A 144,179-nucleotide genomic window follows, 5' to 3' on the forward strand; every position below is an offset into this window, starting at 1 on the left:
AAAAAATTCTAACAGCCAACAACAGCAGTTAATCCTATTCACTAAAATATGTGGGTGGGGGTGGAGACTAACAACACAGAGCCTTTCCACCCTGGCACACCAAACCAGGAAAGCCTACTCACTTCAGTGCAGTCATCACATGTCAAGGATGCTGCTTATTTCATAGCTGTTAGTGTCGCAGCATCATGGGATTGGACGCAAGAAGAACTAGTCACAGATAGCAACCAAAGAACAAAAGCACACCATAGGAAAGTGCTCTCAAGTAAATTGCCGAACTGGTAATGTTCTTCTTCAGGACCTAGAGGAAAGAGTCTTAGAGGCTCAACATGCCTGTGCAGCGAGAACAACAACAAAGCACATTGTTTGTCTGGTAGCTTGGTGTGTAGGACAGAAACAAACTGCTGACCTCTCTTGACATCTATAGGACGAAGAAGAGTTGGGCAGCTTTACAGTTGCACATAGAGGCAGACAAAAACACAAAGAGGCTGGTCGTGAGTGATCAAGCCCTAGCAATTGCAGGCAGTAGTTATCTGGTCTCAGCTGGTTGGCAGATCCCCACTTTTGTTCAGCTGACAGACGAGGGTCCAGAAGGTGACTAACAGGATGAGGCCAGGGAGCCACGTGGCCCCCTCGAGGATTACAAGCAGCAAGAAGAAGGTAAAGAGATTACGCTCAAAGCAGAGCCTGCTTTTTTAACCTTGTAACTGTTGTTACACTGACAGCATGGAAGGAAACTCCTGAGCCAAAATATCATTTATTCCCAGATTCTCTTCCTTTGCCTCTCCTTCCTCCCTTGCTCCCACTGCTCGTCCATTCATGCAATCACCTCTGCAGTGTACTGGGATCCCACAGCATCCAGAAACTAACGATTGCAGAAGCTGAGTTTTGGTGCCTGCCAAGAACTCCTATGCACCGATGAGGAGACTTTTATACATTCTGCTAAAGGACTCGAGATAAGGAGATTCTGGATTTTATTGCTTTTTGCCACAGTCACTTTACAAATGATAACTTTACACTTTAGCCCATCATGCTTTTGAAGTCGGGACTATGCTTAACTTTGTGTCTGTTTACCCTCCAAGCAAGTCAAATCAAAGGTAAGAATCATCTTGTAGAATGAAGAAACTTTCTTTAAGATGCATCTGATTGATAGCTTACTAAAATTTAGAAAATAAAAGTGACTGTTCGCATTCCTTTAAGTTTGGCCAGTGACAAATTATCCTTTAATGCAAAGATCTACCTGCAAGTTTGTTTTTGTTTTTTTAGCAAATTTAGTGGTGAAATTTAGAGGAACAACAGGGTATTTCTGTTTTATGTGCATGAGACTCTGTTACCTAAATTACTCTCCCGGCAGGCTACAAAATGCCAGTTCACCCTCGGAAAGATCTTTGATTTTTAGATGTCAAGCAAATGTCAAGCAGATAGCGAACCACTCTTAAGGTCATGAATATTCAGTGTGAATTAAACTGGTCGTGACATCTAATAGGTGTTCACTGAGAAAGATAGCGAAATTTCAACAGGGATAACATTTTCATCGGCACTGGTTGTCTTGTTCAGTGTGATGTGCCCGGGTGAGCTCATTATCCTGAAGGAAACAAAAGCCATTCTGTTCCCAGTGTCGCAGGACACTAATCTTTTCTGGCTTGTAATTCTGCTGTGGGGCCTTTTTGCGGATGCACTGGGCATTAAGGCCCGTGCCAACACTCCCTCCTTTTGCCTAGGCCCTCGTGTCTGTGCATGTGCAAATGAGGCTTCAAGCAAAACCAATTCAAATGTTATGCTATGAATCTTAGGAAAAAAATGATTTGGCAGCTTAACTTGCTGAAATGTTTGGAAACTATTTTGTTCAATCAGTCTGCCTGACAGTCTCTAAACTGGAGGCTACGTTCCTCATAAAGCTACAGGTTACAATGCTAAGCATTCATTGTATTTTCTTGGTCTTATGCTACATTTGGATTAAAGAGTACTGCTTATTTCAAAGGGTTTTATTTATGTAGTGGAGTTACACATGCAACATATTGACAAATGCAAAGTAATGAACATCTGTCTAAATAAGGCTTCTTTATAACTTCCAAGTTTTTACATAGAAATAACATCAAGCATAATGAGGTTTCTCATGTGATGTCATGTGGTCGGTTTTCAGCATTAGTTTGTTATCATTTTTATCATTAACTCGGTTTTCCTGGGTCTTTTCATGTGTGTTATGAATAAATCTTCTTTTTTTCGGTACCGGTACTAGTTTTATTTTGTTGTATTTATCCGCGACACCTAAAGTGAAAATATTGTCGGGCATAAACCGGTCTGTGGCGCAAAAAAGGTTGGGGACCGATGGGCTATAGCACTAAGCCACAACTTTTACTTTGAAGGCTAGTTGTTAGCAAGAATTTGCAGACGAAGATACAGTCATTTGTGGCAATATACAAGAAACCAAAGCATCACCTTTTCTGGTTTGTGTTGCACTTCTCACTGCAGCCCAAAGACCACCCAGACAGTGTTTGCAATGTCTGTCGCTTACACTCAAACTGCGACCGCAGCAATAAGCTAGTAACCAGTCACAAGGAGGTTTATATCAGCTGGTTTGGGGAATTTTTCCCTAGTGACAGATTGTTGCCAGGCAGTCACCGATTGGTCTCTACATCTGTGTGACTGGAACAGTGACCGTCCAGCAACCAGTCAGTGATTAATCATTTCCCCCTCATGACTGATGGTTGTGGACTGGTCCCTAGGTCACTCGATCCTACAGTGATTGTCACGTGTCCCAAACGGCGGTCAAGTTAATGCCACCTGATTAGCGGTCACATGTGTGCAAAACCTAAATAGGAGACCCTATGGAAACAATCGCCACCAACATACTGTATGACTTCCAAAAAGATTATGAGACTGAAACTAGGACTCAGTCTGGGACTATGTTATAAAAGATGGACACAGCCACAGTGATGTCACCTGGATTTCCACCTTCAACTGAAGCATTGGCCTGTCACTGTCTGAGTTATTTCAAAGAAGACATGATAAGTGAGGAATTGATGAGACAGTAGAAATGTATTTTTATAAGGTGGCAGAACTAAGATGCAGATAGTGACACTGCATCCATCTTTTATGTACAGTCTAAGGTATTAATTAAATGAAGTTAACATAAATTAACACGGTGGACAAAGATAGAGTGTACACAAGCATTGCCAGCTGCTTGATTGCAACACATATTCTATCAATGTAACAGCTTTGCAATAAAAATCATTTATAATATTGCACAATAACAGTAATTCAAGTACACTGTCCACTCACTGCAAATGTTTAAACTCACTTCTTGAAACTGTCACGTATGACAATGTTTGTGATTCACAATGCACTGGTGCAACATGCAAAACAGCTCCGTGTGCTTTTATAGATATGCAAAATTTAAGTACTGAGATAGCCCACTCTCTGTATCTCCCCAGAAATATACCAGCTTCCGCTAAAAGCTCTGAGTCGAATACAATTGCAACAGTAATTACACACTCCCTATTTCTATTTGTCCGTATTCTTCATTCTCTATCCTAATCCTGAAAAGGCACAGTTTTCTGTTTGGGCTCAATGACCTCCAGACTCTGTTTTGGGGCTCATAAATCCCAGCTTATTCTCTTAAGAAGTCCTCAAAGGTTTGCCACCTGGCACGACAATGATTGCTTTCTTCTAAAATAGCTTTATTCAATGGGGTAACTGTGTTGGAGAGACTGACTGGCACACTAGCTTTTGTAATGGCGCACAATTACCTTCCTGTAATTCACCAGTGTCACTGAAGCTCGTAAAGATTATTTAATTAAACTGATCAGAAAATTAGAGCAGCTCTCATCCTCTGTGCAGCATCTCAGCGGTATAATTCATGGAAACAGGGGAATCTGTGTCATTTCTTCAATGCCTTCATTTGCAGAATTTTTTCTTTTCTAACCACTGTAGCTAAATTCAATCTCTTTAAGGTTTGCTATAGATGCACACCCTTATTCGACAGTAATCCACACGCACGCATTTCTGCTCATTCATACTTGGACGTGGCCCAGCACGATCTCATCGCTTACTCTTTTAGCCACTCACCAGTCTCAGTGACGTAACGTGGGTTAAGCTGCACAAGGTCACTTCAACTTAGAAAGTCTTTCTCCATATGTCTCTGCATTTTTCCAGTCACAAACAAGCACCTCTAAGATTTAGTCTCTGGATGTCTTCATATTGAAGTAAACTTACAAGCTTGAATCAGTGTCTGCGCCTTTAAAAAATAATTAAATCACACACAGAGGCTGTCTTTGGATTAGACAGTCCTAAAATACATGTACTCTATGTGTGATTTCCTTTTCACTACAAATGCTCTTTAAAAGCAGCGGTAAAGCAAGCAGCAGTTAACATACCGTAGCACAACTAAACAGATGGCACCTTGCTGGATAAAATACCTGTCAAATTAAATTCTCTCTGGTGATAGTAAGTGCTGGCTGCCCATTTTCTGATATGACAAGATTAATAAGGGTTATTTGAAAGGGCATGACAGCATTTTAGGATTGCGTTTCCTTAAATCTGGATGGATTTTTTTGTGAGCCACCTTTTAAAATGTGGAATTCTTCATGTGAAATATATTTTGGCTGTCTCGGTCTTATTTTTAATTTTTTTAAACCCGGATGAGGTGATATTTGGGTGAGATGATATAAAGCTGGAGCATTATCAACATAGACGGTATAAAAAAATCCCATGAAGTCACATCATGAAGCCTCAGCGTTTTTGCCATTGCTGCTGCGACTGTGAAGCTGCATACTCATTGGCTACTGACATGTGATGGACAAGCTGTTAGTCACTAAACATATCCTGAATAATCCACTTATCTGACTCTTGATCACATGATGATGATAATTGAATAAAACTGATAATTGATAAATGATCATAATTTACAAGATGAGCCTAATGTTCAATTCAATATGACCTGAGCACTGAGGTCATGACTTCTATGGAACCAGAAGTCTTTTGAAGGCATTTGTGCTTTGACTTCACTTTTTAGAAGCAGAAAATATTTAAATTTTATCCTGTAACACTAGTGAAGACTGACAAACCTGTTTAGCAAGGTCTGTAATTCATTGTGATATTAAACAGGAAATTGATGGCTAATTCAAAAAACAATAATACGCTTATGCCAGATTAGTTGGATTCCCATCAGCAAGAAATAATGAACCTGTTAAAAATGCAAATAACAAAGAAACACGTTGCTGTTTAATGCAAACCATTCAGCCCAATTTATGCACAATATGTGACTCACTTTGGAGCATTTAGTACATGGAGTGCAATTTTACCTTTGTTTTGTCACCCATCAGTTGTTAATTATCCCAGCCATCCACACAAACACTTGTACTGCTGCGGGAGAAATCTCACACCAACCTGACAGTCAACAGAATTACATCCACTTATCATGAAGTGTTTGATTATTCATGTTGCGAGTAAAAACATTCTGCCTGACTTAATAACTTCTTCTTTGTGACTCTTGCAGACCTTCACGACCACAGTTTTTCTGGACTCAGGGATGTAAAGTACCGACACTTTCTGGAAGCTTCCAGGCCAATCCCACATGCAACCAATGTCAGAGCAGAGCAGGGTGGACATCGGGGAAAGAGGTCAACGATCTTCACTACGGGTGTCAAAGTGTGTCCCCAGGAGAGTGTGAAAGCAGTCATCGGCAGCCACCGGGCCTATTACAAACTCAGAGGTGAGATGAAATGAGCAGTGTTAGACTTTAGTGTAAGCTTATACTGTACATGGAGTCTTTAAACATTTACTTTGTGCCTAATCACAGCAGAGTGTATTAGTATAACAAGCCTGTCCTGAAATATTTAGTCTATTAGAATAAGGGGCAAACAGAGATGTCCTAGCAGTTGAATGAACAGCTACCAAATTGGATGTTTTATCCAATCAAAACATTTTGTAAAGACAAGGTTTAGTCAGCTAGGTCCATAGGATTTTAAACCAGTGGATTTTAGAGCAATCGATATGTGACTGACATGTAATTCAGGAGTTTTAACAAAAGCAAATTACCTCAATTTTTAAACATAGTCCCACACATTCACCTGATACTTCTACAAGGATTCACATCATCAATAAATGTTAGTGACCTGGTTCCACTGGAAGCTGTAGATGCCTGTGCCACCATCTCTGATGGATAGTCGATGAAGTATATTTATATTTAGTCTGTCTAAAGAGTTTTTTTTCCAGGACTATGAAAGGCTAATCTGGCTTTCCTGTTCTTAAGTGTAACCAGTGGTTTGTATGTTGTTATAAATCCTCTGTATTCATGAAGGAGTCTCTTGACTGTTGATTTTGACAGTCTTGTTGAGAGTTTCTTGACTTAGTTAGATGTTGTGAAATAGTTTTTCTTAACCAAGAGAAGACTTTGGGGATCATCTACTTTAGCTATCTTCTGTGTCCAGAGCAGGCCAGCGAATTCAGTCTTTTTAAGAATATAGCAGATTTTTTTAGCCATCAGAATTGTTGTCTGAAGGCCAAGAAAGATGCCAAGCAGATTGACTTTACCAAGTGGATCATCATGGCCTTGCCATATTGGTCCATTTGATTGACCTTTATTATAATTATGTATTTATTTGATTTGATTTTCGGTTGTTACAGACGGGACAGACATGACTGGGGGATAGGACAGGGAGAAAGAATGAAAGAAAGAGAGGAAGAGAAAGAAAAATAGATGGGAGAAGAGATGGTGAGACAGGGGGAAGACAAAAAAAGAAAAACAACAATGTAACAGATTGTTGATTGAACCACTGGTAAAGTTTTTGCAATCTCTCTGAAGAGTTTATTTTGTTTTCTCGTTGTAATGAGGGCCCCTTCACTTGCATCAACACTCTTTGGACCTCATATTTAGAGTTCCAGTGAACATTTAACAAATACAAGTTCAATACTTGAAATAAACTAATGATTTTTCAGTGTCTATTTGTTATAGAACAACAAGAAGACAGGCCGTATCAGGCCAATTTACCTTGGAGCCTCTCCCCTTATTTTAAAGCTGAAAGTCTGCACTTCAATCACATCAAATTGTTTTTTTTATTTGCAAAAGAGTTTGTTCTAAGTTCCGTCATTGCTTTGGTCGCAGACCACATTGCCACAATAGATTTAATGGTGCTATGTCTCTAAATCTTAATGAATCTCACTGAATACTCCCTCATCCATGGTATGATTTTGATATTTAAAAAAAAATCGTTAGAGTCTAGCTACACTGCAAAAATCCCTCGTCTAAGAAAGATGGGTTATCAGTGATTTAATAAGCTAAAATTGCCACCTTTGTCATTGCAATCGGTTATTTAAGTGTCCCAAAACAGCTGCAGTGGCGTATGATTTTAAAATGAGGCAGATTAATTTGTTGTATGGGAGATGCTCAAATCATTACAGAAATGATTTTATAAGAGAACAAATTTCCCATGGGCATCAAGTTATTGAACAATATGGTGCTTGTTTCAGCCGCAGATGCGGATAAAAAATAATGTTGCTTCGGGACAGCTTTCTGTTTATAATTTTAATTTTTGCAGAAATGTCACAGGCACAGAATGACTTTTGAATATACACTTTGACATTTATGAAACAACAGCTATAATACTGTTTGTTGCGGTCTCTGTTATTTCACATTAAATCTGTTTTGTGATTGAATACATCTATAAGGTACTGTTGTATGTGTGCTCATATGTAAAGCTCCATTGAAATTCCTCCCCAAAGGTCATAATAAGCCAACTGTAACCTGTAAATCATGACTAGCTCTGTATACTAACCGATGGCAGGATTAATATCAACAACCCTCTTTAGCCTGAGTTATGTAATTGTTTTCTAGCAGGAATTCACCTCCTGTCTATTTATTTTTTCTGTCCTTTTGATTTAAATCAGATCAGATGGTGTCTTTTTTGGTAGTACTTTAAAAAATTGTGATTTATCTTCAGTTTGTCAGGAAGCAATTTGGGAAGCTTTTCGGATCTTCTTGGACAGAGTGCCAAACTCAGAAGAGTACAGGGCCTGGGTTTACACCTGCCAGCATGAAAACCTCTGCATGGACGACTTGGCTCACAATTTCAGCAGCTCTCAGGAGCACCTGGACATGGTCGCCAGAGTGAGTGTGGAAGTCCACTTTCCATAACAGTACATTTGTACTCTGTGCTTGCTTGGTGTAATAGTAATGTAATAGCTGATATCATTTCGTGTGTGTGTTTGTTTTTAATTTCCAGAGAGTAGCTGAGGAAAATGAAGGGTAGGTAAACTTCCCTCTGAAATGTGAAAGTGTTTTCTGTGCGTGGAGTCATTTTTTTAAGAATCAGCTACACTCCAGAAAGGAGAGGCTTTTCTTTTCTTTTCTTTTCTTTACTTTTCTGTAACTGTGTAAAGTGCCTAGTAATTGCCAAAAGACTGACAGTTTTTTAATATATGTTGTTTTTGCAACAGCAAATATTTTTACACTCAATTACAAACAGAAGAATGTTGCAGATTTTTTTTTTAAAAATGGTGAAGGTGAAGATCCCTGAAGTTTTTTAAATAGTATTTTTCTTCCATTTTCAGAATTGAATCTGGGACTGCAGAGCCAGGAAGTGAATGTGAGTTTGACAGATAAACACCATTAAGGTTGAACCAAAACAGACTTGACTTAAGCCACAACCACACGCCGAGAGATTGGTTGGCAATCCATTGGCAACCAACAGTCGCTAGGGAAAATATGCATTTCCCGACTGGTTGGCGAGTAGTTGTGTCGTTTTGGGCGTCATAAAACATTCATAAAGATATCATGATTTAACTTATATGTTGCTTTATTGTGTCAGGCACCTGGACTCCACCTGTGATTCTCCTTCCAACTGAGGCTGATGTGGTAGGTCAACTATAACAGTTAGAACATTAACTCATTGTCAAGTTTCAGATTTTTAATTAGTAGTAAAAAAATGCCATGTGGATTTTGGTTTGCTAGGTAAAAGAGATAAACCCCAGCATGATGAAAGAAAACTATGAAGAGTATATTGTTGAGTTCAGGATCACCATCGTGGATCCGACATACAGCGAACTGCTCAGTAACCCCGAGACTGCACAGTACAATGACATCGCCCGAGACCTCAAACAAAGGGTGAGTTTAAGCATCAAGTCCCCCTCTGTATCTTACTCCTGTGATCGTCTTATTCTGTCATTAAAAACAAAAGCCCTTCTTAATGGCGGTGTTATGTAACAAGGTATTCGTGATTGCCAGCTTGTATTACATTGCAGCGTTAGGTCTAACACACACCCTGATTGATTTAACAGCTTTAAGGGTAACTGCAGGACTTAAGACTTCTAAATGAGCGTGAGCCTGGAATAGTAAGTTCTAATTATCTCTGACTAAGAAGGCCGGGATAGATTCTCACCACAGTTCAAACAGCCACTAACGCAGAATTTCGTTAAAGAAATAGGTGTAACAGTCAGCGAAAAAATAACGTTTTATTTGGGCAGGTCTGTGAAAAACTAAAGACACTCTTACGGCTTCTACAGGAATTACGAGTGCAAGTAGAAGCTAACAGATTGCACATCTGAAACATTCAGGTGTGTGTTAGCACTGTACAATATTTTTTTGCTCGTGGAAATTGCAAAAAACAAAGCAAAAAAACACCAAAAGCTTCATCTCCATGAGATATGTGGAGATATATTTATCGCAATCTGCAGCATCACGTTCGATGAGAAACAAACACAGCATATTCTAATGTTAAATGTGAGCTTATCTCTCCAAAAGCTAAAGCTAGGCTAAAACTGGGTCATGCAACAGGAGAGTGATTCTAAGCACAGCAGTAAAACATCAACAGAATGACTGAAAAAGAAAAGAATCAAGGTGTTGTAATGGCCTCATCGAAGTTCAGATCTCAATACAATTTAAGAGAGCTGAGGATCTACGAATGCCCACAAACTTACTTAAAGTCATTACTGCTAAAGGTGGTTATTGCAGCTATTGAGTCATGAGGTAATTCAGTAGCTTGCATGAGGTACTTAGTTTTTTACAGGACTCCACAGAGTCCTAAGCTATCCTGTCAGTACCATACATGCTCTTTATCAGCTTTTTCCAACAGGTTGAAGCTGTATGAGTGTATGAAAGTCCCATTCCATTAAATAAAAATGCTGCAGATGTGTTTTGCATCATTCTAAATATGCATTTTTCTGCATGGGGCTGCAAAGAGTGTGGACAGATTTTCGAGTAAGTGTAGTGTCAGGGAGCTGTTTACCTAGTTCATGTAGCTTTCAGGGCCTAAGATCTTGGAATAATGTTAAATCTGGTGAATTGAGAAAATTGCATTAATGCTGACTTTAGTTCACTGTGGGCATTACAAAACTTCCATATATGCCTCATGATTGCAATAGTTATGCACTCCATAATGTCCAAGCTGGATTCAAAAACTCCAAGTTAAAAATTGCTCTAATTTTTTTTTAACAGTAACAACAGAAAATTCTAGGATTTCTTTCACATTTGTTTTAATTATTTTAATGCTCTTTTCATTTTTTCTGCAGATGCTTCATGTGTTTGAAAAAGTTCCAGGATTCAAAGAGATACGTGTTCTGGGATTTCGGTGAGTTAAAAGAGGATTAATTAGTGTTGGAGCTATTTGTTCTTTATTTTTTATTTTTGTTCTTATTTTTGAAATTAGTTAAAGTTTGTTCGTTTACTTATATTTTGGGGTTTATTTGTCGGTTAATATTTTGTTTTAAATGATTTGTTTGTTTGTTGTTATTTTGTTAAATTAGTTAGTAAGAGCTGTAGGGCCATTTTTTCTATAAATAAAGAGACTGGTTTAGGACCAGCATGCATTGGGGTGGGCCTATGGTTTTTTACCAGAGCAGGAGAAGCAGCAGGAAGGATCTTGTTATTGCTTGCCAAGATGGATAAATAAACCAAAACTCTCAACAAAAATGTTTGGACAATGGACTTCTTTTGCCTGCGTACGAAATATTACCTCAATGCAGCAGTGGCTTGTGGACTTTAAGTTGTGGGACGTTTGATCTTTCAAAAGTAAAGGAATTGCCACTACAATTAGGTTTATCGTAAAAAAAGAAAAGAAAAAAAAAGAACATAGAAATGGAAACATTGATTACGGTAAAAACACATCCTTCTTTAGTTTTCCCTTAAAATAGATTTTATTGAAACATTTCATTGCTTATGTCTCGAGAGAAGCTATCCCTTCTCTGTTTCATCTTATCTTTTGGCTTATGCCTGAGTGAACAACTATTACCACTGTCAAAGGAGCTTGCAAAGAAAAGCGTCTGGACTTCTTTAAGTTGCTTGAAGACGTTTCACCTCTCATCCGAGAAGCTTCTTCAGTTCAGTTTCAGAACTGAAGAAGCTTCTCGGATTACCACTATTACCACTGGAGTCTGTGTGTTGTGAGGCTTTCTGACATGATTTATCTTGTTGCCCAGACTGGAGGATGTGTCTGTACGGTATGCTGTGGTCTTTAATGGAGAAACAGAGCTGAATGAGGAACCTGAGGGTTATGTCACAAACACAGGGGAAGACGTAAATGCTCCTAAACTAAAGCACATCATTGTAAAAGCGTTAAAGCAGGAGACATCACTACCACTGGACATACAGACACTAAGCTTTGAGGCTGGTAAGCAAAATATCACACATTTACCTGAATTAGATATTAAGTTTGTGTTCAACATTGAAGTATTTTAACACTTCCTTCTCAGTAACCACAGTTTATCCAGTTGCTGAGCTCAACTTGAATCCTGTTGAGACTGTAATATCCGAGGACGACACCACAGAGGCACCAACAGAGGACAACGCTCTCACCCAAAGTTTCTTCCCCACCTTGGGAGTGATTGAAACCGCATTCGAAGCTTCTACTGTCAAACCAGAAACACACACGTTTGTGCCTTTCATCCCCAACATCCTCCCAGAAGTCACTTCTGCCTTCACAGTGGAGAATCCTTTATCGGCAGCTGTAGAAGAGGAGTCCACAAACGATGCTGCAGAGGAGGCCGTTACACAAGGAGCAAAAGTGGAGACTCTCACAGAGCAGGTGGAGGAAGCGGAGACAGAGGTGGAGGAAATACCATCAGCTGAACATGAAGAAGGAGGTGAGGGTGAATCAGAGGAGGAGGTAACAAAAGGTAAGGCTTCCTCAGGTTAAATGTTTATAAAGCGGGATGTTTCAAGAAGTGAAAGCTCTATTGATTAACCCACCAGTCTGCGTAGTGGGGATTCCATTAAGAGGTATTGACAGATAACAGGAAGAACTCAACAACGTGGCCATCATTATTGGTTTTCTATATCTTGTTTCTCTTAATGGTGGTAAAGCTGTTGAAGGATGACCTGCTGTTAAGGGCTGGGCAGCTCAGATACATAAACAACATTAGTGAGGATCGAAAAACAAAAGACACCCAGGCAAGAAAAGTAGGGAAAAGGAGCTTACAGTAAATTTTCAAAATTAACAGAAAAAGGCAGGGAAACAAGAATACAGATAGTAATATATGACAAAGTTGTTCCCGGTTGTTTGTACAGAACATTCATACTTCAGAGGAAATAGGAATGTCAGTACAATTAGATGTGGTGGTTCAGTTGTGCAGATGGAGATTTTTCATGCTGAGAGGATACATTATATTAGAACCCATTACTAAGTAACAACTTGCCGGTGGTCAAGTCATTACATTCTCATGCTGTGCAGGCCAACTTAAACCAGCAACAACTTGATTTTTGAATTCCAGACGAGTTTCCAAAGAGACTCAATATATCATGTCCTCGGGCATTGAGAGAAATGTGTATATAAAATGATGCACGACACATGTGCTGTATTATTATTTAGAGGAATGAGTAGGAAAACTTACAATGCCACTTAAGTTCACTGATGTTTAAAACCCTGCCACAGCAATACAGTCAGGTTAAGTTGTGGACCTTGAGCCACTGTAAAATTTGTATTCTTTTCATTGAAGACATTGTGTTGTAGATTTGCTGCAGTGCTTCAGAACATTTTCCTGTTGCATGACACAGTTTCAGCCAAACTTTGGATGTCAGACAGATGGCCTCAGATTTGATTCCAGATTATTTTGGTAAATAAAATCCTAGTTGATATTATTTCACAATAATGTGATTTGTTCACATGCATCTTTCCAAAGCTCTTCATAACCCTTCCTAAGGATCCGTATCTGTTCAGTCTTTTTCTAATTGCGCTTTCATGTATTTTAACATTTAACATGCTAATTGAGGGCTGTGGAGTCTGAAAGACAGTTTTTAGGGGTTGTTTTTAATTTCACTGAGCATTGCATGCTCTGACTTTGGGATTAATTTGCCAGCAGCTCTTTTGAATATTTTCTACTCGGGAATAATATTTTTCGCTTTAGAATAGTGAATTTCAAATTGTTTGAAGATTACCTTACGACACTTCCCTTATTAATGGGCAGCAACTTTTGCTTCTCTAAGATCATTGTTAATGTCTTTCCTCCTTGGCATTATCTGAAAACACACCTGAATGCACCAGACCAGCAAACATCTGGTCTACAGAGGTTGTGAAAGTTGCTGATGAACAACTAACAAAGTGCATTTGATTATCAGCACCTGGCTGCTACTTACAGCCTAATTCCTATGGAAGATGTAAGAGTGTAAGAGTGATGTGCAAACTTTCTTTTTCACATGAGTGGAGAAATTTGGTGAGATTTTGGCATTATAGTTTGTCTTTTTAGTCTCTCTACTTACAGTTAGGCTAAGCAAGGATAACAGTTTCTTTACTCTTGTTCTAAAAGATGAAATAAATATAATAATTATACGAAGAAACAACAATAAAAGAAAAGAGAGAGCTGTAAGTAACTATGGTTTAATGAAATGGAACATGGAGTGAATATTAAAATGACTGAAGTGACTTGGCTAACAGCAACAGCAGCAGATCAGGGTATTAAATAAATGTGACTGGCATGGCCTCAGACATACAGTCAAATGATCAAAGCAGGGAGATAACAAGATCTGGCTCAAACAGCATCCTATGATTCATAAGTCGCCTGCAAGTGGTGCAGCTAGACAGCTAGTTATTTTTGTCTTCTGTGCAACAAATTTATGTGGAAGTACACCACAAAAAATTATACATAATATGCTTTTTGGGGTAAACTTCAGATACTCAAAATAAAAAAAAATATATAAGCACTGTTGCTAAAGTGTTTTTTGCATAAGATATTTAAGATGATAAGATATCCACATGGGAATAACTGCTGTAGATGAATGGTTCCACATAAAAGCTCTCCTAGAAAATTATAGTTACTAATGTAACTCAAATTCTATGATTGCTCATGCTGATCACTCCTTGTATCATCCTGGCTCTGCCTGTATTGCAGTTATGGTCATACATAACAATAAGTGTACAAGTACATTTAAATGCAAAATATCTTCTTCCTTTTCCTGCTGTATTTTACGTTCAAGAACCCAGACAAGCTGATGGGGGGAATGAGCATCCAGATCAAAAGGATGAGGACCTTTCTGTAACAACTCCAAATCTCCAGCCTAAGGAAGTTATGACTGATGCTGAGGTTTTGACTGACCTATCACTGCCTACTTACCCTATCCCAATTTTGGAGATGTCTATCACAGAAACAGCAGCACCAGTTTCCACACCATCACCACTTGAGGGCAAAGTCCAAGGCATTGAACCAGAAACAGATGTGAAGTCTTCGCCATCCCCTGAGGATGCCAATGAGTCAAGTGGAGGGCACAGTGGAGTAGCCCCGGTCTCAGTGGACCTTATTGCTGAGAGTTCAAACAGTCAAAAGAAAGGAGGACAGAGTCAGAATGGTACAGAGTTGGTGTCCAAGCCCCATGAAGTGGAAAGTGGTAGTGGAGTCGCCTCAGAGTCTGAAGAACGCCCATATGAGTCCACTGCTGCCCCAATCATTAGACAAGCCAGCACACCTCTGATGACAGCAGTGGATAAGAGCAAAGAGTTAGTGGTTTTCTTTAGCTTGAGGGTCACTAACATGATGTTTTCTGATGACCTGTTCAACAAGAGCTCTCCTGAGTATAAGACACTGGAGAATACGTTTCTTGAACTGGTAGGTACACAAGCATTTGTGCTTGATATTGTGCTTCTCCATGTTTCATTCTCATACTTGCTTTTGTAGCCCAGAGATGAAAACTCTCAGTTTCAGAAAGTGCAACCATCTTTCCAAAAAAACTGAAAGTCACTTTGTGTTAATAAAAGCACAACTGAATAATTTGCTAATCGATTAAACCCTACACGAAGAGAAATATCCAATGTTTAAATCAGGATTTGTTTTTAAAAAATGTGTTTACTTTTTATATAAAACACCTTAAAAGGGTTATTGTTCCAACTTTTTGGGAATGGGGTTTGGGAATTTCTTATTCTCTGTTTTGTTGTTCTATATTAGTGAGGAAGCACAGTGCAATAAGCCTTATCCTCACACCAGCTTTTAATCCCAAGAAGTTATTGTAATGAATTATAAAAAGTTATATTTTTCATTATTAAATGTTGTTTTCATTATTTTTGTAATGTGAGGTAAAGCTTTAAACAATCGCCAAGGTGGTAAAATGATTCTGTTTCACTCAGACACAACACTCTGGGTCCAGAAATTCGCCAAACCCTGGAGCTTCCAGTAAATCTGGGCCTAGGAGACAGACGACTTTAGCCTCCATACCGGTATTTTTTTCCATATTGGAACTGCAATATAATTCTAATGCCTCAGAGAAAGTTAACTAACCTTTTCCAAATGCAGTAACTAAAAAATCACGACATCTCTTAACATTTCTGACAGTTCTCAATTATTCAGCTTTAAACTTAAGCTTTACTTTCAACCTTGTAGTAAATTATAGACTCTCCTGCTAGCCTGCTACAATGCATAGTTTTTATCTGTAAGTCTGATTCTGTTTAGGGGGTTTGACTTTGTGTGTTTCGCCTTAATGTTTGACTGCAGTTTTGCTTTTACTGCAAGATGTACTATGACGCAAAGTTGTTTTGCTAGTGCTTTGCTTAATGAATCATCAAATCCCAAATTTTAAATGTAGAATATGTAAAATTCAAAACCAGGCATGAGAAATTTTGTGCCGCCATGCAGACGGCTCAACAGGTTTTCTCTAAGTTGAGAATTGATACCAGTCACGGGGCATATCATGTTAAAAAGAAATAACCTTCTCATGTCTAGGTTATGTGTTCAGCATAGTTGACCATGGTGATGTTGCCAAGCTAAAAGAGAGTCACCATTGTGACACAAAAAACTCCTGTTGCATGGCCTCAGCTTACTTATCTTACCTATTAATCTTGCTTCCTGGTACAACTCTGAAGTCTAGACTCTCTTTGACTCATTGTCAGCATACTCCTGGTTTCTGCAAACAGAGGGGTGGCCATGGGTTTCTCAAAAGTTTCTCTATAAAAAACAGTAATGATTTTCTTTATTGCTCAATCTGTGTCAGGTTAGCTTAGCACAACATATCCCATTTGCCACTTGAGGTCACTGACCCCAACCAAGTAACAGAGCATCACATCACCGCTCATAAAATCAGTCTAGCTAGCTGTTTCCCCACATTTCAGCTCTTAAAGGTTGCCTGCAAACTTTAAGGATCCTACATTTTTGTGCTAAGTTAGCTAAATCAGAGAGAGTCATATAAATCTGTGCACCTATTTCTTTAAAGTACAACACTGAAAGCAAAACATCTATGTAGTTATCCGTGCTTACAAGCTTTGTGGGAAGTACTGCAAATGTGCTACTAGCTGACATTGCTTTGTTATTATTTGTGAGCCTGTGAGTTTAAATTTACGTGTAAAGTGTATACTTCTTCAGGTTTTATCTTTTAAACTGGGAAATGCAGTATGCAGTGAAAGTGTCCTGCAGTTAGCTATTCACCGCAGTCTCTGACATTTATTTTTGCATTGTCATTTATTTATTGGTATGTGTGATTTTTGCTTGTTTGGGGCCTTAAAGATTAACCCAGAGAGTGGCGGAGTAAATAGTAAATAAGTGGGCCAAGAAAATATAGTACAGATGTCACATAGCTTTGTGAATTTTGTATATGTTAGAAAGCAACCTAGCTCAGGGCAGTGTGAGTCATGGGACCTTGGTCTGCCTTAGTCATTGGTTGTGACCCGAGGTAAGAAGCTTTAATTCTAGTCAGTTCCAGCACCACACACATTATGCTATTAGTGGTTTCCATCTGCTTAGTGTGATGGCAGTAAAGTTTATATGGACATCTGCATGCATTTTGCATCATTTATTCTGAATGGGTACCTGTCCAAATATGCACACTGTATATATGTACTACTATTGGCCAAGAGAAAATGAAATAAAGCCAATCACAAGCTGGACAATGTTATGTTATTTTATTTGGATATTTGAGTGTATGACCTGCATATATTTTATTTCCCCCCCAAAAAAGAAGTGTACATTAGCTGCTGGCATGTATGTACATGAGGACGATGTCTCTATAAACCTGCATTTGCTACAAGCATCAAAGAAAGAGGCATCACTTGACATCTCTGTTTAGTTTTGATGCTTGCCCCTAGGTATTTTTAGGCTCACTCAGAAGAGCCCTGCGTTCTGTGTTATGTAAAGACCTTCAAATCAAGAAGAAGCAGCAATACAAACTGGATTGTATGCATGCAGTCATGCCAGTGGGCATAGGGAACATGTGTATTTAAAAAATATATAAATATATATATTAAAAAAATATGCATAAAAATCCTGAAAGAATAACACAAACAACACTCCATCTCCAATCTTTAATGGTTGCCCAAACCCCAGTTTCTGCAATTCTCCTTGTTAATTAATGTATTTAGCCGTTTTCAGATGAGTGCACTGGTAAGTATTTACTATACTTAATATATTATTTTGTCAGCACCCATTAGGATTTTTCAGTCTTCCTTTAAATGGGCTTTTTAAATAAAGACAAGGCCCCAGTGTATCCAGGCGGGGTTATAAATCACTAAAACAATAACGAAGAAATGTCAAATAATGCATATGATGCAGCCCATTTAAATGGATGCAGTGTTTTCTTTGTTTTGTTCAAATATACATGAACAATTAACCTTCATACCTTTTACCACACTCCCCCATTACTCCTGTACCTACTGGTTTGTGAAGCAACCAATAAAACTGGATATGGAGGTTGGAGGGACTTAGTTTGATACAGCAAATCAAAAAAATTAAAAACTTATGGAAGCAAAATACTTCTTGGGACTTTTGACACAGATGCAGGGATATTTCATTTGGGTTTTCCAAAGCAAGAACCAGTAGATACATGTGTAACCTCAGAGAAGCAAATGTGATTGTGTCAGACTGATGAAATCATAGTTTGTGCCATGCATCCTGCAAAGGTTTAGTGTATATATATATATATATATAACATGGCAATTTAAAGTATCTTTAGCGTCTCAGTACAGACTCTAGTGAGAATTCTTGTAAAGAAACAAGCTTTGACCTTGCATGAAAGTCAATATAGCTGGATTGGTCATCTAAAGTGGGCGATTATAACTCAACGATTTTCTGCATTGAGACAAATGGATGACCAAACAACAGTGTGAATGTGTATTTATATTGCAAGCTGTGGCCCATTTGTTCTGGATGGTGGACCCTCCAGTAGCTACACCTTCCTTAGCTAAGACTGTTAGCTATAGGGAGCTAGCTGAGAGTAAACTGCTTGTCAATGATAAGTGAAATAACCAGATCAGAGCAGAGCTCCTTAAGGCCTCTTATCTCCCTCTCAACAGCCAGGCCTGCTAAAGCATCGCAATCTCTCTCCCGCACACTGTGGTGGTTTGATGTTTGCCTCATCTGTAGTGAACATGGAGTGGCTTGAAGGAGAGTGGTTCAGATCGATGGACATTGATGTAGGCCCATTACTTGAGCTGGTTGACTTCCTTCCTGCCTAAACAGCTCTGCAATCATTGGTTCGAAGTCCCAAAAGATTGGCTTCTCACTTATCTGGACTGCAAAGTCTGACAATGCGGGGATATTTTAAACATGTCTGCATGGGAAGTTAACTTTAACTTAAAGCTAAGACATGGCTGTGTAAATATAGAGTTCCAGACAGGTGCTGTGTTGTGTACTGCCTTTTAAAAGAAGAAGGCAGCACAGACGCAGTGAAGCCAATGTGTTTGTGCTTGTTGAGTTTTGTTGGCTATTTGGACCAATGAGTTACCTTATTGCATTTATTTGTAAATTAACACTTTTACCATCAACTTAACAAGTTTAACTGATATAAATCCCCCTAGTGTCAGGTGGCAAAGGAATAGCAGTTATCTGTGCTCCCAGAATCCTCTGTTCTCAGGGTGTGTATGTTCAATATTCTGGTGTTTGGGTCAGCATTATCATTTTACATGTGCTATACACTATAAGCAACTATAGATTATGCTTTTATGGTTCTCATGCGTTGTCCAAATACTGACATATAGCAAGATCCTTGGAACACTGGACCCTTTCCCATTACATGCCATACAATATAAGCCCGGGGACCACGGGACCCCGTGGAGCATATGCGGGTGGCTGTAGCTCAAGACTTCTAATTAAAGTGTAAAGCACTTTGAGTTGTTGATAATACCAAAATTGAAGTGAATAAACTCATCACATTTATGTAGAACTCGAGAGATCGTGACCCTTTTTTATATTTCTCATACTTCTTTGTCATGTTTCCATTATGTATCATGTAAATGTGGAGAACAACCTAACAACATAGCGTTGTTCCTGCATTACTATAATGTTTTTCTGAGACAATCAATCCAGCTGTTGACATTTTAGAGCTTTTTAATTAGAGAAAATATTACTCAGTGTAGAAGTTTGTCATCGGGTTTTTCTGCCTGGCTTTTTGTCGCATGGTTACCATTGTGAAATATTCTATTTGAACCCAAACATTATTTTCCCCCTTAACCTTAAAGTAACCACTGTAATGAAACCATGAAGGAGAAAACCAAACAGAAATAAAATCAACAAATTAACAAAGTAAAATCTAATCAGTGTTGATGACAACTGTAGACCTACATGGACTTTATTTTTTTGATAGGATTTCTAAATGAGTTGGTGCTTGGGTTCCTCACCTCTTTTTCCTTAATTACCTTAATTAATGACAGCTCAACAACATGGTTGGTCAGTTAGGTAATGTAACATCTTAGGAAGAGAACCAGCATAGGAATGACCCTGCAGTTACTGCTAAATATGCTAAACAGCCTACTGTATGTAGTTTTTTCTTTCCTTTTTGTGTCATTGTAATTCGTTTCTAATTAGATGCTATGGCATTAAAAAAAAAAAGCTAAAAGGAAAAAGTTGTAAAAAACAAGTAGGAACAGCAGCAAGGCCTCTTCCCAGCTAGCATGAAACAGATTATTAAAAAAATGGATATGATACGTCTCAAATCAGTCTTGACTATGCTTCTCCTGTGCTTTATGTTTGTGGGGCAGTGTTACCACAGTAAGGCTGTAGTGATGCACAGATACTGGATCCAATAAACATTTACTGTCTGCCTTTGTGTTACTTTAAGGCACTTTAGATAAAAGCTTTCACTAAACAGTACAGTATATATTATAGATAGACTTGAGTTAGCTTTGTTGTAAGTGTATCATTTTTTGTCCCTGTGTTTTCTGACTGTTTTGCGACTAGAGTTAGCATGATTTGTGTTCTTATACTAATGCCTATGAACATAACCCTAATTTTATTCTGGATCTAATTACACAGCCTGAGCAGTGATGCCAGGATTTCATGCTTGCATCAAAATTTAATTATGAACTATTCATAGCATTAACACTGCAAAAAGTGACCTGAATAGCAAATTAAAAAAGAAGAAGAAGAAAAAGCTGTTGTATCATAGTGGCAGAATTAAATACTTCTCCTCCCCCGGGACTTAATCTCAGGAGGGAACAGCTCTTTTTTGACATAGGGTGGCACGTGTCTGGCATAATTTAATTACACCCAAAAATCAAAGTGAAGAAGTCCCTTTCTCTTCTTGGATCAAGAAATACATTTGTGGGATTTTTTTTCCCCCCCACAGATTACTAACTTTACTAATGCCTTTTAAATAAACATTGAAAGAGAACTGCTAAATCAAATACTGAAATAGGAGCTTCTCAGAAATGAATATGCTTTTCCTCTCATTCTCCACAGCTTTTGCCATATTTGCAGTCCAACTTGACGGGATTTAAGCAGCTGGAAATTCTTAACTTCAGGAATGGAAGTGTTGTGGTAAACAGCAGGATGAAACTGGACAAGCCCGTACCTTATAATGTCACAGAAGCAGTGCACTGCGTGCTTGAAGACTTCTGTAATGCAGCTTCCAAAAGGCTTGATATTGAAATTGACAGTCGCTCCTTGGAAATAGAACCAGGTGAGATGTTCTTGCTTGTCCACTGCTCTGATTTGGTTCTTCTTTGTATTTAATAGAAAATAAATAATAAGTATACACTGATTAGTGTGTAATTATGTGTTCTGACAAACTGATGTATTCCCATGACCTTGACCATGACAGAGGTCAAATTATATATGACCATTTAACATCTGTACATGTGTGTTTCCATCCTCTTTCTCATTATGTGTTACTCCTCCACCACTGTTGCTCAAACTCTTTTCTCATTTCCACACCGTCCCCTTCCCATCCTCAAGTCTCACCTCCTGAACTTAAGTCAGAACTAAAACACATGAAAAATGCATAAACTTGTTTATTTATCTCTGACATTCTTGCTATTACCTTTTGTAATACAACCTTCCTGTCTCCAGACATCTGACATAAAGCTAGCTAAACAACAAGAGCTGGTTCTAAGCTAACGTTACGCTAGCTAATGTTAGGCTCAACTGTCCTAAAAATCACACTTTCCCAGTTTGATTACCTCTCATATCATATGAGAGGTTATTCACTAAATGTTTGAGTCCAACAATGTGACAACTGAGGTAAACAGCTAACTGACAGTCCAGAGTTGTTTGTCCTAGAGGGCCACCATAGATAGTATTATGCACTTGAATTGGAAGGCGTAAGAAAACAGAATTCAGCTGATTTCAATGTGAAATCTAATGATATCTAGTGGCAAGATTTTACACACTACTTTTAATTTTGTGTGTCTCCAAGCAAAAGCGAGATCACAGTTCATTCCCATGTTGTGTGAATAAAATATGCAGGCAAGGCATAGGGAACAAAAATCCTTAATCTGCACATGCAGTGAATTATGCTTGTCAATATCATAAGGTTCGTGTTTATCTGCTGTCTGTTCACAGACTGTAACAAAGGTGTTGTGTATTGTGAGTTCATGATCGCATGGAGCCATATTAAAAGCACACGAAACAGAAAGCAGACACCTCTTGTCATATCAGTCAGCATGCCTTCTTATTTCCCCTCTGAATCTGCAAACATGGAACGACTGCATTAATGCTAGTGAACACTCAGCCCTCTGTCTATATTTCTTTCACCTCTCTCTCCTGTTTCCGTTGGTTTTAGCTGACCAGGCAGACCCCTGCAAGTTCCTGGCCTGCAATGAGTTTTCACGCTGTGTGATAAACAGTTGGACCAACGAGGCAGAGTGTCTGTGTGATCCGGGCTACAGCACAGTGGACGGGTTGCCTTGTCAGAGCACTTGCACCCTGCAGCCAAACTACTGCCTGAACGGAGGCCTGTGTGAAATAATCCCAGGCCATGGAGCAACCTGCAGGTACACACAAGCTGATAAATGAAAGGAAGCACAAACAAAATGACCTTAAAGTTTATACTAGGTCCTTATTTTTTATTTATTTTTTTTTAGCTGTGTTTGGATTTGATCCCTGATGTCACTTTCAGAGCCTTGAAGTTGGAAATCCACCATGTTTGTTTTTATTTTTCATTTGTTTTTCTTTTCTTTTTATCTTTATCCTGAATTGTAAGGCTGATGTAAACGTGTTGCTTTGTGGTGTACTCAAGGACATCCATCTCCTGAGAGCTGCTTGCTGAAAAATGTTGAATTCTACAACTGTCTTTAACAAAATTTAAAGAGATGCATCTGGAGGCAGTGCAGTAAGGATGAAAATGTGTATTTATTAATAACAATTATTATTATAGTTAGGCATCCAACTCGTAAAGGCTTTTTTAATTGTTCACAAATTTATCTTCAAGGATCATTCAGTCATTTATCAAGAACGCTACATATCTTTTTAATAGAAAGAATTTTTAATGTTTATGCAAATTTATACATATGCCATGAGGTATGTATTGAGACACAGGAACCTGAAAGCAATAGTGAGCTCTTTTGAACACGTCTCAGGAAAAAGAAAGCAAATTTTTCATTTTCTACTATGAAAAATGTCATTACCTTCAAAGGGTGCTTCTTTCTAACTTCCAGTTAGGTCTGCAAATCTGGACAGCGACACAATTTTCATAATATGAGCTCTGTATTTCACAGTAATAGATTTGTAATTAAATGGCACATTTAAGTACAGAATTTCTTTGACCCCAGGGTTTGAAAAAATATACCGTTTTAAAGTTTTTGCAACTTTATAGACTGTATTGCAGACAATTACTGTCAGAATTCACAGTGCACTCGCACACACGCACGCACGCACGCACGCACACACACGCACACACGCACACACACACACGCACACGCACACGCACACGCACACAGTGTGTTTTAGGTCACTGTAATGTCAAGTTCCATGCAATGAACTATATTGCATTGGCAGAATCAGTAAAAAAACCCAGCTTTTTTTAGGTTCTCCTGTCGCTTCGTCACTAAACACTCAGTGACTAAGTCCCACTGGAACGCATGGCCATGCATGTTCCACAGGTGCTGAACCTCATTAACCATTCTGGTCTGCTTCCGTGCTTTTTTCTTAGCATCATTCTGTTACACGTTGATCTGAATTCCATCTGTCTTCTAGGTTTTTTTTCGATGTTTTTGAAAGGCCATTCACTATGCAAAAATAGCCTTTCTATTCTTGAGGCTGATGAATGGTTTTCACTATGTGGCGAAGCTCTCATAAAGTCGTGCCTTTGTGGAAGAATGTTTAATGACATGCCCATCTGCTGGAGAGTGTTTTTGACTTGGGGTGAGGTTGTTAAGGGGTTTTCTTTACCAAGTGATCATCCAACACAGTTATCTTGCATGGCCTTCCAGGCCTTTTTAATTGGCCAAGCTCAACAGTGTGCTCTTTTTGTTCTCAGAACGTACCAAAGCATTGATTTGGACATTTTTATATTCCTGCCCACTCTCTTGTTTCTTGTACTTGTTTTGTTTTTTTGCAACCTATGCAAGGCATGTATCACTTGAATCGAAAGCTCTTTTAATCCCAATTTTGGGTTCGCAGTAACAGCTTCCAAGTGAAACGTCACAGATTTTTTTTTTGCTCAACTGATGATGAAATAAGAAAGGCCATATTTGGCCATAACTGTACCCAGTTATTATATATTAAGATTTTATTAAAATATTGTGCATAACTGCATGCATTTTTCTCATCTCTTTTAGATGCCCCGTGGGTAAATATTGGCACTACCATGGGGAACGCTGCAATGAGCTGGTGTCAGTGCCGGTAGACCCGTCACTAATTGTAACCTGCCTTGTGGGAAGTCTCTGCCTTGTTTGCGCCGTCCTTGGCATTATAATATTCATCAACAAGAAATGCATAAAAACCAGAAAGGCTGTAACTTTGGTGTAAGTATGAGCCCTATTTTGTGTAGTTTGTTTTTGTATACGTGACTATTTAGTCATTTTGTGTGGTATAGCCTACTGTTTCAAAAGCATTCATAATCTCCTTTACATTGTAGGCAGACTCTTGCCCCTTATGCCTTTGAGAATACTTTGAGGGAGAACCCAGTATTTGAGAATGACGATGGTGTCTTAACTCACGTGTCCACATTACCATGCCCGTCAACTTCTGCTTCCTCCCAGTCCCAACACTCTGAGCAAGAACATTTTGCCTCCATTGAAAATATACATCTGAGTATCGAGGTACACTGTGCTGCGTCGCACAGAAGACTAAACCAACTAAACTACTAACCTCAGCTCTTTGGCTACTAATAACTAAAATACTCCAACCAATTCTGTTCTAACAAATACGTTAGTATTATTTAACTTAGAGCAAACTTTGGGTTGATCTCCATCCTTCCATGCATTTAATCTAGGCTGACTTTTCATTTGTATTTAAAATTGCTCTGATGTATCTTCAAAATATCTGCCATAGACTGACAATCTGCTCAGGGTGCAGCCACCATGTCAATCCAAGACAGCTGGGATAGGCTCAGTGACCCTCAATTGGATGAGCAAAAGAAAATGGATTGATTGGTGGACGAATTACATTACAATGTGAAAAATATACTGCAGATTAAATCATTCACTGGGACTGAACATCCTCTGGTATATTCAGTAGACACTCAGAGGCTTTTATCGACAAAATGAAAGAGTTAACCGCATGATCCATAACAAAAACCCAACCGCTGTGTGTAGTTTTAACAGTGAACTGTGTGCTGATTGCTGTAGGTAGAGTCTCCTGGAGTAGACCCTTGAATAGTTAAGTGTTTGCTTTCATTTGCCTTTTATATGTTTATCCTGTTCAAATGCCTTTGTTTTAATAATACATTATTGAAGCGCACTGTAAATATGAAGCTTTTCTACTGCCTGCCTATACAGATCCCCAGACAACTCTACACAACAAGATCAGAAAGATTAGTCTCAGAAATGGTGGATTTTCATCACTGTATACCACACAATGAGGTAAGGAATATAAATGCACAATGTAAAATTGAGCTGTTATAAGATGTAGAATACATTTAAAGTTATATGCACTGATATTACAATTTAGGTGTTCAATAAGATTTAAAAAATAAGAAAATGTAATAACTTTAAACTGTAAATATTTTACAGCTATATGATGTTTGCAAAAGGTAAACCATCCGAACAAGCAACTGTTTGAATGATTTTTCTTTTTACTCACAAACCAAATCACTGTTGACATTTGTGCAATTATCGCATTAACGCCTTCAAAATAAATTCTAGACCTCTAATGAGTAGTTTCAAAATAAAATTGTGCCGATCAGCACTTCAGCAGCGTGCCTTTTATCATGTACCTTATGATTTAAAGGGTGGCTGTAGCTTAGGTGGCAGAGCAGGTCAGCCACTAATCAGAAGGTCGGTGGTTCGATCCCAGGCTGCCTCCTGGCTGCATGCCAAATATCCTTGGGCAAGATACTAACCCTGTGTTTGCCTACTGGTGGTGGTCAGAGGGCCCGGTGGCGCCAGTGTCCGGCAGCCTCGCCTCTGTCAGTGCGCCCCAGGGCAGCTGTGGCTACAATGTAGCTTGCCATCGCCTGTGTGTGTGTGAATGGGTGAATGACTGAATGTAGTGTGAAGCGCTTTGGGGTCCTTAGGGACTAGAAAAGCGCTATACAAATGCAGGCCATTTACCATATTTAAGCAGTGCAAGCAAGTTGTAGATGCAGTTTCATTTTGTCATGTATAATTCCACCTGAAATGAGTCCGTTTTTATTTTTGCTCTTGTCTGTTCCAGACGTGGCGACTGTCAAATGAATACAGAACGTGTCATGTTTTAAGGGCATCGGATAATGAATGTTTCGAAGTTTCAGTTCTCTGATGACTCCTTGTTCGTTTGAAGATCCGTCAACGCACTAACACGGTGCGAAACAGGAGGGAGGAAAAAAGAACTAATGTTGCTGTCTAACTGTATATGGGTGCAGATACCGTAAAGTAGTGATCAAGTTTAATTGTTCATAGTGATGAAAGTCTCTTGTTAGACAGAGAGCTATGGATACTGCTGTGCACTTAGGTTGTGTTCAAGTGGAAGCTAATATTTATTTTATATAATGAATGGTAGGAACATTTCCTGTATACCCTTGACAAAGGTTTTTCTTTCCTCACAATGAGGTATTTATTATTTACATAAATACAAGGTGTTTACCACCACCTTGCTTACAAAAGGTGGTATCTTTTGTTTAGACTTTATGATATTGTTTACGGCAATGCCATCTTTAACATTACTGTGTTCCAAAAAGAGACTGAATGCATAAAGTATTTGGTCATACTGCATTATTCCTAAAAATACTGGCGTCTGTACCATTTACAATTTTTAACCACTAATCATGTGTCCATTAATACCAGGACATTTGTTTTTGCACATTCTATTTAAAACAAAAGAATAAAAAGTTTTTGAATTAACAAAAACATTTTTCTTTGTTTTGGCAGCTCAGAGTGTGTTAGGTCTGTGTAATTTGATCATATGTAAAGAACGAATAAAGAATGAGTTTAAAGCCTGACGTCAACGAACTTGGTTTTTGAAATAAAATCAAGATTATTGTGTTTATGAGTCCTAAAGCACCGTACAGTATACTCCTCTTACAGTCAATTCACATGTACTACTAAGTCTTTACGCAGTCTTGTAATTCTTCTTTTTTAGTAGTTTTCAGCAATTGTTCTCCAGCCTCTTTGTGCGTTGGCTGAACCCCTGTTGTGTCTACACATAACAGAAAACGTTTTTAAACCATTTAAAAAAAAAAAAAAAAAGACACATTGCTAATAGCAACCTGTTGCAAAAACACAATTTTTTCCAGTTTCTGTAGTTGAAGCTATGAAAACGCCAAAGTAACGGCAGTAAGTGGTAAGAGGAGTTTTGGAGCGATGATTCCTAGTTTGGAATTTGCACTTTTTAAAATTGTAGTCAAAATGTACTGAGGAGGTCAGGAGCGAGGTGCCAAAGTGCGTTTCTACAGCCATCTGTAAAAGACGCTGGAGCCTCTGTCATGGTTAGGGGGAACAAAAGCCTGCTAGCATCCAAAGCAGAGCTTTAAACATCCTTCAAGAAACCTGGAGAACCATTCTACTACTTAAAGAAGTTATGAGAAAGCTCCCTAAGAGATTTCTGGCTGTGTTAAAGAATAAAGGTAGTCATACCTAATATTCACTTTCAAGCTCATTAGAATTGTAAAAATGTTGCTTTTGCCTTGTAAACTGTATTTCTATATATGTTTGCACATGCTTTAATAAATCAGTGCACCTATTTCATATTTTTATAGCAAAATACAAAGAAATAAGGGGTGAGCCAAGGCTTCTGCAAAGTCTGTACATTGAAACAGCCTAAGATCCTTGAGTTTTAATCCTGTTGATCACGTTAATTGGACTCACGAGCATCAGCTCGGTGACATCTGCAGTGTGTTAGCGTTTGTTGTTTAATTAACCTACATGCTAATCCTATTATCAGGAATTATCATCAGAATGTCAGATCCATTTACTGAGCACTGACCATTAACAGCTTGTTTGTGAATATTTGTGAATTAATTCGTGATTTTTCAGCTGTGTAAAATAACTTCAAAAGAAAAAGCAAATCCAGGAATATATTTATTTTCTACAATCTTCCAGTTTCAAGGCCAACATACAAGAGAAAACCAAAGAAAAAACACATAAGAGTGATTCAATAGTTACATTACTCTTGACTACTACATTTTAAACAAAGATTGACCCTTGAATAAGATGACTGAAACATTCCTGGCATAACCAACTGAGGAGTCAAGTAATCAACTTAAGAAAATACTACATAAACACAGCACACACACACGCACGCACACAAATGACTGGCTGTAAAACAACCCCAAACCCAGAAAACTGCAAACATGAAAACAATTCCCTCTCAGATAACAAATGAGCAACAGTACAAAAGAAGTTTTTTCATGAAATTCCGTTGAGTTGTCAGAGCTCGTTAATGAATAATTAAATCAACTTATTATTATTCTGCCAGAAAAATGTATCCTACTTCATTAGGCTGTGTTGTGAGCAGTTGTGAGTATGACTTATAACATTACAGTCTTCTATATTTCACCTGTGATATTTCACATTATTACATTAGATGCACATAATCTATACAAAGTGAATTTAATTTGACTCTTGGTTGTATGGCCTTGTATTCATGATTGTCACCTTTAAGTACTTTAATCTGACAAATAAATGTGGTGTTTTTCATTACTGTCATCTCATACGAGCAGCTAGTGCATGGGCAATTATTCATAGCCACATCGCAGCTATTTATAGACACTAAATGGCAATTATGGTTGTAATATTCAGAAAACTCATAAAGAATTAGAAGACAGTTATAACCCTTAAAAGTACGTCTGCTGAGGTTTTCATGATTTTGTCTAATATATTGTTGCTTTTGCAAACCATTAAGGTTTCGGGTTTATAGCTAAAAAGGCTATGCACCACTTAAGGCTTCTGTGATGTAATGTTATTGCAATATAAGGTCTCACGGTCGGATATTCTACAAACATCGATTGAGAAAATCCCCCACAAGTCGTTATGCTACATCACTGAGATGTTCTACTGCAAGCTGTAAAGAAATGTTGAAAATCTAAAAATAATAAAAATAAAGTAAATCATAAATTGTCTACAGAAAGAGTGTGTTTAGGGCACCTTTGTCTGTGATTACTGTGGGTGCAGTGTTCTGCAACCTGACTGTGCATCTTTTATATTTGTCTGTGTATAGTGTTGTGTTGTGTCTCAGGACGTAGACCAAGCTTTTGACTTTTCCCTTATCTTGTGTGTTCACTTGAGGAGGTTCTGAAGCATGGCGGTAGCGTATGTTGGGCGGGCCTGCTTGTTCTCAATGGCTTTCTTCAAGTACTGAATTCCATCACAGCGTTCCCAGATTTCTTCAAACTGCCTGGGCAGGATCTCTGCCCCTCTCTTCCGGGTCAAACCGGTCTCCTCCAGGCTCAGCTCACACATCTCCATGTCGTCTTTGCCTGAGCAGCCAAAGGGGAAGGATAAAGATTTACTAGCAGTGCATTCACTTGGACACTTGACATCACACAGTTTTAGCCAGAGTCATCTATTTATTAGACTACCACATGCCCATGCTTGGCGTGCTTGCGCTGCTGGCAGTAAACTGAAAATGATACAGTGCTTTTATAAGGTGCTAAAGGTGCATAAAGCAAAAGAATGGGCCGTTTTAGCTCATTGTTAGGTGGTTGCTTGTCAACGTGATGACGTTATATCATATCATGTATAATTTAACTTTTGTGGAGATAAATGAGATGCTACTGTCGTAAAATAAAAGAATAGGATGCTTTCATATGGGGTTATAGGTGCATAAAGGCAAAAACAAGTAAATATAGCCTGATGGTAGATGGTTGCCATGCGAGCTAGCTTACAGTGTTATAATATATTATGTGTAACTGCTGTTCTTTGGCTATAAATTTGATGACACTGTGGTGACATAAAACAGATATGATGCTTTCATAAGGCGCCGTAGGTTCATAAATGCAAAAAACAGCCGGCTGCAAATCATTTCGTAGGCAAGATGACAATGTCTGACAGATAATGTAATAATATGTGATTATCAGGGACCTAACCAAATTTGGTTGCTAAACTCCTAATCATACATTAGTTGGCAGCCAAAGAAACAAGCAAATAAAAACACAAACAGAGAGTTCATGACTTCCAGGAAGATCATGTAGAGCTAAAATAGTGATCTATATCTATATCTATACTGCATATCTATATATATATATATATATATATATATATATATATATATATATATATATATATATATATATATATATATAAGCTGCACTTTCCAAAATAAAAGCTATACTATCCGCTTCTTCTGGGCTATATTCTCAGCAGCATATTAAACATATCAGGTCTCCATAAGGAGAATCCTGTGCTAACAGCTGTCTAAATGACTCGGCTAAAGTTAGTAGCATGCTTGTTGTTTTTGTCTTTGCACTAGGATGATGTCGGTGTAAATGTGCAGTCATATTCGTTGTGTTCCCACTAGTGCTTTCAGGTTAATCTCGTTGAAATAACCTTAACGCCACAACACGGCAAATCTCCGTTAACGAGCTACCCTATACAGAGGGGCTAGACGGCCAACACGTTAACGAGCTAACTGCACTAACACACTAGCTCCCACCCATGTAATTGAGCATTGCATGGCACATCCAACATACTGTTTTACTTTAGTCCATGACTCGCTTACCTTCAGGGTCATACGTCACATGAAAACCAAAATAATTCCAAACGCCAGATCTGAATGAGGGTGGGGAGGTCCACTTCTGTCTCGCTAGCTTGCCCTGCGCTCTTCCTTCTGACCATCCTGTCTGTGTTGAGTGCTCAGTGAATCTGCGTTCGACTACTCCGCCTAGGCTGCACTCTCGAGCCTAGGCGGAGTAGTCAAATGCAGATTCACTGAGCGCTCAACACAGACAGCATTGTCAGAAGGAAAGTTGATAAAATAAATTACAAATTTTGTATTGTTCTTTTTTTTTTCTCCCCTTTGGTTTTCTTTCTTTCTCTCCCCCTCTTTCTTTCATTCTTTCCCCCTGTCCTATCCCACAGTCATGTCTGTCCCGTTTGCAACTGAAAATAAAATAAATTCATAATTATAATAAAGGTCAATCAAATGGACCAATATGATGATCCACTTAAAATAAATCCTCTTGGCATCTTTCTTGGCCTCAAGACAACAATTCTGATGGCTATAGATCCAAACGGGACACAAAAAAAAAAAAAAAAAAAAAAAAATTGAAAAAAAAAAATTGAAAAAAAATTGTATTGTTCGATACATATGCGTACCGAACCGAAAGCACTGTATCGAACGGTTCAATATCGATACGAATATCGTTGCACCCCTAATTTTTATTTTTATATATATATATGAATAAAAATAAATAAAACTGTTGACTCACCTGCGACCAGCACGATGGGTTGTTTGTCTGGATGAAGCTCCATTTGTCTGGCTATCCAGGGCCCATCAAAGTGGGCATACCACCAGCCCTTCTTTTTATTCTGGGGATCCTTGTACTGGTCAGCGGGTCGGATAAAAGGAATGCGGAAATAACGCTGCTGCCGGTTCATGGCTACCTCTTGATGCTGGGTCGTCATCAGAGGAGCTGGGTTCTGTTCAGCTGTAGTGACACAGTGCAATCATTAGAAAAATTAGTAGTAGTAGAGGAGATGGTTTTGTACTTTCACGGCAACAGCTTTAAGTATTCACAACAAAGAACCTGTTATTTTGGCTTATATTAATGTAGCTTTGTACTAGCTTTGGTAAAAGACGAGAACATGCTGAGTGGGACAGGAAACAAAGAATACAGCTTTTAAAACATACAAGATCAAAAAGGAACAGGGATGCCCCATGTAAACACTACAGGGAAAGGCTGGGAAAGCAGCTTTTAGCCTTTTATGAAGTGGTCTCAAATACGACCCCTGCTACATCAGTACAGGCCAAAATCAGGATCCAAATATAAGGAAACAAAGTAAAGCTTTTAAGAGCCATCATATCAAAAGAGAAAGGCAAGAAAATATAGTAAAATTAGAAACAACATCTAATGTTCCCATTGTCCACAATCGAATATTTGTTTTTGAAATGAACAGGAAGACAAATGTAGTACGAGTGTGAGCTTTCAAGGAGCAGAGTAACACTTGTTTGTGTTTTGTGGCACAGAGTATGCTCGGTTGAATTGAGAAGGAAAGCAAGCTGTCATACTAGCAACATGGCTGGCAATTATTTGCTAATTAGAACACCCATTTTTGACAGAGTCGGACAGAAGGTGGCTGAATGTTTAGGCCTTGGCATTTCATCTGTTAACTGAGTGTTGGAAAACATAGGCAGGTTATCTGTGTGCAGGTCACACAGGCGGGTCTCTGCCAATAAAAGTGAAGGGCTGAGGTGGAGAAAATAACCTGCAGTAAGATTTGCATTAGTGACTGTTTATTACAGTACTCATATACAGCGTATGGGAGTGTGCAAATTTATGCTCATGTTTAAAGCAACTTTCAGCTGCTCCCTTATTGTCGAGGGGTCGCCACAACAGGTAGATCTGCATATTTGATTTGGAAGATTTTTATGCTAGATGTCCTTCTTGATGCACTCCAAACAGATTTGTGTCTCCTCTTGGGAACAAAATGGGAACCTTGTTACTCAAATGTGTAAACCACTACAGCACACTTAGTGGAATTATGAAGCAACAGAACACAATATCCTTTACTAACCATAGTCAGTGACACATTTAGGAGCCCTCAGATCGCTCCCGTCATCATTTTGTTTCTTGTTCTTGGATTTCCATGCATGATAGACCTTCAGACGACGGTGAAACTCCTCTCTGCAGGCTGCCAGCAGGTCAATGTCTGTCCCCACAACATAGCATCAGTAAGCATGCATGAAATCAAAACAATCACAAATTGGCAGAAGAATGAAAGAGAGAAGAATGAGCACCTATTTTTATTTAACACAGGCTGGTTTAATCTACATCTATCTTCTGTTTTTCAACATAAAATCCAAATCTGGAACAGATAAGTCGCAAATTACCATTTTATATAGTTTAAGAACCAGTAAAGACATCCAGCAACTAGTTGGCTGCCAACAGTTTCATAATGCCAGGACTGAAAAATTGAACTGCTATTTCCAGAAAACATTGTGTGTGCATGTCTGTGTTTTAGGGTGCAGCATGCCATCTCAGTGAAGAAAACATTCAAAACCGACAGCGCCTTTAGTGAGCATCGGGCTATAATCAGTCAGTTTTAAAGCAGAGTTTTTTGTTGGTAACACCACCGATCCCATCAAAGCAAATGGGTTCCACAAATTAGCCAGATGTCCTTGGAATCCCATCGGGGATATCAGAGTGCCTAACACTGATCAGAGTACTGTATACAGTGACAGTTATAAAGACGTTGGCATAAAGGCATCTGCTTTTCATGCTGACTGAGAAGAAAGTTGGCTGGGAATGACTAGAAAGAGTAAAAGTCAGCCATCCTCCATAATGATGATAATTTCCTCTCTCTCTAACAGTAAAAAACAAGTCGATGAGCCATAGCAGCTGTGGGAACATCCTCACATTGGGTTTTTTTACGTTGCAGGGAAGACATCTTGTGTTCTCACTCTCTACAGCTGCAGTTTTAGCTTTTTAACAGCCACTTTGGCAACTCGAGGAATGACTGAGAGTGCAGATGAAAAGCGTGTGCAGAGAGAGATGGTACCCCATGGTTTTGTGTACCAGAATGGCCAAAACATGAGCTGATGCAGAATTATTTAATGTGGGGGCTGAAAACTGTAAATAATTTTGTGATGAAGCCTCCACTGAAAAAAGCGACCTTCAATCAGGGCTTTAATAACTAAATGTGCATTTGACGGTCGAGTCAATGTGCAGACACTGTTTTTTGAGTGAGGTGAAACTGGGTAGGTTGAGGATTTCTCACCACAGGATGTGTTGATGACATCTCGCAACTCAGCATACTTCCACTTGCTAAGGTCGTACTTTTTCACACCAGCAGCAGCTTTGGTTGCCTGCACCTGAGGACCCCTATGGCAAGGAGCAGATGAGCGGGGGCGAGAGGGAGCAAAAAAGAAAAAGAAGGTGAGTGTGAAGACAGGTAAGTGTGACAAGGTGGGACTATCAAGGGATTGGGAGTTGTTACTTTCAAATATGATTCAGGTTTAACATTTTAGGGCTGTGTCAAAACAGAAAAAGCTACTTTTAACAATAAATCAGAAAATAATGAAAAAAAATTACATATGTACTTTAAAAAATATATAAAAAATTACTAAGATCTAATGTTTAAATTGCAGAAAGAATGGGTGAACATTTGCAACCAGCAGATTTATTAAGGATACCAACCTTAGTGAAAAAATGAAACAATCACTTCACTTCTTATAAACCTTCCTCATTGTCTCAGCTGTTAAAATTCACATTAGGAGCCAGACAGCAGGGGAGCTAAAGAGCACAGTTTGTCCACATCTCTGTGGCCTGTTTTTAAATTCCACGGAATTCCACTCCGTTGTGGAAGAGCTTTTGTACCAAATATTTCTTGTGGAACTTTGAGTGTATTTAAATTTATGTAAAAAAAAAGAGAGATGAATGAAAAACAAAGTGTAACTGTGCACTGCTTTAATAAACAACTACTAAGTCAACTAATGGCAATTGATGGTGTTTTAGCTACTTAACAGACTATTGCAGAGCTCTTATCTCATGTCTCCAGCTTCCCTGCTAAGTATAGGCAGCTAATTCAATAATACAAAGGATTTGTCTCCTCTATTTACAGTTGGCACAACTGTTACTGTCTCTGGGTAGAGGATTGCTGATCTATGAATCATTTACTAAATTACCATTACCATTTAAGATTCACACAGACTGCAAAGATTAAACTGATTTGGGATGATGACCAGTGCTGGCTGAGGCGCGTGCCAGTGTGTAATGGTGATAAACCAGAGGAAAAAAGGTTTTACTTCTGTTGCGGAGAGAAAAAAAAGCTGTGGAAAGGATGTGATGCCCGGGGTTTTGCTTCTGGCAGAACGTAAATGTGAAATGAATCCCATTCCCCATTCAGGAAAAGGAAGACAGAAGGAGGCTGTGATCTTTCCAATATTCTTTAGCTACTAAGTCGGCCATGCCAGCCAATGTGCTTACCTCTACTGCACAAAATCGGCCTAATCTCTGTGCTAGGCACATGCAAAACATGTGTCTCTCTTCCTCTAGTTGGTTGCCAGAGGTCACCTGACTTACAGGAATACTTAGAGTCTACAACATGGGCTCTGGAGCCAGCGCTGACATAAGAAGCTTTTCGATCCAATGTAATTTGTGCTCACTGAAAACTACAGGTAAAAGCGTGCATAGGCTATTGAATGCTTTCTCCTAACATTAAACACAATGTAGCTGCAGAAATACAGTGATGCATATTGTATCTGAAACACCCGAGCTTTATTTAGGACAAGGTTTAGAGGTATAAGGAGAGCAGAGATAGAACTGTTAAACTTTCAGCAGTTTATGTAAATGGATCTGTTTTTCACTTCCCTTTTTTACATGGGATGTGCAGTTGTTCCCGCAAATAACCTCAAAATGCAGTTTCCTGCATAGCTACACAAAGATACTAAGTGTCCTCATATAGAAAGAGTGAAAAGTGAATGAGAGCGTGATTTTGAATACAGCTTGTTTGAGTACTAAACATTTTATATTAGTATTAAACATTTTGGGAAGGATATATCATATTTTGGTTAAACTTCTCTAACTGAAAACACTCTCAAAACTAGAGAATTAATACAGTCCAATTTTTTTTACCATTGAAAACTTTGCTTGTTAAGAGCCGCTGACACCACCAGTTAGAATACAGAGCGACAGTGGAGTAAGTCATACTGCCACAAAATTATAAACTACTGTATGCATGCAAATCCGAACCCATCGCTGAGGACAGTATGTTCAGTCTGTGTGGTACACCAGCACTATGAAGGCTGCAGTCATGGTTTAACCCCTGCAGAAACAAAAAGATCCGATACTGCGCTCATCTGACACTGATGATTTAGTGTGCCATATTAATTTATGGGTAATTATGATTACATATAATGAATTATCTTCTGATTCGTGTTAAAATTTGCTTTTGTAAAAGAAAAAGCAATCATGCAGATCATCAAAAAATTAGACTGGAGCGTTTTTTTCAGAATAAGGATTACAGATTTGTGTGTTGTTTTTGCATCATTGCTATAATCTTGCAGATATTTTAAGCGACTTAGCGATTCAGGACTACGACAGCAATTAAGCGAGTAAGGGAGTTAGTGAGTGAATCACTACTGCTGGTGTTAGGTACACTTGGACACTGGCAGTTACGGAAAGCTGCGCTGATATCTTACATGGCTCTGGCTGAGGATGAAGAGATAGGAAGATCTGAAAAAAACTCATCACTGGGAGAAAACACAGCAACAGGAGAAAAGGCAGTTACACAAGCAAACTGACGTCAATAGTCCTTATTTACTGTGTACAGAATACATCTGTATGAAAATGTGGGCACTGTGCTTTACATATACATTACCTGCGCAGAGCTGCATCCATCTGGCTTTCATCAGTTATGAGCTCGGCCTCATTCTGAGCGATTCTCATGGCTAACTCCCTGTCTCTTCTCTCCTGCTCGAGTACGGCAGCACGTTGGGCCTGTTCCTCACGTTCCTGAGCCAATTGGATTTCAAGCTCGGCCTGTAAACGGACACATAAACACAAAAGTATCGTAACACAGTACTTAATTCATCTGCCTAATGTGTCGATAAACCTAGCTCCAGTCAAAATACTATAATACTAATTATATTATAATACTATTATATACCAGACAGCACAGAGATGTGTTTGCCCAATGTGCCCAAGCCTGATTAGACTTATTTAAGATAAGATAAGATAAGATAGAACTTTATTAATCCCTCGGGTGGGTTCCTCTGGGAAATTCGATTTCCAAAAAAGCACAGCACCGACAGAAGTTACAGAGTTATACACACACACATATATATAAATACAGAGACAATATAAATAAAATATACGAAGGGGATAAATAGAATAAATAGGAATAAAAATAAAAATACAAGTGAATTGCACATTTCAAGTATTGAGTCTATTGCACCGTTGACTATTTACAAAAGTATTGCACAAAAGGTATTGCACAGTGAGGTGAAGAGGCACTACAGCTTAGTTGTTCCCTCCTTTGTCCTCCTGTTTCCCCTCCCTCTCCCCTCCAGAGAGGAGTTAAACAGTCTGATGGCGTGTGGGACAAAGGAGTTTTTAAGTCTGTTAGTTCTTGTCTTTGGGAGAAGCAACCTTTATCCCCCTTTTGGGCTGCTAATAAAGCTTTAGTGGTTATTTGTCTAGACAGAACAAAGCAAACAACTGAGAAACATTCAAAAGTTGGGAGATTTTTATAGACTTGACCCAAATTCAAAGTCCAGGTTTTTATGTGTTCATTTTTTCATTTTAACTAGCTAAGAGAAAGCTGTAACATAAATCAACAAATCAATAAATGTTCATGTATATAGGCTGCATAGTGTGCATTCTTCTCCTGTGTCTTATTATAGAAAGCCTCTAATGAAGTCCTCATTGCATACTTTTCTCTGAGGAGCTTTAAATATGAATACCTCTCCAGGTGAGAATATACTGCATTATTCATATTGTAGGGTGGCAGCTGTGTTACATGACCAGAGTGAAGCACGAGGGCTGAAACTCGACTGGAGAACACCCGAAACAATACATACTCTTTGGCACTGTCCTCGGGATTTTGACAATGTTTCCTGAATATACCAAATTGAATGTATTGTTTGTAAAATGAGGCACTGACTGACACCCTCATTCATTTCACAAGAAACACCAAGTTAAAAAAAAGAAAGACAGAAAAAGGAAAAGGACATGGCTGCAGAAATGACCAAAGTTATTTGTGTTGAAAAATATTCATTATACAACAGCGAACTACAGGAACACCACATGGGAAGTTTTTGTCTGAGCGGTGTTCCTTCAAGAAAATAAGCTCTGCAGAATTGAAGTGAAGGATATTGTGCTAGGGTAAGCTTTGTCATGGCTGAAAATAGCAGAGAACATAAAGCCAAATTCTATGAAAGTCACAGCAGACACCCATGGAAAGTTTACTGTTGAAGTCTGAGCTGTGGATCAAACCAGTTTTCCAAACAGTGTTCTTGGACATGTGGCTTATGACAGCCTGGTCTCACTTCTAGGGAAAAAAGTGCATACAGATGTCCAACTGGACTGGGGTGAATAAAAATGGGAGGATGGGTCAGGGCGGCTTTAGACATGAAAAGTAAGGAAAGGTGAGATATAAAAATAGAACTGAAAAAGAAAAAAAATGGTGTAGCATCAAGGTCAGAGGAGAGAACGGATAAACAGTACTGAAACAAAAATCAGCAAACACATAGAGCTGGAAAAGGTGGCAAAGTGGAGATGAGATTAAGGGGCATGATAATAAAACACTGGACAGAACAAGGTGGGATTAACTAGTTTAGTTAACAGAAACCAGGCAGAAGTGGAGTCATCAGTCAAGACCCTGTGGGTAATCCACTGGGAGTCCAACCAATGTCATGACCCAGCTGTTGCTGTAGGACACCAAACAGCAAATAAATGTTACAGCTGTAGGCAGCATTTGCCAGCAAGGGGAAACATTAGAGCCATTTCAATGGCTTTGGAGCTACATTATTTGGAGGTACACCGCTTTAGGTGTGTAATTTGTCAATTTTAACACCTTTGCTCGAAATCAAATATTAAAAATAGGCTTTTAAGGTGAAGCCGATATATTGCTCTGTTTATTACACAGTTGTGTGAAAAAGAAGTTTTCACTCAGTGAAAAACTAAGTAACCATTACAGCTTCTATAGGAATTAAGAGCATAAGTAGCAGCCATGTGATACTAATCAAATGCATCTCATTAACTGATCATTAGGAATTGTGAGCACTTCTATGAAAGCAGCGATTTTAGCATTTTGCTTTGTCTTTGTCTGGAGCATTCAGGTGTGTGTTAACACAACAGCACAAACCTTCCAGGAGTGGACCTCCCACCAAATTTTATTTTGGAATAATTAAGTTTGAGCCAAATAATCTTATGTTTGCACATAATGAACAGCTCCATATTTGGCACAAAAACCCAGACATAGCATATCAGCATAAATACCTCATACCAACTCTCAAGCACATTGGTGGAGAGGAGACAATTAGGCTACGTACACACTGCAGGTCTTAATGCTCAATTTCGATTTTTTGATCAAATCCGACTTTTTTGTCTGCTTGTTCACACTACAAATAAAATGTGACAGCAAACGTGCTCTAGTGTGAACCCTCAAAGCGGCCCGCATGTGCAAAAGAAGACGTCACACACAATGCGCTCTGTTCAGACCCAGACCAAACAGTATTGTTTGACTGATGGCCCTTAAAATGAAGACTTGTTTCGGACTTTACGTTTCCCAATTTTACTTAAAGTTATAAGGTTATTTTGTTATTTACATATGGCCTAATAATGATCCTTATTGCTGTTTTAGAGAGGAGCGGTGCTTCAAAGGATAGCTGCAGATTTCTGTCAGAATCTGCAGATTATACAGTACAAATAAAATGTTCACGTTTCTCCAACGTTGTCTTCCTAACAGTTTCACTGACATCTACACTAAATGGCCAGAAAGCGTTCATGATGTCTTCTCTGGCGCTGATAATCGGCATCTGTCTTGTTTCAGTGACGTAAAAGACGGATTTAATGCGACATGACCATTCAAACAGCAGTCGCTTTCTAAAACATCAGATATGTATCGGATTCAGTACCACATAGGAAAGTGACCCAGATCGGATTTGAAAATATCGGATTTGTGCCGTTCACACTGTCATACAATGATCGGATATGGGTCGCATAGGGTCAAAAAAATCGGATTTGATGCGCTTTCGCCTGCAGTGTGAACGTAGCCTTAGAGCTTCTTTCATATCCACACCTTGCAGTCATTGAGTTGATCATGAAGTCCTTTCTATTTCAAAGTATTCTAGGGTAAAATCTGAAACCATCTACCTTACAGCTAAAGCATGGCCCAAACTAGATCATACACCAGGGATATAATTCTAAGCACAGCTGCAAATTTACAACAAAATGAAAAAGAAAAGAATCAAAGTGTTGCAATGGCCCAGAGCTCAATCTGATTGAAATGCCATGGCGGGACATTAAGTGATTTGTGCAAAAATGAATGCCTGTAAACTTCAATGAACTGAAGCAATGCTGTATAGATGAGTGGGCCAAAATTCCTCTACGGCGATGTGAGAGACAGACAAAAACATACTGAAAAGGGTTACTTCAAATTATTACACAAGCAACTGAATCACAGGCAAGACTTAATTTTTCATAGGACTGTGAAAATTGTCTTTTCACACGATTCTATGAGTGCAACCAGTAAAGCACTATTTTTTATTTTAATCCAAGGACTGAAATTGTCTGCCACTGCAGTGGAGTGCAGGTCATTTATAAGAAGCTTAAATAAAACTGCAAGGTTTTCATTAAATTCATTCAGTGGAGTTAAAGTAGAATTTTGAAGAAGTTAGTAGTTGTTAGTTTTCCAATTTTTACGTTTTTACTTTTCAACAGAAGAGCACAGAAGTATTCAATGGGGAAATTTTCCAAACCTGCATGGCCTTGTCCTCTTCCTCTCTCTTTTTTCTGTCCTCCTCATCTTGCTTTCTTTTCAGCTCCATCTCTGCTTTCCTAAAATGTTGAGACAAAAAGGAAAATCAGAATATTTACTAAAAACAACATTTCTGAAAGTGTCAAAAAATGTTTCCTCCCCAGGCTGATTGCTCTAGAGGCCAGTGTGCCACATCAGTGAAGCACAGACCCCACTTTTGTCTTTTATTGTCTTTTGAGTCACAGTTGTTTTACACTAAAACTGTGTTTAATAATCACATTTTGGTTGCTAAACGATTGAGTGGAGTTGAACATATTTATTTTACATCTAACCTTGCAGCGTTTTATCTGTGCTTCTCAGGAGAGCTGTTAGAGCTCTGTGCAGGACTAGCTTCCCTGCAGCTTTTATTGCACTTATGCTTTTTTTGGCCAATTGAAACATTGTCTGCACTTTACCCAACTGTTCTTCTTTGTACTCCACTCTGTATGAAATGAGTGGACGTAAATTAGACTGTTAGTTTTTCTTCTTCTGGTTTCTTGGTGTGGAGTAGGGGATAAAAGTTTGTTTCTCCCAAGGCAATACTAGGAGAATCACTGTACATTATACACAAACACATATACTAGTAATTTTGCACTTAGCACTTACAGTCGTCTCTCTTCTTCCTCCTGTTTGCGTCGCTGCTCTTCCTGCTCCCTGCTCTTTCTCTCTTTCTCCATCTCGTCCTCGATGCATTTCAGCCTCTCGCTCTCTTCTTCCTCCTGCTTCTTCTTTTGCATGGAAGCAAGCAGCTGCTCTGAACGTTTCACCAGTCCTTGATACTCCGTGTCAATCTCCTTCCTGGTCATCAGTGTGGTCTAGTTGTTCAACAAAACAGCAAAGGATGATTGGAAAGGATAAAGTAGAAATACATGTCTTTATTCTGCTGTTCAACCATCAGATTTTGGGCCTCAGGTCTGAGTGGAGTTCAAACATGGCTCTCACAATGTATTTATCAGTATTAAAAACTGATCAAATGCCGATAGGATGTTAGCAGGCTAGCATGAGTGTGCTAGAATGAAAATATGCCCTGTGCTGATTTGAATTTGAATCATAAAGAAGAGTCACAAATGCCCAAACTTGCCACACTTTTCTGATTCCATAGCACAACCATCCCATGTGGCTACAAGTTAGACACTGACTGACATTGTGTGTACGTGTCACTTGAGTGCCACAGCCACAATGCTCACTTCTCCACGCACTTGTCAGACAATCAGCAGGGGGAGAAGAGGTCACCATATTGTGCACATTCATAAGAATGAGCCACTAACAGCATCACAGGGAGGGAAGATGACAAGGTCTTGTCCCTATTGTACAATGGTCTGATTGACAGGCACTGGCATCTCATGCATTATTCACAACGAGATGTCGTGCCATAAACAACTTCTACATACTTAGAACACCGTAAGTGTCAATAGCAGGGGTGTTAATAGGCTAACAAATCAACATTAGGAGGGCGGAGTGGCTTATTTGGATAGAGGGGGGAGAAAGAGCTAGGAGTCAATGGTTCTTTAGTGTGAGTCAGGATACTTCAAGGAACCTATGAGCTCTCTAACTTGTTAATTAGATACAGGCCACTACCAAAGAGAAAATCAAAACTACTGGAGAATACAGTGCCCAGATATCTGGATGATTTGCTGTACCTAGAGGGTCCAATAAGGTGGGTGTTTATTGCACAGGGAGGGCTGGGATTTCAATAGCCAAGTCCAATCATTTAGAAAAACAACCCCGCTAAATTAAATTATTGGAGAGAAGAAGAATCTTGCTCTACAAGCTCTTCTTTTTATCCTCAGGTGAGTGAAAATATTGATTCTGGAGGATAAAATGAGAATGGCCACTGCAAGACAGACTATAGTGTATAACTCCAGGATGAGGTCTTTGTCTAAAAGAAGACTGTCAGTGCCACAGAGCTAAAAGTCTGCATGCAGGTAGCAATATACAATAAATATGAGGCAGTAAGGCTTCAAACAATCTATCTGATCTGAAAAATCTTCCCTTAAAATACATAGTTCAAAAGAACAAAATATCCCACATACAGTACATACAGAGAAAACTCAGAGTGTATTATGCTTTGAACCAAAAATTAAAAGTCCTCACCTTTATCTTCGCTAACAGAGCATCTATGGCGGCAGCCAGCTCCTGAACTTGCTTGGCCATCTCCTGTTTTCCCTCCTTCAGCCCATTCACCACCTCATTGAACCTTTCCATGTGTTTCTTCAGGTTTCGAACCTTCACCATACCATCGATTCTGTGGGCCGTGATAAAAATGCAGACTTACAAATGAGTATATTACTAAGAAATGAAAGCATAAGAGTTTTATTCTAATGACCGCTAATAAAATAACCCTGTTTTAAATCATGCTTTTTATTTGTTCTTGTTTCTAATGTCTCTGTAAAGCACTTTGAATCACCTTGTTGTTGAATTGTGCTATACAAATAAACTTGCCTTGCCTTGTTAAAGACCTCATTTAGTCCAACTGAGGAAAATGCATTTTAGTTTTCATTGCATTCTCTCTTTTATTACATCCCTCATTTATGTGAAAAGAAAGTGATGCCTTTGCATTTTAGCACTTGAAAGGAATTAAAAGATCAATGAATGTTTCCTCATCTTTGGATTCATTTTATTTGCATATTAAACATGAACTCAATTCTCAGTTCTTTTGTGGAACTGATGATATAAATGTGTGAATGCCAGCATAAACGTTTCCTGTGCACAAACTGCCACTCACCCACTCTCAATCAAAATCTCATTGCAAGGAACTATCTGAAAACGCATGTACAGTGAGACACTTCCCATATAGTGACACTCCATTTCTCCACAGTCCACTGATGACTTTTTAGATTGATTTAAACTTGTACATGCTTGATACAGGAAAGCCATCAAAACCTACCAAGTGTGAACCAGTTTCAAGAAAAAGCAAACTGAGAGTGCCAAGTGAAAAAAAGACAGCAAATGGCACAGAAAAACAGAAATGATGCTGCATGTGTTTGTGGGCTTGTATAAGTTCTGGGTCCCAGGAACAGGAGGAGACTCACCGTGGCTTATGCTTCTTCTTAGACAACCACATGCGGACAGTCTTTTGCATCTTGATGCAGGCCACAGCTCTGTAACTCATCTTGTTCTTAACTAAAAAGAAAGAAAATACTTTTTCACAAAGCATAGAATCAAACCTACTTTCAATGACTGCATACCTTAAATCCTATATAATTTTTATACATCTTTGTACTTGGTGGCATAACAATCCTGCTCTAGTAATAGGTTATGCAAGGACAAGGTTTTGAAGAATCAAATAAAATATGAAATGCAGTAGTAAAAACAATACTTTAAAAGATAAACACCAGAAAACCTTGAGAGTGAGCACTCGTAATAACATAAACACTAAATCCTCCTTCTCTTGTGCTGTTTTGTAGCAGTGTATACACCTGAGACTGCCACCTGTCTGTCTGTCCTGCACTCTCTCTCTCTGGTTGTGCAATAAAAGTATGAACATGTATTTATAAGTTACACTTGTGCTTGAGGAGGAAGAGCCAGCAGCAGCTGACAGATGGAGAGAATAGACAGACTGTTCCCTGTTTGTGAAGGACTGCTGGAAAAGTTTAACATAACTAATTGTCTGTCCTGAATCAGTCTTATTAGGTAATGTTCAAATAATGTTATCATCCCAGTGTTTTCAGTGTGGGAGAAAGTACTCAGGGCCTTCAAGTTACGCACTACGAAAGGCAGCAACAAGTTTAATGTTCAGAAACCTAAAGTATGTATCAGCAGCAGAATGGAGCTAAAAACAAATGTTTGATTCAGTTCTATGAAGCTTTGAGTATTTTGGATTAGTAGCACTGCTGTGTTTGTTGCATCATATTGCTGTAATTGTTTATATGCTTTATATATTCTGAGGTAAGTTGATCTATAGTGTTACATCATATTCTATAAGGATGTTATGTGTTTGTATACTTTCTGCCCAGTTTGACCCATTTAGCAGAAGTCAGCCTGTTTAAGGCTCTGATATCTATTCTGTATGACTTAAAGCAGTTATGACATGGTCTGATTTTCTCACCCAATAAAGGAATATTTCATATATCAGTCTACTCTTCATTTTATCAGAAACAGTTATCACAGCTCGTACATTTTCTTTTTACACATATATGTAAGCATTGAGCCAAATGTAATAATGCCAACAAATTAAACGAACAATATTTGTCTCTTATATATAATACATCTATAGATACACTGTCAAAGATACTTGTCTTTGAGTGAAGATTTAGGGTGATAGGAAATATAAATAACTGCAACTTGAATCTTTACTGAAGCTCAGTATTTGACACGGAGTTCAAACTCACTGCTGTAATAACTAATAATGATTAATATAATAACTATAATAGTGGCCATATTATATTTACATTACCAAAGTGAGATGACTTTAGTCTCATGAACAACATCAGCTAATTGTTATTTACTAGCTAATCTTAAAATGACTGTTCAGCACAGAAATGAAGCCCAAAAATCATGTTTTACTGTCCTGTGGTCTCAGCCTCAGATACTTATCAAATCACACAAAGCTCATGTAGAAAGAAATGAACAAAGCTGTATGAAACGTTTCCAGCTGTTAGTATCATGGTTGCTAGGCAACCTGGGCAGTTCGACGGAGGCTAGAGCATCCCATTTCACAAGCCTACAAGCCTCGCAGTTCCGGTCTCAGCGGTCTTTGAGTACGCGGCCCTTGAGGACCGTTAAGGCTGCGTACTTTAAGGCTGCAGACCCTGAATTGGGATACAGCCATACATACATGTTTTGGTTTGTGCAACTGGTCCGTCAGGTTATTGTCTCCCCAGAAACATTTCCGTTGTGTTTTGTGTAATTTTGCAGCGTTTTTCTTTTTGCAGCATTTTTCTTTTTGCAAGTGTTTTCTGAAGTTGCAGTCCGTTTGGCCTCTCAGAGCCACCGTAGCACAAACTACTATAATAGCTATTATTAACCAGCAGCAGTACACTATAAAAGGCTTTCTTTCACCTGCTCACCAACACAAACAAAGCAGCGATAATAAGATGAAGCACTGAAATCACAGGAAGGAAATAATGTCCAGGACCAGGGGTATAAATTTACTCAGGCCACTTATCCACAGAGTATGCGGTCAAGCAGAGGCAGCGTTCTGTTATAGCTGCCATGTAATTTCATTTTATGCTTTTGCACATACACACAGAAGCCAGCCTGCACTTTGTTAAATTGTGGAAATCAATAGCTTGGCACTGACTGTAATGGTACAAGGAACTGCTTTTAGAATACTATTCAATCTTGCTGGAGGCTGCTTCATTTGATGTTCTGAAAGAAAAATCAGTGTAAAAGCACAAACCCAGGTGACGAAGTGTACGGCAGCAAAAAGGGACTCTCTATTTAAGCTACAAAGAGGCTGCTAATGTTCGACAGTAATTTCATGTTTGTTCATTCTCCTTAAAAGATGGTAAATGATTTCAAATAAACCACAGCGAAAACAGAGGAATGACATAACACAAAGAAAACTGAAATTATTTGACTACATTACAAATATTATTGCTTGCATATCTAAAGCTGGTTGGCTACTTATTTTAAATTCTTCACGAAATGAACCTACGTTTGATGACAGACAAGCAGCACCACTGGACCTTCTTCCAGAGGCTGCACACCAGCCACTTGTTGACTTTCTTCAGCAGCTCTGCGAGGTGGTCTGGATCAGACTTCATGATCTGGTCGAACTCGGCAAACTGGCGCACACACACAGCCAAATGTCAAGTTATAATTCAGTCAAATTTAGTATTAATGAAGATATTATGGCTAACAGATTCGTATGTAATGATCTACAACATTAATATTTTACCTTTCCGGGGCGGAAGAACACCCTTGTCAGTCCAAACTTGAAGTCCTTATCATTCAATCCTAGAGCTTTGAACAAAGCCTAATAGAAGAACAACATTCAATCACTCAACAATATCGTATAAGTGCAGGGTTTCAGGCTACTAAACTGTTTATATTTGTTAATCATTTCCCAAGTGGGTCAGTGTGGCTTTTTTTTGCAATGCAAATTACACAACTAATTAGGGTTTACTTTAAACAGATTAGCTTGTTGTTTAAACTCGACTGTAGACGCTGGATTTCTTCAGTGAAACAGAAAACTATTCAACTTAAGCCCACCTTGCAGAAAAGCCGAGGATTCAGCCGTGTAAGCTTATCCGGCATATACTGCTTATACATGTTGTAAAGCTCATGGAAAGGAGCCCTGGAGGGGAAGCCCCCCTGCATCAGGTCCAACACCGACACCATTCCTAATCATGAGAAACACACAAAGAGAGAAAGTAATCAGAAAAACACATCATCCATGCATGTATGTGAGAAAACCTCCATGCCTATCCAAGAGGGGCACAATAGCACAATCTACTTTAATGTGTTCTCATTCATAAAGGCTGTTGCAGGATTATATTGACATTAATTATTGAAAACACCAGCACCCTTTACCCAAATATTTTTTCTATCCCTCCTCTGTACATGTCCAAACCATCTTGAGTCTGTAACTTGGGCACTTCCAGCTAGGTCTCCTGCCTTTTCTTTAGTACCATCTCCAAACACCATAGCACATCTCACTACCATCCAGAAAACCTTTCACTCTTGCTGCTGTCCTTCTGTCATCCAATCCGCCCTTCCTGCACTCTCTTCTTCCCCTCTCTTGAGTACTAACATCCCAGATATTTAAACTACAACTACAACACCACCTTTCTTACGTCTATCTTCACCATTCCACCTGTCTCCCTCTCATCTGTCTTTCTTCTAGTGACGTTCATTCTTCTCGTCTCCAAGAAGAATTAAACATTTCACAATATCATCTGCAAATATCACAATACATGTAGACTCCCACTTGACTTCAAGTGTTATTGTGCCCATTACCACCGCAAATAAAAAAAGGCTCAGAGCCAATCACTGACATAATCCCACTTCCACCTTGAAACCATCTGAAGTGCTTCAAAGAGCAAGTCAGACTAACCTGTTGAAACTCTTCCATTAACAGTGGAGCTAAACTGGAAGTATTTTAATTCTCTTAAAGATTATAAATTATAACTATTTAATCAAAACACTGTTTTGGTTTTACCTGAGCATTGCAGCTGGGAGAGAATAAGAGCTCCTTCAAACTGGTGGTTGACCATCTTCAGATTGGGTTTTACACAGCGGATGAAACTTGAACCCTGTTAAAACAAAGACTAATTAGGAAATATTGGTCAAACATACACAAAATGCATTTTATAACATCCATTTTGTGTGCACAGTAAACACAAAGGCTGTAATAATGTTTTTAGACTCTGAGAAAAAGGATAGAAAATAGACGGCGAAACAGAGATGTAAATTTTACTTACAGTGCTACGAAGCTTCTCCAGCAGCAGATTCAGTTGGGTCTGTGTGTTAAAACAGACAAAAGGAAATGCTTATTTTTTATTTTGGGTATTTGTGGTGAAGGTCGCCAAGACACACATGCTGGAGAATACGTACAGGGTGGGGAGCAGTTATATATAGTCAAGCAAGACCCAAAGCACAGTAAATATCGTGCATCTCTTTTATGCAAAGAGACTGATCATTACAACAAAGGATATTTATCTTTCTAATTTTCTCTCCCCATAACACAATCTAGCTGTTTATCTCTTTGTAAAATAGTGTGTAAGATGCACACAGTCCTTGTGCTTGAGTCCACATCTGGTGAATAAGTGATGATGACAAAGAAGCTACGTTAGTAATACAGAAACTCAGAGACTTTGAAAAGATGGTGCGATGATGTAAAGGTTTGAAATGGTGCACAAACACTTTTTATTCATCGAAAAAGACAGCCCAACACATGGAGCTGGGAGATAAGTCATGCGCAGCCTTGTATTACTTTGGTCTCTGTGATACGTAAGAAATGCACTTGAAAGTTGTGTACTTTCGCTTTTGTGTGAAACCCCGAGTGTCTCATCTCTTCTCTCTTTTATTTCTTTCCACTAGCCCTGCTTTCTAACTCCTCTCTAGTATACCTCAAGCTGACTTTATCCAGCTTTATCCACCAAGGAAGAATTTCTCAGAGGAAAGAATTGGAAGACTGGAGGATATCTAAGAGGGGGACCTTGAATAAAGGAAGGGAAACAAGGATGAGAAGGAGAGTGGAAAGGAGAAAAGTCACAGGAAAGGTCTGGATGTTAGAGTTGGTTTACTTTTTTTAAATCACAAATCTGAAACCTAATAAGGATAGTGATAATTGTGTTTTTACTTTTAAAGTCTAAAACAACAAATTTCTTAAATCAAGAAAATAAAATTCAAAATGTAAACCTACATAATGAAACAGTGGAAAAATTCCAGGATGCACAAAAGTCAAAATTAAAGCATTTCATCTTTAATTTGGACGACATGTGATACAATAATATGAAATATTATAGCGTCTTAGTGTTTGGTATGAAAAAGTGCAATATTTAAATTTTTTGGTAAAGTTAAGGGGTTTTGTTCACGTGTAGTTATGATATGTTTATGTTCAAGGACTTTTTCTAACAGTCAAGAAACTACCTTTAACCGTCACTCTGACCTTGAACTTATTCCCAACGCTGATGAAGCTGAGCTTCCCCGCCTTCTGTTTGGAGTCCTTGGAGGTGTTGGAGTTCTCAAACAGCTCTCGAACAAATTTGTCTTTTGATTCACAAACTAAGCTTTCCAAGGACATGTGGAGGGCATCATTATTCTTCTCCACAAACCGAATCTGAGAGTGCACACAGACAAATCCATACATGTACAATCACGAAAGACCTTTATACATATTAATAGAGGTCAAACCCAATGCAGGATGTGTCAGTCAGTAAAACGTATGGAACATGTTGTACCAGGACAACACGTGTGTTTTTAATTCACTGTGATAATAATGTTTTTAACTATCTATCATATGCATTAAAAAATGTATAATTGTGAAAAAACCAATAACTCAATAACAAAAATAAATAAAAAATAACAAGCCGCGTGCTTAATATGTCATCTATTTTGCTTCAATGCCTGTTGATTGGCAACTTTCTAAGAGACATTATAGTCAGGTTTCTAACAATTATGGACAATGACACAGTATTTGTAGTTTTGCCTCTCTACACCACCACAGTGGGCTTTAAATCAAACAGTAAGGGTGTGATGAAAGAGCAGACGTTCAGCTTTATTTAAGGGGTGTAACAAAAGCATTGAATAAACTGTTGAGGTCATTTTTATTCAAAGGCCCAAATAGTATATTAATATAATGAATGTTTTAAATCCTTTAGGTATAGAACCCATGAACATCACCAAATACTGTGTTTCCTCCCTTCAGTTGTTCAGACAGGACGTTGCTCTTTACTGCAGCCTCCTTCAGCTGCTTCTTGTTTGTGCATGTTGGTTTGGGGTCAAGCGACTGACTTGGTTACTGAAGAATATCCAATTTCTTTACCTTGAGAAACTATCAGGTTGCTTTTGCAATGATTTGGATCATTATCCATTTGGATTGTGAAGCTCTGGCTGATCTGTTTTATAGCATTTGGCTGAATCTGAGCAGAGAGATTCTTCTATCAACAGTCACATCATTGATAAACAGTAGTAACCTGGTTCCACTGACAGGGTTTAATGCCCATGCCATAACATTGGCTCCAACAAGTATGAAAAATAATGTGCTATGCTTCATATCATTAACCCCTTCATTGCTTATCCATATGTTTCTTTTACCATTATTACAAGTTCATCTTGGTCTCATCTGTCCAGAGAGTTTTTACAAAACTGTGCAGGCTTTTTAGGTGTTTTCTGGGAAAGTCTAATCTAGCTTTCCTGTTCCTGGTTGTAACTAGTGGTTTGCTCCTTGTTCTAAGCCCCTGTCTTTCCATTCATGACATTCATGAATAGATGTGTCTTGATTCTAGACCTTAGTTCCACCGAGCAGCTAACGGAACAAAAGTTCAATACTTGGAATTGTCTCCAGAACTTTTATCTTCACATTTTGCCGTGGAATAACAAGGGAACAGGGCTCCTCTGGCCATAGAAGTGCTTTCCACTGTGGTGGTGTACTGGGGGCAAAATACCAAAAAAATACTTATGAACTTTGTGTAAAAATAGAGGTGAAACATATTTTCATATTGGATCTTGTCAGTACAACTCAGTCCCAATAGCCATACGTGATAATGAGTGTTAAGGATTACTGTTTCATAGCAGACTGCTCCAGCAAAGTGTCTGATGATGAAGCCTTCATCATCCCGGAGAGTCCTGTGAATGGTCAGCTTTGACTTTCTGGGAACCTAAGACAGAGACGATCAAAGTAAATCATATCATGCTAAAACACATATATTGATTTCATATTAAACCCATCCATCATCGTGTCTACAGCAGACTTTTGTTTGTCCACATGACGACTGAGTGCTCAGGGCTTCTTTATCTTCATCATTAGCTATTTAACAGGTGTAACCTGGATCAGATGATTTCACTTTAAATGTGAAATGTCTTTGCAAGTCAAGTTTTTTACAGAGTTTACAGGGCATTAGCTTAGTAAATGAACATCATTAAGAGCCTATGTACACTGCATAGCAGAGTTTAGCTCTTGGATTAAATTCTTCTCTCTATTAATATCTATATCTATATGTCTGAGTAGCAACTCTCCCTAATGTAGTGTGGCTGCAAGCAGCCTCCTCTTATCTAAAGCCTGAACTAGTGTCAAGGCAACATATTTAAAAAGATTTCATGCATGCAGAAATACAGGCGAAGTGACAAACAATAGCAGCAAAGGCAGCGACAGATGGAGGGAGTAAGATTGTGCGTCATTCACATAAGTGTTGTAACAAACAGGAAGAGTAAAAATGATTACAATGACAGTCCTGTCTTTAGTCTAACAAAGAATGAATAATAGGAGAACAAAGGAGAAAAAGCAAAAAAAGAAGGGAAAAGTGAATAACAAAGAGAGAAAGGATAAGGATGAAGTCTGACCGTGAGTCTGAAGTGGTCTTTATGCTTGCTGTGAACAGCCTGTGCAAAGTGTTGGTCACTGGCTTGTGGGAGACGGTTCTCTTCATCCAAAATGTCCAGGATTCCCGTCAGCTTTGCTTCCACTAGATCTGGAAACGTCAAATATTTGTCCATCAGCCACAGCATTGTGACATTAAGTCCAGACAGAATTTTTGTGAATAACAATCCTTTCATTCCTATTGTTCTAAATATTAGCTGACTAAATCTGAAAAATAATTTATGTTAACATCTCAAAGCAAGTGATATCCATTCATCCTTAAAATTTGAAATATTTAAAAACATTTTTAGAAACAACAAAGAGCATTCACGTAGAATAATGTGGAAATCACAAAAGCAATAATGAAACAAGTTGGAAAGAAATCACAAAACATTCTTTTCCTCGATATAGATTTATTGGAAATTTCCACTGCTTATCATATCTGGAATATGAATATTCAGAGCACAAAATGTTCGTCAGGATGCTCATTTAGCCAAATAACTGAATTATTCATCTGACATCCTGCGCTTGGAAAATAATCTAATGGCCAAGGACCTCCGAAAAAAAAAAATTTGCATGAACAAGCACCTGTGCATAAATCCTGAAGATTGATGAGTGAATTAATGGCCAACCCAAACGGTCATTTGCAAGTCATAAATGTTATTCATGGCTGTCAGTTAACCTCACACCTGAATAATCACAGCCTTTGAAATACAAATCAAACTGCTTCACCTTGATACACTGACTACTTCATCCCATTAATTCGAGGATTCATTCGAGGACATAGGCAACGACAACAAGGTGGTGGTGGGGGGTATCATTTCGCTGTATTCTCATAGCACAATAGGGCCGTGAAACCCACAAATACTCATCGCGCTTGCTCCCTTCAGACACAGGGATGTGCCAGCTCCGAGGATAATGAGAAGTCGGTATTTTTGTCCCCCTGACAGGTGTATTTTCACTGCTGTGACGCGAAGCCTAGAGGAATGGCCCAAATTAATGTCATGTGGGTGAGCTGATGTTACACTTGAACTAACCTCGGTACATTTGTGGTGTGTGAGCTCTACAGAGAGTCACAACAATCTCTGTACATTTGCTATTTTGCAGTGCAAGCTCTCAAAGGCGACACTTCATGGTTATGATGCCCCAGAGTGTCAGTCTATCGACCTGTTTTCACTTACAAGAACCATCCAAGGTATGGACAGATACCAGGTAACAAATTAAAGAAAAAAAGCAAAGCAACATAAAGTCTCTGGAGGGATTAAACACCATTCTTCCAAAAGATATTAGCACATTTTGGGTGGTGCTTTTACAAATGCTTCATCACAGGACAAAGTTCCCGTTTGGTCATTTGGAAAAAGCTGAAATCAGCCATTTTATCAGCTTCAGGAGGAGATGTGGTCAAAGCAAAGAAGCTGGCACAGACTCACCTATGCAGTCCTGGTTGTCAACATAATGCACCTCATTCACACCCAGCCCTTCCTTTTGATAGAGCTCTTGCTCCTGTAAAAACATGATCAAATATCAAAAATCAACACTGAAAACAAGACTTACTCTAAAAGTTTGTAAAAGTTAATTCAGATTATTCTGAGTGGCCTTACAATATCCAATATCCATAACAATATCCATCTCCAAAAAAGAAACAAAAACCAAAAACCAAATAGAAACATCAAACCAACAATATGTGATTCAGATAACGAGAAAGAGGCTAAAGCCAGAATTGTGGCACACTAATTGGAGACCTTGGAAGAGAATAACGTTAAGAGATCACAGGAGAGAAACATGCGTTATCGTGTCCCTTGAGAAATTAGTATTCTAATGAATATGAGAGAGATGGGGGTGAAGATAAAAGTGAGAAAACAGAGAAAGAAACAAAAGAAAAGCTTAGCATGCCAACAACTTCCACCTGCCTCATGAAAGAGTCAGTAAGTTTGGCTTTTCAGTGACATGATGTGGCAGGTTTCCCAGGATAAAGAAGTAAACTGCCCCAAAATCAACTCAATTCACCCAGGGCTCACCCACCTCCTTGAGAATACGTTCGTTGAAGAACTGTTGCAGTTTCTCATTGCAGTAATTGATACAGAACTGCTCAAAGCTGTTATGCTCAAAATACTCTAAGAAGAAATAAACAGAAAACACACATTTCAATTATTTAAGAAAATGAAATGTTTTTATGTTAGTGGATGAAATGTTAAAGCCAGTAGAAAAAAGAAATCATACAGTAAATTTAGATCTTTTTCTGTATATTATTACCAAACCCAGCAATGTCCAACACTCCAATAAAGTTGGAGGAGGTCTCGAAGGGGAAGCACTGGTTCACTCGCTTGACCACGTGATCGAAGAGGCGGCTGTACACAGCCTTGGCCAGGGCATCGCGGGCATTGTTTGCTTGCTCCACCTTTAGAGGCACCCTGGAGAGAGACACAAAGTGGGGCATTGACACAGTCCAAAACTGGGACATGCCTGTGTCTTATTAAACCTCCCTCTTTTACTTTTTATAATTAAACCAAAAGTTTTGTTGCGTCGATGTGACACTTTTTGCTACCCAGTATCTTTCCACCTTTTGTTCCAGGTTATTCTTAAAAATGTGGAATTCTGTGCCAAAGACAAGATATTCAAATTAAAATCTGAACCTTGAACTTAAACTTTATTTTTAAATATTTAAAGAGGGGACTGATGACAAAGTGCAGCTCCACAGTGGCTAAGAGTTCAACTCGGCAGTCCCAGCTGGAAAGCAGATGAATTTCAAATAAAAAGGTTTCGCTCTTGCCATATCTTTACCTCTATTTTCTTTTGATATTCAACACACCCAACCCAATCCAAAAAGCCCTTATCCATTACAAACAGTAACAGCAGTAATAGACTGCAGGGAAAACACATGAGATCTTTACAGTTTATCTCAGTGACAGGTGTTTTTATCTGTTGCAGTGTTTCATGCACACCCCAATGCATTCAACGCCCCCTCTGTTATCCTCAGCCTTACAGGGCCAGGGTGGATTTGTCTGAGGCTTAATGACAAAACCAAACCCCCCCCTCTTATCTCCACCTGCTCCCTTGACACCCGGGCTTGTACTGTACTGCAGCCATGCTCCCCTCCCTGCCTCCTCAGATACAGGCTGCATTATTTATGTGGAGAAAATACTTCCAGGCCAGGCCAGCATCTGGCCCTCCTGAAATATTAATTTAGCAAACCTGGCCCCATCACTCCAACACCACATCATCACAAAAATGACACAAGAGCACTGCCAATGCCATATTCTAGTCTGAACATGCTCTATTTAACCCAAAAAAAAAAAAATCACAATAACAAAGCTTGACTAGTTAAAATACTACTATACAAAAAGTATTAATATATATTTGTGCGACTGGTGTACTCAAATAGACAAGGCTGCAACTGACTTAGTTATATTAATTCGATTTTGTTCACTGTCAGGATAAGTAGAGCAAAGCCCATCTTACCACTGCCCGGGTCTTATTTGAATTTTTCCCTGACTACAGATATTTTATCTGTAGTATATTTCTTCAGTCAGTTCAGTGACTTCAGACTGTTTGAAACGACTGTGGCTTCCTAATAAAATGAACTTTGTCTCTAAACAAAACCACTCAAAAAAAGACGATCAAAACTGTGCCGTTCCTCTTACTTGATAACTGTTCCTTTGGCGCCCCCTGCTGTAGTGAGCATCACCCTTGTTGTGAGGCTGACGCGTAGGTCATCCTGATCCAGGCCCAACAAATCAGCACAGTACTGAAGAGAGTCGTTGGACTGATTCTTCAGGACACAGCCACCTGAGACAAATAGCAACACACATAAGCATTAAAAAGGACTTTTTATAGCAAATTGTCGTTCTGTATGTGCAAGACTCTTTTTCTCTACGTCGTTATAATCTGCTAACTGGAATAGTAAGACTCATTTTTCTGAGTTTTCTTTTGGCAACCAAACTCAACCAAATCATACTATAAGAAAGGTGTAAGTAAAATCTAATTTTACAAAATTGTGATGCTGTTCAAAGTGTAAGTAAAAACAAAATGCATCTTACAAGCAAATCTCATAAGACCTCATTTTACTGACAACGGAACATAACAAATGTTTGAATTGAGAAAATCTAGTATTTTAAGAAAAATATTTGCTCATTTTGATATCGATGCCAGCAAAACATCTCAAAAAAGTTGGGACAAGATAACAAAAGGGTTTAAAAAGACAGCTTTCTAAAAGGGAAAAAAAGTTAGAGGTTCATCAATACATGAAAAAACTGCCTACAAATTATGGCACATTTTTGGAATACTTTTCCCACACATAAAATTTCAAAGACTTTAAATATCTCATTATCTGTATCATGAAAAGATTCCGAGAATCTGGAGAAAGCTCTGTGTGTAAGAGACAAGGCTGAAAGTCAACATTGGATGCCTATGATCTTTGAGCCTTCTTGCAGCACTGTATTAAAAAAAACAAAAAACAGGATTCTGTTGTGGAAATCACAGGCTCAGGAACACCATAATTAACTGTCTGTAAATACAGTTCACTGAAAGTGCAGGTTAAAGCTCTATCATGCAAAGAAGAAGGCATATTTGAACACGATCCAGAGACGCTGCCATTTTCTCTGCGTCAAAACTCATGTACAATGAACTGAGGCAAAGTGGAAAACTGTTCTGTGCTCAGACGAATTGAAATGTGAAATTCTTTTTGGAAAATACAGACTCCGCATCTTCAAGTGGACGAGGATTATCCAGCTTGTTATCAAGTTTTAAAGCCTGCATCTTTGATGGAATTAGCAGTCTGCAAACCTGGAAAGATACCATCAATGCTGAAAGGTATATAAAGTTTTAGAGCAACATATGCTCCCATCAAGACATGTTTTTCAGAGGCCTTGCATATTTCAGCAAGACAATGCGAAACCACATAGCAATTCTATTACATCAGCAAGGCTTCATAGTAGAAGAGTCTGGATGCTGAACTGACCCACCTGTAGTCTAGACCTTTCACCAACTAAAAACATTTGATGCATCATTAAATGGAAGAAATAACAGTGAAAACTCTGTTAAACAGCTAGTACCCAATATCAGACAACCAACATCATTCCTATCTCAGCAATATTGCTCCTCTGTTTTCAGACATTTACAGACTGTTGCTAAAAGAAGAGGGGATGCTACACAGTGGTAAACATGGAGCTATACCAACTTTTCTGATATTTGTTGCTTCTATCAAATTCATGTTTTAATGATACAGTAAATAGCAATAAATTAGCAAATCATTCTGTTCTCATTTATATTTTACAGTGTCCTAACTTTTTGGGGAATTTGATTTATAGCAGCACCAAGCATGAATAAGTGTTCTAACAAGGTGTTTGTGTGAGCAAGAACTGTACTGAAGTGAGAGAGAAACTGGGCACCCAGAGGAGTTTGAAAGTACACTCACAGAGATTTTGATTATAGACACAGAATGAGAAAGAACGAGGAAGAAAAATAAATGGAACAAGAGCTCATGTTTACTCGGGTAACAGATGCTCTTTTTCATCACAACTCCAGATTTATCTGTGGTGACACTTTTCTTAAAACTCCATATTGGATTCCATGTGCTAAGATTCAATAAAAAAGTAAATAGATATTGATTTGTTTTGCTCATTACTATGGGCAGCTTATTGAGTTTAATGGCATATTTTGAAATGTAAAAAAATCCTGTGAAGTAGAGAAAACAGAAAAGCAAGGTAAAAATGGACGATGCTGGTCTCAGAAATGACTAACTGCTTCTGAGAAGATAAGCATTAAAAAAAAAAAAAAAAAAAGCTACAGCAAAAGAAAATCCCTACCCCACACAGAAAGTCAAAGTTCTTGAAAATGACTTCATATTATTCTAAATGTTTTGCAAGGTATTGCACAGATAATGTTTATCTAACCCGAAGAGCTGCCTGTTTCCTCAAAATCAATGTTGCCCAGATGCAGGACACCGGCGACAACCCTGAACAGGTCCAGCTTCTCTGTGTCGTTCAGACCAATCTTTTTCATGGCCTCACACATCCTGTTAAAGTCACCGTGGTCATCCAGAAGAGGGTCCTTTAGTGCGCCCGTCTTTACGTGCTGCAAAAGACACGAAAGTTAGAAACCACAAAGTGACAGGAAGTGTTTAAAAAGTCAGCTCAAATCAAGATTTACTCAAGCATCATGATATAATCATTTGTAAATGGTATCTATGTTCTAGAAAATTCATTAACTTGATGTTGTATAATGAGTAAATCTGATTTAGAACTGAACTGGACCCAACAGCTCCCACTAAATAGAAAAGCCACACGTATGAGGTAAAACTGAACAAACGAAAACATTTTACAACAGCAGGTTAAAAGAACCTTCACCAGCAGCACACAGCAAGCAGGAAATCCTTAAAACTAGGGCTGCTCAGCTGTCGTAACAGCTGAATAAAGCAGAAAGGCCAGGAATACAGTGAAATAATCTAATCAGTGAAATAGAACCTATTAGAAATCATCAGGAAACTAAATTGGAGATTAATTATATAGTAATAGTTACTATAACAAGGCGTGTAGAGTTATGCCTAAATATTGAGTCCTGATTATACTTTAATATAAGAAGCACAGGTTGAGTGATGGGAACTGAATCCTTTAATTTTTCATGTTTTATTAAGGTTAATTTTCAAAAAATGAGAACATTCAAAATTAAATCTTAATTGTACTTCTTTGGGTAAAACAAATACTCTAATTATGCTCCACTGCACTGTATAACTGGCAGAAGTTGATTCTTTTTATATTTCTATTTAAACACCATCTGCACCAAAGCAAATCCAAACCAGGCATGCACACGCAAAGAAGAGGAAGCAAGCGCTCATGTTTCCTGTTTGAACTACAAACAGCAGCATGTAAAACCAGAGAGTGTCAGTCTTCAGTTTAGGAAACTCATAGGAAAAGAGCAGGAAGCACAGAAAGTAACACACAGAAAGAAACATCACCTTATTGTCCTATATATAACAAAAATGTGGTGGGAACAAACAAATACACAATTATTTAATTAGCAGCACACATTTACTAGTGATGCACACTTTTCCTTACATCCACAGAGCTCACTTGCCTTTCATCATTAAATAAGTAAAAATTTAGTGAGAAAAAAACATCTGCAAGCATATAAACAAACACACCTATGACATTTAGTGCTAGTTTGACTTATGAATCATTCAAGCATTAAAATCATTCAACATTAGTTTAAACCCAAGGGATGAACTAATGTTGCGACTACATATAAGGTGCAAAGAACCTATTTTAAATCATAAATTTAAATAATTTGTTACTAGTAGGCTGTTGCAAGAACATAGTTTGCTAACATCAAGTAACTATCATTTAAAACCAAAGCATACATGTTCTCATTAAGCTTTTCTTCATGACTCTTTCATTTTGAATGAAATTTTCGTAGAAGATATTTATAAAAAAAACAAGAAGTAAAATGAACATAATAATTAGTCCCTAAGGGACCAACTTCTAATCGTTCCATATTAATTAGACGTCTTCTGAACAATGCATTATTTTTTTGTGTTATTTATAATTTGCTAAATTCACATATCTTGGCATAAAATATTGGTATCAACCAGTTCCTGCATATCAACTCAGTTTGGCAATATACTTTCTTAGCTACAATCTGGGATTTGTTTTGAACTTTCCTCACTGTTGGGAACGTAAAAATATCTATTTTTCATTCTGCATAAGAAAGAACTCTAAAGTGTTCTTTGTTTCTTCTTACAAAGGTAATTTAAGTGTTAAAACAGAATTCAGATTAATACCCAACGTTTAATTATTATTTCATAATTTGGGCCAGAAGGATTAAGTCAGGACACGACATTACCTCAGGACTCTTACGATTCTGCATGATTTGTTTGTCGGAGTCCTTACTGGCAAAATATCTGGTGCATCCTCGGTTCAGGTACTGCAACAGAGAAAAAAAAAACACTTAGAAACATTTTAATATGTTTAGTATTTTAATAAATTCAATTTATTCATGGTGGCAAATCTACTGAGGATGTTTATATTGATTTTCATCACTGAAAAAATCTACTCTGCTGTCTCCAAATATTGCTCCACAGCTGACTAGTAGTGGATTGCATGAAGTAATTGCCTCTGTTGATGTGGGTGTCGCCTCAGGGACTTGATACGATGATAAACATCTGAGGGAACAGCTTGAAATGCTTGTTGTTCTGTTAACCATTGTTTTGTAGAGTATTTAGAGGAAAGTAAAAGCCATGGTAAACACTTTAATACTCTCTCTCTCCCCTACTGAGCTGATAATTGCATCCTAAAGAGCCAAAATTCAATTGTGAACTATTATGTTACTGAAGGGCTTTTGATCACACTTGGGAGGATGTCTTGGATTTAAGACATTGCTAAAAAAAACCTCATGTGACATCTAGTGGGCCTCCACAGAAATGCTAACCAATAGAAAAATACCAAAAAGATGTTTGTAGTGTCAATATAGCTAATTAATAATAATAAAAAAAACTTCTTTCAGTTGGCAGTTGGCAAATTAATAAAAACCTCTGCACCCACTGACCCTGAAACTATCTGGAGAGTCAAGGTGTAATTTCTTCTTTAGGTCTTCAGATGCTCCCGCACAAAGTCTGTAGAAGATGTGGTAGTTCCTCTCTTCATTACTTTGCATGCAAATCCTTGACTTCTCCAACAAGTAATGTGAGACGAATCCACCCACAACTGCATTCTGGTAGCACAAGGGAAAAAATCAAGTCTTCAGTGCAAATTTTAAAACTGATGAAACACAAACAAACAGAACAAACTAGAGCTTAATCTGTTTACATTGCTTACCTTGCTGTTGAAGTGGATTTCTACAAACTTCCCAAAGCGACTGCTGTTATTGTTTCGGACTGTTTTTGCATTTCCAAAGGCCTCAAGAAGGGGATTTGCTGACATTTGCAAAAAAAATACACTCAAGATCACCTTCTCTATTAAAACTTTAATACATTACGAATAAGTGTTGAATTCTTTTAATATAGTACCTTCAACAATTCTCTCATCAATGTCTTGACCGCTTCCATATGATGTGGTCAGATATCTGAAAAGTTTAAAATCCATTAAAAATAAAAGTCAGATTAAGATTTAAAGCAGCAGCTCTCCCTTTAAAACTGCTGGTAAAACGTTCTAGAATCCATCAACATTAAATGGGAACTTGATAGTTAATTAAACTTTAGATAGTTCTATGTTAAATAGTGAAATTATAATTTATTAATACAATAGGCTTTTTAACATTATCTGCATGGTTTTTGATTTCGAAGATATTACCAATGGCTCTCTTTGAATTCAATACAGGAGCAATTGGGAGTGTGAACAGGTTTGAACTAAAGTCATTCTTCATATTCGCATGAATTAGAAAGGAAAAGATCAAATGTGAAGGAAAAACAGGGGCTAGAATGTAAAATAATTCATACGGACTCTTACCTGAGAACAAATTTGGTGTTTTCAGTCTTTCCTGCACCAGATTCACCTGAAACTATGATGGACTGGCTCATCTTCAAAACCTTCATGTCCCTGTAGGCTTTGTCCGCTAAAATAAAACATAACACCAAACACACAAAAATAAAATAAGTAGTAATGTAATGGCAAAATCAGGGCATGATGACGGACAATCTTTTAAAGTGCAGCTTTTAAGCTTAAAAGAATCATGTAACAAAAGTTACTTCCAAAAGACGGCAAGTTTGAATACACTTCATGATTATAATACATTATACATGTGCATTTCAGTTACTTATATATTGAACCCCCCTTTTTAACACTGAGCATGTGTGAGCTCTCACCTATAGCATAGACATGAGGTGGCAGGGTGCCCAGTGACTTCCCTTGGTATGACTTGATGGCATCTGGGCTGTACAGTTTTGGAATGTCAAAGTATGGATTAACAGCTATCAAGATATTTGCCACATACGTCTGTGGAAGAAATAAATAAAAGCATGATTAGGGTCTCTGCATTTGAGTGAATTGCTAGATATTACAAATAAATATGTTTTAATAATCAATTAAAGGAAGAAGAAGTGAAAAACACCCCACTGAAGGCTGCTGAGATAATCCATTCTAATTTTCTCATCTACCAGCTGTCCCTTATTATCTAAGTGAGTGACTGAAGTCAGAACTGGGATTGCCAGTCTGACCATGACTACTAGCTTCCCTTCACTCTTTACAAGCTGGTACTTTTCCCCACTGGGAAACAAGAAAATTGATCCTTTGTTTTTTTACACTCAACCCTGTTACTCTATCTCCTCATGATGAAGCATATGCCGCATAAAGGACAGGCGTATTATTACTTGTGCTAAGGCAGCTTAGTGTGGATGGTAATAACAACATACATAGATGTGGTCTTTACTGTACCGCACTCTAACATTGTTGAGGAGAGTGGCTTCATTCAAGTACATTAAGGAACCTGCAAACAGACGGGTTACACATAATTAACATTTTATCGTTAACAATATGTTGAACAAATATTGTTTGTGTGAAGACTCACAGTTGTCATCTACATGCTTGTTGACATCATCCTCAGCAGGGAAGACTTGGTTCATCGGAGCGAGAAAAGTCTAAAACGTGAACAGTTTCACTTTTACATTTACATAATATCATTTCCAGGATAGACAGGTGTGCTACATGTGGCGCTGTCTTTGCTTTTTCCGACCAACATTATACACATTATACACTATACACAGTTTACAGAGCTTATGACACAAAACAAATGTTTATTAGCATTCTCAAGCATCATAAACAGTTAAGCAAGAGTGAATAAACATGAAAAGTTTACCATGCTTAAAGATCACAGTAACGATGTTCAGTGTGACATGTTCCCAGGCTAAATTAGTTACTGATATTCTCACTCTATTGCTTATGAGTCTGAGTTCATGGAAATAAACTCAATGGAACAAGTCGGCTGTGAGAGAAACAAGGAGAGACATGGCAGGATAATGAATAATTTGGTGGGAGAGAACAGGATCTGAACACCTGACTGAGTAAGTGGGTGGGTTACAGTTGGTAGGGATGGTGGTAAGGTTATTTGCTGATCTTGCAGTAACCAGACAACTTGGCACCATCATTCAGTGATGCAAGAACGACACTGACATCAACAGTGAGTTGCTATATACAGTATATATTAAAAGTATCTGTTTCTTTTATATATATTTAATGTTTGCTACACACTGACTATAAACAACTGCTTATCTGTGTGAGACTGATCCATCTTGTGCTTTGACGCATGGTTTCTTGCCAAAAACTGACTGGAAGCGTAACGAGAATAGGCTTTGTGTGCCCGCTAACAGGTCTTGGCACAAACTGGTCGTCCACAATAACAATCATGCGAGAAATGTCCAACTAGTAAACTGACAGAGGAAAGCAGGCAGCCAGACCGAGAGTCTTGCAGAAAGCTGAGGCACTAATGAGTTCAACAGAGCACTGAAAAAAACACTCAACTGCCCTTTCATTTGAATGGGAGTTTAAGCTTTGTAAGAAGGCATAAACTGATTATTATCATACAAAGTTTTGACCATCTAGTCAACAATATTTTTTAGCTAATGTTATTGCCTCCAATGGCAATATAATCAGTGCAGGACATGGACATAATCTGATGCAACTGCAATATCCAGAGCCTCAGGACACTTCTAATGCAATCGGGGCCTTGTAATCGGAAGGTTGCCGGTTCGAGCCCCGGCTTGGACAGTCTCGGTCGTTGTGTCCTTGGGCAAGACACTTCAACCGTTGCCTACTGGTGGTGGTCAGAGGGCCCGGTGGCGCCAGTGTCCGGCAGCCTCGCCTCTGTCAGTGCGCCCCAGGGTGGCTGTGGCTACAATGTAGCTTGCCATCACCAGTGTGTGAATGGGTGGATGCCATTTACCATTTTAAACATTTTTTGTATCTTTAGCATGTGAAATTAACATGTTTTATCTCAAGAAAATAAAAATACAAATAAATTCTCAATGTAGATTCTTATATGCCATAGATGCACACCAATGCATATAATGTTTTCCCTGTACAACCACCATGCATAATAGCTGATATTACATGAACTCTAACATTGATGATCACTACATTTCATAGTAAAGTTATAAAGGAATGATGGTTGAATTTAGCTAATTTTGGGTCTTGGGGTTATGTATGATGACAGTCAGACTGTCACGGCGTGAGCATAGGACACAGAACAGAGCTAACATTATAGTTCATAATAACGCTTTTATTTTTGCAAATATGCAAATTATCTTGAGGGCGCTTGTTGACTAACTTGTTACCTTGCCACGATATCTGCGGTTTGACAGACATTTGCCTGCCACAACAAACTATGTTTTATAGCATGACTTCGCTATCCAGTACCTGAAAACAAAGGCAAAAGCAGCTGCTACTGCACAGGTCTGTTGTAAGCAGTAGAGGCCTGCTTGCTGGGGATACATGATGGCTCAGGTGTAACAGGTGGCCTTTACCTCCTAATGAGCAGCTCTCCCTCCTGGCAACACTATCAGCACACCTGCTGCTGCCCTTTATTTATTCATGTCTCTGTACATGTGGTCTCTCATGTTTCTCACATTGTACACATTGTTGTGCTAACGCCTTTCTACCTGAAATCACGCTTAATAAAATTATTGAACGTTTTATTCAACACACTACTTTCAAATTCCTAATAAAAATAGTCATTTGGAATAATTTTTTATATTAAAAGTAATGTTGTGTGCGCGTGTGTGTGTGTACACGTGTGTTTTACTTTACTTGTGTGATAACCCACCTTGCCCTTTTGGTTCAGCGGTTCTATGGTGAGTGTGTCGGCTCCTATGTCAGTGATCGTGCCCAGCTGGAACCCGTCAGTGGGGTGGGGCGCCCACACTGGCTTCCCATCCTCCATGATTTACCTCCAGTCAGCACAGGCACACAACTCTGCAAAAGGGAGAGACAAAAAGAGGAACACAGACGTAAATTAAAATAAATATGTAAAGCACTGTTTTGCATTTTACTTTAAGCAAACAGAGTCTGCTTCTAGGTTTATGGCCACTTACTATGTATTACACCTAGTCTCCACAACTGCAAAACGGAAGTTGATATCACTATCGTAAATTTGACGTCAGAACTTCAATCGCCTGTGAGGGCAGCTTCTCAGAACCGCCACCACATTTTTGTTTACCATCTATTCTGTATTTGCATGGTATTTGCCAAAGTCTTCATTACACCCTGCAGCTTGTAAAAAGCCTTGGGAACTATAACATTTTTCTATTACTTCACACTTGAAGACAATATTAAAGTAGCCAGCAACTAGGCCTACCAACTATGGTGAAATCTCACCTAAATAGAAATAAATAAATACAAGAATTCATGATCAAACTGATCTGCTATATCTGATCTCTACCTATTTGCATTGCATGACTGGGATCTGACAATTTGATGGTGCTTGCTGGTCCTTTGAGAGAGGATTTCTAAGGAGTTGTCTGCTGCAATCTTAGTGAAGACAACACTCCCCCGAATGACCCCACAAATCTGACAAGAGAAACAATCCACTTTGCAAGTGTGCTGCTAGGGTTCAGTGGTACGCCAAGTTAAGAAGCTAAATATGGTACGCTACAACCACTGGTTAATGGTTTGTGAGGTATAAAATACAGTATTTAATTTTTCTATTTATTGGTTATTTTAAACACTGTTAGTTTTACCAAATGCACAGCTTTATGAGTGAGGCTGAGTAAGGTAATTTTGTAATTCTTTAAAGATTCATATGATCACTGAGTGGATAACATGTGTCTGAATCTGTCAAGTAAAGTTTCTTTTTAGTTGTAGGATTAACTAACCTGGTCAGTACGTTTATGTCTGGGAAGTGCATGAGGTTGATTTCTAAACACAACTACACTGGTTGAGGAAACACACATGGCTAAACTGCTAAGGCCATTAAAATACACATACATCCACTGTCTGGCTATGTATAATAAAGTGCATATTCTACATTTTTAAACAATCTGCTGCCACAGATAATGAAAGGCATTGAAGAAAAAGACATGCTGTTATCTCAGTTTATTGTTATGTGGCCTATCTATTTATATTTATAGAGGAATACTAAACTTTCAACAGTAGATGTCTTTGTCCAAAGTAGGCGCTCAGACCAGCAAAGGAAAGAGTTCATATATCAAAGGATAAATGTTCCATCAAACTCCTAAATGTAACCATCGGAATTCATAACAGCAAAGACTCTGCACCATTAAAGTCAGGTAGCAGGTCAGGTACTAGGATGGGTAGATAGATCTATCTTAGTGTCCTAGTTGTATCTTAAATATCTATCTCAATAGATAAATTGATAGATAGATAGAAAATCACATTCTAACATAAGCAGAAGAAAAACGCACAATGACATTCCCGGTCTATTATCTCTAACCTTCAAGTGTGAGATCAAGGCTAGAGGGAATCCTAAAGATTGTTTTTGTTAGATAACTGATAACCACATAACTATCCCACAGTTCCTTTCAAGTTAATTTACAGTTTGTTCACACATAAATTCACAGTTTGTTCACAAATGAAATTCAGTCACTTGAATGGTTCATGAACACGGAAAGCTTAAATGGCTACACGCATTTTGCTATAGCGGAAAGACTTTGCATACTGGAAAACCACAATAAAATGAACCGTACTTTGCCAGAACATTCTATAAGCCAAGTTCCATTCATTATAAAGGGCGTTATATTGGGCTCTTTTAGAAGAGCCCTCCAAACTGTCTGCATCCTTGGCTGCATACAACAAAACTGAGACCAGCCCCTCATGAGTAACTTTGACTCTGCAGCCTCAAATCCTCTTAGTATCTGACCCTAATCCAGACAGAGAGGTGAGACGCCTGAAGTGAGATGTAAACCTCACAAATAAAAGTCAGTGAGCAGGTTTGAGACAATGCAAATCAGAAGGGTGTCACATATCCAGTGAAACAGAGAGCCAGAAAGTACGGAGAGGAGGAAATATGAAAACACACACACAAATATATATACACTCCCACACAAATGAACACTGCTTGAGAGTCAAAGCAGTACGCGGTGAAACACCCCTCGTGTTTCCTGCCTCCTGTTTCCGGTTCTCTCTCAGGGAAGGGAGGCATGGAAAAAGCATTGGACGATGGCTACAGAGCAACAGGATGAAAGATGCACACACAACACAGGGTACACTTTCAGAAGTGCATGCCAAGAAAGCATTTAGTTTAAGTGGTGTGCCTACATTTGAATGAAAAGTGACATGTCAGAGAAAGAAATTGTAAAATAAAATAAATAAATACATAAGAATAAAGAATCCTGGTTTACGTTTGTTAATCCCGTGAGGACACTTTAAACGCATCACGGCTAAATTATGTACAGGAGAAATATCTAGGACAGAATTTCCTGATAGCAATCAAGCAGAAACGAGATGTGGGCTAAACTGTCGGCTGTTGTGATTACTGGAGACAACCTTAAAATGAGGTTTTCATAATTACGATTAACCCCAAATAACTTTTTCAAAGAAACTTATGGAACTAAGCACGACTACTGCACCAAGACACCAAACAGTACACCAGTGGAAGTAAGTCAAAAGTACAGGTTTAAACAGAAGCCCACAGAAAACTCAGTTCCCAAATTGCTCTTAAATCAGACAAAGTACTTCAAAATACTTGTAACGTTAGCTATTTGGAATAAAATTTTAAAAAGCTTAACAGGTAGACAAAAAAACAACCACACACTTACAAGTGAAATCCTTCAAGCAGTTGAATTTACGTTCACGGTGACAGTAAGACGTTTTATGCTCCTCATTCGGTTGTATGTGTGCAGCACTGGTCCAGCTTTCCAGCTTTGTCGGTGTTTCTTCCTGCAGCAGGACGGATGAGGTAGCAGCGGGCTGTCTGGGTGACAGGCTACGCTCGAGCTCCGGTGAACACCGGTGACGTCACCCTCACCGCGAAAGGTGCGTTAAAGTGTCCCTCGTAAGATCCTGTGACGTTTTTATTTTTGGCTTATGGTTTATACTGATAACTAAACATTAAAAAGCCACTCATATTGTAAAAATCTAAACAAAAACAGCTCAGGTCGGCGATCGTGAGTGTGAATAATTTCAGTTATATCACTTAATACTTTTTATATTCGAATTGTTTTCCATCAATGTATTAATGCATGTGAATCTCATTAAAAAATTCTTCCGTATAAACAATCACAAGAATCACAAGAATTTTAAATATGCAATGTTTGAGTGTCTGAATGTAGGTATTTTATTTCACTAATTGATGGGCTATTTGTTTGGTCTGTCATCCTTATAAAAATAACAGAGGATTAGCAGAGAGCACGTGGCTGCGAAGAAAAGACTGCAAATGTTGCCTCGAGCTTCATGAATATTTGAGTGGCAGGTAATCTGAAACTTTTGGGGGGATTTTTGAAGGAGACATCCAATCCACAACTGAAACACAGGCTGCCACTCGGTTTGTAAATCTAATTAGGACACCTGATACGCCAGTACTGGATCATATCTGATTACGGACAGTAGTTGACAGCAAGCACTAAAATGTAGCTTTTATTTTTAAAGCCCCCAGATCAACACCAATCTACAAAACTCTTACCTTTTTTTGTATCCAACCACTTTGGAGTTAAGACAGTTAATGAATTTGATCTTGTGTGATTTAACGCAATGTTATATTGACTGATGAATAGCAGACTAAAAAAGTAAATGGTCTGGTTAGCTTTTATATTAAAGATCAAAGCTTTACTGCTTTGCCTGATGGACAATGTCTCCCCCATGTGCTCATATGGCATATAAGCAACCATATCCCATGTAATTACAGTTCACATGGAAGGGATGCACTAGAAGGTTCATGATGGCGAGAATCCCAGTGCACACTGGAGGAAATGAGAGCAATAGAGACACCAAGGAGCACAGAGTTAAGCAAAACACAAATAAACAATAATTTCAAACCCACATGCTTGTAGGAAATGTGTAGTGAATGGAACTTGGTATACTTATAGAAAGAATGCATGGCATAAAGTGAAATCCTCCACTGAAGCTAAAGGAAGGTTTTTTGTAGAAGGTGAGGACTCAACGTTTTCTGTGTTAAAAAAATAGTGTTTTTATTTTGATACTTTCTCGTTGTTATTTTATGAAATTATTTGTTAAGTTATTTAAACAATTTAATTTAGGGAGGTCAAACTCATTTTGCATCATGGGCCACATACATTAAACAGTTAACGGCTGTCTCAATTTTGCTACAGGATAAAGAGATATTGCTGTAGTAAATGAAAGAAAGCTGTCCACACAAATAAAGACATGTGTAATGTTACAGAAAAAATTATGGTAGTAATTACAATAATAGAAGAGTAATTCACAGAAATTCACAAAATAGTTTTTCCTCTGTGGACTCACTGCAAAACATAGAAATTTACAGCAGCTAGTGAAAAATCAGGCACTCTTCTGTGTTTTAACTGTTATTTTTTTTAATCAATTATTTAATTACTCTGGTATAGTATGGTTAGCGATGGGAGAGCTCTTTATCAGTAGGAAAAACTGTAAAAGCAATGACAAAACAGTAAAAACGTAGAAATCGATGCCCTCTCTCACATTTTCCAAAGCTCTCTAGCAGGCCAGATTGGAGTCTTTCCTGGGCCAAATGTGCCCCCCGAGCCTTATGTTTTACACCTTTGATTTAAATCCTTAATGTTAAATAAATAACATCATATGATAGACATAACATAAAAAAACAACTCTCCTTGTAACCATTTCATATGGACCACAGCATATGTAATGATAATCACCACTACTGGTTTGTATACAAACCAAAATACTACAGTGACTTGCTAAAATAATAGATGCTACCTTGTTACTAAATCAATGTGCATGCTAGCTCTGTAAAATGCATTATATATTTAACTCTCCCAATTATCTGATAGCATTAAAAAGTTGAGTCAGTATATTTATCAGGCCTCTTTGCTGTCAATCTCTTGATCGCTTTCCCAGCTAATTATCTGTGGGGAGCCCAAATGCTTTGGAGTTTATCTGTGAACTGTTTACAAAAGTCCTATCACACACATTCTGTGGTGCCTGTGTAGAGGAACATGAAATGCTCTTGTAGGACCACCAGCACTCAAAGCTCCTGCAAATCTTTGGACATCGGCATTACTTTTTTACTTCTGTCTGGAAAATACTTCTAAAGGTAGGCGTTTCCGATTTTGAAATACTGTATAGTTTTCAAGTAAAAACGCTTTCTTAGAGTTACTAAAAAGCTGTGTGTGTGTACTTGGTTTATGCAAATGTAGTTCTAAATGCAGCTTTGCAGTCTCTTTTTTATTTATTTTCAGTGGAAGGAAATTCTCACTTCTAATTCCACTATTTTAATTCTGAAATATACAGATACATATAAACCAAGCCTTGCTTTTTATGAATGATTTTTTTATATTAGCATTTCCTTAAATTGTTTTGTTTCTCCAGCATAGCCCCCTAATCATCCCATGTAGAAGAATGACCGGTGAGAAACTGTTACTGCCAATGATACTAATGTCTGTAGTGATGAGTTTATTACCAATGCAGACATCATATGGACAACACTTGCCAGAGGAGTCTTGCACTGTTCAGATCCTTGTCCCTGGACTCAAAGGCATGTAGCTCTTTGTTCTTTCTTACAAAATGCATACCAGACACCTTAAAAACCAAGAATAGACTCTATCTGATATAATAATTGTTTTTCTTCTGCTCTAAAAGGAGAACCCGGAGAAAAAGGACAAAAGGGAGCACCTGGGAGACCAGGAAGAGTTGGTCCGCCAGGGGAGACTGGTATATTTTATGCAGTTGCACCAAAAAAATATATTATAGAATGTGTTTGTTTGTTTTGTGAGTAAAAGTGCATTCCCCTAAAATGCAAATCTTTAAAGAGAGAATATTTTCCACATGCCCACATTTATAGATCTCCTCATTTTCTCATTACTACCACTAATACAAGAAAAACTGGGGTAAAGATCACATTTCTCGGGCTGATAATGTGCCGTTACATCACTACCAGGCCATCCAGAAATGGTCAAGTGTTTATATTAGGGTAAGAGGTCAAATGAGAAATGGTTTGTGGAATCCAGAGCTGTGGACAAGTGTTTATGGAAGACCTTAATGAGGAGTGAAGGGTGTTCTCTGAAGCATATTCATCATTTTAATTAATTAACCTTTAGTGAAAGTAAAGATTTATTGTTTAATATATATAATTTTGCTTTCATTTGTGCTGTTTTAAGTTTGTCTTGACTATAAGATATACAGTATGTCTCTATCTTCATATGAACAATTTACTCATGTTGCATTCTTTTTAGGTCCACCTGGGGTCAAAGGACACAAAGGCATTATGGGACGTTATGGAAAAGTTGGCCCAAGTGGAATGAAAGGTGCTATAAGAAGCAGAGATGTACTGTCTGCACACTTTTTCAGGAATGCATCAATTATTTGTTTAGTGTGTTTTTATGATTGATAAATATTTACATCTCTGACGCAGGATCCAAGGGAGATCCAGGTGACCCTGGTACAAGGGGCCCAGACGGAGAGCCAGGTGGGTTCTAAAACCATCTTATTTTGTTTGTCAAACAGATGGCAGCAGGATTAGACAGACACATCTGTAAATGAATAAAGTCAACTTTGTGATAGTCCCACACATTTTTGTCTTATCAGGGGTTCCCTGTGAGTGTGCGCCAATTAGAAGGATGATTGGAGAAATGGACATTCTTGTGGCTCAGCTTTCCTCAGAACTAAAATTCATTAAAAATGGTAAAAGATTTGCAGTCTTTAAAAATGCTTTTGTATTTTAAAAAAAATATTTATCAGTTTTGGTATTTTGCTGATTTCCTGTCCTATAGAATTGAAAATGTGGGCATGTCAATGTGAAATTTATAGAAATACAAGTGCTCATTTTTCAGCACTGCCCTCCCCTGCAGCTGTTGCTGGCATTAAGGAAACAGACAGTAAAGTCTATCTGTTGGTGAAGGAAGCGAAGCGCTACACCGAGGCTGAGGGCTACTGCCAGACGAGGGGAGGGCACCTGGTCATGCCGAAGGATGAGGGAGCAAACGCAGCCATCGCAGGGTATATAACCGACGCTGGCCTGAGCAGAGTTTACATTGGCATTCATGACCTCGAGCGCGAAGGTGTTTTCACCTACGTAGATCACTCTCCCATGACCACTTTCAGCAAATGGAGAAAAGGAGAACCCAACAATGCCTATGATGATGAGGACTGTGCTGAGATGGTGACCTCTGGGGAGTGGACTGATGTGGCGTGCCACCCGACAATGTATTTTGTTTGTGAATTTGACAAGGACAACATCTGAGGCCAGTATATGTTAAACAGACTGCAGACTGGACAAATGTAATGGAGCAAAAACTGTAATCTTATTATTTTGCTGTATCCTCTATCTGTAAATATGAATACGAAATGATACGCAAGTTGTGCAAAGTAGTATACTTTCAACTTCCTTTTTGCTTATGAGCTAATAAGCTATTTATTTTCTGAACATACAAAATATCCAAATGTTTGTAAAAAATTTTTTTACGTCCTTGATACATACTGAAATAAATTAGTGTTTCCAAAAGCATGCCAGGAACTGAGTTTTTATTTAATTCAGAAAATCCACTGAGCAATATTTGTAGCAGTACGATAGACAAACAGTGTAAATAAGCAAATATAGAGAGCTGTGGATTGTGTGGAAAAAAAAATACAATTAAAAGACATTCCAGTTGAGTGAATTTAATCAGATGAACAGAATACAGCATGCATTCCACATTCATGTGCTGTGCAATAAACATTTATACATAGTTTAAAAATAATTTTTTTGCACATTAGTTTTTGCTCTTGAACTAGTTGCGCTTATTTACTGCAGCAGTTAAAGCAAACTTATGGAAGAAATATACGATAAATGATGCAACACAAAGCTGCAGGAGTTAACACTACTACCTCACAGAAACAAGGTTCTCGGTTTGAATCCACTGGCTGGCTTCTGTGTGCAGAAGTTGGGCTCTTGGTGTCCAGGCTTCCTCCCACAGTCCAACGACGTGCATGCTAGTTTAACTGCTGGTTCTGAATTGGTCAGATGTGAGTGTGAACAGCTATTTGTCTCTGTGAGTTAGCCCGTCAATAGACTGGCGACCATGAACATGTATACATGCATGTCGCAAAATACTTATATGGCTTACATTATGTTTTAATCATTAAAGTGACCCATTTTATATTATTGTAAAATAACAAAATAATTACTTTTCTGTTGTAATTTCCACATGGACCATCGCCACCCAGTGGGCGAAAGCTCATCTTACAGCAAAAATCCCTTACAGGGGACTGAAGTCAGTGGCTGCTCCACATTTTATCTGTTATGTTAAGGAAAGCACAGGTGTTACAAAAAAACAATAACTGTCATGCTAAAAGTGCAGAAGCCAGGAAATTCATTAATTTTAATGTTTACAGTTGTTCTTCTATTAGGTTGATTTTAGGCTGTTCTGTAGCACTGCATAAATACCAAGCAGTAATTGGTATATGTGCTAAATATGTTAAACATGAATCATATCAAAGTCAAATCATTGCGACAATGTCCTTCTGAAGTATGCAAACATCCTAACGAGTGAACACGGTAAGGTTCTCATGTATTATCCAGCGAGCAATGCAATTACACCGGAGTCACCTTACATCTTTATAACATTCACTCTGCACCTTAGTGTGCTGTAATAAATGGGAGTTTTAAAATGGATGGCACTGACCTTTAAGAGCGCCAAAGGAAACTCACCCACTGCTTCCCCTTGATTCCTGACATGACATATCACACTTTGGCTAAGCACAATTTGAATCAGTTACCCTACGACATGTATCCTGGCTAAGAACTGATAAGAACTAATTGCTGGAGACTTTTATGACTTTGCATAAAATTCTGAAAACCATTTGATGCAGTGTCTAAAACCTGATCACATACTAAGCACATTGACATATTCTCGATTTGTAGTGTTAAATTAATGCTGTCAGTTTTTTTTTATATAAAAATAATTTGCCACCTAAAGTTTAAAATAAAAATAACAGATTACACATGACAATAATATGACAGCCTATTGTTTGCTGAATGACAGAAACAAGATATAACATACCTTAGATTAGTTTGACATTTTCATCTTTGAAAATCCTCCAACGGTTTGGTTGTGTGACTAATAGGAGATGTCTTGCGGCCCTGGCAGCTATTGTTTTAGGATGGGTGTCCCAGCTGAGATGATATCCTATTGCATCCCTCTAAGAAGAGGAATTTGAATATGCATGATGCATTTCTCCTAATAAAGCAGAACACCAGTCCCTTAAGAAATGAATAATTAATGCTGAGATGAATTATGTATTTAATTGACCAGGAGTTGTCCGCCATAAACCAATTAAGTGCCATTGTTGCAGCAATCTCTGGTTACCTTTGTAGTAAACAGTTTGGACAGCTCTGTCTAAAAGTGAAGGGGCTGCAGTCACTCTGCTACAGTTGTAATATACAATAGGAGTCTGTCAAAAATTTGAATGGGATACATGTTTTCTTCAAAAAAGAATACACTTCTTTGGCTTTCTATTATATTTATTATCACCGTTATACACTTACAATAGATTTTGGAGGAGGGCATAAATGGTAAACCATATGGCATGGATCATGAGGAAAGATCTATAGTAGCCTTGTGTTAAACTTAAGTTGGCTTTGTCAGACAGAATATGTGTAGATTTCATTATTTTCAACATTTACATATGTTATGAGTGTATATAAATAAACACTGAGAGAAGATTGGAGTCAAACAGTAAATGTGTTTTATATTAGCGGATTAAACCTGGGAAAAAACTGCATCCCAAAAGGATGTACAGTGCTTAAAAAAGTTATTATGCATGCGAAAGTATCCTTGGGCAAGATTCCGAACCCGCAGTTACTCCCATTTATAATATGCCATAAACGTAAGAAAAAAAGGGGGAAAATAGAAATGTGTTGAAAACACGTTTAAAGCTAAAAAAGTACTGAATTGAATTCACCATAACATTTCTGTCTGTTCAGGAATGAAAGTAAATAACAGCAATTTGGGATCTAAAAAATGAAGATAATAACAATAATAAAAAATAAACGACATATGCTTTGTTACAGCGTACTTTACATTGGGTAGTGGCCTAATAAATGTATTAAGCAATGAAATTCACCGCTGTGTTCTGTCAATTAGTTTCTCGTTAAATACCATGAGATTGAATCAGCCAGCTGGTAATGAAAATTAAAAATGAGTTTGTTTGTTTTTTAATACAGACCTATGAGCGGTTTAGCTAAATATGTAAAACCCACTGGGGTCACCCCACTGGTTGCCTTGGTAGCACCAGAGGTTTGGTATCGAACACTAAATTAACCTTAGCTACACAACAGAAGACACGACGAAGACGTGGATACGTATCTTAATACTACACCTCTCATGTGGAAGAACTGAGAAGCTGTCTCCAGTTACGTCTCCGGAGGCCAACAGAGCTGACACATTAACTTCTGACACCAAGGGCCACCGCTGTTTGTTGTTTGAAATCGTTCCCATTAGCTAACACAAGTATGCCCAGCACAACAGGGAGAAGTGACTTGCCACCCACAAAAATAATCGTCGTCTACAGGAACGGAGATGCCTATTTTCCCGGCAGGAAAGTAGTTCTGAATCCGCGGTACGTGCCATACTTTGACAACTTTTTGACATCTCTGACCAAAGGGATTGAAGCACCTTTTGGCGCTGTGAGGAGGCTCTACACCGCCACACAAGGCCACCAAGTTCACCATCTGGATGACCTTCAGCACGGGAGTGAGTATGTCGCGGCCGGAAATGAGGCGTTCAAGAAACTGAAGTAAGTGTCATGTTTTAGGGGTGTCCTGTCTGAGTTTACTTGTATATACTGGAATCTACAGGTTTTTTCTTTAGCTTCATTTGTTGGCAAGGGGATTTGACTAGGCTGGTACTTAATATTCATTAAAACGCTCTGAATATGTCAGCTTATCTTAAATAAAGTCTAATCTGTCTTTAAATGTGATCTTTTGGACCCAGTATTTTAGTCTAGTCAGCAGAGCACTGATCTTGAGCATACTTTTACATATATAACTATTTGATTTCAATTAGTTTTATCAGATCTAAAGATGCCTTACTCCCACATCCTTGCATAAGTTTCCTTGTACCTAAAGGTAATTTGATTTTTTTATTGCCTTCAAGTTATTGTGAAATAGCAGCCAAGAAGCCACAGAATAAGAAAAAAGAACAGGTAGGAGCAATGTTTTGTGTGTGTGGTCAGTTATAGTGAAACTTTTTTCATGTGTCCTTGTTTTAAGTTTAACCATTCTGCCTGAATGCTGATGCCATCCTTAAAATCTAAGTTGCTCATGAAGGTCCTGTCGAGACACATAAGATTAGATTTTGAGTGACGTGCTGAAAAAAAACCCCCCACTCAGTTCCTCCTTTATGAAATTTTCAGATCCAACCTGTTGTTCACAGCAGGATAGTAGTTTCTGCCCGCTGGAAGAGAACTGCTGATGAGTCTTGCACAATAAAGTGAGTATTGATTTTAAACTGCATACATATTTTTCCACGGTGTTAAAAGAATAATGTTCTCTGCCGTGCTGTGCAATGCAAGAAACAATTCCATTTATTTATTCATGGATCTTTGTGTGTCGTGTTTTGTTTCATAGTGTCTTCACCAACGGAGAAGTGCTGGTTCCTCCGGCTCGAATACGGATCCCAAAGTATACCCTTAGAAGCTGGGAAAACGTTTTAGCTATGGTGACAGAGAAAGTGCGTCTTCGCACGGGTGCTGTTTTCAGGTAATGTCAGGACATTTAGTCATACATCATTTTTAAACTAGTTAACTGGAGTATCAGTGAAGGTTGTTTTCCTCTTGCCTTCTAATTTAGAACGTAATGTGATTAGTGGACACTTTACAGTCAATTTAAATGCAGAAAAATGATACTTGGGAAGGAGAGTAGAGGGACTTTTGCAATTAATTAGAGATCGAGACCATGTGTGGTTGTGATGTATTCAATAGATTTCATTCAGGCAAAGACGTAGCTGAAACTATCACTAAACATTACTGCAGTGAGTTGTTTTTCTTTATTTGAGCTTTCAGGCTTTGCACATTAAATGGACACCCTGTCTCCGGTCCCACTGAACTGGAGAACAACCACTACTATGTTGCAGTCGGTTCAGAAAAGTTTAAGGCTCTCCAATATTACCAGTGTGTCCCCAGGAGGGATTTGCTTAGGGAAAATAACATGACTGAAGGGTACGAGATGTGATCTTTCATGGCTTTTTCTATATGTCCAGAATAAACACTGGATTTGATTTTATTTCGATAAAGAAAGCAAAAATGTGTTTGTCAGTATTGTTTTTCCTTTTCTTCCCTGCAGCCAAGGCATCCTGCCCAGTACCAAAATCAAAAGATGTGCAAAGAATGTGGTGAGTGTTGATGCACTTTGCCATCTGGTCCTTCACGTTCTCCTAACGTGCTAAATTGGTACCCTTTTCCCCCTGAACTCCCTCCGGGTCATTGTTGTAACACTTTGTTAGACTCACAGTTGAAAAGCGTATCTTTGCACACACAGCATTTCAATTAACATTTCCCACGTGTGAGACTTGTTGTGGGGGCGCAATTCGTTATGAAACACCACTATCATCAATCACTGTCTGCAGGAGGCATTGAGTTACCGTTGCTTTCCAGTTTGATGGGTAATTCCCACAGAGACAGGCTGGCCCACTTGATCAAGTGCAGTGAGCCTCATAGACAGATCATATGCACAAGGGGGACTTCGTTTACAGCAAACTAAAAGAAAAAGAAATCTCTTATTCAAACAAGAGCTGGGACTATTTGTATTGTGATTAAGTTGACAGTGAAATGCTGCGAACCCATACGGGGATTGCGCTGCTGTGGGCCCGAGATGAACACCAAATCACGTGATGAAGATGAGAACATGCCCACTCAGCAGGTCTAGGTAGAGATGGGCCCCACTGTGACAAATGTGCCTGACATGTGATTTTTATAACCATGAAAGATGACAGTGCTCTGGCAGATGTCAATTTTTGTTAGATATAGAAAAATGTCCCTTGCTTTATCTCCAGCTTTATCTGCATTGGATTGCCTTTGAATTTAGAAATAATTTGAATATTTATTAGTTATATATAAAAGATCTCTTCATTATATTAACAGCTATGCAGCCATAAAGCAGTAGATGAAAATTACATTGTTACGCAACTTTGCTTATCTGATACATTAGCTAATAAGACACAACAACCACAACTTTTGCCATTTCACTTAGTACCATGAGGTGGAGACAGAGACAGAGCTATGCCTGTGTTTTGCATCCTTCGTTTCAGTGTAGTGTTAGTCATTCACTAGACATGAGGCTGCCACATTTTACTTTCCTCGCCTCTGTGTCTGATCCCTCATGAATTTGTAAACATGATCTGACCAGTTAATAAGGGCCTTTCAGAGGGGGAGATATGCAAGTGACAAAAAATTACCCAATCTGTCTTGATCTGTCAGCTGTTTAGCTTACTGATTACACATACATTTATAGGGTCGTGTCCATCATTAATTTCAGTTTGACCTCACAAAACAACAGCAGTCTGATTTGAAACGCCCGTAAAAAAAGACCCTTTAAACATGCCCACTGAGGTTGTGTAAAATGTAACCTTGCTCTGCACGGGAGCCGTGTCTGTCCTGTCCGCACCGGCGGCGGACCCGTTTCTGCACTGCTGGACGGGACATCTGGTGTGGAGCAACCACCGACTAAACTGACAGCTCTGCAGAGTGTAATAATGAAACTCTCCAGCACATCGTGTTCCCATTGGAAGCAAGCATGCTGTATATGCTGAGTTAAGTGTTTTACAGACATGATGAGGTAGAAACTTTTGAGGTAGACATAGCATAAAGAGAAGATTAATAGGGGAGAGAGGAATACAAAGAGACAAAGCGAAAAAGAGAACAACGGCGTGCATCGTGCAGTACACTTAGTTATTATGGCAATCGTTATTATGGCAGTTAAGCAGTGCTTTATATGTGCTCCACATAAAGAGCCCTGTGTAAAAAAAAAAAAAAAAGCCCAGAAAGGCTGACTAAACCTTTAATATCTGTGCTTTCTGACATCATTGATGATTTGCTGCTTCTCCTCGTTTCCTCTGTTTCCCATGTATGAGCTCATTGGTTAGGGGAAATAGCAATGCCCCGAGGAAGACTTTACCCCCTCGCTGCTGCCAGTGTGTCTACTCACTGAGGACTCGGCCCTGGGAGTGGCTCAGACTGATATCACAGTCAGTATGGCTGGAGGCTGGTCAGTCCAATTGTTTAGGACCCCCTTTTTTCCCCTGGCTATCATATCACCGTGTCCTCTTGTTGACTCCAGTTTTTGGCCACACGAGAGAGCCACAGATTACCTGCTGTCCAGCCCTCCTGAGCCCCCTTCACACTAACTCTAGCACTCTCTTTGTCTTTCTCTCTCTCTGTCTCTGGAGCCTGATGACACACACAGTTGTCTGCTCCCGCAGGACCTGGTACTGTAGATATGTAATGCAGACCGAGAGGCTATACTGTATGACCTCAGCTTTTCCACTGCCATGTCTCTACTTCTGCTGCTGCTTGTTTTTGCAATCTTCCGGCTCCTTCAGCACCCCTCGTCCTCTGCTTTCTCCTCCCCTGTGCCCTGCTTGCCACTCTCCCTGAGCGAGACAGCTTTGGATTGAGCTCGGTTTATTTAAATACCATCTATTTACATCTCACCGCAAGCAAGAAAACAAGCTGCTCAATATTTGATGGGCCAGATAGAGTTTGATTTAAAACTTTATCGCAAAGTTGTTTCACATCACTCGCAGATGAACCGAGGTTACAGGAGCTGAATTAGCAGCTTATCACCGCGACGGTGCCACTGCTCCTTTGTCTTTGATCTCATGCGGCCGCGGACACCGCCGCGCTAGAACATGAACTCTCTTTCAACTCTCCTCCTCTGAATATAGCAGACAAACTTCACACTTCTTTTGTTCTTTTACTTTTTTTTTTCTCCCTCAGCCCACTAACGGCTGTATAAATTCAAAAGAATATCAACAGACTTTGCCTCTGCATTAAAGTAAGCAAACAAGTGCAGAAACAACGCCGCTATTCCCCGGACTCCATGTTAGTGAGCTTGCAAACACCACTGCCAGAAGTGTATTCTGGTGGAAGCCCGAGATCACTACACTATCCCCCGAGCCAGCCCAGGGATCCTGCAGTAAAGAGCACTGTAGCTGAAAAGTCACATTAAGTCAGCTCTCTCTCTCGATCTCTATGTCTGTGTCTCTCATTCTCTGTAAGGGAGACATACCTCACCTTGCTACCTGCGGAGGGGATGAGGAGCCTGCGAGGAGAAAATTGCCTTTTGTGGAAGCATTAATTCAGATGTGTACCCTGCTGTCTGAACATCACTGAACTCTCCCCACTGCTCTCTCTCTCTCTTCTCTTCCTCTCTCACTCCTTTGCTCTCCCACCATGCAACTGAGTCCCAAACCTTTTTTTTCCTCCCCTCCCCATCAATAACCTTCTGCTGTCTGCTGCTGAAGAATAAGTTATTCCCTACGACTCCCTCCCTTTCCCTTTAAGCTTGTTTGGATTTTCATTGTTTGATCTGGGTTGATAAATAAGACAAATGCAGTTAGAAATTCATGGCTGCCCTATTTCATCAATAAATGATTAGTTTGCCACGCTCCCTAGTGATTGATAGGTTGTGCACGGGATGTATTGGAACCAGATGAATTCAATACAGTAGGAGTCAGCGGGGAGTTACAAAACATATCAGCTCATGAAAAATTGAGGTCAATGGAAAATGTAAAAAAGCTGCTGAAAAAAGAGGAGAAACAAGCCTTCCTGTCTTGTTTTCTTGTTTTACTTCTTCCTCTTTACAAAATGAGCGATAAGTCAATGATGAATCACAGACCGAATGTGAGGACATATACCTTAATCCGGGCCTCTCTGCTCTCCTCTCTTTTGTACCTCCATGTGGTTTGCTCAGACAAGCTCTGGAGAAGACCTTGAGCACACAGCCAGGGGCCAGACAAAGAAACTCACAGCCAAGGCAGAGAGAACCAAACAACAAGGGCAGGTGTCCAAGAACCCAGTTCTCTTCCCCCCAGTGGGTAAGCAGAGCACTATAGAAATATTGTCTTTACTGCCTCGCTCTCTAGCCCCTCTGTCCGCAGAGTTTTTGTTTTCTTTCTTTTTTGTTGTTGTTGTTGTTCTTCAACACTTTCTTCTTCGCTATGATGACAGAAAGAAACCTGTTGGATTTTGAAGACCATCTATGCGCTTTGTGTAAAGCATGTTTGTGTTTGCAACTGTACATTTGTAAGTCTTCTGTGTGTGTAAGTAAAGAGATGTAACTCCTAGTCTGTGCTGATAATGCAGAAAATCTGCCATTTGGCAGGTGAAGGAGATTTCTTTGGAATCTCAGCCTGTTCTTTTTAAGTCCAAACAGAACAGAGCTGTGCGCCGTTTCAAAGGAACACTGCTCTTTTCTGTGAATATTAATAAAGAAAAAGACTTCAAACACTATCAAGGGGGCTTAAATCATAGATGAATTCAATCAGGCCATTTTGTTAACTATCTAGGGGGAAACAAAAATGCTCTTATTATCTCTTGATGCAGGAATCAAGATGGTAATGAGTTATTAATCTTAAGCAACACTGACAGAAGTAAAGACAAATATTCTTTGTGTGCTTTAAATGTGATACTCAGTATATCAATAATAATAACACTGTCTGTATCTACTCATGCAGTTGTTGTTGTGCCATCTGTGCGCAGTAGTACGATTGCTTCACTTGAAAAACACATACTGGTATGGTAGCATTCGCAGGCTAATTGCTACTGTTTGAATCCTGCCATGATTTCATATGTTGTGACTGAGATACTCAGTTCTCAGGACACATTTCTGCTTATTACTGTATCTGTAACCACATTAGCAAAGTCCCTAAAGTTAAAAAGCAAAGTTTTATGTCTTCTTTATAATTATATCAGCTCTTAAAACCCTTCATACAGACAATAGCTCTGTGCAGTGTTCACAAGATTAATCTGGAATGAGGTCAGAGATTTAAGACTTTTTATAGATTTCTAGACAAAAAAGTAATTCTAAGCTTTTTTGTGGTTGTGTAAATGTCTCTTTTCACTTAACACATGAAGCAGAGGCATTTTTTGTTTACATTGTCTTTTAGTGTTTTCGATGATAAATCTTGCATGTGTGGTTATTTATTATTTAAATTAAATTACTTAGGGCAATTGAAGTAGATTTAAGTTCAAGAGCATGTTTCATTATTCACATTCTACGCCGTATCAGATCTAGCAGACGAAAAGGAATTTGTTTACAAGGGTGACGTTGCTGTATGAGGCACGTCCCCACATGCATCAAGAGCAGCCTGTCACTGTCAGGATGTAACCCTGGACCAAAAGTTCACGCCGGCTGGCCATATTTGTGGCAGGGCAGCTGTGGCTTTCTGTGGCCCTTAAGTCTGGGGGACCACTATAAATAAATAAATGGCTTGACAGCAACATTGATCTCTTGTGAAGTTGAACAGGAGTAGAGAGGAGAGAGAAAGCGAGTGTGTAGAAGAATGAGACGGCGACTGCCAGCAGATGAGGTAATTGTGATTAATCACTTTTCTCAGAGGGCAGCGTGTTCAATGCACAAAACAAAAGGAGTGAGATGGCAGGAGCAGCAGAGGTGCAGGAAGACCGCCAGTTGAAGGTGGATCTGCCAATTGATCAGGTAAAACATAATCCCATACTGTAGCGCTACAGTCTGATGAGGTCCTTAAAGCTCGCAGTTATTTAACAGCTTGGCCTGATATCAGACAGGAAATAAGAAGTGATTTGAGTGTGAAAACACAGCACTGCCAGAGAAAAACATAACCCACGTGAACATGGAGAAACATGTAAAGCTCCTTGGCTCCTTGCGGATTTTATTACGCTTTATATGTCAGTTATTATAATTTTTACAGCTCGTCATTGGAGACACACTAAAGTATACAAGTTGATCATCACAACAAGCTGTTTGCATTTGATGTAAAATGAAAGGGTTAGATGAAAGACGTGCCTGCAGCTTTAGTAACCTCTCTCCCCCCCATCGGTGTTCTTCCTATTAAGCTTTACCTTTCTGTATGTTTCCCAACATCAAACGGAATTGCGAATATACTTCTAGTACAGTATAATACTATTTTCTGCTCAGAATAAGGGCTCATGAATGCTCAGCAGAACAAGCTACATAAATATATAAATATTGTAAAATCAATACAGCACTACAGTACAGTGTAAGCCAAAGGGGATCTTGTGTGTTTTTTCCCCCTCCCTGCAGGTTGAGGCCAAGATAGTTGAAGAGGAGTATGAAGATGGGAATCGTTGTGCGAGTTCCTGCAAGGCCTCCCTCCGTGATTCAGATGACTCGAGTACGCAAAGGTCTTCCACCACAGATTCCGGGAAAAATGTAAGTACACTTATTATTAGTTTAATGCAGTTAGTATTTCACATTCAGTTCATTTTTACTTTATTATTATGTCCAATTTTCTCATTTCCTTTTGGATTAGGTCACATAAAAAATGGTCTAACCAGCAATTATGGTAATGATCATTTCCATAATTGTAATAGGGTCACATAGACCTGCTTTCAGCAACTATACTTTCACTTAATGCACGTGTAACATTTTTTTCTGTCTCCATGGTTATTTTGGTGTATTTGCTATTTACTAACACAATCTTTCTAAGGGGCAGAAGGGAACATTAAAAGGTACAGAACACATTACTAGTACTACAAAGGATTTAAATTACCTGTGTCTCAGTTACGTTTTTGTAGGACGCGTTTAGAGCCAAGCTGTCGCCCCAGATACTGCAAATCATGGAGTTTTCATGGTTGAAAAAGAGGCCCATAATAATAATATGCAGTTGTATTTGATGTCTGTCCTTTACTCTGGTTATTGTGCGCATTAACATTGATGAAGTGGCGAGTGAGCTGTGTATACAGATGTTGTTGCACGGATCTGTGGTCCCCCCGAAATTACGCTCATTTAAATAAACTTATTTTGCTCTAATAATCCTCGAGGGACAGCGATATGAAGCCGTGTAACTGTGATAAATGCACACAATAGTTGGGTGATATTACTATTCCATGCAATTTCATTCGGCTTTGAAATGAGAAGATATTGAGTCTTATTTAAGCAATCAATAACCTAGAACATTTCGTTTTAATGAAAACTATAATTTTAAGCAGTGGCAATTACACCGTAGGGGAATGTTTTGGTGTGGTGATGATTTTGCTGCCGTATGCACTTTTGCAATAAAGATATTCTTCGTGGGATAATTATTGACTTCTGGGGGTCGGTTATGACCCTGGCTAAAGACCTCATCAATAGCTTAATTCATTACTTATCACTTTTAGTCATACATGAATATTGCTGATTCAGATTTACTATGGATTGGGGTGGAGTGACCATTAGATAATGGGAAATAATAATAATGATAATCCCTGTATGGACTCAGCTATGTTTGCAATAATCATCTTGCCAAGTAGCTTTTGATCTGTCAGCGAATGGAGAGTGGCATAAGATGGAATTTTAGCTGAAAGAACAAATCCTAAGCAAAAATAACTCTAGTTTGCAGTAAAAGTGTGTCAGCACTTTTAATCAGACCGGCTGCCTTACCAAACTTTGATTTGTTTATGTTCATTAATGTTTTATCAGCACTGTACTTACATTATAGTTAAATGCCTTTGTCAAGCCAGAAATAATAGCTCTGCAGGTAAGACTTACTTTACCTAACGTCTAATCATCCTTCATGCATACTCATACTTGTTTTTTCCCACTGAGGCCAAACAAGCTGTCGCTGTCTCGTTGTCAGCAACCTCATCATTTAGAGGGCTGTGAATAATAATGAGGGATAACTGCACTGCTATGACTCATACTTTCAGCTGAGTCCAGACAGATTTCCTCCCACTCCGGTGCTTGTGAAATGCCCCGTGTACTCTGTATACGTGCATGTATATGGTAGATATTGATGACCAAATTCAATTACATGATTACATTTTCAGTTGAAGCTTTAAATGATTTATTGCAGTGCATTTAAATAGTGAATACATTTGCAGACAGTACAGCGGTGAGGCGGTGCTGTGCATGTGGTATTGACCTGTGTGGTCCAGGCCAAGGAAAGAATAACGAGATTCAGCGTCTCTGCCAAGTGGAGATGTCCGCTGAGAGTGAACACAGGCTATCTTGGTGTTAGGAAGCAAAGGATGGCGGGCTGGAGCTTGATGCACATTTATCAAAGCTGCTCTTACACTCACTCCACCGACTTTTGTTGGGCTCTCTGCAGGTTGGCTTTTCCTTTAGAGTGCACTCTGTTAAGGATCTGATTGATTTCATGACGGCCTACTCTGTCTGTATTGTAGATGTCATACACTTTGAGGAAATGTGGACAAGGGTAGATTTGTACTCACCAGTGTAATATTGTGTTCACAATTATCATTTGTTTTGATTTAACAGTATCGGCTGATTTATCAGCCAGTCGGCTAAGCATTTTTTCTTAATTAATATTGTTGGAAATGCCAATGAAACTAGGTATGCTTGATCAATTGCCTTCCTCTCCTTAAGAATTTTGTGATAAAAAAAATCAAATCAATATTGACCACACCATTGATCCATTCCTCTTCTTTCTCCGTTGCATTTGTCTTTCATCTGTTTTCCTGCTGCTCTTCCATGAAGCTTAGGTTAGCCATTTCATAGACCTTAGTCTCCACATGCAAGGTCAACTATAATCAACTCTAGACAATGTCACCGCCTTGCTTTTCCAGAGAGCTAAGCGGAGGAAGACGACTCCTCTGGGCTTTTAAGGACCTGCAGTATTATACCATTCAATTACTGTTCATTAGACAGTGTACAGCCATTAATCAGACTGAGATGTTCTGCTAGTCCTCAGCGGGGACAATGAACTGGGGAAATTTATTCTGGCTTCCTGTCTAGGCCACTGTTTAGTGGTAGGGAGAGAGATGACACATGGGAGCGCGCTGAAGCTTTCAGTGCTCCACTCTCCCTGGTATCTGTTTTCAAGTGAACTTCTTCACTTCACGCAGCCCCGTCGCTGAATTTCAAAAACACGGGCTTTGTCAGAGATTTACTGCATATGTGGGAGAGTATTACAAATCTGATATATCACCGAAAGGGGAGAAAGCTGACAGATTAACTGATTAGCGCTTCATATGCATTGAATATGACTAGATGATGATATGAAAAGTGGATTTATGTTTTCCAGGAGGCTAAAGAGAGGGAGGCGTCTTCCAAGCTCGGCAGAACACGGTCGCAGATGTCCCTGTTTTTCAAGGGTATGTTCATCAAAGCATAAAGCCTGGTAGGAGATCAGTGGCAGCCCCCATGTTCCTCTCCACAGCACCTAATGCACCCATAAAGAGACCGCTAATACACTCGGCATTACCAGTTCCTCCCTGACATTGCATGTCGCTGGAACCGCAACCACCTCTCAACATCTGGGAGAGCTTTATAGCGTGCTTTATGGAGAGCATGTGGTTGAGTTTTTTTTCTTTTTGACTCCCTAATCTAAGATGACTTATTCTAGTATTAAAGGCACCTGCACATCAAGGTGTGCCATGCTCAGGGCTGGCATTGTTCACCACTCTTTATATTTCCCATGTTGTTTGCAATCTTGAACCATTCAGACAGAATAAGAATTATACATACTTATGTTACCATTAGGAAAAAAATTTTTTTAATTGGCTTTACATGAGCTGGCCTTTATATAATTATTTAAAAAAGAACATATCTGAATGAATTATGAAAAAAATGTACCATGAACTTTTTTTCCCCTTTTTATGGAGGTGAGAGTAACCTAGCTGAACCTCAACCAAAACAATGACATTCTCCTTTCTTGGGGAATGTGCCTTGCAGTTGGTTCAAGCAATTTCGTTATAATTGCCTACAGAACATTGGCTTTGATTTTTAGGACCATTCACTGGTTTCACAATATCGTCTTCTGTCCCTGGAGGAAATTCCGAAGGTGACTAAATAAAGCAGGATGCGAATCCCTGCAGGTGGTTATCTCTGTCTGCCCTTCAGTTTGAGGTTCGCTCTGTCGGTGTCCAGGAAATCACTGCATCCAGCGCTAACAGCGGGCCTCCTACCTCCCTCATCTGCCATCCATATACACTCACATATGCACAGAGTTATCTAACAGACAGGAGGTTAGATTAAATGTTTCTCTTATACAGCTGCACATGATTTTTGTGTACATACATGCATTCTCTTTCAATTATCTTCATATTGATAGTAGCAGAGGATGCAAGGCAGCCCCGTACACTCCAGTGAGTGATTTCCCTGCAGAATATCAGTGGGCACTACAGGGGGCATTCGAAATAAATCACAGCACGTTATTGCTTGCCGACTTGAGACCCACATCCACATTTTTCTGTCCCTATCACATTGCGTTGTTGTTGCTGTTTATGAATTGTTCTGCATCATTCATACCTCATATTCTCCAGCTGTCACAGTGGATCTGCAGATGACACAGATGCACAGCATAACTGGAGAGTCAGCGGAGGGAATAGGGATGTGATAGGAAATGCAAGTTATCTCTAACAGAATCATACCTGCCTGCCACCTGCTTTGCATCAAAATGTCAATATGTGAACGAGTTTTTATTCTAGAAGGTTTTTTTGGCACAGTTTTCTAAGAGCAAATCAACCATCAAAGCATTTGGCCTGCTTTTTTCCACATTTTTTTTTTAACTCAGGAGAATTGCGTCTTGATGTCCACATATAATAGGAAGAGAAACTGGCTTCAGTTTGGTGGAGATTCTCCTTCAAAAGTTATTGGCACCATGTACTATGGCTTTATAATTTATGAGAACTGTTAGGCCCTCTGACAGAAGTTGTAAAGCATCTTGACTGATTGGGTAGATATAGGATGTGTGCAGTCATGGCATATTGTTGCCTGCATGTGCGTGCGGCATGCACAGTTCCACGGCTTGCTCTGTCACAGATAAATTACTCCACACAGTCAAATTAAGTTGTTGTAAATCACCTCGTGGACCCGAGACTAGTCCTGAGTGACGACCTTTACGCCTATTTGACTTTAACTCTTATTTATGTTAATCACATCTGTATTATGCCCACAGTAAAACTGTGTCATATTTGAAAAGGTCATTGTTTTCTGGAAAAGAATAGAACTGTGACACACACACACACACACACACACAAGCTTTGTTTATTAGCACGTGAAGTAAGACTTCAAAATTTTGCATGGTTACCAGTTTTTGTGTTTTTCTTTTTCAAACTCTTTTTACAGGAAGAAAATTGAAACTTCAACATTAGTTGTTTAGATCTGCATGAGATTCACTCCAGAGGTATGCTCTATAAAAACACTATAAATGATTTCATCGATTGAACTTTTAGCTCAAATGCACAAAATATATTGTTGTGTAGTCGAGCTGCATATAAAGCACAGCAGTGTTCATTAATCATACAGCATGTACAAATTATAACAATTTGTGCACGTTACGATTACCTGGTGGGAAATGATTATGAAATCCCCGTACGAAGAGTCTGATTATAGCTTTGGCAGTAAATAATCTCATGTTCAATGGCTGTTAATCCCGTTTACTACAGAATATATAGCATATTCTTCATTTGCTTTTTATTATCTTTCAGTTTTTATTAAATCAAATATCAGACTGTCTCCACTTCCAATGACAAAAAGCAGCCTTTCTTCAAAGTTGGAAGAAAACATATGCTTTTCTTCTTATTCAGCATATACATGTCGTGAGTGGCCTTCAAGAAGCTGCGCGTCTCAATAGCAGTATGTTTTTTTTCTCTATAATTTACCATGGTGAAGAATAAGAAGGACCAAAGGCTGTGTGTTAGAAATCAGCCATTGTGATGTGAAAGAGGCATCTGTGTGTGATCTTCGCAACACTTGAGACGACAGGCTCTGTGAAGTGCACCACTGCCCAGTTACACATGAGCTTTGATTGCTAGTTTGTTCTGTGCGTAGCCCCATAGCTTTGAACTGTGTCTCAAGATGAAAGCCAACCTTGTCCACAGTATGTCCACTGCAGACTGCTGCTGTTGCTTATTTGCTTCAGGCATGATCAAGAGCTTTGGGACTATTCTTTTTTTACAGTTTTTTACCATACTGCATTATGTATAATTTATCATACAGTGGATCCTGAGACAGCACCCTGTCTCCACTCCATTTTAATTTAAAGCCTCTTCTCTCTTTCCGTATCTTGCATTGACTGTGGTCAGTGTATGATACCACTCAGGTATGTCTTTGTTGTGTCCAGTTAACAGACTTTGATATTTGTGGCATTGGAGCATGCCCACAAAAAAAAGAAGAAAAACTCAGTTCCTTTTCTCTCTCTCTCTCTCTTGTCCTCTCTTTGCAACCCTCTCTCTGTTTCTCAGAATCATAGAATACAGTGTCACACTGCTAAGGACCAGACGTCCTCATTCTCTTCTGTCTCAAGAAGCCAGCTGCTCATGTATAAGATGAAACAGTGTTATAAACCAAATAAAAATGTCTTTTCTCCTGACAGCCCCGGCGTGAATATATGGCCTCTTATTCCAGTGAATATATTGCATAATTATGTATGGTTATGAATATTACATGGAGCCTCACACTGGGTGCATGGTAAGACGCCTAATTGCAGAGTTTAATTATTAAGAAGCAAAGGTCCTGAGCGGGCTTTGCGAGAAGCACTTTTGATAAATTATTTTTTGCAGTTTTCTGATGAATTATTTTGGGGGCTTGTGTCTAATCAGCGGGCATAGTGGACGGCGTAACTGCTCTTGAGAGGGACTTATCTTCCCATGGAGAGGAATTACTATGCTGATTAAATCCACTGAAATCAACTAATAACTTAATGATATTGGAGTGGCCCAAAAAAAAAAAAAAAAAAAAGAATCATTGCCTCTCATAGTGCTGGCCATGAATAACACAAGGGCACAGTGATGGGTAGAATGAGGGCTATTGCTGTTGACCTTGGGGCACAGCTTTAATATTTCTCTGTAACACGAGGGAGGGAAAGTGTGTGATGGTATGTACTAAAGCAAACCTCATTTTAAATAGTGTCATAGTGCTTTACTTTATACTTCATATAAAGCACTTCAAGGAAAAAGTCCAGAGAGGCTGACTAAACAAGGAATAATAAACTAGATCACCCTCAAGTACTGCCAAATCCACAAAGCACAGTTGCTTGTGTAACTACAGCACTTTGCTACAGCCACATCTTCCTCTCCAGCATGTACTATAGCTTAGACACCCACACAGTGTTGCTCAAGTGTTATATATTCACTTCAAATGCTCACTGCATTGAGAAAAGTTTAAGGGTTGACCTCAGTTTTATGTCAAAAGACATTTCAAAAATGGATAAAGCAGACTTCTCCGCATGTTACCTCAAATACAGAACTATTGCACTTGATGTATTCTTCCATAAAAGCTAATGGCTGTAATGCTGACAGTAAGAGTCACTGACCCACTTAATCACAGTTCTATATCACGCTGTGATGTTGCGAAATTTAGTTCACTATAAATGTGGGATAAAATGCGAGGGAATAGCGGTGCTCCTTCCTTTCACCTCCTACAAAATGAATACTGGTCTAGCACATATGAAAGGGAGTGCAGCTGCTTTTCTTCAGATAGCACAAATATGTGAATAATTGATCGATATTGATGTGAAAATCACCTAAGTGTAACCAGGAGCTGTTTGTTTGGAAGCCTCCCATGGAGTGCAGGAGTCTAGCCATCTGCCAATAACACGTCAGTCATCGTGCGCGGCGGGCACTCTGACTGATTCACAGAGCTGAACATTTGTTCTCAGTGTGATGTTTCTGTAAATCACACATTCTGCTTTTAACCAATGCTTGACGCTTGCTTTGAATGTTTCAGGTTGGTTTCAGTCAGGGGTCCGCAATGCTGTCTGGAAGTAATGGGTATATACCGATTCGGTTTTCTAGTTGTTATATAATTGCAGTGATTATAAATTATAGATTTGTGTTTGCATTTAATCTATAGAACTCAGCGAAACAGATGATGCATCTACATACACAATGTAATACTCTGCAAAATTCTTGAGCCATGCCTCACTACACGGAAAGTCAGTATATAAGGAAAGGAAGAGTTTGTACAATCTAATGAGCTTGAAAGTCAGTATTGGGTGTTCTTTATCTCAACTCCCTTAGGCAGCTTTTGTGTAATTTCTTTGAGTAGTCTTCAGGAATAGTTTTCCAGGCCTTTTGTTCTGTTCTCTGTCAAGATAATCCCAAACTGCTTCAATAATGTTGAAGTCTGAGTTCTGGGGAGGCAAGTCCATGACTGATTGAGTTTCATTGTGTGTTTTTCAAACCTAATATACTTACTGTACTGACAGTGTGTTTGAAATCGGTGTCATGCTTAAATCAGACACGTTCCAGATGATGTTGCAGGGTGGATAAAAATCTGATGGTACTTTTCTGTCTTCATAATTCCAATCCAGTCTTGACAACCCTCCCCCCAACACTGGCCTCCTTAATGACCAAAAATTTCTCATTTGGATTCATCACTACATGATACCTTTGCCACTGATTTTTCACTCCAGTTTTTCTGTAATTTGGTTTACCTTAGCCTTTTCTCCCTGTTTTTTTCTACCTTCAGAGGGCTTCTATGTAGGCCTTTGCAAACAGTAGATGCAAAAACTTTCATTTGTCCTCCACTCGTCCAATTTCCTCAAACCTTGTTAAGAACACATTGCACACCATGCTGAGATATGCCACGTTGTTGGCTAATTTTTATATGCTTTTGCTTTAGGTTCATCTCTTGAGTTAGATGTCTTTTTATGCTTGACTCATATAGGTCAGTGCTAAAGTATGTGACATAAAAAACACAAAAACATTTCTTTAAAAATGGTCAGGTACAAGGACTGAACTGAAAATGAGTGAAAAAGCAGCCATATCATGTCCACAGAAAGGCTTTTAAAGACTTTGAAAAAGCTTTAATACTCATCATTACTTTTTACAAGAATTACAAGAAAGTCTGGCTCCTTGGATATAAAATATAAAGAAGTGAGGGATGGTTCAAGACGTTTAGACAATACTGCACGTGTTGCTTTTTAATCTTTACCCAGCTAAATTAACGTATTTGGAAACAGTGTAAATGTAGCATATGGTAGTTGTGCTACTTGTACAACAGCCTTGTATGATAAGGTGTGGGGCAGCTTTGTGCAGGTAAAAAGTTACTTTAGTGCCTTTTTCCTAGTTACACGAAAGCTATTAGCATTTGTATCAGAAACGTATTTGAAAATTGCTGAAGGTCATTTTATACAGAGGCACCATGTGCCTTGAAACCTGCACAGATAGTTGGTGTTACAAAAAGGCCTTTTTACAGCTGACATCACCCAGAGCCACCAGGAGGCCACTTTTCCCTCACTCTGTTCTGTAGCTACCCACTGTCTAAAGCTAATGGCTGGTAACACAACTGAAAGCTCTCAGTCTGATAAGATAATATAGAGTCAGAGAGAAAGCAAGCGAGTTTAAGAGCGCTATATAAGTGGGATATATATTCAGACTATACAACGATGAGGAAATGCTCTAAAAATAAAAAATAAAAAAACAAATGGAAAATGCTGCGATGATATCACTGAGCCCGGAATGCTGACGGCAGTGTTTTGAGTCACATCCAGATGGCTATGAAGCAGGGATGACAGTGGGAGCTGGGACTTACTGCTGTCCTCTCACCTGATGTCATGCTTAATAAAATAAATGAGGATGACATTATGCTTTGCAAACAGATTCATGAATTATAGAGCTTCGTTAAAAAAAATTACCTGTATTTTTATGATCATGACGTTCAGTGTTTACAGCTATTGTGAGTCACTGTCAAAGCAAGTTAGGTTGGCAAGATGCATTCATAGACTGTATGGGTGCATCTTACAGACGCAGATACCTGCTAACAAATAAATAAAAGAAAATTCACTGGAGAGTCTCCAACGCAAGTCCTGTTATTTGTTATGTAACTGAATTAAAAATGTTCCAAGAGACAGCAACATCATAGAAAAACAATCCTGTTCAGTGACTTGAATTGCTATTCCTGGCACACTAAAACAGTCCACCTAGCAGCCTGTTCCACTTTACATAAAAGAGGCCACATCCCTGATAAAGATTATTGTTTTTTGTGTGTGCTAGGATATAAATATGTTTATTTCTGGTCTAAAATTGGCTTAATTTTTCTCATCCTTTCACTTACTAACTTGGTCCCTCCATCAGCTCTGGCATGCCCCACTACCAGACATACTTTCATACCATATGCTCTCATCTGTTACTTTGTTGCAGGCATATACATTCAGCACAAGGTTTAGTTTATATGCCACTGGCTTTTACCGTCTATAGTGAACGAGGGAAGCGGCTTTCAGCAGCTGTGCAATCAGGCAAGCTGAAAAACGAAAAGATCTAATCTGTGCAGAAAGGCGAAAACAAGTGTATAGTTCCCGGGACTCTTTCACACCAGTAGTCTGCTCATTCACCTTTTTGCAGCTCCCTGCCACCACCAGCAGCGTGCCCATACATATGTTTACAAATTTGTTTTTACATTTCTATTTTTTTCTAGTTTCCCTACTGCTTCTTTTTCATTGCTTCTCTCTCTCCTTTCTCTTCCCCCCTTTGTCTTTTCCTTCACTGGCTGTCTTTAGTAAGATGGATGTGTGCATTCCCAGGGCAGATGGCTTTGTTGTTACTCCGTGTACCCGGCTAGCACTTTAACACCCGGCCTCCTTGTCTGGCCTGACGGGCCATTGCCTGGGGAAAGAACTCTACCAATACACTGTGCAGAAAACGTGTGTCGTGCAGCTAACTGCATGGGTGCTCACACCTTTTTTGTTACTGGTAGACCCTCACAGTCTGTGCACCAGATACACACATAGATTTGTTTTAGCACGGTTGTTGGTATATAAAAACTTCAGTATATAGTACACATGCACTATGCAGTAGCTTGTAAAATAACTTTTAATAGAAATAACTTGAAGTAAACATTTTCTGTATGACTATCAGTTTCCCACGTGCTTGTGGGGGAATTTTAGCTTACTATTCTTTATAACGTAGCCTAGTTCATTGATGTTTGTGGACATCTGTTTATGCCAAGATCAGTTGAGGTCAGTTTGAGGTCTGAACTTTGACTGGGCCATTGCAACAACTTTATTATTTACTTTTTTGGCCATTCTCCACCACCCTGCTTGATGTGTTAGACTCAGTGACCACCTCTCCACCACCTTGCTTGACAGTTGGTATGAGGTGTTTAAGCCGATTTGATGCATCTGTTTTTCTCCAAATGTGGTGCTATACATTATGGCACAGCATCTCCACGTTGGTGTCATCTGTCCAAAGGACATTTCGTGGGTTTATTCAGATGCAACATTACAAACCTAACATGAGCCATGCTTGTTTTAGAAAGAAAAGGCTTTCTCATGGCGAAGCTTCCAGACAAGTTTCTCTTGTTCAGTCTTTTTCTAATTGTGCTGTCATGAACTTTAACATTTAACATGCCATCTGAGGCCATTAGTGACTGAGAGGCACCTCTTGGCTTTTCTTTTTCTTTGCACACTCTGACCTTGGAGTGAATTTGCTGGGACATTGACTCCTGGGAAGAGTGTGGCTTTGTGTTAACACTTATCTGAATGCTCCAGAGCAGTAAAAATGCCAGAACATCTGCCTTTATGGAGGTGGTCACACTTGCCGATGATCATTTAATCAACTGGATGTGATTAGCAGCACCTGTCTGCTGTTACCCTATTAATTCCCATGGAAGCAGTAAGGGTGTACTTAGTTTTTCACAGGCCCGAATAGAGTCCTGTGAAAAACTAGGTGCACTCTTACCTATACACACACACACACTTGTGTATGGGAATCCATATGATCTGTCTTTAAGCTTATATATAATGTCATACCCACTTGCCTTGTACTGGTCAGTGGTTTGCATATTGACAAACTGTGTCTTGTTGATTTTTTTTTCAATTTCCATGATAAACTTTAAGAACAGCTATCCTTTAAAAGGCAACATGTGTGGATCTCTTTAGGTCACCTGCTTGATTTCCATGCTGTGATCTAAGGATGATAAATTGCTGGGTACACATAAATTATATCAGTGAAATCACATTCAGTGCAGGCCTTTTGTGTGCACATATGTAAATTCAGCTGAGTGAAATTGCAGTCTTTGTCTACCCTCTAACCATACAATTTCTTTCATTTCAATCTAAGCACACATTCGGAATATTGTCCCTTAGCTGCTCCTATCATATGTAATGAATGTGCTGCCCCAAAGGTGAGAGCCATAATTGATTAAAACCATGTTTTTTTCATGGCTCAGTGTAGTCAGCGATAAGAATATCTGTGATGTGAGTGCGTGCATGTAAGTGTCATTTATGCGCGTGTGTCAGCATGTCTACTGGTCTGTGTGAGGAGGACGGGACATCAAAGTCGTCTATGAACTGGCTCTGTTTCATCCCAGCTAATGAAGAAGCTGTGAGTATGCTTCTGGGTCACAGTGGGAACATGCACAGTGAGGTCACTTCAAAGGCGGGATAATGACGGATTAAGTCTAAATCACCGCCGCGCTTTAGTCGCTGTCTCACATCTAGCCTGTCGCTTTGCATTTTATTAACAAATCATGGCAATATGATCTGGTAAAATGTGCCTGCCTTAATTTCCCTTGTCCATCTTACTCTGTGCAAATCCTCTACATCCAGATTATTGGATCGTGGTGGGCAGAGTGGTGGGCCTTTTTATAAACCCCTGATGGTGATGAAATATTCTTTCATCAGTGTCCATATATGTCCCCATGTATTCACGTTTTAATGAACTGCTCTCTCTGCAGTTTCTTATTGCCTTGTGTTGTGTCCATGACAGTGATACAGCTTTTCATTTATATGAGCCCTACAGCTTGCAAGCAAGACATTTCATCCTTGGCTGGTTTGGGTTGGCATTCAAAATTAACCAACACACCCACAGACCTCTCAGTTGATGAGCACAGGTAAAGCTGGGATTTCTGTATCATAAGCCAAAGTGTTATAATGTTCCAGCCTTTCACATCATATGGGAAATGGAATTGGTTTGAAAGGGGGCTATATGCCAAGATTATTGAGCTCTAGGTACTCTTATGTACAGGAGGATGCCACGAAGATTTACTGTTTTACCGCAATTCATCTTGTTCAGTGTGTAGCCCTTACATTCTCTGACCCTAAGCCTGCTGCGCTTGTAGAAATACAGGTATGTTGGAAGCACTCAGGGAAGCGTAAGTGCTGCTGGAGTGATTTATCCTCTCTAGACCCTCCAAGGGCTCTCGAATACTCAGATGCTTTGGTCAACAACGCACCCCAGCAATTATAATTAAGGGGTACTATGGTCTATGTCTCCAAAATGCTTTCATGTGATAAAGAGGTGTAATGTCAGGACATATTTAATAAATTCTAGCATTAATTGGGGGTGAATGAGGTTTGGTGTTGTTCAAAGTTCGAGTAACAGACTGCCTGAAACTCCTTCTGAACTTTGGGGTGCTTTTAGATTTGTGTGGAAACAACTAAATCATTTAAACTTAGCCTAGATCACTTTTTGAGAAGTATTTGGTTTATCTTGAAAACTCTTTTAAACCAAGGTTTCGAATCTTATGTTGTCCTCAGTCAATTATGTATGTGTAACCTTAGCATGAATCTAAGTGTTTAGGTTTTTTATTTTTTATCAGACTGTGTAACATATACTGTACTAACACAGACAGGAATTATCAAAACAGCATGATATATGTATGTGTGTATTAGGGGTGCAACGATATTCGTATCGATATTGAACCGTTCGATACAGTGCTTTCGGTTCGGTACGCATATGTATCGAACAATACAACATTTGTAATTTATTTTATCAACTTTCCTTCTGACGATGCTGTCTGTGTTGAGCGCTCAGTGAATCTGCGTTCGACTACTCCGCCTAGGCTGCACTGTCGAGCGCAGATCCACTGAGCGCTCAACACAGACAGCATAGTCAGGAGGAAGAGCGCAGGGCAAGCTAGCGAGACAGAAGTTAAGCTCTCCTTGCAAGATGGACCTCCCCCACCCTCATTCAGATCTGGCGTTTGGAATTATTTTGGTTTTCATGTGACGTATGACCCTGAAGGTAAGCGAGTCATGGACTAAAGTAAAACAGTATGTTGGATGTGCCATGCAATGCTTAATTACATTGGTGTGAACTAGTGTGTTAGCGCAGTTAGCTCGTTAACGTGTTGGCCGTCTAGCCCCATGCACGGGGCGATCGGCGGTAGCTTGTTAACGGAGATTTGCCGTGTTGTGGCGTTAAGGTCATTTCAACGAGATTAACCTGAAAGCACTAGTGGGAACACAACGAATATGACTGCACATTTACGCCGACATCATCCTAGTGCAAAGACAAAAACAACAAGCATGCTACTAACTTTAGCCGAGTCATTTAGACAGCTGTTAGCACGTGATTCTCCTTATGCTGCTGAGAATATAGCCCAGAAGAAGCGGATAGTATAGCTTTTATTTTGGAAAGAGACATTTCTCTGTAATAAACTCTCTTTTCCAAAGATGAGTGATTCCTCAATCAGATACAGGGCTTGCAATATCGCTAGCCCGACGTCCCGGAGCTAGTGATCTTTCCAGTCGGGCTACAAAAATCTCTCTGCCCTGCCCGTCGGGCTATTGTATTTAGTATTTTAGTATTTAGTATTTAGTATTTATTTATTTATTGTCATTGTCAAGAACAATGAAATTGCGTTTGGGGCTTCCATACAACCCCCCAAAAAAGAAGAAAATAATAAATACCCCTTAAAACCCAAGTGTACATATTTAACCCAGTGTGACTCCAATGCAATAAGACAATCCTTAGCAATAATGTTCGTAGAAATTCAGACAAAGACCTGAGAAATATGACAAAATACAACAATGCAACCCATTCAATATTATTGTACTGTGAGATATGATATCAGATATGATAGTTATCTATTTAAGAAAGAGGGGGGGGGGGGGGGGGGCAGGAGGGGGAAGAGAATAAAGATATGATGCACCAATGCAGACCAGTTCATTGCTATTAAGAAGTTGGATATGGTTATTGTCCGTGAGAGGGGGGCAGAGAGTTCAGGAGCCTCACAGCCTGTGGATACAGGCTGTTGGCCAGTCTGGATGTTCTGGCCTGTATAGACCTGTACCTTCTCCCTGAGGGCAGCAGATGGAAAAGGTGGCGCGCAGGGTGATGTTGGTCCCGCAGGATACTGTGCACCCTCCTCAGACAGCGAGTGGGGAAGATATTACTGATCTCTGGCAGACTTGTTCCAATAATTCTGCCAGCTTCTTTCACCACCCGCTGGAGTGCTTGCTGATCGGCCTTGGTGCAGCTGGGGAACCACACTAGAAATCCATACGTCAGAACGCTGCTGATGGCACAGTTGTAGAAGTTCAACATCAGAGATCTGGGAATGTGTGCGCTCCGCAGTCTCCTCAGGTAGTAGAGGCGCTGTTGGGCCTTCCGTACAACTGAGGTGATATGGTTGCCCCAGGACAGGTCCTCGGTCACAGTTACCCCCAAGAATTTAAAACTGCTCACCCTCTCCACCGCCTCACTGCCAATGAAGAGAGGCAGATGGTTGTTATGACCCCTCTTCTGGAAATCTACAATGATCTCCTTGGTCTTTTTGGTGTTTAAGACCAAGTTATTGTCGTGGCACCATGACTCTAGTTGTTGCACCTCTGTCCTATAGTTTGTCTCATCATTGTTGGATATAAGTCCGAGCACTGTAGTGTCATCTGCAAACTTAACAATGAGATTGGACGCGCAGGAGGAAATACAGTCATGGGTGAAGAGAGTGTATAGCAGAGGGCTCAGAACACACCCCTGAGGGGCACCGGTGTTGACCACAAGGGTGGAAGAGGTGTTCTTACCCACTCTGACACTCTGTCTACGGTTAGTGAGGAAGTCCACAATCCAGTTGCACAGAGAGGAGTTAAGTCCCAGTTGGTGGAGTTTGGGACGGAGTTTGTATGGCCGGATGGTATTAAAAGCCGAGCTGTAGTCTACAAAGAGGAGCCGTGCATAGGTGTTCCTGTGTTCCAAGTGCTTCAGTAATGTGTGCAGCACTGTGGCGATCGCATCCTCGGTTGACCGGTTCTCCCTGTATGCAAACTGGTGCGAGTCCAGGGATGGTGGAAAAGCAGCTCTGATGTGTTTAATGACCAGTCTCTCCAGGCATTTGGCGGGAATGGGGGTGAGTGCCACAGGTCTGAAATCGTTCAGACATGTGACATTTGACTGTTTTGGGATGGGAACGATGGTTGCTGCTTTGAAACAGGATGGTACCAGTGAACAGGACAACGAGGTGTTATATATAGAGGTGAAGACGTCCGCCAGGTCCGCAGCACAGTCTTTTAGCACCCGGCCCAGCACTCCATCCGGCCCGGCCGCCTTCCTGGTGTTAATGCTCCGGAACACACGCCTCAGCTCATGAGTGCTCAGGGTCGGTTGAGGGGAGAGGGGACAGGACAGGGTCGGTGTTCTCCCTGTCAAAACGGGCATAAAAGAGATTTAGATCCTCAGCCAGGGTAGAACTGTCGGCTGAGGGTGATGGTGTTCTTCTTTTGTAGTCCGTGATAGCCCTGATGCCCTCCCAGACCTGCCTTGGGTTTGTGTTGTTCTCAAACCTGGCCTCGATACGCCTCCTGTGCTGCTGCTTGGCAGTCTTGATGCCTCTTCTCAGGTTGGCCCTGGCAGCACTGTATGCCTCCTGGTCCCCGGATTTGAAAGTGTTGTTCCTTGTTCCAATAAGTTGTTGAACTCCGTGTGTCATCCAGGGTGGATTATTAGGGAACACACGGAATCGTTTCCAAGTTGTTACATTGTCCACACAGAAACAGATGTAGTCCAAGACAGTGGAGGTGTAACTGTCCAATGCGACACGATTGTCAGTGTCCTGCACCTTGAATACATCCCAGTCTGTGCAGTGGAAACAGTCCTGAAGCATCGGAATAGCATCCTGCGGCCATGTTCTCACGGTTTTGGTTGTAATCCCAGTGCTCTTGATCTTTTGTGTGTATATTGGGTGTAGCAGAAGGGAGAGATGGTCTGACAGACCCAGGTGGGGATAAGCCTGGGCTCTGTACGCATTCGCCATGTTGGTGTACACCTGGTCTAGGAAAAATATATGTCAATGCTTTTGCATTCTTTCAGAAATGTAGCTGGGTAATTATGTCATTGGCATCGGTGAGCCACTGTCAATATGTGACATATTGAAATCGCGTTTGAATTTGCGCTTGTTTTTTTGCTTTCACTTTGCAATGACAGCACTGATTTGTGAGTGATGATAATTTGTGCACCAATTCCTCTGACATCGTCTTATTAATCGTTAGCTTACTATGCAAACATGACAAGTGAAATCTCCCGCAGCAAGCTTAAACATGTGAGAGGTTGATCGCGCAGAGAATCGCTGAGCTTATGTGAGTCCGTGTGTAAAAGTAGCAGTATATATATTTTAGTTCTGCTGAGCCAAATAAGACAGGTCGGGGTGAAGAAGTGACAGCCAAAGAAAAGCTTACCACAAAACGGAGAAGTTATGACAAATGAGACTATAAGGCAAAAAGAAAGTGCAGCTTTATGGTTTCATGGACAAAAGAATTTCTGTGGCTGCAATACGACGAGCTAAATAACCAGGGCTGCACATAAGTGGTCCGCAGGTGCGCTTTCGCTGTCAAAATAAAAAACGCGCACAAGGGTTAGGGTTAAATTTAAAAACTGTACTTTTGAGTTAAAATATATATTTATAATTTTAATAAATGACAAATTAAAAAGGCATGAACATTTTTTTGTATCGAAAAAATATCGAACCGTGACACCAAAGTATCGAACCGAACCGTGAATTTTGTGTATCATTGCACCCCTAGTGTGTATATATATATATATATATATATATATATATATATACATATGTACGGGGGTGCACATAAGTGGTCCGCAGGTGCGCATTCGCTGTCAAAATAAAAGACGCCACCAGATAAGAATGTGCAACGCTCTTTGCGTACATAAGATTTTCTGGAGGAGGACAGACATTTGTTTAGAACTCTTAAAGATGTTGAAGAAGCAAGCTCCTTTAAGCAATTACTTTGGTGTTCCTCCACCTCCAAAGAAATGTCAGAAGGAGTCCGAACCGCATAAGAGGCGCGTATTCTCGGAAAAGTGGTTGCAGGAGGCGAGCTGGCTTCAAACAAATGACAAACGCACAGAGATTTGGTGCAGAATATGCTGTGAAAATCCCACTCTAGCGGACAAAAACATGTACGCAAACGCACGCTGCAACTTCTTATCTGGTGCGCATCTTTTATTTTGACAGCGAATGCACGCCTGCGGACCAATCATATATATATATATATGTATATATATATATATATATATATATATATATATATATATATATATATATATATATATATATGTGTGTGTGTGTGTGTGTGTGTGCGTGTGTGTGTGTGTGTGTGTGTTTTCTTATAGGCTATTATAAATTTATAGAGTTTTGAATGAAAAGCAATGAAAATATACACCTGTCAAAAAAAAGAGATATCAATATGAACAAAGTAAAGAGATGACAACGTTTTTCTTTTTCCTGGTCTGTAAGATGTATATGCCTGTGCATCAATAGGATAAAGCCTATAAATGTTGCTGAATTTTATAGAAGATTATTGGAGCTGAAAATGGGTTGTCCAGCATCGGTCCAGAGAGGGAATTGGCTGAGCTGCAGAGCCTCATTTAGTGGAGGCTCAGTGGCAGCTCCCATTTCACCTGGGTTCTCCGATGTTTAATTGGCCTCATTATGTGATTAACTTAGCAAATTTACCCCTTACCCTCAAGGCAAAGCTTTGAACACTGGCAGACCACAAACCCTCTCAAAGTCACTCCATCACTGAAACCACAATGTCAGCATTTAGGCTGGCCATCACATTCCACTGGGAAGTTTTCATTTTCCTGCAGAGATGCCTGTTTGCCTATATTAACCTCCCCACCTTTGACTCAACATGCTGCTTAAGAATGCAGTAATTCATTCTAGGATAACTAGCAATATATCATTGTTTCCTTAGAAATGCTCAGTATGCATATTATGTTGCTTATCACACTTTATATGCTGAGCATGATTTTTTCAAGCTCTGTAAATTATAGGTTATTGTGCAGACATGTGTTGAATCATTTGATGTTTGCATTCAGAGCCTAGCCCTACACTTTCAAAATGTATGGAATTTTATATGCAAAATCTATTTTATTTCAGGGTATACAAGAGTGCATGTTGCCATGTAGGCCGAGCTGTTCATTTCCTGTTTATTAGGTGGATTAGGGTGTTTCTTTTCTCTCTCAAGTCAACACCGACCATGAAGCGAGTGGAAAGAAACAGTTGATTGTCCAATCCAGCAAACAAAATCTAATATTTGGAAAGCTCTGGTTATTTGTTTGTGGTTTCATAGATATTGGTTTCATTTTGCTGATCTCCTCAGAGAATAGTATAGGAAATGAAAGGAAGATGAAAAAACAAAGTCTGTGATGTTAATCTATCCTGTCATCACTGAAATCTCACAGGTCCTTTTTGGGCTCCCTGACAGTCGGATGAAATGGTCGCTAAAGTGCCAATTTTACCCAACCGCTTGCTATTTGCCAGCAAAGTCACAGGTTGGCTTCCTTGTTCAATAACCAGTCTTGGAGAATAGGGTTGACGGTGGAGCGAGGAATCGTATGTGTTGCGGATGTGTCCGTGTTCGAGGGTAGAGGGGGAGAGGATGGGCAGGAGGGAAGAGAAGAGAGAAGTTTACAAATGGGATCCATCATTTTTCATGCACGAGGGTGACATCCCTCCGTCAGCCAATTTCGCTCCGATAGCACAGTCCCTTGGTTCATTGATATCTGCATTAGGGACCTTTGTCAAAGGTCTCATCTAAATGCATTGAAAAACGCTTTGCTCCCTCTGTGTACGTCCCGCTTTTAGAAGTGTGTGCATGCATGCTGTGCAAAGATTTGCCGACTTGGTTTTGTCTACATTAAGGTTGGTCTTTGTGGCAAAGCAATGCGGTGTCACTGAACCTGGAAAGGGGAAAAAACAACTTGTGAGAAACGCATCAACAAAGCCGCCGCCAGCTGCTCAGTGCTGTGAGAGCTGCGGCTACGAGTGTTTTCTCACTCTGCTGTTACTGAGTAACTCTTTTAGTCTGCAGCGTAATGAATTTAATAAATATACTCAAATTAATGGCAACGACTGAAATGACCTATGAACGTGTTTCAAGAAAGGGGCCATGAAACATTGTGAAGGAGCTAATTTCAAATTGATATAAAGATGGCAGGGTCTTCTGTATGAAGTTGGTTGGAGTAGGCTTATTAACCAAAACACTTCAGAGCCACTTCATTTATCCCACTAAACACACCACCCCTCATCTCCACACATGTACAGTCCTACAGTTCAGTCTAACCTGACTGTACATCCTTTGCTACTATTAAGAAGATTTAATTTGCTATTCCTGTCCATCTATTTTACGTGACTATAGCACGCTACGGCAGGGGCGCCGCGGGGCTAATGTCGCTGTCAATCCAGTGTCCCCTTAGCTACAATCTCACGGCTTAATTTCCACACAGATCCAAGCACCCTTGAGCTCTAAGAGGTCTCATTCGCACACTTGAATCAAAATTGCCCCAAACTCTCTTGTCCTGCAATTTTGCAACACTTGGGTTGTAAGCAATGTTACGTTTTGAGCAATTTTACCAGGTCCCTGAACTGTCAAGTAAAAGGCGAGCTAAACACCAGCCAATCTAGCGTTTCATTAATATGTTTAATATAAATTTATGTCGACCATTTCAGTTAAAGCCTTTAGGTGGTTAGGCTATATCTCCTGGCACTCTCATAAGATATATTAAGAATAGTAATTAATAAATCTGATAATCTGAAATTGACTAATAATTTGGTGCTTGAGGACATCCCTTCCGTGTGTTCCCATAGGGATTCCATTAAAAGTCCTACTGACTATAATCTATAGTTGTGCAATTGTTCTATAGAATTCAGCAATGCTGCCCTTTTAACATTGTTCAAATCCACTTTCAAATGACTTTGAAATGAATAATTTATGTTAAGTTTAATAGACCTTGAGGTGCGTCACAGTAACTGAATGATATATTGTGTCCCAGAATGTTTACAGAGAATTGCAATGGGAGCATCTGTCACTGCCTGTCACTAGTTTAAATAGAAAATCTAAGTGTTTGACACATGCTATTACTGTTTGTTATTGTCCCCGTTTTCAGGTATGGGCAGATGAAGAGAGTTCTGTGTGAATATTCTTCAGTCAGAGCTGTTTAGCTTTCTGAAGACGACTTTAAGTCCGATTAAGAGTACTGAGGCCTTGAATACTTGAATAATGCTCAGTGAATCAGAGGGAGTGGTACACGTAATGCTTCTGTGGCGATGTGCTGTCTTTTAAGGGGAAAGAATCAACTATTGCTGCCCTGCTTCCCTCTTTTATCTTGTGAGTCGGAAATGTCAGTGCCAGCTCAAACAGGACCAGCCAAACCTCCTGAACATGGCGAGATTGGATGTGAAATCAGTGCAAGGGTCACTGACAAAAGAAATTGGGTTTTATGCAGAGCGTGCCTCAATACACAACACTCCCAAACCAAAAGGTAGAAGCAAAGCCCTTACCAGCTATTTTCAACCCATCATTATTTCTCATAAATCCCAAACTAGCCAAGACCAGTGCCTTTGACAGCATGACTGATGAGTTTGCCATCGTGAATGTCAAAAGAAATGGTCTCCTGCACCTTATCTCCCCTATTTCTCATTGTGAGTGAGACTTGGGGGTTTTTATGGAGAAAAGCCACGGCCGTTGTGATGAGCATTACCCAGTGATAATGAAGGGCACGCTGCGGTACCGTCAGCCACTACAGACAGACAGGCAGGGGAAGCGGGCAGGCTGGGAGGTGCTGTGTGCTGAGAGTTGCCCATTCATGAGTTTATGTGACCTTATGTCTTTATCTAGAGACCAGACAAATGAGCATATTTTTATATTTACACTGTGTAGGTGCCATGATTGCCTTATCTACTGCCGCCTTCATTCACAGAGGGAAATGTCAAGAGGTAATCAAGTCAAATGTGTCATTTGTCAATGGATTTAAAACTGTATATAAGGAAATACTGTATGTAGGTAACATTTCTGTGAATTCTATATGATATACTTAATTTAACTGGAGATGTTGATTTAAGCACACCTCGCATGTCATGCGTAGATTTCCCCCCCCCTCTAAATTATGGAAAAACATCCTTTGATTTGATGAGTTTGTTTTCAAGTCTCATAAGTAAACCACATATTCCGCTGAGGCTTAAGTGAAAGGGGTTTTAGTTATCCTGCCTGTAAGTTGGCATGCAAACCAGCCGGCACAGACGAAGGATAATGAGGTTGGACGCAGGTCTGAGTAGTGACTGTTAAGCAGGAAGCTGCATTTATGATGGCTTTAAGAGGCATTTATTGCCTCGTTTCCATCAGAGCATTGTCTGCAGAGACCCAACAGCTTTCCATAGAGATTAATCTCAGATACCCCCCTCTTAGGTGGTGGCAGTCTTGGTGAAGTTGCTCACCATGGCGGCTCTCTCTCACTTTCTCTATTTTAGTTAGGCTTTAGTGTCTGTTTTTCTTCTTTTGCTTTGCTCTTCCCAGTACTCACTTCCCTGCCTTTCTCCTTCTATTTTCTACTCCCTCTACTCTCAGAGGGTTTCCACACTTGGTGTCACTGCATGTCCTCTGGTTACACTTACACAAATCAGGGTTAAACCATTTGTTTACAGTGAAGAAGGGAAGAGCGAGAGAAACAGCGCTGTGCTAAATGTCAAGGATGATGAGGTGGGTCAGGCTGGCAGTGCTGTTGTGATTACGGCTGTCTTCGCGCTACATCATCAAAAAACTCTGAAAAGGGCTAAGTCCTCCAGTTCGACTGTTTCGCCAAGAAATTAGATTCACATGTAATCTTTGAGAATATCCTTCCTGCTTTCCCTCCAATAACAGTGCCAAAGTAAAGGAATGTGTGGTGTGGAGCTGCACTTTTCAAGTCACTATCAGTGGATTCTGACATAAGGATTTAAAAAATGTTTTTGTGGGCAAAACCACATCCACAACAGTGCCCCAATCTACCTGCTGTGTCTTTGTTGAATAGTTAACGAGATATATAGGTACTAGTAGGATTTCAACTACACGAGAAAAGTTTGATATCAATTTTTAATGACTTTTTAATCAGAGAAAACCAGGCAGGTTCTCTACAATTTAGCCTGAATGTGCACACACCTACATGCCACGCCTGTATGTTTGCCGAGCACCTTGTGTATGATTCTTTCATGAGCTGTGTGGTGGCTGGCCTTTCATAGGCGTGCTCTCATTGAGCACTTAATCAATACCTGTCATCTTGATCTCATCCTCTAAAGTGGGCCCCTGTTCTTTGTCTTCCCCTTAATCCATCTCCATACCGCTATTTGAATTTGTATTAGAGACCTAAGGACCTTCTTCACTATCAGAAGATTTAACAGATTGTTTAAGGACCCTTAGTACTATTTTCATAAGCACAAGACCAGGTTTATAAAAATCTATACAAGGGCCTGGAGACTTGGGGCAGTGTGGCAGGAAGGGTAAGCCGTGAACGTGTGGAGAATTTCAGATTTGGAGGAAGGCAATTTCAGCATCTTGCCTTTTTCTGATTGTTTTGTTAAAGCTGGTTTTATTGCTGTTGCTCGGCTCTTCTGTCGTTCTATTTGCTTTGGGTTTTAAGGAGTCGCCAAAGGTAATTTATAGTATTTCCCCCCTTAGGAGAGTATTTGATGGGGCACTCCTAAAGCTGCCTGACTACAGGCTCGAGAAAGGGAAACTCACTTTTGATTCTGCATGAGTACAGTTTCTAAATCACTACCAGCTTCTTGTGATTGTACTTTTGTGAATCTATCTGCAGTAAAAACTGATAGCGGGCGCAATGGTAGAGTGATTGCAGTTTGTGAGTTCAAACATTGATAGCATTGGAAGCACAAAGAGACTATACATTCAAGTGTCTCTTTTTTACCCCCCCTCCAACTTCTCTGTATTTCAGTCCTGCTGCTCAGTCTTCTCAGAAACAAATGTGCAGTGATCCATGCTCTTAACACAGTTAAGAAAATAGTTTTCGAAAATTGGACCTTGAAGAATTCAGAGTGGGTGAGTAATTGGAGGTCAATAGAAAGCAATGCTCCACGACAGAGCTGAACCCGCAGAGAGAGCAAGAGAGAGCGCGACTGAGAGACGGCAAGAGAGAGGAACCAGCAGAGTGTCAATCAGCCAGTGTTTTGCCCGCATTGCCCCTTAATTTAATCACTGTTTAATTACTGCTGTCCCCAGAGGGACGCTCTGCTAGGTTCAGTTACTGAGCTTTTTCCCTTCCTCTGACTCCGTCTCTTGGTGCGTATTTAGCCCACGGACAGCCTCTCTAAAGCAGGCCACTCTCCTCAGAAGCCTCAGCAGTATTTCAACCTTACCTCAGGGCCCTTTGCACAAATCTGCTGATGATAATGTCAAGGGCAGGCACATATGCATATGCGTGATGAAAGGTGCCTGCGGGAAGAGAGACACCACAAATATACAAGTTTATCCAGCAAAGCAAAGGCAGGGAAAATGGTGAATATGTTTAAGTACCCACTACTTGTCCACTCCCCTCCCATTCCCTTTAGGACCACCGCCACCCCGCTGAGAGTCGGTGTATTCAGATTTGGATGTAGTTGATATGGATGTGGATAAAATCCAAGAGCTGTGCAATCATCAATAAAAATCACTGCTGCAAGACATGGCCAGCTTCCCATAAATGTTCCCTGCCATAGTATAATGTGTGCTGCCATATCTGTGGCCAAACATGGTGCACGTGTCATGGTTTCTCTGGATTACCAACAGCCCCTCACCGCAGACTCCACACAGGGACTGCATCAGGGGAATAAGTCACAGTTTAGCTCTCAAGCTACAGCAATCAATATAAATTTGGCATGGTAATGATCAGGTGCAGTGGGTGTAGGTCTCTTGTATCTATCTTCTTCCCTTTTCCCAGCATATGCTGCGGTGCTCTATCTCCCAGAGGCCTGCGGGTAACACAGCTAAGGCTGTGCGCTGCACGTCAGACCTCTGAGGAGTAAGGGGAAACAAACAAGCAGGGCTGTCTCAGAACCTCAGCAGCAGGCACAGGCAGTAGCCCATGCTTGCAATGAAGCCCCTGATGCCACACACATAAGCACAGGCACACACAGACTTTACCGGCCCTTGCCTCTCAACCATTCCCTTATTGGAGAAGCAGAGGTATTTTACACTGTGTTAAGGATATAATGGGACAAATAGAGATGGTGTGATGAGGAGCTGTGTGTTTGTGTGTGTGAGACTGACTGATAGATGAGATGCTGTCTCTCAAGAGGGTCCGTGATCATGATGATTGCCAGCGGAGGAGAGTTGAGATAGTTGTGACTCCTGGGTATTCAAATTGGAGTGTTGACAGGTTTATTATTGAAGTTTGTCCTCCCCCTCTCTCTGTTTTTCCCCTGAACCAGATAAGTGAGGGTGCGATAGTCACCATTTTCTGCAGCTTGATTCTTCACATGCAACAAGGCTACTGTTTCGAAACCAGCGAAGACATCAAGAGGGGACTCGTAACAAGAACGCAGTTTGATTAAAATGGCACTAAATTATTTATTTATTTATTTTTCACACAAACTTAATTTCGCTCGGAGAGATGCAGTGTTAATACCAAACCTAAATTAAAACTGGCTCAAGTGGATGGTGCCAAATGTAATCCCTCTGCCTCATTTATGTCAAGCTGGAGCCAGAGCGCCGCGGCCTGCGCTGCAATTGAAGACCCGCAGCCTGTGACATTAATAAAGACGGAACATGTACAGGAAATTAAACTTTCACATTCCTGTTGTAATGAGATCTTATCCATCATGTTACTGTTTGCCTCACAATCAAATCAAATGCTAAAATGGAAGCTCAATCAGGTCCTCCCGCAACGGCATCGCTGTAACCTCCTGGCATCGTTCTTCTAAATGGATGGCAAAGTGAATGGGATTTGAATAAAAACTCTATATGTTAATGGGCAGGTTTCACCCCTGAGATCCACTTTGTATAGAGATACAAGAGGAGAGGAGGGGGGGAGGGAGGAGAGGGGCATGCTACCAGCACTAAAGAGGAATATCTGTAGGGTGTTGTTGCATTGTATGCATTTCTGATCTGCATGTTGCTTTAAAAAAATGCAAGTAGGAGGAAAATGAGCACCTTGACCTTAGTAAGCGCATCTCTGTGTCCTGGTTGGCCACAAGAGGGTAGCAGCTAGTTGCAGAGATGGGAGCCAGGCCACAGGTTCATATTCACACTGGAGAGATTTGAAATATATTAACTAAAAGATATTATCTTCAGCCTTACATTTATAGATCACACTAGGATTTTTTTTTTCCTTTACACGAGCCTATGATCTTTGGAAGAAGAGAGGAAAGCTCTACGGACAAGGAGATGAGGCAGTGCTAAATTTAATGGTATTGGCTTTTATAGGTAATAAGGGGGCACTGATCAAAGGTGCACAATACTCAAAAGCAGCGAGGTTGCACTCAGGAGGGGAACCAAGTGCTCTCCAGCCAGGCTGAGCAAATTGCCAGATCAGCTAATCAGGATTCAACTGGAAGATGTAAGTTAGTGGAGAGTAATTGAACACAGATTTAAGGGGCATCCATCTGGATATTGCAGTACTCCTCTCTTGCTCTCCTTAGTAAATTCTGGTGAATATTAATAATGTTTTTTATATAATAGTGTGCAGGCGAGGAGTAGGGATGGGGGTGGGTTTGGGGTTCTTTTAACAGGGCCTCTGAAAAGCTTCAAACATACAGGGAGAAATTACTCAAAGAAAATGTAAAGCAGAATATCCATTTACTTACCCTCTCCACTCTTCCCTTCCATGTGTGCCCTCTTCTCTCGGGCACACATGGAAGGCAAAGATGGAGGAGCCACCCACTTGTGGAAAATAGTGCATGTGGGATGTTATCAGCACCTGCTCAACATCAGTATATAGGCCAATTAAATGTGTATGGGTGCATGTTGTCCTCTTGGACATGATTAGAATCACAATTCGTGGCTTTGTAGTCCTGCCTGACCTGACTCACATTACGACTGAATATTCTCTGGAAAAAGGTTCGGTTAATGAACAGTCGAATATACAAGGATGGATGCAACTGCAGATTAATGAAGCCTCAGAGGTAGGAGCGGATTGAATTTGCTTAAGACATTCGAAAAGAGTCAATAATATATACAGTATGAAATATTGGCAGTTTAAATAAATCTGAATAAATTACCCAGAACTGTATACAGTCCACAGTCTGCACAGCTACCTCAGTGTGAATTAAATGATTGAGTTAGGATGCACTTATTGTTTTCAGAGCACTCATATATTTTTAAAACCACAAAGCTATTTTTCTTTCACAGGGTTTGTGATCTTTTTTTTCTTTTTTTTAAATTCTGTGACCTTCTAACACGATTCTCTCCTTGTGCTTTCCAGCAGATCCTGATCTGACAGTGAAAACACCTGGGCGAAGAACATTGTCAATATGTGGTTCGCAACTGCTGTTATTTCCCCCAGGACCTGAAATCACACATTTGAAGCATTCCTCTGGGGGTATATTTAGAAAATGGGCCGATCAAAACTGCTTGTAACTCAAATCTCACGTCACACAGCTGCTTTTAACAGACTGTAAAATAGGGGGAAAAAGGGAAGGATAATGAGAGGAGAATGGGTAGATAAATGCAGACACCCTAACTGCCACAGTATGTGACTTTTTATGTGCACAGAAAACATGAAAAAGAAAAAGAAGTTTCTCTCTTTTCTCTCTTGAAGAATGTTTCATTTGAGAGTTTGCTTTTCCTGCCACTGAAGAATGCTTACTTCTTTGACTATTTCGCCGAATGATCCCCAGCACCTGATAGAAAATGAAAGTAGTATAACAGTGTTTAGTGAAAATGATAAATCCAAAAAGCTGACACCATTGCAGTGATTTCATTTAAGGTATGATTACTGTTCCAGATGTCAGTGATGATGGAGGCATCGAGGACTGTTACATTAGTCCCTGAAGCCTGACAACCATAATACATTTCCTTTTTTTTTTCTTCTTCTTCTTTTTTTTTTTACAATGTAAATTCCTCTTACTCCACAAGGAGACTTTTTCGCTCTTCTTCTTTGATATGCCTGGCTGCTTGGTAGCTGTCGAAGGGGGAAAAAATGGCAACAAAAACCCACCCTCGTGTCCCACTGTCAGGTGTCTGATACCTATTCCCATGGCAAACACGCACCACAGCTAGATGCAAATTGCCTGTGGAGATTCACCGTTTGTGGAAGAATAATAGGGTGCCTGGAAATGCTGGCCCTGGGACGGTCTGCGGGCCCTCAGATGTGATGTGTGTTTGAGAAAAAATAATACAACAGTGAGAGTGATTGCTGTAATGATAGATCCCTAACCAGACATTTTCCAGAAATGGAAACTGGAATGCGGGCCTGAAAAGAGTTGACTATGGGTATGGCGATGTGTGGAACAATTTAGAGAAGATGTTTTGGACTAAATTGCTGCATCATGGATGCTTTAGGGTAATAAAGCTGAAATAGAATCACACGCTGAAGTTTAGAAAAGACTGTTGACAGACAAGAAAAAGTTTGAGCAAGTTCGTATCAGTCTTGTCTTACTTTGCCTTTTCTTTTATTGATGGCTTTACATTCAGGCACAATGCTCCGCTATGGCACGAAAAAAAATGGAGCACCTTTTCCACATATCAAGGCTCTCCTTCAATGCCATTTTCTTCTAGTATGCAAAATGGAAGTTCTAACCTGAGGGTATGATAATATGATTAGAATGGGAAGTCATTCCCCCTCCACCTTCATGGCCACAGTGATAAAAAATAAGAAAGTGATTAGGGGGGTAGAAAAAGCTTTAGTTCATTTATATTTCATACCATATGAAAAAGTAATCTGACCTATAGACACAGCGGCTTGTGCTGGATGTGGAAGTAGGAGAACCTTCTTCTGCTTAGTTTCAACAGAATTACTACATTATTTACGTCATTAAAAACCAGACTGACTATTGAAAAAAACATATTCAGAGGACAAATGCACCAATACAAGGTTGGAGAGGAAAATAAGGTGACAGTGGAGGCACTTTCCAGAGAGTCATCTTAAATCAATCTGATCATTCTAGCATAATGTGATTACACGAGGCTGTACATATAAATATCTCAGGGAATATGCAATGCAGTTAGTGTGGATTAAATACAGCATTACAGTAAATGCAGCCTGAGAGTTTGACATCAGGGAAACATTGGTTGGACTCTGTGCGTTTGCTAGTGATGAAATGTGTTTTTATGAGTTTGTGCTATAATACTCAATAAATGAAAATTAACCATATTATATTTTTTTATTTTGCCTCTCAACAATAACTCAATGAGCCTTAATCCTGCATTACTTTTTTCCCATGAAAAAACAATGCCAAAGGTGCACTTGAAACAGCAAACTAAATCTGGTGACTGACAGAGAGCATATTGGGAAAACAGTACAACTTTGTTATGTTGTACTGTACTGGATAAAGGGTGAGTCGATTCTATAAATAGACACTCAAGGTAGTCAGAGATATTGGAAACACCAGGGTAACAAAACTCAGCTTAATCTAATCTAAAAAGATGAGACGAGGGAAACGAAACTGGAAACATAGCACACAAAACAGGAAGTAACAAAACAAGATGTAACACAGAAATGGAGACTTTACAGGGGGAACACAGGAGGGCAGGAAAACTGAAACTCAGGGATTAACTCTAAATAATTAGCTCTAAAAATCAATTACAAAAGGCTAAAACTGAGAATAAACTTGTTACGATAAAAAGCAAAAAACAAACTGGGTAGAAAACATACAATAATAAACAGAAATGAAATATTAAACTCAGCGTAGAAGTCCCAAGACATTGACAATTAAATTAATATTAAAGCTTATTTCAATATGAGAAATTCTTTAGCAAATTGTTTGCACATCTAACAGCTGTAGAGCAATATTAGCATTCATCTGGAGCTCTGTTTCTGACCACCTGGTGAGCGCAAGTCTGACACTGTCTGCGTAGAAGGTGTAGTGTTTGCAGAGCAGCAGCAGCTGCCCTGGTGCTTTGTTTGTGTCCTCACAGGCAGAGGCATTCAGGCACAATATTGAGTTGTTAGTCTTAATATTCTCCTTTTAGTTCTGTTTTTGGCTTCAGCCAACTCCCAATTATTCGATAAATACATTATGTATCAGCGAGACGTAGCCAAAAGTAATGGTGAGGTAATCAGTGAGAGTAACTAAAATGGTTCAGTTATACACTGTTGCTCTGAAAAGCAAAATGGTGCCTATAAAGCCATAAAGTCTTATAACACATCTAAAATAATTCAGTTTGTATTTTTTTTTTTTTTGCAAATGAGTCTAAAATGTCTTTCTAATCATGGAAACCTGTTTAAGGTACAGCACGGTGTTTTTTATGCAGCGTGGCTTGTTCACATTCTGTTCTGCATCACCAAACCAAGGTGGAGACATGCATTAACTTTGACCCTGCCCAAACATTTACATACACAGACCAACTCAACTGATGCTCCCCACCATACACATGACACATGCGTGACGTGCCTGTCATACATGAGCCATGTCACTGTGACCGTGTGACACCGTGACAGAGCTTGTATGCCTATGTGCAGTCTTGTGTACGGGTGACATGGGAGTCTGGAGGCGTGGGGGGAAGGGCTGTTTGCCTTTGTGCGATTTAGATGAGTGTGATTGTGCGGGTGCATTTATGCTGCCTCACTTTGACAGCGCTGGTCTCGCCCTATCCCGCAGGTCAGCTGGGGTTTAATTGTCAGCCTTTAATATTCATGGGCACATTGAGTAGATAAATGAAGGTATAAGCACACTGTAAAATTTTCAATAGGTCAGATGTCACTGAATCCACCGGATACAATTTACTGTATGATCTGACATTCACTGTAACGCCGATTAATATGTTAAGAGCATGAAAAGTAACCCAAATGGCATTTTTCCATTTATGCTTTATGAAGTAGTCCACACTAAGATAGATGCTGTTAAGTCGAAAGGTGCACTGCAGTAAAAAGGTGTGCTTTATGAGGGTGTTTTATATAGATATGAATCTATATAATTCTAACATAGTCCCCCACCTTCCTGTCACTTTTTACCTGAATACATGGTCCTCCTTGATCACCTGAGCATAGTGGTCAAAATAGTTCACAGTATGTCACGGCACTGGACAAAGGCATCTGTGCTGTACCTGAAATTGGTTACAACAGGAGGTTCAGTCACAGTTACAAGGTAATTGTTACGAATTAGATACATGCACAAGATTAAAGTAAAACTGCACCGCACTAGTTTTTACAAAAACATTAGTTGTAGTTACAGTTACACCGTAAATTTTACATTTATCTATTTAATGTCACTGTAATTTATTCTAGTAAATGGCCAAACTAATGCTTTCTGGTAGACTATATAGTAGTAAACTTTTTTATGGTATGTTCTAAACAGTGAAGCCCAATTTAGAAACTCACTGGCCTGAAATTGGCTTGTCGCCTCTAAGAACTTGGCACTGCTACAAAAGTAGTCTTTCCAGAAATTAGTTACCTTAGCAACACAATCAAAAGCCAACTTAACCTAACTCCGCAACCCAGCTGTCCCCCTCTTGCCAAGGTTAGCATCCCCTCATACTTTGTGCTTCCATCCTTCTCTTTAATGGCTTATTTGATGATAATTAACCCTGAATCCTACAGAGACAGGCGTGCTAGAGATTGATGGCCTCATCGGCCTGCAACACCTGTTCTGCTACAAGGCTCACAGTTACCAAACCATGGCCAAATATGACTGCCCTGGAGCCGTGCATGTTAATGTCAAAGACAAACACAGGTCCTCCCCAGTGGCCTGGGTGTGCTGTATGGGGCAACACTGTGACCACAACCTCTGATTAGACTCATTATTCCACTCAAGCCTGGCTGCTCTAGGGGCCATCCTGTGGTCCCTTTTGTCCCAATTAGCTACAGTGTCCCTTAAAATGTCCATTCATCTCCAGATACAAGTCTTCTTGCATACAGATGCTCTGGCTTACTGGAAAGCATATTTCATCGGGCCAGCCCTATTATCTGAGTATCCATTTAGGGAAAGAAACGAGTGCACATTTGGGATTTTTTTCAGTGTACGAGTATTTAATTGACAGTTGGAGGGGAACTTTTTGTTTTAACATTGGTTTGCTGTTGTGCAGAACACTCCGTGTATTTGCATGGAGTTAACATTATAATTTCCTGCCATTTTACTCTATTAGTTTCAGTATACTAATATGAATAGCACGTTGTACAGCACATGCAATTTTGGTGTCAGTGTTTATCAAACTGCTATTTTGATATAGCACATTGCTGCTGTGAATGCAGATAATCATACCAGTGATGAGTGGCATTTCCAGACTCCACACGTGCTTACCATTACCATGAACAGATGTTAATTTTTTCCACTTTACTTGAGATGTTCGTCCCTCCTGTAGGTGGAAGCCCTGGTCGTCTTCTTAACATGTTGGGGTGAAGCATGGGCCTCTGTCATGCAGCAGTGGGGCTCTTGGGAGTGGGGAAATAATCGAATGCAGAAAAAGTGTTTCATTTTTCATAAACAGAGGAACCACCGAATGCACACAACTAACAATGTACCCCAAAGCAGATGTAGGGCGTTTTTAATTTATGGAGAACTGAGCGAAATGGGCAGATGGAGCAAGAGGAGGTGGAGGCATGCTGAGGGACTCCACTTTTCTCTCTTCTCACCTCACAAACAAGAGAAGGCTGTGAGCGTGTGCCACAACACACACACACAAACACACTCCCACACACACACACCGCTCAAAGACGCAAGCACACGCACAAATGCAGACATGTTCAACCCCCACCGTTCACATGCACGCTTCACACCGCCGCCATCATTTCCACGACAGATGCGTGAAAACACGCACACGCTTATATACCCCCCTGTTTTTTTCAAACACATTCCCACTCTCCCCTGCAACCCACAGCAAAACTCACATGGATCCATCCTCCACCCACACAAGCTCAAATTCAACTAACTAAAAATTATTCCACCACCAACAGTCCCTTCACACACTTCTCCACACACACACACACACACACACACACACACACACACACACACACACACACACACACATACACATACAGAAAAGGAAATCATCAGGGTTTAACTGGACCCAATTGAGAACTCCCAGTAATGAAGTTCCTCATGTGCTTTATAGTCTGCAGCAAGTAGACAGACTTCATTCCGATGGGCCATATGTAGGTATGAATATGCATGGGAATCTGTCATACAGGCAACAAGGACCACATATATATGATGCCAAAGGCCACCAGTGTGAGGAGTGAAATTGACTCTCTGTTGGACATTTGGAGATGTAAGACTATGTTTGGAAGGCGTGGGTAGACTGTGAATCATGCTAATGTGCGAGTTTAGTCCTTGGCTCAATTTTAGAGGACAACATTGATTGAGAATTTTGGCTACTTAATATTATCTGTATTCATTGAGAGGTAGAGGATAGTGAAGTCAGCGATACAACAGAGGGATTTCATTTTGGAAAGTCAGGAAAGCCGTGTTTAATTTGAGGTTTATGATTCCTTACAAATAAGAATGATTCCCATCCTCTTCCTCACAGTGGGGAATACAAATAATTCATTTAACTCTGGCAGTGGATCGGTACTGCATCATGTTGGAAATGGAAAAAGATAGATTGTGTGCCTCTTGAAAACCCAAGAAGATACTTAGGTAAACTCAGGTTTGCTTTAAAGACAAGGATATATAAAAGTATGCCCATTTTTGCCCAAGAATTCAATACACAGTGTTTGGTCAGGGATCAAAGTCCTATGTTTGTCATTAACCACATTGTAATAAGACTTTCTATGTCTACTAACATTACAGTATAGCATAGCATGATATTGTTTAGCATAGTAGTGTCAGTGTAATATGTAGTGTAGTGTTGTAATGTTTTTTTGCTGCAAACTCATTCAAATTTCAATGCAATACTAGACATTTAAGGGAATCTATATTATTGTGGTTTACTATAGATTATTTGCCAATCCGGTGAAAGACCCCTGGTTCAGTTCTGGGAGGACACCCAGATCCCTCGGGGACTGCATCAGGAAGGGCATTTGGCAAAAGAATCTGCTAAATCAAACCTGTAAAGCTTCTTTCTGCAGCAACCCCTTGTGAATAAGGAAGCAGCTGAAAGTAGCATTGATTGATGTCCATTGTTAACTACTTGACTATTCTCAGAAGACTCCCTCCATCCCACCCACTCTCAAATGACTGTGTAAAGTTGTGTTAGAAATGTGATATGCTAGCTTTATGTAGCACTAGTAGTTTGCACTGGAGTTCATTGCCATTTATTTATTTTTTTGGCAGACCACACACTATACAACACTATATGGGCAAAAATATTCACTCGTCTAGCTTCACATGCATATGAACTTGAGTGACATCCCATTCTTAATCCTTAGGGTGTAATATGATATCAGCCCACCCCTTGCAGCTAGAACAGATTCAAGTCTTCTGGATGAGAAGACCTGGCTCGCAGCGTCCAGTGTCCAAAGGTGTTGGGATGAATTAGCAACATCTTTATGGACCTTGCTTTGTGCACTGGTGTTCAGTCATGGTGGAAGAGGCCATCCCCAAACTGCTCCCAAAGTCGGGAGCAAATTGTGCAAAATGCCTTGGTGTGCTGAAGCATTAGGAGTTCCTTTCTCTGGAACTGAGCTGAGCCCAACTCCTAAAAAACAACCTCCGCAACATAATCTGCCATCTACCAAATCTTACATTTTGCACTATGCAGTCAGACAAGTACTGTTCTCCTGGCAAAGGCTAAACCCAGACTCGGATTGCAAAGTGGAGAATCACGATTCATCACTCCAGACTTTGCAAGAAGTTGGCAACCTCTGTGCACCATGGACCTCAGCATCTGCTGAACCTGCTCTGTGGATGAGTTGCTGTCCTTCCCACTTGTTAGCTGCCCACTGCGGTAATTATCAAAGTGTTATCATATTGTTTCGGTGTAGATGCTGTTAAGGTAGTAGTGGCATATTACATACTACTAGGTGCTGGTAATAAAGAGAGAAAATATATAAAACATATAGTTTGCTTTCACAAACTTTAAAAAAATAATAATTTGAAAATTCTGGCCATGCCTATGAAATGCTTTAAAAATATTCATTTTCTCTTTTGATTTTGATGCTACAGAGAAAAACTGCTAACAATCTTTAAGATATAAAAAATAGCTTTTATTTGTACAAGGCCATCGCATGAAAACAAACACAGAAAACAAATATTGAAACTATTTCACATATTTTTTTGGAACAGCAGGCCTGGTTATAATAAAAGGTGGGCAAGAGCTGTGGAAATTAAATGAAATGTGTTAACACTACATTATGAGACTGAGTTTTCATTAGCCTCCCTGCTTGGTTTAAACTACATGAGTAAATATAGACCACCCACTGTGTGCTTTTCACACCGAGCGAAAATACCAAAAATCCCCTGTTGTTTTTGTCCCGTGACAAAAAGTCAGTAAAGTTTTATTTTTTCACACAAGATAAGGAGGCTAGATGGTGATGCTGAAGATGGTCACGGTCGCTCTTTCTCTGCTCGGCAGGAATCAGGAACTCAGTGTAGTGACACATGAGGCACGAGTGGTGGGACTAGTGAATTGATCACGTTAGATAAAAAATGAATAAAAACTGCAAGAAAATGATAGCCTATTAACTTTATCTGTTATACGTATCTGGTGATACTTATACTTTTAAGTTTTAAAGTTTTATATTCTTTTCAATGTTTTTCCTTCTGAAGCTGTTATATTAAACACTGAATACAAAATCTGCGCAATATTGGGATGTTGGCAGTTGCACTGCAGTAGCCTCAGTACTTTTGCTTTATGTCAGCATCTTTTTAAGCTTGATATTATTGGAATTTGATTGCAAGCAGTCCATCCTATATGCTTTGAACTAGGCACGGCTTTGTAAGAGTAACATTCAGCCCTGCAGTAGATGTTTTTCATTTCTCCCAACTGACTTGTCACTTTATTTCCAAACCCAAATTCTTCTGGTGAAAAATAAGGAAGGAAGATGTGTTTGCGAGCCAGGCTGCAGTTCAAACACACGCAAGTATCTCTGGCTTGTTAACTATTTATTTGCGGTGACATTAGACCAGCATAATGCTTCACCAAAACACATGTGTCCCCAGGCATGGCCCAGACGGCCTCACTGTCCCGCAGCCTTTCGGCTGTAAATTCCCCACTTAAAATTTCATGATCTCCGCTCTGCAGGATACCACTTCCATCATGAAAGAGTTCTCAAACCTAATAACCGTTACTACTCTAGCGGAGCCATCAAAAACCTATTTGTTTCAACAAAAGCCCTCTCCCCCATGCACTGCTGCTGGGTAATAATGCTAGATAGGTTTTAAGGGCAATGAATTGTGGAATTGACATTTTCTCTTTTCTCTCTCTTTCTTTCTGTTTTACTCTCGCGCTTTCTCTCTCTCAAGATCATTATATTAAACACTTAATTATTCATTGGTAATGCCTGTCATAGTGAAATATTGTCCTCTGCCAATCTGAATGCATCATACTGCCTAGGACTGCCTCTTTTCCTGAGGTTAATGGCACAGCCTTCACTTGCATTAGCTTGGCTAAATGCAGTGCACCTCATAAGTCAAAGTTCCTTAAGTGAGTGGAGAAGTCATCACCTCGAGCGCTCTCTTCTTCTTTCTCCTTCAGCTTGTGGGTCAGTGAGATCATCCTCACACACGCACACATATTCACATCATATCTTTGTTGTCACTGAAGAATGGCGTGTGCTTGATAGAGGGGCTGCATGTGGATGGTGCTTGCCATCAGAGCTCTTAAAGGTGAGGGGTGAATGGATCACTATTCATGCAGTTTGCTCATGAAGTGAGCATCCAGTGAAGGCCCTTATAGTGTACAGGCTGTTATGACTAAATTATGACCCGAGCATTAGTCATTCCACACCACACCTTCAATTCCAATGGACATAAACAGTATTAAAACAGATTACAGGAGATAGTGGTGACAAGGATCTCTCAGGTTGGACTCAAAGACAAGGCAGCCTCCTTGTGTTAATACACTCTGGCTCAGCAAATATGCAGTGCTAACAAAAATTATAGTTTTGTGCACTTAAGCAGATTGCATGTTGATTATATCTGCCTGGTATTGCTAAAATAAATTTTACCATTGACTAACAGGGTATTATATATAATAAGAAATCCTTCTGGGGTAGGAAAAAAAAGCTAACATTTAGTAGGGAGTCAATAACAGGAAATGCTGACAAACGGGTAAGAAATTCTACTAGCAATGCATCTTTTACCTGCGGCAAATAAAACGAATGGAAAAAAACAATTAATTTTATTTGAAGGGAGGTCAATCTGTTTTAACCCTTGCTTAACAAAGTCACAGAGAAAAAGGGCAAAAGTAGACTGGAGATTAATACTTGTCTCAACAGCAAATATGGATCATTATTTTGCAGCCTTCTGTTACCTGGTTAAAGATGTATGACTTTATGTCAGCACATTATTAAAGGTGCCAGCAAAAAGGCTCGTTTTCTGCTTTGATGCTTACCTCACCACTGAGGCATCTGGTAAAGATCACACAGAGAAAAGTTATTGGACAAGGTTGAGGTCTTTCTCAGCAGATTATGTACCCTCTCAAAGGACTATAATGAATACAATGTGCTTATGTGTGTGATTTGATCTCAATCTGCAGAAAACATAAATTACTGTGCAACTGCGCAAACTGCGTTTTTTTTTTCTTTACACGTATGGTTTCCTATAGAAAATTATTTGGGAAGAAAAATCAAGCTGTCTTTGTTTCCCAGATCGTTTCCATTCACAAAGTGGAGAGAGAAATTCTTGAGGGACCGATGGAAACACCATAGCCAGTTCTTTTAAATCATTTGTTTGTTATTAGTTAATGACTCCTGAAGTCCAACAGCACATTTGAGTGATGACATTTCTGACCTTCACTTCACAGTTGACTCTCCTCACTGTAGAGCTCATTAGTGAGCCATCTAATCTCATTAGACGATGCTGGGCTAAGATGGCACAGCGACAAAGTAACCAGCCCCTCTTTCTTTCCCTCTCCCTCTCTTCGCTTTTGGACCGGGAGCAGAAACAGGTGCGGGAGCAGGCGTGAGTCTGGGACAGGCGGAGTCCTCACTAACCCTTCTCTTCTAATTGCTGCGGATGCCAGTATGCTCGCTATCCTCTGCCTTTCATAACAGTTGGTGTTTGGCAGGAAGCTTTTATGTTGATTTTAGCTGATGCTTTGCTACTTAGTTTGTCTTTGTCAAAGGAATGCTTTAGCATCCTCACTTGAATTGAAATGTGTGCGTCCCTCATGGATGTTGATGCCAGCTGCCCCAACCTGCTTCACAGTGAAACTTCCAGCAACAGTCTGATGTGTTCATATTTTTCTGTAACTGTTTAAAGCAAACTTCTGCACATGGAGACGGAGACTGGGCACAGCTGTGGAGATCAAGCAGTGTTTGAGGAGCCTTAGTGGTTTCACCAGTGCCTTAGGCCTTAGCCATATAGGACATTTCCATGTTGACAACAAAGACAATCAATTTTTTGCTCGCTTTAACACATGAAAGTCTTAAATCATTCATCACTAGTTTCCTGCCACACTGTACTTGAGCTTTGTTTTGGAGTCTAATCCTAGTGTAACAATGAGGTTTTATTTTGTTCTCTGCTTGATATACCTGATTGATATTTTCTACCCTCAGACTCTGATTACCTCAGCTCCACACTTAGATTTCACTTTCCTGTCGGCACATTCTCTCTGTGAGGCTCCATCTCCAGCTCATGTAGAGTCGTATTTATTGTCGCAGCTTATTTAAATAATCACCAGCATGTCAACGCACATTATGGCCCTCTGTCAAGGTAATAACAGATTGTCATTGCTGTTGGGAAGCAAATATTAAACCATAGATCAACATTTAACAATGCATAATGGACTGAATCTGCATGTTCCTGTTTCCATTTCAGTTGGCCTTGGGCTATATTAAAATAATTTAATGCTCCAAATAATATGGAAAAAAAAACTGCTATTATTGCTTCTTTTGATAAATAGTTAAAGGAATCTGAGTTGCATTATAGGAAATGAGGTTGTTTGCATGTGACAGTTATTTGACTATGATGTTGGTCTTTTCCATCATAGAAAGAGCAGCGTAACAAAATGTGCAAAGCAAAAGCAAAGAGCCACTGTGATTAATATACATATCTCTGTGCAGTGCTGCATATTCATAATGAAACGATAAACTGTTTGCAGTTTTAATTGTGTGTCCTGTATAGAGAGCTACATATTTTTGTATGACGTGCAAACCCTTATGTTTTTAGTCATTTCACTTGGTCAGCATTACCACTAATCAAGTCTGAAAAACCTTTTAGCAAGTTTTCTAGACCTAAAACAACATATCTCATGTTATACGTATAATATTCATGTTATACATAGTATTCATATGAAATCTGGGTATCTTGCAAATATATGTTAAATAATCACTGTCCCTTTGACTTTGTTCTTGCCTCTGTCATCAAAACAAAATAGTTTTTAGTGTTTTGGCATCCAATACACCAATAAACCTATATTCTGAATATTTTGTTATTTCTGTCTCATATATACAAAAAAAAAAAAAAAACACCCAGCACGCCCCTGCGGGCGGTTTATCCTTCAAGCTCGGGTCCTCTACCAGAGGCCTGGGAGCTTGAGGGTCCTGCGCAGTATCTTAGCTGTTCCCAGGACTGCGCTCTTCTGGACAGAGATCTCCGATGTTATTCCCGGGATCTGCTGGAGCCACTCGCCTAGCTTGTGAGTCACCGCACCTAGTGCTCCGATTACCACGGGGACCACCGTTACCTTCACCCTCCACATCCTCTCGAGCTCTTCTCTGAGCCCTTGGTATTTCTCCAGCTTCTCGTGTTCCTTCTTCCTGATATTGCTGTCATTCGGAACCGCTACATCGATCACTACGGCCGTCTTCTTCTGTTTGTCTACCACCACTATGTCCGGTTGGTTAGCCACCACCATTTTGTCTGTCTGTATCTGGAAGTCCCACAGGATCTTAGCTCGGTCATTCTCCACCACCCTTGGGGGCATCTCCCATTTTGACCTCGGGACTTCCAGGTTATACTCGGCACAGATGTTCCTGTACACTATGCCGGCCACTTGGTTATGGCGTTCCATGTATGCCTTGCCTGCTAGCATCTTGCACCCTGCTGTTATGTGCTGGATTGTCTCTGGGGCATCTTTACACAGCCTGCACCTGGGGTCTTGCCTGGTGTGATAGACCCCAGCCTCTATGGATCTTGTACTCAGAGCTTGTTCTTGTGCTGCCATGATTAGTGCCTCTGTGCTGTCTTTCAGTCCAGCTTTGTCCAGCCACTGGTAGGATTTCTGGATATCAGCCACCTCCTCTATCTGCCGGTGGTACATACCGTGCAGGGGCCTGTCCTTCCATGATGGTTCCTCGTCTCCCTCCTCTTTCTTGGGTTTCTGCTGCCTGAGGTATTCACTGAGCACTCGGTCAGTTGGGGCCATCTTCCCAATGTATTCTTGGATGTTCCTTATCTCATCCTGGACTGTGGTGCTGACACTCACCAGTCCCCGGCCCCCTTCCTTCCGCTTAGCGTACAGCCTCAGGGTGCTGGACTTGGGGTGAAACCCTCCATGCATGGTCAGGAGCTTTCTTGTCTTTATGTCAGTGGCTTCTATCTCCTCCTTTGGCCAGCCTATTACCCCAGCAGGGTACCTGATCACGGGCAGGGCGTATGTGTTGATGGCCCGGATCTTGTTCTTACCATTCAGCTGACTCCTCAGGACTTGCCTGACCCTCTGCAGGTACTTGGTGGTTGCAGCCTTTCTAGCGGCCTCTTCATGGTTCCCATTTGCCTGCGGGATCCCCAGGTACTTGTAACTGTCCTCTATGTCTGCAATGTTGCCTTCTGGTAGTTCAATCCCCTCAGTTCTGACTACCTTCCCTCTCTTTGTTACCATCCGACTACACTTCTCCAGTCCGAACGACATTCCAATGTCATTGCTGTATAGCCTGGTAGTGTGGATCAGTGAATCGATGTCTCGTTCACTCTTGGCATACAGCTTGATGTCATCCATGTACAGGAGGTGGCTGACAGCTGCTCCGTTCCGTAGTCGGTATCCGTAGCCAGTCTTGTTAATGATCTCACTGAGGGGGTTCAGGCCTATGCAGAACAGCAGTGGGGACAGAGCATCTCCTTGGTAGATCCCGCACTTGATGGTAACTTGTGCTATGGGCTTGGAGTTGGCCTCTAGTGTTGTACGCCACATCCCCATTGAGTTCCTGATGAAGGCTCTTAGGGTCCCATTGATCTTGTACAATTCTAGGCATTCCAGTATCCAGCTGTGGGGCATTGAGTCATAGGCCTTCTTGTAATCAATCCAGGCAGTGCACAGGTTGGTCAGTCTGGTCTTGCAGTCTCGGCTGATTGTTCTGTCTACCAGTAGCTGGTGTTTTGCACCTCTGGTATTCTTGCCAATTCCTTTCTGTGTCCCGCTCATGTATTGACCCATGTGCCTGTTCATCTTAGCCGATATGATGCCTGACAGGAGCTTCCATGTAGTACTGAGGCAGGTTATTGGTCGGTAGTTGGAGGGGACCGCTCCCTTCTTGGGGTCCTTGGGGATCAGGACCGTCCGACCTTCGGTTAGCCATTCCGGGTGTCTCTCGTTAACTAGCAGCTGGTTCATTTGTGCTGATATATATATATCAGCACAAATATATATATATATATATATATATATATATATATATATATATATATATATATATATATATATATATATATATGTGTGTGTGTGTGTGTGTGTGTGTGTGTGTGTGTGTGTGTGTGTGTGTGTGTGTGTGTGTGTGTGTGTGTGTGTGTGTTCTGCTTTTTAATGCTGAGCAATAAGGTTGGGGCAAAATAGGGATACAACAGTATATTGTATTACATGCTCTTGCAATACACTTTTGATAAGATCAACATTTTTATGAAAACATGCAGCCACTCTAAACGGATTCCCATCATTTCAGTGGCACTTGTCAAATGAATGAGAGTAGAGTGAAAGTTACTAGCTTGTGGTGAAGCAGAAGAAATTCCCATGAGGAAAATGGCAAGCAGTGGGGTTAAGTCAGAGACAGAGCTAATTAATTGAATTGACATGCCATGAAAACTGAATAACGATCATAAAACATAAATACATAATTCCTGCTTTTTGCGTTTTTTAAGTTTTTAGTGATGTAGGCTATCCTATGAACATCTTGCAATACCTTTCTACATGGCTGTAACATACTTACCCTGTCATTGCCATCCTTATGTGGTAGGTGGAATTTAACACAACACTGGAGCAATTTGAGTAAAGTGAAACAGTAAAGTTCCCAACCAGAAAACCAAAACACTGACACAAAAACAGTGTCTGTTTGGATTTCAAACAATGCCATGTGATCAACTGTTAATTTTAAGATATTAAAAATAGACTCAAAAAACATGGAAATAGTCACTCGGTTAATCAGTTTTTTTCTTAGCATGCTTGTACTTGTTCATTCAATTCAATATTTAGTGATTCAAAAATTTGAAATGTCCATTGATAGTTTTTGTCCTTTCAGACACAAAAATAAACACATTTCCCTGATGTTTGTTATGTGCACACGCAGTTTTATGATAGTCTGGTTTATAACAAGCAGCGGATTACTTGTTTAAGCTCTTACTCACAATCAGCTAAGAGACCAGCTGATTGCTGTGTTAATGGCTCTCCAAACACTTGTTACCAACAGGGAGGTTACAGAGTTCCCTCTGGTGGACAAACTCTGCAACATCAACAGTAATAACAATTGAAGGGTGTTTCTCCCATTACTTGTTTAATGTATTATTATTATTATTGCTGGTAGTAGGAAGACCTCCTGCAGAACCTATTGGAAGAATGAAGACAGACTCAGTTTGAAGCCAATCATTTCCTTCCAGAAGCTGCTATATGGGAAAAAATAGGTTTTCATTCAAATTATTTTAGTCAGTATATTATTCATACATACAAACTCTTGACATTATGTATTTAGATTAATTTCTGTGTGGCCCAGAGGGATGTAGCAGACTCTATGTCTCTATGTATTCTGTTTGACATCTAGCAGGGTCTCATAATGACAAGTGTAGTGCATTAAAAAAACAAAACGTAGAGACTCTGGGTGCATATGCAAACCCATACAGCATGCACCTGCACTCCCTGCTTTTGATGCAAGTTAGTTTTGAGTCTTCTCAAGGTTTATTGTGTTCAGTCAGTCAGAAAAATCTCCCTAACTGATTTTGAGTCAGTGTGCGTAGGGTGCCAGAGAATCCTTTTAGGATCAGCTGTTGCTAGCTGAGCCAGCAGCTAACAGAACCCTGGGGAGCTCCAGGTGGGTCTGATTAGTTCTCTACGGAAGGGAAGGGTCAAGAAAAGACAGCTCAGGTTACCTTTAAGGAGGAAAGGAAAGGAAAAAGGGGAGGGGAAAGGGGAAAGCAGTGTGTGATTGAGAAGCAAATGAGTGGTTGTGGGACAGTGAATGGGGAATTAGACACATCGCGGCTGACGTCTCAATTTTCCCGCAATCAGCACGACACCTGGCCTCGTCTTAATTGGTCAGGATGCTTCACCTAATCCATGGCCTCTTGTTCTCAGTGTCTGGAGCCCTCTAAGCTCCATTCGACACTGAGGTGAATGCACAAAAGCAGAGGATGAAAAAGGGGCCTCTCTTTGAGGCCTAATCCAATTAGATAACTGTTAGAAAACCTTGAGTAGAGTTTCACGTCCCTTAAAAGTAGACACGAACTCTGGCAACCTCTGCGACCTTGGAGAATGCCATCTTGTTAAGAGTCGCAGAAGGGACCCCTATACCCCTCTTGATCTTTCTGGCCAGTGTGTGTGTGTGTGTGTGTGTGTGTGTGTGTGTGTGTGTGTGTGTGTGTGTGTGTGTGTGTGTGTGTAAGGGAGGGATGTGTGTGCTTGAAAAGTAGTCTTGATAGATAGAGCAGCTAGTCTGCATCTCATCCAACTTCCAAAACGTATCAGTATCTGAAGGATCTCTCCTGATAGTTGGGTAATGATTCCTGTTTGTTTATAGTTTAAACTTAATTAACTCTTTAATATTCTTATGTAAACACCGCCAACCAAAGTAAAACAAAGCAACACCAGAGTCAGCCTAGCATATGAAAGTAAAGAAACAACACTACAGGGGCCTATCTGATTTATTCATATTTACAGAATCATCATTGCCTTAGGTGATATCTTTGCTTGTAAATACATGAATATGTATTATTGCTTTTTCAGACATGCTGTGACTTACATATTTCCACCGCACCTCCTGCTTTTATTCATGCAGAAATGTCTGAGGCACTGCATTAAAATACTGTGTTTTCCATTTTAGAAACGTATCTAAGTATTGTAATCTCATGATGTGCCCTGCTCAAGTCATGCAGCCTTGCACACTGGCCCTAAATGTTTGCTAAAGGGGGCACTGGCTAGTCCTTGTAATACCCCTTAATGTCCTTGCATAGTGATCAAACAATGAAATTTAATCAGTGGCCTCCAGTCTACTTCCCATAAAAATGTGTTCGCTAATATAAAGTTCATTTCTATGAATATTAAAGCAGCATATCATCTGTTGAATGTTTCATTTGATCTGCACCTTTAATAATGCAAGATGCGGAAAAGAACAAGGCCCATTTTCCTATAGATGGTCGCGTGTCCACTAATGTATATATCACTATCGGGGTGTAGTACCTGTGGTGTAGGTGGAGTTAATAATGGCACCTGCTTTAGTGGACATTATGTCACACCTTCGAGCAAACTGGTTGCAGTTGTAATGCAGTAAATCAGAAAGATGAAGGTTTAAGTAGTACAGTGAAGCATTGTTTGACACTTAACTCTGAATTATTTTTATAGTTGACTTTGAATTAGCTCGAATGCTGGGTGCAGGAAGACAAACTCCAAAGCAGCAGTTATTTTGCAGATATTAAACATACTGTTGGAAATAAAAAAATATTAAAACAGTTATGTAAGGGCTCCACAAGCTTTTTGAACAGCTCTGGAAGCTTATTAAGCATAATTGTGACATTATAAGGATGCAAATGAAGTGTGTAGACATGGCAACCCTGCTGGAAAAAAGCCTTGAGGCTGTCTCCCCTTTGTTTCTTTCCCCCCTCAGCCATGTTCTAATTGTATTATCTTCGTCATTTTAGTTATTTGCCTCTCGCTCGTCTTCCGTCTCTCCTCTGAATGTCTTTGTATGGCACAGTCATCAAGGTGATAATTGCATTGCCAGTCCCCAGTAAGAGACATTCTTAATTATTTCAGCATTAGGCGGTAGTTATACAGGCAATTAATGCTTGACTTCACAATTATATACTTTGTTTGATTGCCTTTTATCAGCGGGATACAATGGGCTTATTTGCAGCTGACAAGAGGAACGCCACAGTTTTATACAAAAGATAAGTGATGTGACAGATCCTGTATGGCTCCTATTCACATGCAAACATTGCATGTTGCGTTGAAGTGCTTTTAATCTCACAAATGCACCGCACATGGGAATAGTTGCATGGAAATGTGTGGACACTGAGTGAGCTGTCAAGCCATGAAAAGCAGTTTGGGTCAGTTTGAGCTTTTGAAGACTTGACGCCTGCTTCACAAGTCTCCTCCTTTTGAAAGTCATTATCTAGTTGATACTGGTCTGAAGTGTTGACGACTTCCATAGAACACTTGTTTCTTACGCACATGGATCACTCAAGTGCCATGCATTTAATGAGCAGACAATTTGTTTGGTCCTTCGTACTTTATTGTTAGCTGATATGGTTTCTCTCACTCCTTTCTTGAGCATCTGCTAGCTTAGTAACACTAACATATTTCAAATATGTTGCTGATCAGTAACATCATATTTTATATGCTGCTTTATAATTTGACTCAGGTCTAATTATACTGTACACCTGGCACTAGCCCCCACTTCCACATTCCTCTGTCTTTAAAGTCTTGGCCCGGGCATCAAAGCTGCCTGGTTTTGATGATATTTTGGCTCTGGTCTGTGTTGGCTGCAACTTAAACGGGATTAGAATGTTGCATGTTTTTTTTAAAGGCCTCTGGTCTTTATCTCATCATAACCGGATATTATGAGTATTTTTTAGTGTCAAAAGAAAAATGTTAGCATCTTAAAGAAAACTGCACAACACAAAATCTCCACAAGCCAAGTTTACTTTAGATTTACAGTCATGGGCAAAAGTCTTGAGCCACCCCTCATTTTTTCTTCCCAGGATCCATACTTTCTTGGTCATGAGTAATAGTCCCAGGCTTTCTGTAGGACACTGGCTGCTTTTTCACTAATTTCTAATCCATCCTTGCACCTGGCCATTTCCAGAGTAAAACTGCCATTTAAAACTGACCTATGAGTCACTCAAGCATGAAAAAGGCACCTAACTCAATGGACGAATCAGTGTTTGTCTACACATAACAGACAGCTTAGCTGTAAAAACCAAATTTAAATAGCATCTTTAGGCACTTTGTTACTATTAGACTGTCATAAAAGAAAAAACAAAAACCCCAAAACCCGACACACAGTATTTTTACAACAACAAGGTGATACCCAATGACCAGTTTACTTCAAATAGGGCATATCTTAAAGTGGTGTGCAGTGTGCCCTTAAAAAAATCTGAGGAAGCTGGAAAAGTGGAGAACAAAAGAAGAAGTGGCAGTGGCATCTTTAGATGGCAGATGAAGAGTGTCTGAAAATCTTAAGAAATGAGAAAAAAACATAGCAAAGACCAGACAAAGGACCTGAAAGATGCATATGGCCTTTAAGTTGATCCATTTACTGCCTCATTAGAAAGCCTCATTAGAAATGGGTTGCTGTCAGGAAGCCATTCTTAAGGAAGAGAAACAGAGAAAAGGCTGCTCTATGCCAAATTACACAAGAACTAGACTGAAAATCAGTGGTAACAGGTCAGCCAACATCCTAAGAGCTTTGCGATGTTCTCGAAGAAGCTCTGCCTTTGCATTATATACTGCATTTCAATGTATGTTTGCAAATGTTTCAATACATTGCTATACTTCCCATTTTCATAGTAAAATAGAAATAAATGAGGGGTAGCTCAAGACTTTTGCACAATACTAAAGATCATCACTTTATTTTCAGAATTTCTAAACCACCAACTATTATTATAAAGACTTCCTGCAAGGTGGATTTAGCGCATGCTGTGTAACAGGCCAATCCACCAACAGTTTGGCGAAATGCACTTCTTTGGACAAAACCTGAACTGAATGTTGTTTGCTTGCCAACATTATTACAACCTAAATTGGGTTCAGATATTGCTAGTCACCACACCAGATGTCGAATTCGATAAAAAAAAAAACACTTTTGATAACACCTGACGGTATGGCACAACTAAAAAGGAAAGCCAATATTCAAATGAAAGTGAACTCACTACACACTGTTCACAGATGTGCATTTACATTGTTTGGTAACTGCCAATTCATTGCTTATTCAGTTTTTAATTGTTGTCTCCAACTGCCAAGCTGTGCTGGATTTTGTCTGTTATATTTATCCTTCTCAAGGCTGAAAGAGAACTGAAAGAGAGCTATTCTGAATAGATTGTTGACAAAAAGTCATTTTGAGTGTGATTTTTATTTTAAAAAATGAACCAACTGTGGCCTACCACAGGTGTAATCTGGCCCACTGGACAGCTTTGCAAAGTGTGTAGAAGTTTTACATTTTGCATACATATATGCATACTGGTGTAACACTGGCTCATCAATCTGGCATGGATTCATATTTATGCAATTTCAGATTAAATTATTGCTACTTTTCCAACATGGACAATTCGAGCTACTATACCGACAAACAGATATTTGAAGCTTTTATAGTTTCTGACAATTAGAGTGCAGAGTGAAGAAACACAACATAATAAGGAAATTAAAAATCCAGCATGCCATTAAAGTTGCAACCATTTAGACATTTTGAGCATTCTCTTTCAGTTGTGAATTGGATCCACAGAAAGTAGCTTAAGGTGCTACATACTGTATGATTCTCTTTTACTATATGCCTGCAGTGTTTTTATCAGTCATACCCATAACAGAAACCTTTTCACCTTAGGGCTACACAGGAAAATGACATGTTTTTGGAGCATCAGTAACAAATCATAGAGAAACAAATGCTTACATCAAAATTCACTTTCACACGTTATTAGGAAAAAAACATTTCCAGTGTGTGTTTCTTATTTAATAAAAAATGCTACATTTTTAATTTTACAATTATAAGCGAGTCAGTCAATAAAATGACTTCTTCCCCTGAGCTGCGGTGAATCTTCATTGATTAAAGTCAGCAATAAGAAATCCTGATTAAAAGACAGACTCGATAAAAGTCTTTCTGGTTTAATTATTATGGAAAGCAAAATGGTTCTGCTGATCTTTAAATGTGTCACTGTGAGCTCATTAATTGCCGTTTGTACTCGACACTTTCTTGTTCTTTTGTACATGTCAGGCATCCGTAAAATGATTTTTTTTCTCCTTCCTACAGATATCGTTTAATTGGGGGACTAATCTGATAATCTAAAACTGAACTTCAAAACAAGACCTTTCTGTAAAGAATCACAGCAGCTTTCAAACGCAGCATCTGTTCATGTTCAGGTAGCAAAGCCCTCAAGTGGTTATAGGAATGATGATGGAAGCAAAGTTGAAAATCAGCATACGGGTTTCACCAGAATACTTGCTTCACTGTCTCCACTTTTCTCAACTGTTCAATTCAAGGGACTTGCTTAATAATATTTTTCCAGATTAAGAATATGAATAATTGCTGGGCTGTTTTACATGCTATCAGACTGTAAATATTCAGTCTTGAGCCACAATAGTCAGTATAATCATAACCTACATACCTGTTGGCATCCACCCACACACATGCAGCTGTAACAGACACATGCACAGCAGTCATGGGCCATGCACTAGGACATACATCATGCCCACCGCGTGGACTTGAAAGATCAAATTACAGCCCCTAGTATGAGATGCATTGATAACCTAAACTTCAGTAGGAATCCAATCAAAATCTAAATTGTGCCCCACTAAAACGCCCCCCCCCCCCCCCCCCCCTTGATTAGTTCTCCAATAAAATCCATTTCCTGCTCTTGTGCCTATTTTAGACAGTTTATTTCCCCTGTGGTATCAGCCAATAGGCCCTACCAGTACTTCCATGTCAGAGTGCCTGGTGCGATGTCAGTCTCCAGTGTTTTACAGAAGCTTGATGCTTATGTCCACCTTCCCACCATTTCCTATGATTATACAAGCCATACAACTGTTAGCTTTGCCAATACCCACTGCTGGCTTTCAGAAAATTGTGGCACTTTTGTTTTATTTCTGTCTTTATTTTTCTCACAGTTGCAGCACAATTTTGAAGGGAGGTGGAGAGAAATGGGACGGATGTAATACAGATCAATCCAGCTCCTGGATGACAAAAACAATGCCATGAATCACTCACTGACAAAAAAATCCAAGTGGCTTTCTAATTTTTTATGTATAAAATAGTAAACAGAAGTTATTTCCTGTTCTTTATGGTGATTATTGTATTTTTGTTGTGTAATTTCATGTAGATTTTTGATGTAAATTATTTTCAGTGTTTCTTGCTCTTCACCTCTTTGTACGTATGTGCCTACATTATGCTGTGTGCTCCCCGGAGTGTGTGTTTGCTATTGTTGTTTCTCTTTGTTCCCAAGCACAAATGATGACTTTTCAATGACCTTACAGCACATGACTGATGTTTCAATCATTTACTTTCTAAGACTAAGAGGCCTTCCCTGCACTTTCGCAGCACAGCGAAACAAAACACAACAAACTGACTGCAGTTAAGTACAATACTGCCTGCTCTTCACTCTATAGCACATTAACGGGAGTTATAATAACTATTAGACTGTTTTTGTTTGATTTACGTGGCCTTGTGGATTGGAACATAAGCTGCTACAACCATGAAAAGTGTTGTATAACTGCCTCTGAGACCTTAGTGAGAGAAGCACACAGCTTAAGCACAGACTTAAAATATTAAACAAAAACGATGGCCTGGAGATGTTAATTTAAATGGGCACTTTAGGCTAATTCATGCTTGCTGCATTCATGTGTTGGAGATGAAAGTCAAGTTATCCATTCAGGTGTGCAAAGGTCTGTATAAAAACCCTTTCTGCACACTTTGAGACTGTGTGGAATGTCACGCGAAACTGGACTGTGAATGTGCTTGAAAAGTTAACTATACTTTTGATTTTTAAACTCTAAGCTCTGCAAAGTGCCTTCACCTTCACCTACAATAGTATACATTGTGAAGCTGAAAATCCCATTAGAAACAAAGGAACTCACACTCATTTCACTGTAACTCGTTTTGTACTTGATATGTGTGGAATACGCTTGTGACCTTTGAACCCCAGCACAACTTTATTCATGTCTGCAGCTCTTGTTTCTTTTAAACTGCTATGTAGCAAGAATATGGGAGTATACATTATATCCAGCTACCTATTTCAACCCAATTGAAACCCAGTTTGGGTTAATAAAGTAAACCTGCTTCATAATGTTTTGTTGGTATTTTTTTCATCATTTGTGGTTCTTTTTTTATATGTGCAATTAAGAAAGGTTTCAGCTTCATTGCTTCCACAGCAGTTAAGAGCAGTCAAGTGTATTTTATTAGTCAAGTGTATTAATCAAATACACTTGATTAATTGATCACTGGCAAGTGTGAGCAGCTCTATAAAAGCAGAAGTTTTGCTAGTCAGGAGCATTTGGGTGTGTGTTAACACGATGCCACAATCTTTCCAAGTGTGGCCATCCCAGCCACCTAAAGGTCAGATGGAAGGTTTGCCCGGAGAAGGCTCTTCTCTCTAAAAGAACATTGCAGCACATCATATCAAATGTTATGCACAGTGATGGAGGAGTGATGATCAGGGATTGTTTTGCAATCATTTCAATAACAGAGGTTTACTGACTAATTAATCATAACGGAAATGTTAAACGTACAACAAGTTTTAAACATATACACAATTTTTTATTAAACAAATAAATGATTAGAGTTCAGAGCTTTATGACATACTTAAACATACTGGGTTCATTTATTATTGATGTAAATGCCACATGCATATTTAAAATGCAGTCTTTCTCAAATAAAGAACAAAATCATGAATAGTAGAAAATGTGAAAAGTCAGCCACAGGAGGATAAATATAGAATGTCTGGTAGCCTCCAATTGTCACTCTGTTCTTGATTTTTGTGTTTCCTTCACATAAATAAAAGCACTTTTTCAATAAATTAGTCCAGAAATGGCACAAATGGGTGAAGAAAAATGCACCAGAGTGCAGGAAATAAAGTGCCTTATGGTTAAAATTCCCAGGAAGAGGACACTTCAGATGGTGCATCGTGTGTTTCTTGGATGTGCAAAAGGAATTTGCACCCATTTCTTCCATTTGTGTTTTGTTTGTATGTTTACAGGCTTCCAATAATCAAGTGTGCCCAGCTAACAGTATAACAACATGACTTTGAACTATTTGAACCGATTTCTCTTGAAGGTCTTTGAGACATCAGCTATAAATTCTGCATAAGTACACTTCATTTGCTTTCAACTCCAGCTGACCCTAGTCTGTCTAAAGGGTTAAATGCCACTAATCCTCTGTTTTCTATAGGGGAGTGATATATCATTGGACTTGACAAAAGGCGATTTGTTTATTTATAGATCGGTCCCTTTAGATATACATCCTTCTGCATGGTCCAGATTCAATCTCTCTCTGTCTTCTGGAAGTGTGTTACAACTTGACATGTTGACGTGTGGACGTAATTGCATGTCACACATATAAAGTTCTCTAAAATGGAAATTGACCATCCTGGGATGTTTTACAGCAGAATTACCTAATTTACTGTATTGACATTATTGACCCCTTTGCAGGCTGCAGAAGGGCTTCTGGTGACCTCAGCCAGTAAACACTTTGGGCCGGATCAATATGACAAAGTCAGAGTTCACTTGGCTTCCCCAGCCAGGTTGATTGCAAAATGAACTCCATTAAAAGTTTCCAAGCCCTAAAAGTCAAACATCGTTTGGCTCGGATGTCGGCAGGCATCTGCAGGAAAACCCAAAGACACGCTGGTGGTAATAGAGTTTGTTTTGGTGGCTTTAATTGCAGGTAGACCCGTGCCAATATCTTAAAGAGGTCCCTCGGGGGAGAATTTGTTAAAGGGAGCAACTCTGTTTGAGATTAAAGTCAAAAGACGAGACTTCACTATGCCCTGTCCAAATAACGGATTCCTGGCCCGGTGACATCTGCTTCTCCATTGACAGCTGTCCTTTTACATCTTTGGCTGTGTTGCTGTAGCTGTGTACAGATCACTAAACTAGTTACTTCTTTGCGACTCCGTGTTTTGCTTGTCATAGTCATCACTCTTGCAAAGAAGTTTTTCGGTGACACCTCTTTATGTGAGGACACCTGCCATCGTCATTACTCTAATTGTCCGTTTTGTCTCCTGAATGGACGGCATACAGAATGAAATTAGGCACTTGAGTTGCCACCACTGTGCTGATTCAATTCGGTAGTGGGACTTGGGAGGTCTACAGTAATTGCATTCACAAATCGGGCACCCCCACCCCACATTCGCCATCCTACTGCCTCTTAATGAAGGCAACATTTCTGGAGCTATTGCCCTCTCCTGCCACTCTGTGTATCCTTTGCCTTTTACTTCACCAGCCACAGTTCCTCACTCTCCTCATCAGTCAGCGTACCCACTTCTATCTTTTCCCCTCTTTTTCTTCTCCAACTCCCCTGTCTTTCCTTCATCCCTGCTTCTGCAGCCAATGCTCACTTTTCCCTCTATTTACCAAGATAAAGCCACAATAGCTCTCTTTGTGCCACTGATGGCCACTCAGTCGTGGCAGCCCAGTCAACAGATAAGTATTTCTTTTCTCCATTTTCCTTTATCACTTGCTGGGTTCAATTAGCGCAAGTTACAATTGTTTAATGGATGGCCTCTGTGACCTTTGCTCTGCTTGCCTGGTTTCAGGCGTTCGACTAACTTTGTCTGAAAGGTTTGCTTTACACTGTGTGTCTGTGTGTGTGGCGTGAGCTGGTGGGACTGAGGATGAGGGGTGTGACATGTTTTGTTTGCTGACTGATAAATGGCTGTATAATGCTAGTAGATAAAGGTTTACAAAGGGGATGGAACTGGAGCTGGAATGGGAAGAGGCAAGGACTACATCAGCCCCCCCCCCCCCCCCCCCCCCCATGAGCTGTCCAAATCTGTGACATGTGGGCCGACACTCAGTCCCTCTCTTCATTTCTCTCTCTGTCTCCTCTCTCCCTGCTTTCCTCCCCCTCTTTCTATAGATGGATATTTTTATTCCTTGGCATCTCAGTGTAGATAGGCCATTGGGCTCCTGTCTGCTGGGGCAGCTTGCTGGGGGTTGGAAAGGGATGAAGGATAACTAGATTCAATCGGGCGTTGCAAATCAACTTTTCCACCAGCATCCTGGGAGGACCTGATAATACAGGTTTCTAATATCTGACCTGTCTGGCAGAAAAAGAGTGAGTGAGAGGAGGGGAGAGGGAGGAAAGGATGGGAGGAGAAAAAAGATGAGAGGAATGGAGGCAAGAGAGAGCAATGAACACATTGATTTGATACGGCTAATAGTTCTGCAGTTGATAAGCACACAGGCGCCAGTCAAGAAAATGAAAGGCTAGCAATTGAGGGAAATAAATTGGGTCTAGCTTTTTGTCTCCGTTAAGACAAAAAGAGTTCAGACACGTATCAGAGGGATTCATTAGACAAGACATCAGTGAGGTTTCCTGTTGGTGTCTCTCCACCTGTCAGGCTTCATCCACTTTTGTTTTTAATCATATTCAAACTGAAAACACATTCAGGACTCCTAATGCAAGTTGGAGTTGCTGTAGACAGTGTGCAGCACTTTAAGTGTGTGAGGGACACAATTGATCAAATAGGACTTAATGGTACGGCAGTATGAAGTAAGCTGAGCCCAGTCTTAGTCCCAGTTTATTACGAGAGAGTGCTAGTTTAATACTTACTGGTTATTTTGGTTTGATCATTTTACCAGTATGCAGCATATTTGTATGCTGTACAAAAGAATTGTACAGCATACATCTTTAAAGCATAAAGTCAAAAGCCAGAAGTGTACATACATACTCAAATATATGCATAGACTCACTTACATCTTTTTTTAAGTGATGCTGATGGTTCTGCAATGTCTTTTAACCTGAAAAGGACAACACAAAAATGAGGCTTTCATACCTAAGAACACTTTAACAGCTGTCAAGCATGGTGGTGGATGTACCCTGCTCTGGCGTTGTTTTGCTAGTGCATTGTACAATGTAGATGGAATAATAAAGAAGGAGGGCTTCCTCTCAATTATGCAACTTCACCTCAAATCAAAAGCTTTATGGCTGAAACCTTTGGATGTTTCAACAAGAGAACTATCCTAAACACCCATAGAAACTGGTTGTGGAATGGATAAAGCAGGCTAACATTAAGCTTCTGGAATGGCCTTCATATTCTATTGAAAATTGAGAAAGTTGTGCCATGCTAAGAAACCAAAAAATGTAAATGAACTCTACAATTTCTGTTAAGAACAGTGATCAACTAGCCATCTAGAATTATGCTAGAACCTTAATGATGGCAAAGGTTTCTGATCAAGGTGCAACTCGGAAAGGGAGGTTAGTGGGGGTGTATGTATACCCTTTACCCTGTGAATAAATCTTAAATGAATTCAAACTTGATGACCCAATTCTTGGATTCTTGTTTGTTAAAGTCATAAGACATACGTTGTACGTAAGACAATCATGCACATAATGAGTACAATAACAATTCCAATTCACATTAGACATATTCAAAGTTTGTTTGACCCTTGTTTGTGCCCACACATTTTTAAAGTTACAGTTTTTTGCCATATCGTTTACAACCAGTTGTAACCAACAGATTCAATCCTCTTTAAATTGTCTGTAGGAAAAAACAAAAACAAAAAAAGAATGGACCCCTCCCAGCCGCCCCAGGATCTGGCAGGCACTCAGGGCAGAGCCCCTTTTGTCTTTCCAGTCTGCACTTAGTGTGACACCGCAGACACTGCCACTCTGACCTTTCCCGATGCTACCAACTAAGACAGAGCCAATGCAAGCCCTAACGAGACGCCGACATAGCTTGACAGTCAGGTGTGGCACGCAATTATTCTGGCGAAGTAAGCTGCTTGCCGGTGTGTGTCGGTAAGTGTATGTGTGTTTGTGAAGCAATGGACAAAAGCTCACAGAGTGATTGCTTACATCACTGTCATTATATCTCCTGCATCTCCTTCCTAAAATCAAACAAACAAACAAAACAAAACATGAAAAACTGTATTCTTCTCAAATTGTCTAAATTTTGATAAAGTAATTTTGTCAAATTTAAACACTGGTATGTTTCATTAATATTAAGCAAATCAGTGAAAATGTGTTGTGTTTCTTCCATGGTTCTCATCTCAGAAGAGTCTGGTCTTGGCCACCACCAAGTTTGCATGATGTGGCCTGTTGGCTGACTTAAATTTATGGTCAGAAACAATATTAGAAACATGGACATAGCTAGCATGACTCACCCAGTGGTTTTGAGGTTCTGATGTTAGCATTTTTGCTGCTGCCATGTTAGTTTGTAAAACCCAAAGTTCTCTTATATATATGAAAGGATGGAGCACTAAGTTATCCGTTAACAGGAACATGCTTGGTTAATAAGCTGCATTCATTAACATTATAAAATATAACTGCCCCCAAAATATATTATATTACTAGGGCAGCTATCTGTTTGAAAACGCGTTGTTTATTTCAGATGTCAAAGGATAGGAAGGCAACCGTAACTCAAATAATTACTCCAGATGAGCATCTTTGAATACACAACACATCCAACCTTGGTGCCTATGGGCCACAGCAGCAGAAAACCAGGACCTGGTGCCACTCCTGTCAGCTGACAGTTCTCTCGTATGATATGTCTTTATTTCTTCTGTGACATTTGGATGGTAGGGTCAAAATCTGGTGTAAACAATGTGAAAGAATAGATAGAATTTTATTTTGAACATGCAAATATAACAAGAGAGAAAAGATAAACAAAAAACCCCTTAAAAATCATCAGGTTTTCATGTATATATCTATGTGTACAGAATGTGTGTGCTCGAAAGGATGGACCCTGTCTGCCTTGTATCAACAGTTTAGGCTGCTGTTGATGGTTCAAAGCTGTGAGCGATAATTTCTTGCCACACTTTGGGCTCCTTAGTACCGACTGAGTGTCATATAAACACCAAAGCCTACCTGTTGCTGAACATGTCCATCCCTTTATGACCGTAGTGTACCCAATGTCCGATGACTGCTTCCAGCAGGATAACAAAACTCGAATCAATTCAAATTCATTTCTTGAATATGACATTGAGTTCACTGTACTCAAATGGCCTCTACAGTCATCAGCTTCCAATCCCATACAGCACCTTTGGGATGTGGTGGAACAAGGGATTTGCTTGGTGGATGTGCAGCTGACACATCTGGAGACACTGTATCAATATGAACTAAAATCTCTAAGTAATGTTTTCAGCACCTTGTTAAATCTTTACGACAAACAGGTGTATCTAATAAAGTGTCAGATGCGTTCATATATATGTGTAAATATACATATATATACGTTCAACAGGATGATAAACTAAGGGCTGGTTTGAATTGTCATAGTAGCATGACGTCACTAATTGTTTAGTCTTTTGAAATTGTGTTCGTTGTACTTTGCTTTTTGTAAGTAATTATCTCACAGTTAGATAATTTGATTTGCCTTCATCTAATTAACATTTATTAATTAGCAGGACGAGGTACTCACTCATGGCAGTAATGTTGTTCTACTGGAAAATTTTCAATAAGATAACTTCAACAAATTCATTAAAACCGTCCACTTGAGCAGATAATGCAAGTGTATTGTGCATTGCTAAGTGGGTCCTCAAAATATTTAAGCCAATTGCAATAAATCTGAACTAAATGCTGCAAATTGCAAAGTTAAGTATTAGTATAGTATTTAAGTTACGCCTTAAATTTAAGGGGAAAGAAAGGGAAAAAATAACCTAGCAACAACAAAAAGACAGGAAACATAAATACACTAGGCACATGCTGTGTCTTGTCTATCAGGTCATTGCACCATCAAATTCAGCTCTGACTGTAAGTTGCACATAGTTATTACATCAAAGCAAATGCATCGAGTATTACAATAATCCACGAAGAGGGAGACGGGAATCAAACATGGAGGAAACACCAATAGGGAAGTGGGGTCGAGACCTTACTCTGTTGCCTGGATAATAAAAAAAGGATTTGTGCTCAGAACAAAGGAGGAGAGGTGGAGGACTTCAGAGAGACAACATCTGAACAACATACAACAGTCAGTCAGCTTTAGAGGAATAAAGCACAGAGGAACAATAAATGATTTTAAGACAGTAAAATAACACAGTGTTGATTCACTGCGGAGCCCTATAAACATGCTTGACGTCCATCACTATTGAATAAGCATTGAAGTGAGTTTTATCACTTTGAAGGAATTAATATCAAATGCAAAATAATCATTCTCTTAAGCCTGTCTCATATGCTTTGATCTCTAACTCTTTGTGAATTAAGGACAATTTTGCTTAACATCAGATACTTCAATCAAATAGTTAGACTTTGGTGGGAATGTGTACCAACTTCCAAGGGCATAAATCAAAGGAATAAGAGGGAGTTGCTATTCCTTTGTTGCAAAGGCCACTTGGCTCAGATACATCAGTGGCTGAGCTCACTGCAATGCTTTAGAGGTCTCAGTGCTAGGCGTTGTTATTGATCTGTCTGAGTAAAGTTTCTGCAGAGTGATTCCACGTATAAACCAGCTATGCATTTTTAAAGGCAAGATGACTGGGCATGTAACATTTACCTATCCCCAAACCCTGATTATAGCAATTCCACACCTGACAAATTGTGGTTTTGTTGAGATCATCTGGCGTTTTAATTTTGTCACGTGTCCAGCTCTTGATCCTCTTAATGTTGTAGTCCCGCTTTGTGATTGATGGAAATTTTAGATTGCGAAATGGGAACCTAGCGCGGGACTGATGGGAAGCATAGGTCACTCAGTGAATTGTTATTTCAAATAAAGCCAAGCAAGCTCTTAACATTCCTCCCTATCCTCTCTCTATAAGTGCCGTATACTCTTAACAGTGATCCATTGTGGTGGCTATGACAAGAAAATAATGTATTTCTACCAGAGTCTATCAGAGAAATGACTTTGGTGGTAGAGGGAAGAGGCTCTAGATCAATATGTTGCAAGCAGCTGTGAGTGTTTTTGAAACTGAATTTCCACCTTCCTTTGAGTTGTTTTGACCTTGATCTCCACGAAGATAGGTCTCTGCTGCTCCCCGGTTTTCACCACTCAGTGATTATCCTGTACAGCATGAAAGATAACCTGCGTGGTGAGCTCCACTTTTCCCGGCCCCCCTCCTGGCAGCCCTCGCTATTATCTTGCCAATCCAAAAAACCAGAACAAAAGATGTCACCATGCGACTATTGCACACCTTCATCCTCTGCACACCCCTCATTATGATTATTTCCGTGATGTCTAACTGTTCTCGGTAATAATTGAATTTAAATGAAGAAAAGGCAAAGGAGGATGTTCTCTTTGTGCTACGTTAACATGCTGTCATTAAAAGTGTTGGTTGTTTTAATAGGCCAGGTCTTAAACCATCAAGACTACAGGACGGGGTAGCAAATACCTAAGACAATGAGAGAAAGCTAACAAAATTGGATCATAATTAGTTTGCTGCAAATTGCTTTGGGTTTTTTGAGCGCCCGAAAGACGATGGGGGTCTTTGAGTCTTTCGCATGGCGTAGGCCTGTAGTACATGCATATTGTATTTTTAGTTAGTTTACAATGACATGCAGGGCCACCGCTCGGACCAAAGGAAATGAACATGAATGCATAATGGGATTTCTGCCAAAACAAACATCCAGCATTGTCCCCAGGTGATTGCTCAAAGAGAGGTGCTTGGTGAGGCATCAACAGACAGAAACACATGTTGTGACAGTTCACACGGAGCGGTTCGATGCATGCAAAAATCAAATGATATGCCACAGCCAGGGAGCCCTCCAATGAAAACAAAATCAGGGCATTAGCATGTTTCAGCTGTGCCTCAATCAGTGTTTTCTTTGGTCTTTGGTTTTTCATGTCCCTCAGAGAGATAGGAGACAGACAGAGCACAAAAAAAAGAAAGAAAGAAAAAGCTACATCCCTGTGGATATGAGATTTTGAAGGAATTTTCTCCGCACACTACTCACTTCTTTTAATCTGACTGGTTAGTCAAGCAAACGGAAATGTGTGCAGTTCCATATGGTCACGCTGTGCCAAGATATAGGAAAGTACATTAGTCTGATGCGTTTTGATAGGTGCCTGCCTTACGACTGATGGACATTCAGGTTTTACACCTATTTGGTGTAAAAACCCCTCAAGCTTCAGTAACAGTCACCATTTTGAAATCAAAATAGGTCGCTCACAAGAGTTGTGCAGATTTGAAAAGACTTTTCGCTCCTAATTTGCCCCTGATTGGCTTTCCTCCACAATATTCTTAGCTTGACCATCTTATTACTGATGAAGACATTGTAGGTAGGTAACTACCACAGAATCTCCACATTGTTAATGTAAAATACTTAATAATTCCTGTTACCAGGAAGAGACCTCTGACCAAGAAAAGAGTTCTGCCTTCCTACCATCGAGTTCTTGCTCCCAGGGGATTGTGTGATTCTTGTGGTTTTCTCTCTATTATTTTGGGGACTGTACCTTACAATATAAGGGGCACTGAGTGGACTGTTGTTGTGAATTGCTGCAATAGAAATAAAATTGAATTGAAAAATTGAATATAAAATGTATATATAAGCAGTGTACTCACAAACAGAGGCGGCCGGAGAGTAAGTTCGCTCATACCAAATACTGAAATTTGTCTTTTGTATGTGCATAATTTCTAGAAAAAACATCGGGCAAGTTATTTGAGTAATATCTGCAGTATTTGTTCTGTCAATACTGCAGCGGTGATGGTGGCTGGAAACCAAAATGCATTACATTTTCATTATGACTAGAGCAATGTGGCACATAGTAAGGTGCACTCTTGGTGCACCCCATTTATTCTGAATGAAGAGGTGGCTGCTGCAGTTCAATGACCTCTTATCTAATGGTGTGCTGCTGTCATTGGAGCCATCAGAGTGAAAGGATTAAGCCTGGCTTATATCGATATAAGTTCTGAATGGACAAAACAGACACACACACACGCACACACGCACAAAACAGCGTGTCCTTCTGAAAAACATTAGAGAGGAATATTAGGTCAGAGCTTCTGGGTAGGAAGATATGTTTTCATCTTGTGAGCAGATGAGTAAAAAAGTAAAGTCAATAGAATTCTCTTAAGTCAATATTAAACAAATCAGCCTCCGCCGCTGGTCTGTTGGGTGTCAATAGTACAATCACATCATATTAAATGTGTACCACTGAGCATTTACATCATATGTTGGGTAATAAATGAAATAGTGCTCACTTTGCTGTACTGCCGGAGATGTCAGATATCACATTCATTATGCAAGGTTGCGAGTAACTGCTACCCTTCTGCAACTGGAGACGTGCATATGAATTCCACTGACAGAAGTGTTAATGCATACATATCCTCACAGATGTTTAAGGCAGAAAGTGACTCGTTTGTCAATATACGTGTTGCCATGTGTAAATTCTTTTGACTTTTCCTCAGAGTTTCTGACCCAAATGCCCTCTTTGCTTTATTTTCAGTAAACATGGAAACATGCTCCGCAATATCCTCATATCTGGCTTCTTTTGAGCCCTGGGGGGATTTGTTGTGGCAACTCGGTCCATCTGACAATTAGATCTGATGACCTTCAGAAAGCACATGTGCATCACTCCGGCAGCATATCAAACATTTATGTGCCCTGAAATCCTGAATCGCTTTGAAAGCAGGTACTCCAGCGATGAAAAAACATTAAAGCTCCTTTAATGTTTCACTACTGTCATGGTGTAATTTCACAAATAGTCTAATACGCACTGCATAATGGCATCTGAAGAAGCATGCCTCCTTGTTGATCTTTGCTTCAGTGTGAGTGGTCATA

General features: G+C 39.7%; 4 protein-coding genes across 13 annotated transcripts; 3 read left to right on the forward strand and 1 right to left on the reverse strand.

Moving 5' to 3' along the window:
• Positions 1 to 1,027: 1,027 nt before the first annotated feature.
• Positions 1,028 to 27,162, forward strand: impg1b (interphotoreceptor matrix proteoglycan 1b). Of its 2 annotated transcripts, none has more exons than XM_085441391.1 (18): positions 1,028 to 1,094; positions 5,495 to 5,710; positions 7,938 to 8,104; positions 8,220 to 8,242; positions 8,548 to 8,582; positions 8,805 to 8,855; positions 8,955 to 9,100; positions 10,504 to 10,562; positions 11,410 to 11,600; positions 11,683 to 12,105; positions 14,399 to 15,024; positions 15,540 to 15,629; positions 21,073 to 21,292; positions 22,394 to 22,604; positions 24,390 to 24,575; positions 24,689 to 24,872; positions 25,551 to 25,634; positions 26,428 to 27,162. In XM_085441391.1, the coding sequence occupies exons 1-18, from the start codon at positions 1,028 to 1,030 to the stop codon at positions 26,509 to 26,511; spliced, it is 3,063 nt and encodes a 1,020-aa protein (XP_085297517.1). In that variant the 3' UTR covers positions 26,512 to 27,162. The 2 variants fall into 2 exon arrangements, with proteins under 2 accessions (XP_085297517.1, XP_085297516.1); XM_085441390.1 differs by having other exon boundaries at positions 8,805 to 8,851; positions 8,948 to 9,100.
• A 1,093-nt stretch (positions 27,163 to 28,255) lies between these two features.
• Positions 28,256 to 67,678, reverse strand: myo6b (myosin VIb). The gene is made up of 32 exons (XM_085441334.1): positions 67,526 to 67,678; positions 64,576 to 64,724; positions 62,326 to 62,395; positions 62,171 to 62,244; positions 61,625 to 61,754; positions 61,269 to 61,374; positions 60,830 to 60,885; positions 60,639 to 60,736; positions 60,370 to 60,534; positions 59,668 to 59,748; positions 57,723 to 57,903; positions 55,473 to 55,617; positions 54,085 to 54,242; positions 53,854 to 53,945; positions 53,262 to 53,334; positions 51,816 to 51,943; positions 51,038 to 51,133; positions 49,423 to 49,593; positions 48,233 to 48,271; positions 47,971 to 48,064; positions 47,022 to 47,152; positions 46,708 to 46,785; positions 46,465 to 46,594; positions 43,898 to 43,988; positions 42,960 to 43,110; positions 41,472 to 41,680; positions 40,828 to 40,906; positions 36,726 to 36,886; positions 34,125 to 34,228; positions 32,922 to 33,056; positions 31,616 to 31,834; positions 28,256 to 29,665 (listed from the first exon to the last, which is right to left on the reverse strand). Exons 2-32 carry the CDS (start codon positions 64,690 to 64,692, stop codon positions 29,466 to 29,468), a joined length of 3,762 nt encoding a protein of 1,253 aa, XP_085297460.1. The 5' UTR covers positions 64,693 to 64,724; positions 67,526 to 67,678; the 3' UTR covers positions 28,256 to 29,465.
• A 2,181-nt stretch (positions 67,679 to 69,859) lies between these two features.
• On the forward strand, positions 69,860 to 72,381 carry colec11 (collectin sub-family member 11). 2 transcript variants are annotated; one of them, XM_085441282.1, is made up of 7 exons: positions 69,860 to 69,972; positions 70,248 to 70,413; positions 70,518 to 70,589; positions 71,111 to 71,182; positions 71,290 to 71,343; positions 71,463 to 71,558; positions 71,708 to 72,381. In XM_085441282.1, exons 2-7 carry the CDS (start codon positions 70,278 to 70,280, stop codon positions 72,115 to 72,117), a joined length of 840 nt encoding a protein of 279 aa, XP_085297408.1. In that variant the 5' UTR covers positions 69,860 to 69,972; positions 70,248 to 70,277; the 3' UTR covers positions 72,118 to 72,381. The 2 variants fall into 2 exon arrangements, with proteins under 2 accessions (XP_085297408.1, XP_085297409.1); XM_085441283.1 differs by having other exon boundaries at positions 71,726 to 72,381.
• A 2,746-nt stretch (positions 72,382 to 75,127) lies between these two features.
• On the forward strand, positions 75,128 to 112,304 carry dcdc2c (doublecortin domain containing 2C). 8 transcript variants are annotated; one of them, XM_085441798.1, is made up of 12 exons: positions 75,128 to 75,650; positions 76,010 to 76,058; positions 76,269 to 76,345; positions 76,483 to 76,614; positions 76,917 to 77,072; positions 77,197 to 77,245; positions 80,824 to 80,947; positions 82,469 to 82,569; positions 83,155 to 83,283; positions 86,078 to 86,165; positions 88,141 to 88,198; positions 110,415 to 112,304. In XM_085441798.1, the coding sequence occupies exons 1-11, from the start codon at positions 75,367 to 75,369 to the stop codon at positions 88,164 to 88,166; spliced, it is 1,215 nt and encodes a 404-aa protein (XP_085297924.1). In that variant the 5' UTR covers positions 75,128 to 75,366; the 3' UTR covers positions 88,167 to 88,198; positions 110,415 to 112,304. The 8 variants fall into 8 exon arrangements, with proteins under 8 accessions (XP_085297924.1, XP_085297925.1, XP_085297923.1 ...); XM_085441799.1 differs by having other exon boundaries at positions 110,418 to 112,304; XM_085441797.1 differs by lacking the exon at positions 110,415 to 112,304 and adding an exon at positions 89,259 to 89,388.
• The last annotated feature ends 31,875 nt before the right edge of the window (positions 112,305 to 144,179 follow it).

This window comes from Copadichromis virginalis, linkage group LG19 (assembly GCF_057382275.1).
Source record: "Copadichromis virginalis isolate Kocher_CV1m ecotype Utaka linkage group LG19, C_Virginalis_male_GT1.1, whole genome shotgun sequence".
Classification (NCBI taxonomy): domain Eukaryota; kingdom Metazoa; phylum Chordata; class Actinopteri; order Cichliformes; family Cichlidae; genus Copadichromis; species Copadichromis virginalis.

Excerpts from the sequence above, each read along its gene's own strand:
- colec11 (XM_085441282.1), top strand. The coding sequence starts at position 70,278 with ATGACCGGTGAGAAACTGTTACTGCCAATGATACTAATGTCTGTAGTG. Across the intron at positions 70,414-70,517 it reads CCTTGTCCCTGGACTCAAAG|GAGAACCCGGAGAAAAAGGA; the intron begins GCATGTAGCTCT and ends CTGCTCTAAAAG. Across the intron at positions 71,183-71,289 it reads TGGCCCAAGTGGAATGAAAG|GATCCAAGGGAGATCCAGGT; the intron begins GTGCTATAAGAA and ends TCTCTGACGCAG.
- myo6b (XM_085441334.1), bottom strand. The coding sequence starts at position 64,692 with ATGGAGGATGGGAAGCCAGTGTGGGCGCCCCACCCCACTGACGGGTTC. Across the intron at positions 62,396-64,575 it reads CGCTGAACCAAAAGGGCAAG|ACTTTTCTCGCTCCGATGAA; the intron begins GTGGGTTATCAC and ends TTCACGTTTTAG. Across the intron at positions 53,335-53,853 it reads ACGAACGTATTCTCAAGGAG|GAGCAAGAGCTCTATCAAAA; the intron begins GTGGGTGAGCCC and ends ATGTTTTTACAG.
- dcdc2c (XM_085441798.1), top strand. The coding sequence starts at position 75,367 with ATGCCCAGCACAACAGGGAGAAGTGACTTGCCACCCACAAAAATAATC. Across the intron at positions 77,246-80,823 it reads AAAGATGTGCAAAGAATGTG|ACAAGCTCTGGAGAAGACCT; the intron begins GTGAGTGTTGAT and ends TGGTTTGCTCAG. Across the intron at positions 86,166-88,140 it reads GATGTCCCTGTTTTTCAAGG|GAAGAAAATTGAAACTTCAA; the intron begins GTATGTTCATCA and ends CTCTTTTTACAG.
- impg1b (XM_085441390.1), top strand. The coding sequence starts at position 1,028 with ATGCTTTTGAAGTCGGGACTATGCTTAACTTTGTGTCTGTTTACCCTC. Across the intron at positions 9,101-10,503 it reads CCCGAGACCTCAAACAAAGG|ATGCTTCATGTGTTTGAAAA; the intron begins GTGAGTTTAAGC and ends TTTTTTCTGCAG. Across the intron at positions 15,025-15,539 it reads AGAATACGTTTCTTGAACTG|ACACAACACTCTGGGTCCAG; the intron begins GTAGGTACACAA and ends TGTTTCACTCAG.